This window comes from Humulus lupulus, chromosome 2, assembly GCF_963169125.1.
Source record: "Humulus lupulus chromosome 2, drHumLupu1.1, whole genome shotgun sequence".
In the NCBI taxonomy this organism is placed as follows: Eukaryota; Viridiplantae; Streptophyta; class Magnoliopsida; order Rosales; family Cannabaceae; genus Humulus; species Humulus lupulus.
In genome coordinates this window covers 61,375,982-61,520,160 of record NC_084794.1, presented here as the reverse complement: position 1 = coordinate 61,520,160, position 144,179 = coordinate 61,375,982, and the positions used below count along the sequence as shown (strand labels likewise).

The following is a 144,179-nucleotide window of genomic DNA, read 5'->3' as shown; positions in this document are numbered from 1 at the left end:
CGTCGGGGAGACCCTCCCCGAAAACTGCTTGGAGAGGCTCCCACCGAGCTTGCCGAGGGGTTGGCACCATGCCACCCGAAGGGCAGCAAGGAACCAGACTCAGAATCCGAGCCTAAGCCCACCAAAAGAAGTGTTTTTCCAGAGAAAGACACCCTAAAGGCGTTCATGCTTATGCCCTAAAACAGCAAACCAGAACAACGCAAGCAAGACAAGGAACGACTTTCCAAACGCAAATCGTCAAAGCATGCAAAAGAGAATACTTATCGACTCACATCAATCACATGCCTATCAAAGCCCTATTCACGCATGCACATAGGCGATAATGGCAGAAAACTCAACTCTAACAACTACCAACAACCTAAGGTTTGGGAGGAAAGAGCAAAGTAGAAATACTTACTGGTATTCGGGTAGTTGAAGGTTGAAGGAGTAACCGGATCACTGCACAGCACGATCGCAAGAAGTAAAAGCTGCAAAGACGAACGACGATTCAAACCCTGAACTTCGGCGAATAAACCCACTGCCAAATCAAAAGAAAAGTTTCTAGATCCCTTACCAAAAGAAGTGGCAAGTTCGAAGGAATGGAAGCTTGGAGGCCTGAGAGTTCGAAGGTTTGGGAATCTGAAAATCCGAAAGATAGAGAATTTGAAAGCGTAAAGAGGAAGAAAGGTCCGTTCCCTCGTTTTTATAGCAGGGAAGAAGTCGTTTCGAATTCCTCAAATGGACGGTCCCGATCTTCCCATTCCGTGTGCATCAGAGCCAACGGCTGGAGATGAAGCGACGATCCTATTTATGACTCCTCGGATGGGAATAAAGTATTTATTTCCCATCATTATACCACCTCGGGCCCGGAGTACCATTAAAAACCGTCAAATCATTACTCAGATGCTTGACGCACGCATACTCAACCAGTCGCCTCACGCACACGTCTTGATTGCAGAACCATTCCCGGCATGACGCGTGGCCCTTGTCGCACTTGAGTACTTGAGTTCAAACAGAAGAAATTCCCTTTCTTTTTCATACTAACACTCAGGCGGGAAAAAGGAACCCTTCCGGGAACACAGAAGGTGGCCCCTCGCCTAATCTAAGAAACCGGAATACCCGGAGGACTGTACAAGCTCCCGGATCTCTCAAAGCTCCGTGACCTTGGGGGGTAAATGTTATCCAGATTTCCGGATAGCGTTTAGATGGATATCCTCGGGGAAGCAGAATTATCAATGTCTTTCACGGTAGGTGACCAGAGCTCGCGGATGGACATAAAGGCTTCGCCTCTTCCGTTTAGTGTCCGGATTACTCTTTCAAGCAAACGCAACACGGAAGCTCGTCAACTCTCCCGGACTCCCGAAGGGGTATCCTTCGGGGAAGCTCCTTCCAGGAGAAGCGCTTCAAGTGGTCTTCGCGGAAACAGTTCCGTGCCTCACACGGAACAAGGCCAGGCGGTCGAGTCATGGAGGAGGCATAGTTGGAATGATATCCGCCTGACACAGAATCCCGCCTGACACGCCCGACAGGTCAAAGCCGCACACATCCCAGCACGCCTAAAAGTACTATTTCGCCTACTGTTCCGCTGACAACTTGGAAAAGACGGCTGCCTTTGTGCATTCCCCATACTTTCACGTAAATATACCCACATAGAGCCTGGTAGCCAGGTGACTACGGTAATTGTATCCCCTATTTATGGCTGGTGTAATTAAGACTCATGTGAGTAGAGAAAAACCCTAATCCAAAACCCTAGCTATAAATACCCCCTCATTTTACAATAGGGGGGACGGCCAACAGATCACATAGCAAGAACTCTACAAAAATCTCTCTAGCTTCATCTTCTCCAAGAGAACCCGAGAGAAACACTGTGAGGTTGTGAGTTCCTTATACACCAGCTATTTGATTGTTATTCTCTGCAAGTATAATAACATCGACTCGTGGACTAGGGCTCGTTAACGCCTGAACCACGTAAAAACACTGTTTGTTTATTTACATTTCTGCATTTCTATAGCTCTTGTATTTTTATTATTCCGTTCATATTTGTTTCCGAAAAACTCGGTAAACATTTGTTTCCCCAAGCTCCTGGGTCTCAGTTCCCGGCGCTTCCTGCTCCAACCATTGTATTAACTCTTACATTGATTAGTGTTGATAGTGTCGCCCCGAGGACCTATGGACCAATAATTCCAAGCTCCAATAAATAAAAGATTATTAAACAAAACTCTTTGATTCAATGATCATATTTATTAATCTCATGATTATTCCACTATAAATATGAGACAGAACTCTTGAGAATTAAAGACATATATTTACCGAGTACTTTATTGTAACCATAAAGTATCCATTGATATAATCATTACATACAAAATAATCCTTTATTGATGATTCATAATAAATGGGAATAAAATTACCATTTTACCCTTTCAATTATATCTTGATTCCTAATGTACCATTGACTTTACTAGTGAATAATCTGATTATGAATTTGACGTTAATAACCTTTTCAGTTCCAAAAGCCAACCCAATAGGGAATCTTCGTTCAATTTATAAGAAGGTATAGATTCCATATCTGTTAAGCTATGTCCCTAGACATATACATCATTGAGTCCCCAAAACAATAGTTCTTAGCATGATCATTTTGACAAACCATAACGCATGAATCAAATGATCAAGTGACATATATAGGAGTTCGTAGTAACTTCAAGATAAAGATCAGTTTGTATATGATCATTAGTTGATTTGTTTTATAATACTACGAAACGATATTTAAACAAGTATTATTAAATCACATCTGGTGTAATTCTACATACTCTCAACATGCAAAGTACCTCCACTAAAGTGTTCTACTACACTAGTAACCCGGATCTAGGTCACATGTATTCATAATACTAGTAGACCGTACTAGCAGTAATTAATCTCAAGATTCCATAACTTTATTTTACTGCGAACTATTTAAGTTCATTACTCAATCTCGATCCTCTCATACCAATATGAGATTGAGACCACATAGAAGAACTTGAGATTTTTCTGATATTTACTTAATATTATTAACAATAATATAGTACATGAGCTACATATATATAATAATTCAATTCATTTATTTATTTTATTAAAATCATTGTCTACTACAATTGCTTTAAGGGCACAATTCCCAACAATCTCCCAGTTGCCCTAAAGCAAATGAGGCATTTCCCTTAACCCCATGCTTCTTACACGACCCTGAAAAGATTTAATAAATAAATTCTTTGTGAATGGATCTGCAAGATTATCTTCGGAGGCAATCTTCAAGACAACAACATCTCCTCGGTTGACTATCTCTCGGATCAAGTGATATTTCCTCTCGATCTACTTTCACCTCTTGTGACTTCTAGGCTCCTTTGAATTAGCTACTGCCTCACTGTTATCACAGTACAGAACAAGTGGCTGATCCATACCTGGAACAACTTTCAGATCAATATAAAACTTCTTGAGCCACACAACCTCTTTTGCTGCTTCACAAGATGCTATGTATTCGACTTCCATGGTGGAGTCTACAATACTGGATTGTTTAATACTTCTCTAAACTACAACACCTCCTCCAATTGTGAAAACTGATCCAGATGTTGACTTTCGACTATCTTTGTCTGATTGAAAATCTGAATAAATATATCCAGTAGAGTTCAAGTCTCCACCTGAATACACAAGCATGTAATCTTTAGTATATCTAAGATACTTGAGAATATTCTTTACTATTGTCCAATGACTCAATCCAGGATTGGATTGATAATGGCTGACTATCCTTACTGCATAACAAATGTCAGGTCTGGTGCATAACATTGAATACATTAGACTACCTACTACAGAGGCATAGGGATACTGTCTCATGTCCTCCTCTTCCTAAGGTGTTTGTGGACATTGTTCTTTAGACAATTTAACTCCTGACCGGGTACGCATAGTGCCATTCTTGGAGTTTTGCATGCCAAAGCGTTCTAACATTTTATCAATATAAGTTGCTTGAGACAGTGCCAAAATTTCGTTCTTATCTCTACATATCTGAATTCCCAAAACATATTTGGCTTCTCCCAAATCTTTCATTTGGAATTGCTCATCTAAGCATTTCTTTACTTTGGATAATGTTTCTATGTCATTCCCAATTAGTAGAATATCATCAACGTAAAGCACGAGGAATACCATAATTGTAATGCCCCAAGATCCCTAATAAGGTTTAGGACCTTGATTAGGAGGCCGGGAGGGCCATAATTGAATTATTATGCCATTAAATAATTATATGCATGCTTATGTGAATTACATTATAATATGATGATAAATGCATGCATATGGGTCCATTTTTAATTATAAGGGCATTTTGGTAATTTGGCCCGTTGAGGGCGTGATTGTGTATTTTCATGCATGTGGGTGAATTATGAATAATACCACGTTATATGTGGATTTGTTCGAGCCATTCGGCATGAGACAATCTTTGAATGCAAGTTATTGGTCTAGTCATAACAGGATTAGTTTCGAGGCTCGGGGTGAGTCTCGGGGTAATTTGGTGATTAGAACATTGCTGGGAATTAAAGGGTAATGGGATATGATTTATCAGCATTTGGGAATATTGAGAATAACGGGAATTGGAGGGTGTTAATTATGATTAACGAAATAGGCGGGAAATGACGGTTTTTCCCTTGGTAGCCTTAAGAGGACTTTAAATAACCTAGGGGAGTTTTGGTCTTTTGACGTAAAGGATATATATAACCTTAAGAAGTTGTTGAAGCTTAAGAAAACAAAGTTTCCTTCTTTCTTCTCCCGATAGTTTTTCTCCTTCCTTTCTCTTTGAATTTTTGAGTTCTTTTTGAGGAACCAAGCTAGGGAACCAAGCGTTGATAAGCCAGGGTTGTGTTCCACCATTGAAGAGGATGATAAGCTGAGATTAAGGTGATTTTCTGGCCATTAAAACCTTAGTTCTTGCTCTGTTTTCATTTGGTTTTCAGTTTGGTTTTTGAGTTGGAAAGTTGAGAATTTGAGGGAAGTTTTGGCTAGGGTTACTTGGGTTGTGATGCCTAGGACATATGTAGATGGTTTTTGGGTTTAATTGGGACTTAAAATGAGGTTTGGAAGCTTTTGGTTCAGGTTGGAAATGGTGGAGTTGAAGGGGAGAAGAACCAGGGCATTTATGTGTGGTTGTAGCACTACAACGCCCACAAGGGGGCGCTACAGCGCTAGCCAGGAGGGTTCTGATATGCCTAGAGCACTGGAGCGCTAGGGGGGTAGCGCTACCCTACTTCTTCAAATTTTTGTTTTGGGCATTTTTAAGGGTTTTTGGCTCAGGGTTTCAATTCCTAAGGCTCGAGATCAAATTTACTCATCGTTTGGGTACAGTTCGGGGTCCCGGGAGTGAGGTTTAGGTCAAGACCCTTTTATTGTTGATTTTCATTAATGGAGATTGTATTTGGTTATGACTAGGTGACTGCTAAGGGATTAAAGGATCGATCGTTCATTTGTTATTTCTTGCTCGAACCAGAGGTAAGAAAACTGTACCCAGTATGTGATGCATGTGATGCACAAGAAACATGTGGTTAGAGTATGCCATGAAGGTTGAATATGAGATTGATCAGAGCTTGAGTCTCTGTGTTTGTGCATGATCCTAATTATGCTAGCAATTGTTAAGTAAGCATGCTGAATGCCCTATGTTAACCGAGATTTTCGGCAACTATATTAATGAATACTATTTGCTAGTGATAATAATGAAAATGGGAAATCGACACGAGGTTTTTACGTGGTTGGGGCGTTAACTAGCCTTAGTCCATGAGTCCAGATATTAGAGCAAGAAGAAGCTTTTACAATGGAGTTTTCTAACTATATCTGGACAGAGTCTCTGCCCTTTTTTCTCTCTTTTTTTTTCTTTTCATGTTGTCCTCAGCTTATATTTATAAGCTGAGGGGGTCATCGGGTCTGGGCCGCATCCGACCCAGGCCCATCAGAGGAAAGTGTAGAGGGGCCCGTTCTAGTGAAGGCCCAATACAAAAAGATATACAATGCACATAATACAAACCAGCTAAGGCCCAATTAGTTGACCTGAGACACAAGCCTTCGCCCGACAAAACGGCGCTTGGGCTCTGACCACTTCGAGTCTCGAGGCTGATTCAGGAGACAAGACCGGTCAGGGTACTTGGCTGCGCAGTCCTGACACTTCAGTGGACAATCCCAATGCTGCCTTTTCTGCAGGCGAAAAGTGGGGGGACAATGCCCACGCGAACTGAGGCGGTCTCAGGATCCTGGGCGCCCGGCCCTTCAACTGGGGAGGAGGCGATCCAGGTCCGTTTACCTTCGGCCTGCTACATTTACCTCGAGCCCGGATCATTCCAGGCTCCGGGACGGGGATGTGTAAGCCGCGACGCTCCGGGCGCCCCGGACATCCTCGGGACATTCTAAGCTGAAGATGAACCCGGAGGGACATCCCGGACCCTTCCAAACGGGCCCAATCTGGAGTTCCTGGGCCAGGCCCGAATGCCGAGTCGGTCCACTGACCGCGGGCCAGGGCGAAGGCCCAAAGCCCCTCCAGGAAATGGGGATAACATTTACCCCCTAAGCCTTCACCCGGGCTATCCGGGAGTAGGGTTGCACCACCCTCGCGACGCTCGCCAAGTCGTCTCCCCAGTTCCTGTCCGGGCTAGGAAGCTTGGCCGAACGACCATGGCAGTGGCAGGTGGCTTCGCCCGGGTCGTTTGCCGTGATCCGGGGACGTTTACCTTTAACCCGCTTTGGGAAAAAGCGACCCACGTGTCGCCATGTGATTGTTGCAAGGGCCTCGAAGGGTCGCCTAGGCCTCCCAAAGGCCGCTAGGCCTAGACTAGGGCGTCAGCGCACGTCACGAGGCGTCACATCCGCATAGGGGGAGTCATCATTAATGTCCCTGGAACGAGGTGGATCGTAGGATGGGGCGTCCTTTGGCATCCGCTACTCCTGGACCGTCGGATTAGAGGTGTTGAGGATCCAGACCAAAAAGGGCTCATAAATGTCCTCTGCGCGATCCTCGGTCATCGGATGAAGATGCATCTGACTGTTGGATTGGGGGCCAGGATTTGGGGGCTGATATAAAGACTCTGAGAACAAACATTCGGCACTTTTCCATTTTCGAACCAGCTTGAGAAAAAGAAAAACCAGAACGCTCGCTAGAGCTTTGCATGTCCGACCTCGCCGACGAAATACTCCGCCGTTTGCTAGTTCTGCACCACCTCCTGTTTCCCAGGGCCTCAACCTTCGTTCTGCGACCTGACGGCGCTTCTCGGATTTGCCCCACCGACGAACTGCTGCACCGGCTGCGCCACTTCAAGAACGAGGTCCTGCCATCCTTACGATCGGACAACCGCCAGCCTCAACCGTCGACACCACACAGTAAACATTTTTTAATTCTATTGCCAACTTTGTGAATTTAGGCTCTCTAGACGCATGTACCTAGGCTCTGTTCTTTAGAATTTGCTAGGAAGGCTGTCTGGTTCGGGGTGCACCGTTGTCGGATGCCTCCCGGACGAGGGGTGGACCTTAGTAGCCTTCTCTCCCGATCAGGGTCCCGGGGCTTTTTGGGGTCCCGAGCCTGGTCCGACGGGACTCCAAGTAGTCCTTAGGAGACTCCCTGTACCTTGACCGACTTCTTTGGGTTTAGGTACTGACTGCTTGGTTTTTCTTTCTCTGTTCCCAGATTGTCAATCATGGCCACGGGTGTTACACTCCATTCCGAAGAAGAGGTCAATAGGGCCCCTGTGGTCGCTCCCAGATCCAAGACGCCCACAGGCAACAGGTGGGAAATGGACAAGACAGCCAACTTGTTCCGAAACTACCGGATGATGCTGCTCCTGGAGACGAGGCTGGGCATCGAATCGACTCCGGGCCTCTTCCACAATCGCATGGCTAGGCTAGAGGAACGGGCACATACATCCGTGGATGGATTCGGGGCTTGGAGCGCCGGACACATTAGTGTGGGAGCTACGCTCCCGCTTCATGCCTACTTCGTGTGGTTCCTAACATACGTGGGGATCGCACCCTTCCAACTGCTGCCGCAAGCGTACCGTCTGCTTGCTGGGTGGAAGGTGTTTTGTGTCGCGAAAGAGATCGCGGAGCGCACTTCGGCGGAAGTCTTATACTTCTACAAGTTGGTGCCGCAAGTTAGTGTTAAAAACAAGAGCTTGGACGGCTTTTACAGGCTTCAGCCGCGGAGTGCCTATCCTGCTCCTACCAGCACCTGGAAGCACCCTCCGGATGTCAGGCATTACTGGTTCATGACATCCGGGTTCCTTATTGACGAGAACCCCACGCTGCTGCTAGACTTCCAGCGAGTGGGTAAGTATTCTCCCGGACCCCCTCTTTTATTCATCTTTTGCTTCCATCTCTTATCGTATCTTCCGGGTCGCAGGTCCCTTCATTCAAACCCCCCTTACCAAGTTTCTCTTGGAAAGGAGGAGGTTCTATGCCAAGCTGACCGCGGAGGAGTTGGACGTTGGGGGCTATGTCAATGATAAAAACCTCTGGTTGGTAGGGTTGCTGGCGGCCACTCAGACCATCGTCGTCCCGAGTTTCTGAGGCATCCCGTGCGAGAAGGATAACGAGGTCCGGGAGCAGTTAGCCCTCGACCACATCGCCGAGGTGGTGAGAGCGGCGCGGGCCACGGCGGCCCAGCGTAAGAAGAATCAGCTTCCGGCAGAAGAGGCCAACTCGGAAGAGCTGGAGGAGCTTTTCGAAGACTCCCTACCAAACGTCGGGACTCCCAGGGCTAGTGTATCGGGGCGAGGTAACTCCCCTTTAATCTTAACTTATGCTCCCCAAGTCGGGGACTTAGCTAGGGATAGGCTAGAGCCGCCGGACCCTGCGTTTGGGGTTGATGGGGAGATGAGGCCTTCATCTCCATTCCCTGTGGGATCAGGGATGCTAATGTTTCTGTCCGGGTTCCTCTAGTATGGGGGGTTTCTAACCCCGGATGACGTAGGAGACCGGATACACTCATTCGCTTTAAGGGAATTGAGTCTCGCCCGAGGCTTAGATGAGCGTTCATCCCAGGCTATTCTTTTTTACTGTTGTGTTTTCCCGTCAGGCTTATCATAATAACCTCGTTTTCCTGTATTTTTGCAGAGGATTCCGACATGTCTGATCCGGCCAGCGAGATGAGGAGGCTCATCAAGGAAAGGTCGACCTTGAAGTTGGCCAGGAGGTCAAATGTCGCGGCCGGCACGGAGCTCCCCCCCACCATTGAAAAATCCAGGACAGCGCCGGGCCCAGGCGAGGCACTGGCCGTGGTTCCATTCCGGGCCATGGAACCGACCGCAGACGGCCCCTCGGACCAGCCTCCAATAATTGATTTGGAAACGGGCGAAGCCGCAAGCCGGAGCTTAGGGAAGAGAGGCCCGGGAGATGATGCCTGGGAGGGCAAACTCGGGAAGAGGCCTCGGACGACGCTGTCAGAGACAGCCGAGGAGTCACATTGGGAGAGCAGGCTAACCGCGAAGGAGATCCCTGCTCCGCCTGCTCTTCCCCTCCGCCCAACCCTTCTCGAGGAGGGGGAGTCTGCTCTATGGGACGAGCAGTCCCGGCTGGTCAACCGGACCTGGGAGACCGGCCGAAGCTGGAGAGACGATGCTTACAAGGCCCTAACGATCCGCCGTCAGGTCGAGTTTTCGGATCGTCCTGCCGAGTTCAGCTCTCCTCAGCCGATCGTGGATCGGCTAGCTGCCGAGATGGGCTTCCGCCCCAAGCTGGGCCAGGACATTGCCCCCATGGCTGCTGACCTGCTTGATCAGGTCGGGAGCACTATGTCCAACCTCCAGCTAAAGAGGTATGCCACGATAGCCAATCCGGACGTGCTGTTTATCTCTCAGGCTCTCCGCCACCAGGCTACCGCGGTAATTTTCATCTCATGTTCCTTGGTCACTTATTGGCGGTGATTTCTTTTTCTAACTTTTGTTTGCTCCAGGTTGACTTGCTATCTCAAAGGAGTGCCGACTTGGTGGCCGAGCTTGCCCTTAAGATGGAAACGACCAAGCTGGAAATAGAGGCGGCCATGAACCAGAGGGAGGCCGTCAAGGAGACTCTGAGTAGGGAGACAGCCCACCTCCAAGAAGAGTTGGCTCGTGCGAAGGCGGAGCGCGAGGAAATTAGCTGCGCCAAGACCGGGTTGGAAGAGGAGTTGTCCCGGACAACAAAAGTTGCTGACGAAAGGGCGACTCTCTTGGAGACGGCCGTGGCACAGTCCGTCCTGGACAAGGACGAGATCCGGATCCTGAAAGCCCGAGTCCTTGAGCTGGGCGACTCCCTTCTTCAGGAGAAGGCGGCGCACGAAACCACCCGTCAGGAGAAGGAGGAGGCCGACAACTTAGTGGATGCCACCTTTGACGAGGCCATTTATATGGCCTGGTGCAAGGACAAGAACATGAACCTCCTCATCTTCCCTGATCCCGACGCGAAGCGTGCCGAGTATGAGGCCAAGGAGAGGGAAGATGCGGATCTCCGGGCAGATGCGCTGTAGGCCCTTGTCCCGGCCTCGTTCTTTTGTTAACGTTCTTAGCTTGTAATTAAATTTTAAGACACTGCTTCTTCCTTTGGTTTTTAAGAGATCTTTCCTTTCACCGTTCAGTAAGAAGTTGTCGCGACTAACTGATTGCAGGGGGTTTTGTCTTGGTTCCAACGGCCAGGACTGGACCCAACGATTAGTCTCGGCACTGCTCGGGGCCCTTGGGACTTTGTTTAACCCGAAGCACGTTTTTCCTTAAATTTTAGGTCCTGGCTTTGCCCTAGGGTCGACCGGATGCTTTTGTACTCCGAAGATCGACCTGTCCGGGTCGGACGTAGTTCGTCCGGGGTGGGACCGGCCTTGAGCTCGGTCGTTTTAATTGTGTACCCCCGGCCGTTGCTCGTCCGGGGTGGGACCGGTCTTAGGCTCGGTCCTTTTATTTTTATACTCCCGAACATCGTTCGTCCGGGGTGGGATCGGCCTTGGGCTCGGTCCTCTTATTCATACCCCCGGACGTCGTTCGTCAGGGGTGGGACTGGCCTTGGGCTCGGTTCCCTTTTTCATACCCCTGGACGTCGTTCGTACGGGGTGGGACCGGCCTTGGGCTCGGTCCTCTTATTTTTACTCCCGGACATCGTTCGTCCGGGGTGGGACCGGCCTTGAGCTCAGTTCCCTTTTTTATACCCCCGGACATCGGTCGTCCGGGATGGGACCAGCCTTGGGCTCGGTCCTCTTATTTTTACTCCCGGACATCGTTCGTCCGGGGTGGGACCGGCCTTGAGCTCGGTTCCATTTTTTCATACCCCCGGACATCCTTCGTCCGGGGTGGGACCGGCCTTGGGCTCGGTCCTCTTATTCATACCCCCGGACGTCGTTCATCCGGGGTGGGACCGGCCTTAGGCTCGGTTCCCTTTTTCATACCCCCGGACATCGTTCGTCCGGGGTGGGACCGGCCTTGGGCTCGGTCCTCTAATTCATACCCCCGGACGTCGTTCGTCCGGGTTGGGACCGGCCTTGGGCTCGATCCTCTTATTTTTACTCCCAGACATCGTTCGTCCGGGGTGGGACTGGCCTTGAGCTCGGTCCTCTTATTCATACCCCCGGACGTCGTTCGTCCGGGGTGGGACCGGCCTTGAGCTCGGTTCCCTTTTTCATACCCCCGGACGTCCTTCGTCCGGGGTGGAACCGTCCTTGGGCTCGGTCCTCTTATTCATACCCCCGGACGTCGTTCGTCCAGGGTGGGACCGCCCTTGGGCTTGGTTCCCTTTTTCATACACCCGGACGTCGTTCGTCCGGGGTTGGACCTGCCTTGGGCTCGGTCCTCTTATTCATACCCCCGGACGTCGTTCGTCTGGGGTGGGACCGGCCTTGGGCTCGGTTCCCTTTTTCATACCCCCGGACGTCGTTCGTCCGGGGTGGGACCGGCCTTGGGCTCGGTCATCTTATTTGTACTCCCGGACATCGTTCGTCTGGGGTGGGACCGGCCTTGAGCTCGGTCCTCTTATTCACACCCCTGGACGTCGTTCGTCCGGGGTGGGACCGGCCTTGGGCTCGGTTCCCTTTTTCATACCCCCGGACGTCGTTCGTCCGGGGTGGGACCGGCCTTGGGCTCGGTCCTCTTATTCATACCCCCGGACGTCGTTCGTCCGGGGTGGGACCGGCCTTGGGCTCGGTTCCCTTTTTCATACCCCCGGACGTCGTTCGTCCGAGGTGGGACCAGCCTTGGGCTCGGTCCTCTTATTTTTACTCCCGGACATCGTTCGTCCGGGGTGGGACTGGCCTTGAGCTCGGTTCCCTTTATTCATACCCCCGGACGTCGTTCGTCCGGGGTGGGACCGGCCTTGGGATCGGTCCTCTTATTTTTACTCCCGAACATCGTTCGTCCGGGGTGGGACCGGCCTTGAGCTCGGTCCTCTTATTCATACCCCTGGACGTAGTTCGTCCGGGGTGGGACCGGCCTTGGGCTCGGTTTCCTTTTTCATACCCCCTGACGTCGTTCGTCCGGGGTGGGACCGGCCTTGAGCTCGGTTCCCTTTTTTTTATATTTGCGCCTGGGATGACACCCCCCGCAAGTGAGCGGAGATTGGTCTGGGGTCTCTTGAGAAAGAAATTTGAAAAGGATTCGCCCTGAGGCACACATTTTCATGGAAATAACAGCCCTCTATGACGTTTTGCACACGTCATTTTCATTGTTCAAAAAGGGAATTAGCCCTGAGGCGTACATGTTACAGCGTAAACATTAAACTTGGACGAGCCCTCGGGCTACTGGTAGTATTTGCGGAGATGCTCCGCATTCCAGGCTCGCGAAAGCCTCTGCCAAATCCTCCGAATGGTCCCCCGATGTCTTGGACTTGACCAGCATATCGTCAATGTACACTTCCATGTTTCGCCCCACCTGGGCCCGAAACATTCGATTGACGAGCCTCTGGTAAGTTGCTCCGGCATTTTTGAGTCCGAAAGGCATGACTATGTAGCAATAGATGCCCTTGTCGGTTTGGAAACTGGTGTGCTCCTGATCTGCCACGTGCATGGAGATCTGGTTGTTGCCCGAGTAGGCGTCCATGAAACTTAAGATCTCGTAACCGGACGTGGCGTCCACCATTTGGTCTATTCGGGGGAGCGGGAAACAGTCTTTCGGGCACGCTTTGTTGAGGTCCGTGAAGTCGGTGCAAGTTCTCCAGGTCCCGTTGGGCTTCGGCACCAAGACCGGGTTGGCCAGCCATACGGGGTATACCGCTTCGCGGATGAAATTGATGGAAGATAACTTCTCCACCTCCAGCTTGAGGGCCTCGGCCCTTTCCATCCCCAAAGGTCTGCGTTTCTGGCGGATCGGGGTCGCGTTTGGGTCAATACTTAACGCGTGGCAGATGATATTGCGGTCGATCCCGGTCATATCAGAGTGGGACCACGCCAGAAGATCCTGGTTTTCCTGGACTCGGGCGATAATGGCGGCCCGGATATCCACCAGTAGGCTCTTTCCCACTTGGATGACCCTGGTCGGGTCAGTTTCGCTGATGCGTACCTCTTCTACTTCGTCCATTGGCTCCAGGACACGTTCGTCTCCTATTCGCGGGTCCAGATCGCCCTCATCCTGGACCACTCGCTCGATCAGGCGGAGGGCAGGCTCGACGGGCTCCTCACGGACCATACAAACGGGACGGGCAGAGACGTGGTAACACTTCTGAGCGCTTTTTTGGTCCCCGCGGACAGTCCTTATTCCTCCGTTGCTGCACGAGAACTTCATGCATAGATGGCGGATGGAGGTTATGTCCCCAAACTCGACTAGGGCGGGCCGGCCAAAGATGACGTTGTAAGTGGTTGGGCAATCCACCACAACAAAGGTGCAGAACTTGAACGAGTGCTGCAACTCATCCCCCAGCGTCACCGGCAGCTGGACCTTTCCCATGGGGAGGAGCGCGTCTTCGTTGAAGCCGTAGATTTGGGTCGGGAAGGACGCCAAATCAGCCTCCGTCAGGCCAATGGCGGCAAATGCTGGTTTGAACAGCTAGTTGACGGAGCTTCCGTCATCCACCAACATGTGGGATACCAACTTGTTGGCAATTTGGGCATCTACGACCAGCGGGTCGTGGTGCGGGAAATGGACGTTGCGGGCGTCGTCCTCCGTGAACATGATGGGGAGGTTCATCAGTTTAGGGTGCTGAGCCGGGACTTGGACAAGGGCGCAAACTTCATGGTCCTGGTCCAGCTCGCTCAGATAGCGCTTTTGGTCCTTCTTCAAAGGTCCTCCTAGGTGGGGTCCACCCGATATGGTTGCGACGTGCCCGTCCACTCGAGGGGGCGCCGCTCCGGAAGGGTAGGGCATGCCGGGGCCGGGGGCCTGTGCGGCGACAATCCCCTGAGGGGCCTGTGCCGGGGGTCCCGGTGCATACCCTCCCTGGGGCGGGTATGCACGAGTCGTCATCGGCACCGGGGACTGTCCAGGGATAGCTGACACGCCCGGGACGCCCCCGGGCATTCTTACCCACTGATGGAGGTGTCCCAGCTTGATGAGGATCTCAATCTCATCTTTGAGCTGTCGACACTCGTCGGTGGTGTGGCCCACATCTTTGTGATAGGCACACCGTTTGCTGGTGTCTCTGGAATTCCTTCCCCCCTTAAACATGGGGCTAGGCTTTTGGTAGTGGACTGCTCTTTCTGTGGCCAGGTAGATGTTTTCCTGGGTGACCACCAAGTTGGTGTATTCTGAATATTGGGGCTCGTATCCCCGCTTCCCTTTCTTAGCCAGCTCCGGCCGGTTCTGGCCTTTGCCGGAACGCTTCCCCCGGGAGGGAGTCACACTTGCCTCGGTCATTCCGGTCTGCGATTGCTGGGCTACGATGGGGGCCGCACCGTGCCCCGTTGGCGCGATGCCATAACCAGAAAAGTGCGTCGATGGGGCCGGGGCGTATCCCGAAGCAGCGGAGCCGTATACCGTAGGCGTGTAACTGATATCGGGCGCGACGGCCGCCCCCGGGACTATGGGGGGGGTCGCGTAGGAATGTGCAGGGAATTGCCCCGCACCACCCAGAATCGTCTGAGGGATGGGGTGAGGAGCCTCCTCCCAGGCCTGGATCTGAGCCTCCTCCCAGTTGATGAATCCTTGGGCTCTTCTGATGAATTCTTCCAGAGTGGTGGCTTTACTGCGCTGCATGTCGTCCCAGAGTGGGGATCCGGCCCGGATCCCAGACTGCAGTGCCACTAGGCGCTGTCCGTCATCGACCTTGGTCTTGGAGGCTTCTTCAGTGAAGCGCTGGATATAGGCTCTTAACGTCTCCGTGGGAAGTTGCTTAATATTGGCGAGGGCGCTGATTTGCATGTCCATCCTCATGGCGGACACAAATTGCTTCCGGAACGCCGACTGTAGCCCGGACCATGTTTGGATGGACCCCGGTTTAAGCCTTTTCCACCATTCTTTGGCGGGACCGCCCAACGTGATGGAGAAGCAGAGGCATTTGCCGTCGTCGCTGACGTGGGCCATGGTCATGAGTTGGTTGTACCAGGACAGATGATCCCTAGGATCTGTGCTTCCAGTGTACGCAGTGAGGCTTGGCATCTTGAACCCCTTGGGCAGTACGGCGTCCAGGATGTGCCTCGCGCACGGCTCTTTATCCTCTTCGTCAGAGTCAGTATCCGCGCCTTCCTGCTTGCGGACCAAGCGGTCAGTGACCTTTTTAATACGGCCATTTGCTCCATGAGCCTCTTGGCCGTGTTATCATCCAGGGGGCTTCTCTCGTTCCTCCTGTCATTGATATAGTTCCTGAGGTCGCCGTCTCGAGGAAGGATTTTTTCCTTGCGGGCCCGCTCTTTCCGGGCATTCAGTCCGTCACGTAGATCTACCCGGGAAGTGTCGTCTCCTGAGCTGAGAGTGTGGCGATCCTCGTGGCGAGACCGGTCCGGGCGGTTCTTGTTGACCGAGGCACTTGGGTGTAAAGACCTTTCCTGCCCGTTCGCCCTTGGGGCGTGCCGGGGCTGATCGTTCCGCGGCCGTTCTCCCTGCGGATTGATTGGGCGGCCTCGTCCTGGGACAGGGCACACCTTCTCTTTCCTAGGTAACGGCCGGGAACGTGCCCCGGCTTTATCGACGAGGGTGGTCTTTTTCCGGGTCGTCCGTCGCCCCTTGTCCGGGACTTTCGAAGCCGTGTCGGGAAAAGGCTCTGGGGGATGGATCGGGCTGGCACCCCTGGGGCCCCCGGCTTGCGCTTGGGGAGCGGGTTGTTGCGTCTCTGGTTGCGGGCCAGCTGTTGGGTTGGCTGCCGGACCCTGCGCGGCCATCAATGCTTGCAGGGCTCGCAGGGACTCTTGCACCCGGCGGTGCGCCTCCGCCTGCTCAGCCATCCTGGCTTCCTGGTCCAGGATCTGCTGCCTCAGTCTAGTCACCTCCGAGTCTTGCTGATCGTCGCGAGGGACCCCAGGGTCCGCGGCTTCATTGTGATACTCCCCCTCGTTCTCCTCCTCGTAGTACTCTTCTTCGTTTTCTATTTCGTACTCTGCCTCGCCCTCGTAGTCTTGCGACTCATCTTGGTGAGATGTCTGAGGGGGCATGTCTTCAGGCAGGTCTTGAGGAATGTGCTGAGAAGGCAGCGGGTCTCCGCTACCTTGCTCTGGGTTGGTAGGGTCGAAGGTGGTGTGACGCCTGTTCACCATCGCAGAAAAAGGCCTGACGTTGGCGCTAGCTTCCTTCTGCTCTCAATGAAAGCACCAAACTGTTAACCGAGATTTTCGGCAACTATATTAATGAATACTATTTGCTAGTGATAATAATGAAAATGGGAAATCGACACGAGGATTTTACGTGGTTGGGGCGTTAACTAGCCTTAGTCCACGAGTCCAGATATTAGAGCAAGAAGAAGCTTTTACAATGGAGTTTTCTAACTACATCTGGACAGAGTCTCTGCCCTTTTTTCTCTTTTTTTCTTTTTTCTTTTCATGTTGTCCTCAGCTTATATTTATAAGCTGAGGGGGTCATCGGGTCTGGGCCGCATCCGACCCAGGCCCATCAGAGGAAAGTGTAGAGGGGCCCTTTCTAGTGAAGGCCCAATACAAAAAGATATACAATGCACATAATACAAACTAGCTAAGGCCCAATTAGTTGACCTGAGACACAAGCCTTCGCCCGACAAAACGGCGCTTGGGCTCTGACCACTTCGAGTCTCGAGGCTGATTCAGGAGACAAGACCGGTCAGGGTACTTGGCTGCGCAGTCCTGACACTTCAGTGGACAATCCCAATGCTGCCTTTTCTGCAGGCGAAAAGTGGGGGGACAATGCCCACGCGAACTGAGGCGGTCTCAGGATCCTGGGCGCCCGGCCCTTCAACTGGGGAGGAGGCAATCTAGGTCTGTTTACCTTCGGCCTGCTACATTTACCTCGGGCCCGGATCATTCCAGGCTCCGGGACGGGGACGTGTAAGCCGCGACGCTCAGGGCGCCCCGGACATCCTCGGGACATTCTAAGCTGAAGATGAACCCGGAGGGACATCCCAGACCCTTCCAAACGGGCCCAATCTGGAGTTCCTAGGCCAGGCCCGAATGCCGAGTCGGTCCACTGACCGCGGGCCAAGGCAAAGGCCCAAAGCCCCTCCAGGAAATGGGGATAACACCCTACATTTGGATACTTGACATATGATATGTACCTGGTAGCATTGCTTACTTGTGTGTGGCACTGACTTACTAGTCAGAATCGACAATGGTGTCAGAATTGACTATGAAGCTGTGACTTACTAGTCAAGTTCGACAGCAGTACTGAGCACTGGTCGTATGTTATTGACCTATGAGTCAGGAGCGGCATAAGCGTCATAAACGCAGAGCCGAAAAGATTAGATCTAAATGACATCTACATTGAATGACTCATCATGAGCATTAATGTCGGACCGACCTCAAGTTCGATGAAAACTATAAGCGCTTGTCTAGTCTATGGCTAGTCACTCAAAGCCAGGGCCAGAAGGCCCAGGTGACTGCATCGTCACATGGCTAAGGGTACGGAACCCACATTAGCGACTCCTTAGTCACTCATTTGGTTTAAGTTAGTGACTTGCTCATCAGTCACTAATCTAAGGGTGCAGATTCCATGTTAGTGACTAGCTCACCAGTCACTCATCTAAGGGTGCAAATCTCATGTTAGTGACTAGCTCATCAGTCACTCATCTAAGGGTACAGATCCCATGTTAGTGACCTGCTCATCAATCACTCATCTGAGGGTGCAGATCCCATGTTAGTGATTTACTCCCCAGTCACTCATTTGATTAGGGCTATAAGCCCCAGCATGGTTATCGGAACCTCTAGTGTTAATCACTCATCTATTTAGGATTGACTTGTTAGTCATCCATATAGGAGGGAAGGGCCCACAACCATCATTATTTGAACTTATTTGCATGCATGATTAAGACTATTATTGCTAGGCATGCACATTATGATTTGATGACATGTTATTATTGTTCATGAGAATATTGAGTTTTCTTGCTGGGCTTTGGCTCACGGGTGCTATGTGGTGTAGGTAAAGGCAAAAAGAAAGCTGGACCATCCTTGAGTTGGAGAGCTTAGGTGACGATGTGTACATATGCGGCTGCTCGACCGCCACGGCTGAGGGTTGAAAGAGAACTAGGGTTAAACCCTATTTTGCCGCTTAGGTCGGCTGGTTGTAAATATTTTATTGTAATTAACCTTTAAATTATATTTTTGGGATCCCAATTTATACAGTAAACATTTTAGTGAAATGTTACACGATTATGGCCAAATGACTTAATTAGCGAGTTTAGCACTGTTTAAAATGCATACCGTAACGGTCCCCTAGAGTTTAGGGTGTTACAACTTGGTATCAGAGCGAGCCAAGGTTAAGGGTTCCTGAAGACAAGCTGGACATGTACACTCATCATCAAAGATAGCTTCACTCAAGGAATGGTAACTATTTCTGTAGTTATGTGCTTAACTGCTTAAATAGAATGTAAATGCTTTACCTACACATTGTATTAGGGAGCATGAGATTTTGTTAGAGCCAGTCTCTTGACTATATGAGTACCTGCTCCATGAATATATATAATTGTGATATTTTCATGGTGGAGTTGGAGACATGGTAGGTGTACGCCGTGATATTCAACCCATGTCTTTTATGCAGCTCGAGTATAGCTGGCTAGCTAAGAACAGTACTAAAAGACCCACAAGTTGACATTTCTTCTGCAAAGGCAGCACCTCTACTGCCGAATCCGAACCCGGATTACTTGACTACGGTGGAGTTGGAGAACATGTAGTTGAGGAGCCATCTAGCCAAAGGAAACAAGAAAATCGAGGAAGTTTTGGCTTGGCTACCCCCTTTTACAACCGGCGTTAACGTCGGAAAGAGGCAAGGCGGGACTCGTAAGTCCTGCCGGGACAGTCGACCCAGGCCTAGTTGGTCGGTTAGAACCTTAACTCCAAGTTCTACGCTCGTTTCGCACAATCACCAAGAAACCCCATTTGGTGGCTTTCCTATAGATCATCAACGAGTCAGCCGGTCGGTCAGAACCTCGACTTCGAGTTCGGTGCCACCGTTAAATGCCCATGGCAACTCACACAGATAGTCAAGGATGAACTCGCAAAGACGACATGCCCCAATCGACTTCCCTGTACCGCGATCAGATCACCAGGCATAGAGAACCAGAAATGGTTGAGCAGAGCGACCGCGAGCTAACTTGGTCCGGCCTGATGGGACGAGAATCGCCTCACCAATCGGACATCATTCATCACCGATAAATCATTCGTCCCCACCTCGTTCAGCTCGAGATGCTCCTACCTACAGAAACAGCAAGAGGAATCCTCCTCCCGCTGCCCCTGCTCATGTCCCGGAAGCACGCAAGCATATCTCAAATCCTCATCCTCGGCCGCAAGCTTTGAGCTTTTCTAATAGAAGCTATTGGATGGAGGGCCGTCAAAGTGAGAGGACCAGCGCAGATTTGAGGAATGAGCTGAGTTCGACTCAAAACCCTCGAGTTGATCCACATACTGATCTGCGAGATCGCCTAAACTCACAAAGAACCAATTCAGCTCGCGATGGAGTCAGCGACACTCACCACGAGGGAAGTCCTTCCGAAGTGCTCGATAACGGGAATGCCCCACCAAACCAAGCTTGAACTTGGAGGGACAATAACCCATCAAACGCGTATGATCAAATGGGAGCTGTTGAACAGCCCCAGGGAACCAAGGACCCAACCCTCGAGAGATTGGCCCAGATGGAGGAATTGATGAAAAGACTCCTATCAGAAAAGGAAAAAGACGAGTATGACTCGGGGGACGAGCTCGAGATTTTTGCTCCCAACATTGCGGCAACACCATACCCGCTGGGTTTCAGGATGCCCCATTTATCAAAATTCGATGGAGATGGAGATCCGTTCGACCACTTGGGGATGTTCAATACCCTAATGATGGCCCAGAACATTGGACCTGAGTTAAGGTGCTTAGTATTCCCTTCAACTCTAGTCGGGCAGGCTAGGCAATGGTTCAAGCAATACAAAAAGCATTCTATCAGCTCGTGGAAGAGCTTCTCCGTTGACTTCAAGAGGGTGTTCCGAGCTTCCCAAGCAGCTCAGATAAAGGTAGACTCCCTTGCAAATGTAAAGCAGCAGCCCGGAGAGCCTCTGAAAGCTTACTTGAGTAGGTTCGCCAACATCGTTGCACGAGCTAGAGACGCGAATGAAAGCTCTAGGCTTATGGCGATGAGAACAGGAATCCTTGTCGGAGGCAACTTGTGGAAAGAGATCCAGAGAAAGGGCGTCAACATAGTGGACGAGTTCCTGAACAAGGCTCAAAGGTGGATCAACTTGGAAGAGGCACGAACTTCAGTAGTAGGAATCAACCAAGTCCCTGCCCAGCCCGTTGGAGCGGTAACGGACGTTGCAGCTATGGCTGAAACCGTTACCTAGAATAACCAAGGGGGAGGAAGCAAGAGGAAGGGAAATGGCGAAGGTGGCCATAATGGTTAAAAGAAAAATAAGCCAGAAGTTCAAACCAATCTACGCAACTTACGCCGACCTCATGGATACCAGAGAGCGCATCTTCTTGGAAAATTCTGCCCGTCTTCCATGGAAGAAGCCGAAACCTCTAAAAAATCCAAGGGCAAAGAGGGACCCTTCAAAATTCTGTCGATTCCACAATGACATTGGTCACAACACCGATGACTGCAAGCATTTGAAGGATGAGATCAAGATGCTCATCAGGACCGGGCCCCTGGCTCAGTACGCCCGGAATCGAATCACTCCTAATCAACTTGCTTGGAAAAACATTCAATCAGCTCCGGAAGTCCCCGCAAATTAGACCGGAGCCTAGGTGAATCAGGACACCCCTCCTCCGATAATAGGAGGAGAGATAACCACCATCTCTAGAGGCCCTCATTTGGCAAGCACGAGCAAAAATGCCCAGAAGAGGTATGTCAATGAGATGAGGTCTCACAATGGAGTTGAGTTCATCCCAGAGTAACATTTGTCTAAACAACAACGATTGGAGAAACAACCAATTAGTTTTACTGAAGAAGATGCTAGTCATGTCCAGTTCCCGCATAATGACCCTCTAGTCATAACCGTCTAGCTCACCAATCGGAGAGTTAGGCGAACACTGGTTGATAATGGGAGTTCTGTGAACCTTCTATTCAGGTCCACATTGGAGAAAATGGGATTGTCTGTGACCGAGCTGAAAGCAACCTCCATGATGCTGTATGGGTTTTGCGGCGAGGGTTCGACAACTATCAAAATGATCGAGTTGGTGATAACCTTGGGTGAGGGACCACGGACTATTTCCAAGCTGCTCGAGTTTGTGGTCGTAGATTGTCCGATCACATACAATGTAATCTTGGGTAGGCCCACACTGATGGCATTTGAAGCCATAACTTCTATCTGCCACCTTGTGATCAAATTCTCTTCATCCACGAGAATATGTACTATCCAAGGCGATTAGCTCGCTGCCAGAGAATGCTATAGCATTTCCATGAAGTGAAAATCACAACCCGAATAGCAAACGATGGCTGTGCAGGATCGAGGCGAGGAATCCCAGGAAGTTAGAGCTGATCCTGGGATGGAAGAACACCAGCAAGTCAGTTGCAGGGGAACCACCCCGAGTGAGGATATTGATCCTTGAATAGGTGAAGATAGGTCCGAGCTCCAGGCTATTGAAGGACTCGAAGAAGTAAACATCGATCCCAAAGATGCTTCGAGGGTTGTTAAGCTTGGGAAAAATCTTGACGCCGAAAGAAAGGCGAAGCTGGTGACATTTTTACAAGAAAATCTAGATGTTTTTGCTTGGTCCCATGAAGACATGGTAGGAATCAGCCCGAGTGTCATCATGCATACACTAAACTTGGACAAAAGCATGCCTGCGAAATCCCATAAATAGAGGCGTCTGGGTACGACTCGAGCTGAGGCCCTGGAAGAAGAAGTAGATCGGGTTTTGAAGTGTGGTTTTATTCGCGAGGCTAAATACTCGATCTGGGTCACCAATCCTGTCCTGGCTCCAAAGCCAAATGGGAAATGGCAGACCTGCATTGATTTCTCCGATCTAAACAAAGCTTGTCCCAAGGATTGTTTCCCCTTGCCAAGGATTGACCAATTGGTGGATGCTATTGCGGGGCACGAGCTCATGTCCTTCATGGATGCATACTCTGGATATAACCAGATCGCTATGAACCCCGTGGACCAGGAGCATACTAGCTTCATGACTCCAACAAATGTGTACTGTTATAAAGTCATGCCCTTCGGGCTGAAGAACGCTGCGGCGACCTACCAGAGATTGGTCAACAGAATGTTCGCTAATAAGATCGGGAAAATACATGGAAGTGTATGTTGATGATATGCTGGTCAAGCCAAAAACTGCCGATAACCATGTCTTTGATCTGAAGGAATGTTTTGGGATTCTAAGGAAGTATAGTATGAGGTTAAACCCCCAGAAATGTACTTTCGGAGTGGCGTCGGGAAAATTTCTGGGATTCAGTCAACACCAGGGGGATAGAGGCGAACCCTGACAAAATTAGATCCCTGCTAGAAATTCCTTTGGCCAGGTTGCATAAAGATGTCTAGAGTCTGACAGGAAGAGTGGCAGCCCTCAATCATTTTATTTCTAAATCCACCGACAAGTGTTTGCCATTCTACAACCTGCTCCGGGGGAACAAAAAGTTTGAATGGACTGAGGAGTGCGAGCAGGCTTTCCTCGACCTGAAGACACATTTGGCCGAGCCACTAGTATTATCTAAACCAATGGCAGGAGAGCCCCTTTTTCTTTATTTAGCTGTGATGGAAAGTGCGGCCAGCGCCGTGTTGGTCCGGGAGGAGGACCGGGTTCAAAAGCTAGTATATTATATAAGCAAAAGACTTCACGGAGCAGAATCTTGGTATCCTCTAATGGAAAAGATGGCGTTCTGCCTTATTACAGCCTCTAGGAAATTTAGGCCGTATTTCCAATCCCATTCAATCCACGTCATGACCAATTAGCCTTTAAGGCAGGTGCTACAGAAACCTGAAACATCAGGACGTTTGTTGAAATGGGTGGTCGAGCTCAGCCAGTTCGAGATACTGTACGTACCCCGAACTACGATCAAAACCAAGCCCTGGCTGATTTCATGGCTGAATACACTGGATTCCAGGAGGAGCCCTTGAGAGAACCGGTGCAGGAATAATGGAGAATCTTCATGGACGGATCATTTAACGAGAACGGATCCGGAGCTGAGATAATTTTGATATCCCCAGAAGGGCATCGTTTCCACTCCGTGCTGCGGTTCAGATTCGTAGCGTCCAACAACGAAGTCGAGTATGAAGCCTTATTGGTTGGACTTAGAGTGGAGAAGGAATTGAAGGCCAAGGCCGTCCAATGCTACAACGATTCCCAGCTCGTGGTAAACCAAGTGTCTGGGGAATATCAAGCACGGGGGACCAAGATGGCGGCTTACCTTGCCAAGGTAAAGAAGGAGCTATCCGAGTTTGAATATGGCCTAGTCGAGAAGATCCCTCGCAAGCAGAACGCCAATGTCGATGCTTTGGCTAGACTCACTACCTCCAAATAAGCCGAGACTCTAAGCATTGTACCAGTGGAATTCTTGGAAAGTCCGAGCGTGGTAGAAAGCGCGATGGAGGTCGAGATGATCGATATTAGGCCGACCTGGATGACTCCCATAATAAAGTATCTTACGACAGGGAAATTGCCTGATGAGCAGAAAGACGCGAGGAGAATACTCTATCAAGCTCCAAGGTATACAATCATAGACGGGACGCTATACCGACATGGCCATTCCTTACCTCTTCTATGGTGTGTTTTGCCAGAGGAAGCCAAAACTATTTTGCAGGAGGTGCATGAAGGCTTCTGTGGGGATCACGCTGGGGGGCAAAACCCGGCCTTGAAAATATTAAGGCAGGGGTACTTTTGGCCCACGTTATCAAAGGACACCATATCCTATGTCCAAAAGTGTGAAAAGTGCCAGCGATTTGCCATCATCGCCCGAGCTCCACCAGTCGAGCTGAAAATGATATCATCCCCATGGCCATTCGCAGTGTGGGAAATTGATTTAATTGGAGCCCTGCCCACGGGAAAGGGAGGAGTTCGCTATGCAGTAGTGGCCATCGATTATTTTACGAAGTGGGCAGAAGCGGACCCCCTGGAAAAAATCACCTCAAAAAGAGTCCTCGAATTCGTGGTCAAGAATATTGTTTGCCGATTCGGACTGCCAAGAAAGATTGTATCAGACAATGGAACCCAGTTCGATAGCGATCTCTTCATCGAATTTTGGGAAAGACACGGAATAATTAAAAGCTTCTCCTGAGTGGCCTACCCGCAGGCCAATGGGTAGGTCGAGGCCATGAATAAAACTCTCAAAGCAAGCCTTAAGAAGAGGTTAGAGGTGGCCAAGGGAGTCTAGCCCGAGCAGCTCCCGCAGGTACTGTGGGCGTACCGGACCTCCCACCGAACTTCCACGGGGCACACCCCTTTCTCCTTGACTTTCAGAAGTGAGGCCGTCCTCTTCGTCGAAACAAAGATAATCATGCACAACCTCCAGACCTTTAGCCAGGAGTGGAATGATGAGTTGCTCAGCGCGTCCCTCGACCTAATTGATGAAAAATGAGAAGATTCGCAGCTACAGCTCGCGCATTACCAGCAAAAAATCACTCGTTATTTTAATTTGAAGGTCAAGAAGCGTATCTTTGGTTTAGGTGACCTGGTACTCTGAAGGGTCTTTTTGGCAGGCAAGGACCCCAAATATGGTGCTTTGGGTCTGAGCTGGGAAGGGCCCTATCAGATAGTAGAAGTCATATAGGAGGGAACATTCAAATTGGCTCGACTTAATGGAGAAATAGTTCCACGGACCTGGAATGCTATGCACTTAAAAAAGTACTATCAATGATCGTACCGCCTGACTATGTAAGGCTTAGTTATAAAAGCCATGTAATTTAAGAAATAAGACAATCTTTGTGTATTTCTTGTGTTTTTATATGGTTCCATCTACGTGTTAGTTCGGGTGATAGCGTTGGTCCAAAGCAATCAGGAAAATTCACTGTAATGCCCCGAATCCTCCGATGTGGTTTAATGGCGGGATTAGTAGGTCGGGAGGGCCATACTTGTTTAATTATGCCATTAAATGATATTATGCATGTGTACGTAAATTATATTATAATATGATGTTAAATGTATGCATGTGGGTCCACATTTTTAATTACAGGGGTGTGATGGTAATTTGGCCCGTTGAGGGTAAATTGTATATTTGTATGCATGTTGGTGATATATGTTGAGACCACATTATAATGTGGGTTTGTTCGAGCCATTCGACATGAGACGATCTTGGAATGTTGATTAGCGGTCTAGTCACAACAGGTTTAAGATCGGGGCTCGGGTTGAGTCTCGGGGTGATTTTAATGATTAGAGCATTACCAGATATTAGAGGGTAACAGGATGTGAATTATTGGTGTTTGAGATTATCAGGAATAACGGGAATTGGAGAGCGTTAATTATGATTAACGAGATAGGTGGAAAATACCAGATATGCCCTTGGGAGCCTTTAGAAACTTTAAATTGACCTAAGGGTAAAATGGTCATTTCACCCCTAGGATAGATATAAGCCATTTTTTGCTGAGGTAGAGGTAGAAAAACAGAGCACGTTTGAGAGCCTTCTCATATCATCTTCCTCTCAGTTTTCTTTGTGATTTTTGAATCAATCTTGAGGATTCAAGCTTGGGAAGCAAGCCTTGGGAGTTCGGGATTGTGTTCCTCCATTGAAGGGCTTCATAAGCTGAGCTTTGGGTAAGTTTCTGACCATAGAATTCCTTGGTTTGCTCTGTTTCAGCTTTGTTTTGCAATTGTGATTTCTAGGTTGAGACTTTGGTTTTGTTGGGAGTTTTGGCTAGGGTTCCTATGGTTGGGATGTTTGGGGAATGTTAGGATGGTTTTTGGGTTCATTTGGCATCAAAAATAGGTTTTGGAAGCTTTGGAATCTGGTGGGAATTGAAGGAGATGAAGAAGGGCGTTTCAGGGCATTTCAGTGCTGGAGGTAGCGCTGTAGCGCCCACCTTAGGGCGCTACAGCGCTACTCAGGAGGCAGATAGGCATGTTGGGGGTTCTGAGTATAGCGCTGGGGCGCTAGGGGTTGAGTGCTGTAGCGCTACTCTGTTCCTTCAAAGTCCCGTTTTGAGTGTTTTTAAGGGTTTTTGACTTGGGGTTTCAATCCTTAAGGCCCAGGATCGAATCTACTCACCGTGTGGGCATGTTTCGAGGTCCCGAGAATGGTGCTTAGGTTAAAACCCTATCCATGTTGATTCTCATTAATTGAGGTTATAATTGGTTGTGATTAGGTGACTGCTATGGAAACAAAGGTCGATCGTTCTCAGGAGTCATTCTTTTTATTATTTCTCGCTCGAACCAGAGGTAAGAAAGCTGCACCCCATATGTGACATGCATGATGATTCTTGAGGCATGTTGATTGTGTAAATGTGGACATGGATTGATTATCGAATGCTTAGCAAATCTTGCTCACTTGTGTATGGTACTGACTCATTAGTCAGATTTTGCAAAGGTGCTAGTATCAACTGTGAAGCTGTGACTTATTAGTCAGGTTCGGCAGGGGTACTGGGCACTGGTCACATAGTGCTGACTCATTAGTTAGGACGGCCTTAGCGTGTTTAGCGCAAGCCAGTCAAGATTAGATCTAATTGACTTTCTGCATTGAATGACTCAAAGAGCATTAATGCCGGACCGACCTCAAGTTCGATGAATATAATAAGCGCTTGTGGGGCTTACCCATCAGTCACTCATCTGATAAGTTAGAGACTTACCTATCAGTCTTTCATCTGTTTAAGGCTAGTGGCTTACCTAGCAGCCACTCTTCTGATTAAATTAATGACTTGCTTGTCAGTCACTCAGTATGGTTTTTCTAGAACCTCAAGTGATATTCACTCATCTATTTAAGAGCTATAAGCTCTGTGTGGTTATAATGATAATCATTTTGATAATGTTTATATACAACACTGTGTTTTCTTGCTGGGCTTTGGCTCATGGGTGCTATGTGGTGCAGGTAAAGGGAAAGAAAACCTCACCCAACCTTGAGTGGAGAGCTTAGGTGGTGATGTGTACATATGCGGCCGCTTGACCACCACGGCCAAGGGGTTCTCAGAGGAACTAGGGGGTTTACCCTATTTTTGCCGCTTAGGTCGGCGGGATTTGTAATTTTGGAATAGTAATGACCTTTTTGAGTTGTAAATAACATGTAAATGTTCTTGTGGGCCCATGAACAGTTTTATGCTTATAATAAAACATATCCTTTCCTTTTTGTTGGTTCACCTTAACCTGTTAATGACACTTAGAACACGTTTTTAACCAAAGGACTCAGGTAGCGAGTCAAATTTTTGGTTCACTGTAACGGTTCTGGGGTAACCAAGGCGTTACATTCACTTTCTGATCGCTTGGGGGGCATGTACCCCGTGAAGGGGATTAAACCTTGGGAGTTGGTAAAATTGATTAACCAAGTGTTTTTTTTTCCAAAAAACGCAAGGTGTCAATAAAACTAACACGAACTAAGTTTTAATTAAATATCCTGGATACGACCAGGCTTTGAAACTTAGAAGTTGGTAAAATTGATTAACCAGTGTTTTTTCTAAAAAAACGCGAGGTGTCAATAAAACTAACACGAACCAAGTTTTAATTAAATATCCTGGATACGACCAGGCTCCGACACTTAGAAGTTGGTAAAATTGATTAACCAGTGTTTTTTCCAAAAAACGAGAGGTGTTAATAAAACTAACACGAACTAATTTTTAATTAAATATCCTGGATATGACCAAGTTCTGAAACTTAGAAGTTCGTAAAATTGATTAACCAGTGTTTTTTCTAAAAAAACGCGAGGTGTCAGTAAAACTATCATGAACTAAGTTTTAATTAAATATCCTGGATACGACCAGGTTCCGAAACTTAGAAGTTGGTAAAATTGATTAACTAATATTTTTTCTAAAAAATGCGAGGTGTCAATAAAACTAACACGAACTAAGTTTTAATTTAAAAATCCTGGATACGACCAGGTTCCGAAACTTAGAAGTTGGTAAAATTGATTAACTAGTGTTTTTTCTAAAAAACGCGAGGTGCCAATAAAACTAACACGAACTAAGTTTTAATTAAATATCCTGTATACGACCATGTTCCAAAACTTAGAAGTTGGAAAAATGGATTAACCAGTTTTTTTTCCAAAAAACGTGAGGTGTCGATAAAACTAACGCGAACTAAGCTTTTTATTAAAAATCCCGGATACAACCGGGTCTAAGGCCTGATACTTAACAGGTAGGATATAAATCCATTTTTGGTTACAACCAAAGTTAAAGTATCTATCTCGATCTAAGAGTCATTTCCTAAGGTTTTAAACGTATAAGTCATGAAGCATAAGAGAAATCAGGGAATAAGTAAAAGGTAGATGCTGGAATTATAAATAAATTGTTCCGAGGAAAATAACCTCGTACCGAGCCAAAAGCGGCAAATGTTTAAAAAAAAAAGGTGTAAAAGTAAACAAAGGAAAAAGAAAATTAATCCCCTCCTGGGCGCTCAGAGGATGTCACCTCCTCGGTTTCTTGCCCGCCAGCGGTGGAGGCTTCCCTAGTCTCGGATTGCTCTTGTTGTGCCTGGGCTTTGAACTTCTCAAGATAGAGATCCCACACGTCAGAGGGGAAAAATGAGAAGTTGCCTTCTTGGTTTTAGGCTCAGCAATGGTAGAGCATGCTCTCCATGGAGGATATTGAGGCCGCCTTCTCCTCCTTAGTAGTTGCCTTTACCTCCAACTGCTTGGCCTTAGCCTCGGTGAGCTCGGCTTGTAGGGCAACCAGGAAGCCTTCGCTGCCTGCTCGCCCTCTTGAGTCGCCACTAAGGCAACCTTTGCAGCTTGCTCGCCTTCTTGTGCCGACGTCAGGGCGGTTTTGGCGCTTAGTTCGCCTTGTTGAGCAGCTGCGAGGGCAGCTTGGGTAGTAGATAGGGCGGTCTGAGCAGTCTGAAGCTCAGCCTTGAGCTCTTCATGCCTAGCCCTGGCCTGAGCTATGCTACGGTGCTAAGCAAATATTGCCTACAAGGAGAGAGAAAACAAGTTAGACACATACTGGAATATAATCGAAATAGCATATTCAAATAAGAAAAATGGGTTTACTATGAGGTTCATTCCCAGAGCTGACTCCATGACGTTCTTCGGGCTCCTCTCCTCAATCGCCCTCAGGTCCGTCGGTTTGGCCTTATAAAAGTGCTCCACCGTGTGGTTCGCCATCTCGTAAATGGTCCCCCAAAATGTGTCTAGGATTTGCTCCAAGTCCTGAGCATTGACCGGAATGCGTACGGTTGTGGCAGGGATGACCGGAGCTGGAGGATCAACTGGTGTTGTCTAGTCCTGAGCAGGACCGTAAGGAAACCGGGGAGGAGGTGGAGGCGGACCCCTTTTGTATTGAGCAGTAGCAGTTGGAGTCGTCGAGCTCTGGTCCTTCCCCTTAGCCGGGGATTTGGAGGTCGTTCCGACCGCGGGTGGCACCTTCTTGGATGAGAACCGGGGCTTCTTTACCATTGGCCCCAAGCTAGATTTCCCTTCCTAAAACATCGCGCGGATGTTGGGAATCCCTTGTTGTGCCATCTCCTCGCCTGAAAAAGAAATGGAAGTACATAAGTGTATGTATAAATCCTTCAGTCCACAAAGTATGTATATATGTTTAGGATATAACAAAAAGTCCTACCCTCTGAGCTAGAGGAGGAGTCTACTGCCACGACCTCCGGCCTTGGAACCACTATAGGAGAAGGGAAACCTAAGTCTATAACTTCTTGGATCAAGGGAGGCTCGGGCTCAGGTTCTACCTCGGGGCTGGATTCGTCCACATATTGCCTAAGCCCAGGGGCAACGACACCTTGGAGAAGGGAAGGCCACGACCTAAGGTTGGTCCCGTACTCTTCGAAAAGGGCCGACCTAAAGGAGAGGGTGTTATCTACAACTATAGTTCCCCTAGGATGGCCCATGTCGTGGCGAACCACTAAGTGATCCACACACTAGACCAGGGTTATGTTGCGGTCGGGGTCATTAGGGTGGCGGTGCACGAGATGGTTTGGATTAAACCTAACTAACCTAAGGTAAAAAACAACTCTATCTAAGTCCCTAAAGGGGTACGGGTTACCTTGGCCGGAGGGGCTGGTTGCTACCCCCAACGAAGCTCGTTCCACGTCTGGGTCCTGAGAAGCCTCAGGAGCTCGCCTCTTTCGCATGAGCAGCACCTCAGCCTCTTCTTGCTCTTCATCGTCATCAGCCTCAACACCTTCTTCGGGGATGGGTGCTAGCTCGCGGACGACCGGGTGGTTAGCCCGAGTCCTCCTCAAGGCCAGAGTCTGGTCTTTAGCAATCAACTTACATGCCAACATCGTGTCATCAGACACGAGCTGGCGATAATCCTTATCTCTGGACGGAAGCCCCGGCAAAGTGTCGTACTGACCACCAAGGGTCATTGATTAATCTGTCCTTGCAAAAATGGATGCACGAAGATACTCCAGTCAGTATACACATGAGAAGACTAAGTACTTAAGAATAATTAAGCGAACTAAGAAAGGAAAGAAGACTTACGAGGATGGTCAAAATATCGGTGTTTGCAATTGTGAAACCCATTCGACATAAAGAACTGGTCTTTGAAGTCGTTGGGGTGGCTGGGAAGCTCGATGACTGCGGGTGAGTTTGAGAATCGGGTCAGATAGTAGAACCCATCGCCTTATCCCCGCTGATCCAAGCTAGCCTTTACTTCAGCCCTGCCAACAGCCGATACGAGTTCGAGGGGAGTTGGAACAACGCCAACTGCACATAATTGAGGAAGTCGGCGAAATACTGGTCGAGGGGAAGGAAGGCCCCTGCCTTTAGGTGCTCATCACTCCAAGCTGCGAAATCGTCTTGGAGTGGTGAGCAGCTCCTCTCCCCTTTGAAGGGAGGTCGGGCGATGAGGACGCCGGTCCCGAACTCGATATTGTGGGACAACATGATCTTGTTGACCCGTCCTTGGGTCGTGATCTTGGAGGCTATTCTCTCCGCTTCAAAGAAGGCATTAGGTCCGACTATGACCTCCTCCTCCACCATGGGGTCGAACTGGGGGATGGGAGCTTCAGAGGCGACCTCTTTTCCTTTGTTGGCTCGTTGAGATGATGAGCCAACTGCGTTCTTCTTGGGCGCGCTTTTCTTGGGTGCCATTAGCTCGCCTATCGAACAAGAACGATGGAACTCTTAGTGGGCGACCTAGGATTGTTATACAGGCAAGAAATAACAAAGAAAGGCTGAGGATTTAACACACGAGCTGATGTAATCTTAGCCCGCAATGTAGTGCCACGTGCTACCTATGCTATGCGCCTAGGTTTCCCAGCAGACCCCTAATGTTTAAGGATCCGTGTGTCAGAAAATCAGGCCACTACCCTCCTTGGGAAGTGGTTTAGAGCAAAACTGCCCAAGAAGTGTAGCCCCTAAGCAACCTAATGTCGAGCCCTGAAAACCTTTCATCTTCTACATGCCGAATGGGTATTTTCTAAAAAATTACCCTGGAATCACCCAAAGATTTACCTAGTTTATGAACATCACAATCCTAGATATGTTTTAGGACCTACTCAATAAACCTAAATCGAAACCTATGTACCAAAAACGTTTGGGAACAACCTAATGCTAATGACGATGAAGTGCAGATTAGCATGATAAAGAAAGAAGAGAAACACACAAAAACCAGTAAAAGAAAAGTTCCAGTAAAACAAAAACTTACAGTGTATTCTTCGATGAAAGGAATGAGCAATGTAGAAGGAAAGTTCCTGGAGAGATCCTTGGTGACTGGGTTTCTGAAGGTTTTGGTGGTAGATCTCTGAGATTTTATGAGAAAAGGATGAGGGTTTTTTGAAGCTCAGAAGAGAGAAAATGAGGAAAAATTTCGAATGAAACGTGATGAACACCGAAAATTGCCAGCCCTATTTATACGTAATAGACATGGAGAAACGTGGATCGTCCGATCAAACCAATGCGAGATACGAGGGTCATGTCTTGAATGATTAAACGACGGTAAAAAAGTGGCCAGGCCATTTAATACAATCCTCAAAACCCGAACAGACACCAATCGCAGCATTCCATGTGTCCAGTACTCGAGTAATGAACAAACATGGATAATCGCAGCAGAAGTTTAAAAGTCCCCACCGTGTCAGTCAGAGGGTGATGTCATAAGACACAGACAGGGACTTGGGGGGGAAATGTACGCCGTGATATTCAGCCTGGATCTTTTATGCAGCTCGAGTATTGCTGGCTAGCTAAGAACAGTACTAAAGGACCCACAAGTTGATATTTCTTCTGCGAAGGCAGTGCGACCCCCCATGTAATAACACGAGCTGAGGAATACGAAGCATTAAGGTACGAGCTGGAGATGGAGATAAAACACAACATCCTGGGCATGAGCTGGCGTTATGTTTAGGTCGTGGTACTTTGACAATCTGCGATATCCAGGAGTCTTTATAAACCTGGATACGTTATTTAGGAATATGCGTGGTCAGACATTACATGTCCGTTATCCCTGAATTCTCGGACACGTAACATAAACGTGCATGATCAAGCATCACATGTCCAATTATGCCAGATGACCCTTGATCAATTTTACCTAATGATTAGACCATACCTTAATATATATTGTAATATTCATTATTTGTGCAAGACATGCCACAAATAATGATGGGTATTCACATGATGACCCCGACACCTACCCTGGGATGGTTCTTCTATAAATACCAAGACCTAGGATAGAAAAATGGGGTTTTTCTTTCTTGGTGTAATGCAAATACTATGTCAAAATATAAAGACATATACGGTAATAATATCGACTTGTGGACTAGGGGAATTTTAGCTTCCGAACCACGTAAAAAAGGAACGAGTGTTCTTACTATATCATTCTAAGCATCCTTAAGAGTTATTATTCTTATTATGGTTTGTCCTTAAGCACTAGTTTATTCTAGCTAATTACATAATACACTGTTGGTGAAAAACCGCGTCAACAGTAGGTATGTTGGAAGAGCATGGATTATGATTGATGTATGAATGCTTTGGGCAAGTTTCTAGCTCTGCAGTGGTTTGTGATTGTAGTGTGGTAAGATTGATCCCGTGGGGAAAGCTCTTATTATGCTCATCATGTTTAATGGGTCAAGTTATTGACTGCAGATTCAATCATGAGGTATGTATCCAAGGCAGATAATGCGGCCTAATGGTGGTTATACAGAGGCTGAGAGTTTCAGCTAGGGGTTGAGTTCTTCATCTGCCCCTCAGAATTTCCAGTAGGTGCTTACATATGTGAAAATAAGAATGCAGAGGCAAGAGGAAAAGAATAGGTGTTTGAAGCAACATCGGAATCTGTCATGGATCACCTCTTCCTTTGTTGTGCTAGGAGTGGCACCAGTTTTGGCTTAGCCTAGGGTTGAGAACAGATGGGAATTTCTTTGTGGAAGATTCCAGAATTATTACCCTCCAGTCTTCGAGGGAGGCCTAGATCCCTTTAGAGCTGAACAATGGATGGGCATGCTCAGTTCCATTCTTGACATCATGGGGTTGGTAGGTCACGATAGGGTGATCTATGTAACATATGTATTGTAGGGTGATGCCCAGACGCGGTGGGAACTAGTATCCCAGACACAAGATACAGCTGTGATGGACTGGAAAGAATTTAGGCAGCTGTTCAATGAAAGGTATTACTGTGATACGACCCAGACTGCTAAGATGAATGAGTTTATGAACCTGGTTCAGGGCAATGCAATAGTAACCGAGTATATTAAGAGATTTGATGGGTTGGCCAAGTTTGCTTTTGATATGGTACCCACAGATGTAGCTCGGAAGGAAAATTTTATTCAGGGACTAAATCCTGGATTAGCTCAGGGCATTAGAGTTGCCCTAGTGCATGAAATCTCTACCTACGATCAGGTAGGGAAGGCTCTTGCTGTTAAGAGCGCAGGAAATCAGATTGGGCAGGAGAGTGCTGGAGAGCATTAAGCTCAAGCAGTGATGCCTCCATTTATTGGCCCAAGCAAGAAGAAGGAGTGGAAGACCCATCCAGTATGTGCTCGATGCATGAGGTGTCATCTGGGAGAATGCCGAGCAAAGGCATGTGTTCTTATGTGATGTGGTTGGGCATTTCAAGAAGGATTTCCCATGGCTAAGAAAGGATGAGAAAAAGGGGATGGATAGCTCGACTCCAGCTCGAGTGTTCATTCTGATATAGTCAGAGACTGAGACTGAGACTAGTTCCTCAAGGGTGGCAGGTCAGCTTTCTAGTTCTGATTTTTGTATTATGCTGATTGGTTTTGGTGCCATGTCGTTTCTTTGTTTGTTGCATATAGAGAAGCATAGAGATGCTATGCAGATCACATGGTTATGTTGTGATGGGAATGCAATACTTTATTGGTGATTTAAGAGATGAGTTAGATTATGGTAGAGAAAACTCATTAGTTGATATGATAAGGTTGGTTGTGAGTGATTTCAAGATGATTCTGAGTTTGGATTGGTTAAGTAGGTGTGGGGCAATGCTAAATTGAAAGGAAAGGATAGTAACTTTGGAGCTTGAGAGTGAGGAAGCCTTGTAGTAGTTGGCACTGTGCATGGACTTCATATGCATATGACATCTGCATTTAGAGCTAGAGATCTATTGCAAGGAGATGCATAGAACTCTTAGCTAGTGTGGTGGATACCACTTAGATTGTGCCAGTGGGATCAGGATAGACTGGATTAGTCTGTGAGTTTTTGGATGTGCTTCCAATGGATTTGCCAGGGTTACCTTTATATGAAGAGATAGAATGGTGATTAGATTGGTGCCAGGAATGGAATCAGATCTAGGGAACTGTTTTAAATGGCTCAACAGAGTTGTAAGAATTAAAAGACTCAGTTATTGGGTAAGATGATATTCTCCAAGGTGGATCTTTGATTTGGTTAGTACCAGTTGAAGATCAAGGAGAAGGATATGTAGAAGACTGTTTTTATATGAGATAAGAGCACTAGGAGTGCTAGATGATGTTTTGAGAATATGGTTAACACGATGTTATGTTTGGATGAATCAGATGAACAGAGTATTCAAGGAGTATTTGAATTGAATTTGTGAATGTCTTGATCGACGGTATTATAGTATATTCCCAGTTGGAGATTTGCCAAGGTCAAGGAACGCCTTAGGGGCAGGAGTTTCCTTGGATGGGCAGGATATTACATGTACCTTGGGAAAGAGTTATGAGTCTTCTTGCAGATCAGAATCAATTTATAGGTTGTTATGACACCTCAATGACATGGAAAAAAGTGATTGCCTATGCATCATGTCGGTTAAAGGATCTGACTAGAACTAGAGTAGAGTTTCTGGTGGGCCAGGCGGCCAGCGGTATATTTGAGTTTACTCTTATAGTGAGGATCAAAGGAAAGACAGTTAAGTGAACCATAGATAGGAAGATTGAGTGGAAAGTCTTAGCTGGATTCACTAAGGATTATATAGTGTCAGGTATGAATTTATTGAGGTATAGAGATCGGATTTGGAATCCGATGGACACTGGGATTAAATGGGAGATTCTGGATGAATCTCATATTATCCTCTTATTCTCTTCATCCAGGCATCATGAAAATTTAAGAGGATATGAAAGCCTTATAGTGATGGCCTGGGATGGAGATGGACATAATGGAATACATGACAAAGTTCTTAACCTGTTAGCAGGTCAAGATAGAGTATCAGAAACCAGTAAGACTATTGCAGCCTTTGAGTATTGTATAGTGGAAATAAGGAAACATCGCGATGGGTTTCGCAGTGGGGCTGCCCAAGATAGTGGGTCAGCGTGATTTGGATTGGGTCATTAGGGACCGGTGTTTAAAGTGCGTCCACTTCTATCAGTAAGGACAAGTAACACAGCTGATTAGTATTCAGATCTTTATGTGTGAGAGAGATAGTTCACCTTCATGGAATTTGAGATCTATCTTATCAGATGAGGACTCAGTTTTTACTTCCAGGTCTTGAGGAAGGTTGCAAAAGGCCATGAATATATAGATGGAATTCAGTACAGTTAATTATCCTCAGACTAATATAAATCAGAGAGAGAGAGAGAGAGAGAGAGTTATCCAGTTATTGGAAAGGTACCTTATGAGATGAGGTATAACAGAAAATATTTATCACCCATTCATTGGAATGAGATGGGTGAGATGTTATATCTGGATCCTGAGGTAATTCAGGGGATCATTGAGATTATTAGAGGTTAGAGCTTGGATGCTCACTTCTCAGAGTAAATGGAAAAGTTTTATTGATTTGAAAAGCATGAACATGGAGTTCCAAGTAGAAAACTGTATCTTCCTTAAAGTATCACCATGGAAAAGGGTGAGCAGTTAAGGGAAAGTTGAGCCCTAAATTGATATGGTCGTTTGAATCCTAGATAGGATTAGTTAGGTTGCCTTTGGATGGGCCTTAGTTTTGGCACTGTCAGCTGTATACAGTGTATTATATATTTTCATGTTAAAGACATGGGTTGGAAGGACACTCATAAGTTGAGTTATGAGAATCTGGAGATTGAGGCTAAGTTATCCTTTGAGGAGTAGCCAGTTCAGATATGAGACAGAAAAAATAAGGTTATGAGGAACAAAGTTATACCTTGGGTTAAGGTAGGGTTATAGAGACAGTGAGGTCGAGGGAATGACCTGGGAAACTAGAATCAGTTGTGCGGAATTCTTATTCTGGGCAGTTCAGATAAATTTCGAGGAAGAAATTTCTCTAAGGAGGGGATAGTTGTAATGCCCCAAAATCCCTAATAAGGTTTATGACCTTTATTAGGAGGTCGGGAGGGCCATAATTGATTTATTATGCCATTAAATAATTATATGCATGTTTATGTGAATTATATTATAATATGATGATAAATGCATGCATATGGGTCCATTTTCAATTATAAGAGCATTTTGGTAATTTGGCCCGTTGAGGGCGTGATTGTGTATTTTCATGCATGGGGGTGAATTATGAATAATACCACGTTATATGTGGATTTGTTCGAGCCATTCAGCATGAGACAATCTTTGAATGCAAGTTATCGGTCTGGTCATAGTGAGATTAGTTTCGAGGCTTGGGGTGAGTCTCGGGGTAGTTTGGTGATTAGAACATTGCCGAGAATTAAAGGGTAATGGGATATGATTTATTAGCATTTGGGAATATTGAGAATAACGGGAATTGAAGGGTGTTAATTATGATTAACGAAATAGGCGGGAGAGGACGGTTTTACCCTTGGTAGCCTTAAGAGGACTTTAAATAACCTAGGGGCATTTTGGTCTTTTGGCGTAAAGGATATATATAACCTTAAGAAGTTGTTGAAGCTTAAGAAAACAGAGTTTCCTTCTTTCTTCTCCCAATAATTTTTCTCCTTCCTTTCTCTTTGAATTTTTGAGTTCTTTTTTAGGAACCAAGCTAGGGAACCAAGCGTTGATAAGCTAGGGTTGTGTTCCACCATTGAATGGGATGCTAAGCTAAGATTGAGATGAGTTTCTGGCCATTAAAACCTTAGTTTTTTCTCTGTTTTCATTTGGTTTTCTATTTGGTTTTTAAGTTGGAAAGTTGAGAATTTGAGGGAAGTTTTGGCTAAGGTTACTTGGGTTGTGATGCCTATGACATATGTAGATGGTTTTTGGGTTCAATTGGGACTTAAAATGAGGTTTGGAAGCTTTTGGTTCAAGTTGGAAATGGTGGAGTCGAAGGGGAGAAGAACCAGGATATTTCTGCCTGGTTGTAGTGCTACAGCGCTAGCTAGGAGGGTTCTGATCTGCCTAGAGCGCTGCGACACTAGGGGGGGGTAGCGCTATCCTGCTTCTTTAGATTTTTGTTTTGGTAATTTTTAAGGGTTTTTGGCTCTGGGTTTCAATTCCTAAGGCTCAGGATCAAATCTACTCACCATTTGGGTACAATTCGGGGTCCCGGGAGTGAGGTTTAGGTCAAGACCCTTTTATTGTTGATTTTCATTAATAGAGATTGTATTTGGTTATGACTAGGTGACCGCTAAGGGATTAAAGGATCGATCATTCATTTGTTATTTCTCACTCGAACCAGAGGTAAGAAAACTGCACCCAGTATGTGATGCACGAGAAACATGTGGTTAGGGCATGCCATGAAGGTTGAATATGAGATTGATCAGAGCTTGAGTCTCCGTGTTTGTGCATGATCCTAATTATGCTAGCAATTGTTAAGAAAGCATGCTGATTGCCCTACATTTGGATATTTGACATATGATATGTACCTGGTAGCATTGCTTACTTGTGCGTGGCACTGACTTACTAGTCAGAATCGACAATGTTGTCAGAATTGACTGTGAAGCTGTGACTTAATAGTCAAGTTTGACAGCAGTATTGAGCACTGGTCATATGTTATTGACCTATGAGTCAGGAGCGGCATAAGCGTCATGAACGTAGAGCCAAAAAGATTAGATCTAATTGACATCTGCATTGAATGACTCATCATGAGCATTAATGCTGGACCAACCTCAAGTTCGATGAAAACTATAAGCGCTTGTTTAGTCTATGGCTAGTCACTCAGAGCCAGAAGGCCCAGGTGACTGCATCGTCACATGGCTAAGGGTACGGAACCCACACTAGTGACTCCTTAGTCACTTATTTGGTTTAAGTTAGTGACTTGCCCATCATTCACTAATCTAAGGGTGCAGATCCCATGTTAGCGACTAGCTCATCAGTCACTCATCTGAGGGTGCAGATCCCATGTTAGTGACTAGCTTATCAGTCACTCATCTAAGGGTGTAGATCCCATGTTAGTGACATGCTCATCAATTACTCATCTAAGGGTGCAAATCCCATGTTAATGACTTACTCCTCAATCACTCATTTGATTAGAGCTATAAGCCCCAGCATGGTTATCGGAACCTCCAGTGTTAATCACTCATCTGTTTAGGATTGACTTGTTAGTCATCCATACAGGAGGGCAGGGCCCATAACCATCATTATTTGAACTTATTTGCATGCATGATTAAGGCTATTATTGCTAGGCATGCATATTATTATTTGATGACATGTTATTACTGTTCATGAGTGTATTGAGTTTTCTTGCTGGGCTTCGGCTCACGGGTGCTATGTGGAGCAGGAAAAGGCAAAAGAAAGCTGGACCATCCTTGAGTTGGAGAGCTTAGGTGACGATGTGTACATATGTGGCTGCTCGACCGCCACGGCCAAGGGTTGAAAGAGGAACTAGGGTTAAACCCTTTTTTTTCGCTTAGGTCGACTGGTTGTAAATATTTTGTTGTAATTAACCTTTAAATTAAATTTTTGGGATCCCATTGTATACAGTAAATGTTTTAGTGAAACGTTATATCTTAACCAAAAAATTTAACCCTAAATCGCTAATCATACTTAGTAACACGATTATGGCCAAATGACTCGATTTGCAAGTTTAGCAGTGTTTAAAATGCACACCGTAACGGTCCCTGGAGTTTAGGGCGTTACAATAATCTTATCTTTGATTTGCTTGTAAACACAAGGTTCATCAACGTTTTGTTCAAAATCAAACGTTTTGATTATTTCATCAAATCTAAGATTCCAAGATCTCGAAGCTTGTTTAAGTCCATAAATAGACTTAAGAATCTTGCAAACTTTTTGCTCTTGGCCTTTTACTTCGAACCCTTTGGTTGAGACATGTAAATGGTTTCGTCAAGGTAGCCATTCAGCAAAGCCGTTTTAATGTCCATTTGCCAAATCTCATAATCCATGCATGCAGCTATGGATAAGAGAATTCAGATAGATTTAAGCATGGCCAAAGGTGAAAAAGTTTCTTCATAATCGACTCCTCTCTGTGTATAACCCTTTGCTAGTAGCCTTGCTTTGAAATTCTCTACTTTCCCATCTGCTCCTCTTTTCTTCTTGAATATCCATTTGCAACCTATAGGTTTAACATTCTCAGGTGGATCTTCAAGAGTCCAGACTGAATTGGAATAAATCGATTCCATTTCAAGGTCCCTGACGTTTAGCCATTTTTATTTGTCAGAATCTTCCATTGCATCTCTATAAGTCAATGGATCATCTTTCTTTGTGTCAGACACAAGCATCTGAACTTCTTGTTCATAGCGAATTTTTTGTTTACCAACACTCCCACTACGACGAAGCTCTCTATTGTTCTGACTAGAACTGGCGATATCCTCTGGCTGTTTTTCTCTTGCCATTGTTGGTGATTGGTCTTGTTTATTCAAGACCATTTCCTCAAGTACGACTTTACTTTGAGGATTGTGGTTATTTATGTAGTCATGCTCCAGAAAAGTAGCATTCGTAGATACACACGGTTTGTTGTCTTTCGGACTATAAAATACACCACGTTTTGTTTCTTTGGAATATCCTACAAACTTGCACACTTCAGTGCGTGATTCCAACTTACCAATATTTCTTTTCAGGACGTGTGCAGGACAACCTTATATACGGAAATGGCGTAAACTAGGTTTAGTACCACTCCATAACTCCATTGGTATTTTCTTAATAGACTTAGATGGAACAACATTGAGTAAGTATAGAGCACATTTTATTGCATAACCCCAGAATGTCAAAGGCAATGATGAGAAACTAATCATCGATCTAACCATATCCAATAAGGTTCTGTTCTGCCTTTCTGGAACACCATTTTGTTGTGGCGTTCCAAGTGCAGTGAGTTAGGATTGAATTCCATGCTCATGCAAATGGTCCTCGAATTCATAATCTAAGTACTTTCCACCTCAATCTGATCGAAGTACTTTTAGTGATTTACTTAATTACTTTTCAGCTTCTGCTCGAAATTCCATAAACTTATCATAGGTTTCAGATTTCCTTTGCATTAAGTATAGGTAACCATATCTTGAATAATAATCAATGAAAGTGACGAAATATTCATAACCTCCTCTAGCTTGGATATTTAGTGGACCACAAACATTAGTATGTACAAGTTGAAGCGATTCTGTGGTCTCGAACCTTTAGCAAAGAAATTTCTCTTGGTCATTTTGCCTTCTAAACAAGATTCACATATTGGGAGAGAACCAATAGATAGTTCTCTTAAGGACCATCCTTTGTTAGTCTGTTAATTCTGTCTAGACCAATATGTCTCAATCTCAAATGCCACAGGTATGTTTCACTATCAGAATCTATCTTTGGTCTTTTAAAGATCTAGGATTTGCAGTTTTAAATAATTTAGAATTATAAACACGCTCCACATTGGACTCTAACTTGTAAAGTCCACCTTCAGACTTTGCATAACAAATGTCAAAACCATATTTTGAAATAACAATTGAATTATTATTAAAAGAAACATTAAAATCTTGTTCATGCAATTCTGATAAGGAAATTAAATTTCTAGTAAATCCAGGAATAAAATAAACATTGTCCAACACAATAAATTTATTATTATCAAAATCTAGGTGAGCTTTTCCAACTTCAGCTGCCAAGATCTCCTATTAACTTCCAACTCTCATGGTCACCTCTCCATGAGCCAGCTTCCTTGAAATACGAAGAATCTGTGAAGAAAAACAAACATGGTTAGTGGCTCCGGAATCAACTATCCAAGATGAAAAATCACCTTCCACTAAACAAGATTTTAAAACAAGTAAATAAAATTTACCCTTCTTATTATCTTTCAGTTCAACGAGGTACTTAGGACAGTTCCTTTTGCAATGACCCTCAACTCAACAATGAAAGCATGCTTCTTTTGGTGCCTTATTTTTGGAGTTCTTTGCAGAATTATTCTTTTTGGAAGATTTGTTGGTCTTCTCTGGTTGTGTGCCCTTTTTCTTATCCTTTCCTTGGCCACCTTCCTCTTCTTTGAATTACCATTTGAAGTGGAAGGCTTGGTTTCAGAAACATTTTCCTCCTCAACCTTAGTGGAACTTTTGTTTAGAGACTCAACAGTTTGCTACTCATTAAGCAGTTGGGTCATATTGTACTCCAACTTGTTCATAACATAGTTGGTAGTGAATGCCGCAAAAGCTTGTGTGAGAGATTCAAGTATCACACTTACTTGAGTTCTCTCATCAATGGTCGCACCATGGATTTTTGCATCGTTGTAATGACCTGACTATTTCTAAGACCCCGGACCATTAAAAACTACTATGACATAGCTACTACTTTGAATACATATATAAGAAATAACATAACTTTATTTAAAACCCAAAATATTGTACCAAATACAAAATAAGGTAAGAAAATATAAAATAAAATGTGATATGATATGGGATCCCATTGTTTATAAAACATAAAACATAAACTTTAATTTTTTAAATACTAAATGCGGAAGTACATCAAAAAATAATTTAAAAGACTAAAGAACGTCATCCTCGATCGTCACACAGTCCATTAAATCCATTCATCCTCAACACACATGCCAAGTTGCCACGAATCTTTCCCGCCTTCCCTATTCATTTTACTGCATCAAGCTAAAAATAAAGGAATGAGCCTAATGCCCAGCAAGGAAAATCTACTAACAACATATATCATAAACATAAGACTATATCATATACATATACTATAAAACATATGACTATAAAAACATATATCATATAGGACTACAATATTAATGGCCATTAACTCATTAACGTGGCATGTGATAAAACCATCTAGGTCCTCAGTCTACTAATCGAGATAGGTTAGATCACAAGGTAGTATATGATAACCTATCTAGGTCCTCAGTCTACTAATCGAGGTAGGGTAAATCATAACTAAATCCACGAAAATGATAAAAATCTTGGGGTTTGCTATATAAGCAACTATAAGCCCCAAGAGACATAAAAATACTGGGGTTTGCTATCTAAGCAACTATAAGCCCCAAGTGACTACAAAACATATTTATACATATACATATCATTGGAGCTGTAAATACGGGTCGGGCTTTTGAGCACGGCACGAGCACGACACGGCACGAAAAAATATGGGCTTGGGCCAGGCACGACACGACACGACAAGCCCGAAGGCACGACACGATAAAAAACCCGATATTTTGACATTAATATTCATAATAAATTTTTATTTGTCAATAATTAATAAATTAAAATGATAATATATGCCTTATTTTTATCAATGTTTATATTTTTATAATTATATTAATTTATTTTAAGATTTGTTAGTTAAATTTTTAGCATTTATTAGTAGGTATTAAAATTCTAATAATTATCTTTGATATAATTTTGTGTAAAATATTGTTAAAAAGTATATAAAAATATCTAAAATTATAATTTAAACAAAGAAATGTATTTGGTTTGGTGGTAAGTCCATTGATGGTTAAAGAGGAGGTGGAGGGTTCAATTCTCCATCCTCACATTTTTTAGCAAAAAAAAAGTGGGCCCAAATTTGGGCCCGAATAAGGAAAGTGGGCCGGGCCGACTTGGGCCCGACACGGTACGACATGGGCCGGGCCCATGGGCCATGCTGGGCCTACTCTTTCAAAAATGGGCCGGCCCTTCCTAGCACGAATTTATCGGAGGCACGAAAAATGTGGGCCGGGCCGGCCCACATTTACAGCTCTGCATATCATAGCATAAAACATATCATAACATAAACATATAAACACATGTAACCTAACCTACTTTCCTTACCAAAAACCGGGATATGGAGACAAGAACGGGATTTGGAACACTCCTAAAACCAACAGTAAGAATGGTGAGTTTCTAAAGGAAAGAGATGAAAAGAAAACTAAACTATCCGAGTAGAAACTTAACGAAAAGAACCTTAAGTTTCAAGAAACTTAAACACCTAATCAAGAATCATAAACAAGAGTTAGGATCTGAAAGAAAATAAAATAAAACTAAAGAACCATGAAGAATTTGAACTGAAGGATAAGAATACCTTGAATGAACTTATGACTTGATCTATACCTCGATACCGAAATAACTCTACATCTCACTTCCCAAGTGTTTAGAAAAGCTTAGATTGGAAAATCTTTTAACCCAAAACCCAAGTGTTTCTCTCTATACTAACCTCAGCAACTTGAAGGCTCTAAAGAATACTTGAAGAATGAAGAAAATGGCTGAGTACTAGGTCCTATTTATAGAGTTCAAGGAGTGAAACTAACCCCATTTAATTTGAATAAATAAATGAATATATAATGAAAAAGATTTGAATTTTCTTTCAATAGACGCCCAGAACTTGGTCAAAATCGTTCAAAGGCAGGTTGAAAAGAACGCCCTAAACTAATACTTAATAAAACATTCACATATCATTGTTTCATAAAAGAAAACCACTTATTATAAAGGTCTCAATGGGGACTTTCTTAAAACCATGCAAGTTACGCCCATTAGTTTTAAAAAGAAAACATGAATTTTTATGCAAAGTTTAAAAGAAACAAAAATTAAATAATTAAGTCCCACTGATAATTTAGAAAGTCTCTTAAAGCATAACATAATTAAAGAAAAATGACGTCTTTAAAGTAACTGTTTATTCCGTCCATAGGATGCCCCACGCCATACACCCCACGACGATAGAACTCCTCACGTCACCACGCGTGCCATAGAGAAATCCTATTTGCTACCTGGAAGGGAAAGTAAGGGGGTGAGATAAAAGCCCAATAAGGAAGTACAACAATAAGCAAGTAAGGACACAACAAATACAAACACTATCGTTCATCTTAAACATCATGGCATCATCATATCATAACATTATTGTAACATAAACATCATAGCATATCATAACATTATCGTATCATAACATCATAGCATATCATAACATTATCGTATCATAACATCATAGCATATCATAACATTATCGTAACATAACATCATAGCATATCATAACATTATCGTAACATAACATCATAGCATATCATAACATTATCGTAACATAACATCATAACATTATCGTAACATAACATCATATCACAATCATACAGCATTCATGGTGAACATGGCCCGCTAACTTGTCCATGTCACCCTATGAGGTAAACAAAAGTCTCTGGTCCTTGAATAACCTCGGCGCGTCCGCCCTAGGAGTTACGTTTTTATATCCTTAGTAACTCGGGTTACGTCTTCATATCCTTAGCAACCCATTTGATGTGTCGCGTTCATCACGCTAACATCCATTCACAAACATATCAACAGACAAGCCACATATCATCACAATATGACATTCATAATTCATAACAATTCATTCATACAACAGTCTTACCATTCATAGTATAAAGTCATAGAATCTATCTAACTTCCTTACCTCGGGTTTGAGCTAAGTAATTTCATAACCTCTCAACGAGCCTCTATCATAATCAAAACAACATCTCTTAAGTTCATAAAATTACTATTTTGCACTTTCATACAACTCATGTGTGCATGGGCCATGCACACATAATAAGAGTCACACACAACATGCAATTATTCTTAACTACACATAAAGCCATAAAAGAATAATGTTCATTTTACCTATTTTACATGCATGATCTTTCTATAAAAACCACATGGTTGAATAATAGACATAATTTTGGACGTAAAAGTGGATTTTCATGTAACATGCATACGTGGGAACATTGCGTAATTGTGACGTTTTAAAAACGATAATGCTACATATCTTACTTTTATCGTTTTAAAATTAATAGACTTATAACATGCTTTATTTTTCTTAAAATTTCTAGGTTGATTAAATTTCTCAAAACATTATTTTATTTTATAAAATAATTTAATTTAGCTTAAAAATAAATATGTGACAATTTCATTTATTATTCTCAAATTACAAAGATTTAATTATTCTCAAATTACAAATAAATATGTGACAATTTCATTTATTATTCTCAAATTACCCAATTATTTACAAAAATCAGCAAGCTTAATTCCTCATGAAATTCATCTTTTATCTAAAAAATTTCACATAAAATCATACATGTCCAAAATCTCATCATACTTTTCTTATATAAATAATTCTAAGAATATTACTAACATATTCACATGCAATCTTATAAAACCCATTTTTTTCTATTCCATTGAATCTACACATTAAATCCAGCAAAACAATAACAATGACAATAACATACATTAATTCATAAACACCAAATTTCATACATGCCTTTATAATAATCCTAACATATTTCTATCATTTCTCCTTGGTACATAAAATCACATACAACTTATCATATTTCTAAAATCATTATTATTTCAAAACATACAAGAAAATACACATGATTGAACTTTTTACCCCTAGGCCTAAACATTTAAGATCCACCATAAAACATCACAAAAATTCCCATCTACCTTCACATAAAACCTAGTATGCATCTATCATCATTTTTTCCATTTTACATAAATCAATGATCTAAAATAATCATAAAATATAATCCTCATATGAACCACATCAAATCCATTTTCCTTAATCATTCCCATGAGCCCTTTTTAACAAAACATATTCCTTTAAAAATACAAATCATAACCTACAATAATCAAACCATTAACACCACCATCAGCAACCTCAAAGATAAACCCATCAAAACCAATATATAGGCTAAGAAAAACCATTACCTCTCTTGATTGTTGAATAAAGAACACTCTAGCTAGAAAACCTTGTCACCTATAGAGGATTTCCAAACACCATACATCCAAAGAAAGAAACCAAAAAATCAACCTTAGATTAGAGAAGAGGAGAAGATGCAAATGCACATATGTGAAACTAGTAGATGGATTCTTACCTAGGGTCGAAACCCTCTTCTTCTTCTCCTTCTCTTTCTTTTCTTCTTCTTCCTTTCTTTTTCTTCTCCTTCTTCTCTAGAAAAATATGGCAGCCTTCCTTTCTCTCTCTCTAGCTCGCCACCCTCTCTCTCTAACCTCTCTAGATGTCACGGCCAAAATGGCCTATTCCCTTCATAATCCCCTTTTTAATTTCCCATTTCCATAAAGCCACCACCAAAAGGAAATGGTAAGTTTCCTTTCTTCTCTATTTTCCTTTAATTTTATTTTAATTTTCTTTTATGATAATTGATTGGAATAATGGTGATTTCCCCAAATTGATTATCCTTATCCAATCTAACTTTATTCTCTTAAAAAAAATTGGAAAAATATCAATCAATCCCCTAATTTTCCTACACGCCACCTACTTGCCCTTTTCTTCCATTTTATTTATTTTTCTTTCATTTAAATAAAATAAATCAATTATATATAATATATGGTAATTTAAAATGTGTAGAAAATCCACACATGTGCACCTTATTGCCATGTACTTGCACACACTAGATCACTAGAGTACATCACTGTCTACCATGCACCTTAGTACATTCAACCAAATCTCACATAATCACATCAATTGTCACACTTATTTAAAATGTAACACTAATAGTAAAATAAACATGTTACACAATTATTCACATATTAAAATAAATAACCAAACAAACAATTAACAAATTTAAATTCAAAAAGATTATATCAAACAATTCTAACAATTAAATAAAATAATAAACAATCAAATAAAACAAACAACAACCAAATAAAATAAACAACATTTAAATAAAACAATTCATCACACTTAACATTTAAATAAAATAAATCACAAAATTTTAATAATCTAATTTTTTTTTTGGTGCACTACACAGGTCCAAGTGGTTAAGGCTGTTTTTAAATTTAAAATCCATAAACTTTAAAAAAAAAATGCACCAGGGGCTATATATCGCTTACCCTGGGCGATATATCGCCTAGACCATTTTCTCGAGCCCCGTTTGTTCGTTCGTACGAAGTCGATGCTTTTTCTGTATCTTCCGTAGGCGATATATCGGCCCCTATAGCTGTGATATATCGGCATACGTTGATATATCAAACATGTATTTTCACTTTTCAGCATATTTTGAATTGATTAAACAACTTTGACTGAGTCAAAACATGATCCTAACAGCTACTAGAAGGTTCCAGAGCTTTATTTTGTTTAAACTAATCATAAATAATACTTAAATCCATAATAAACATGATTATGACAAGTGTCACATTCTTAATAATTCTATCTAAACCTTAGGTTATAATAAATAATATTTCTAGGACCAGCAATATTAATCAAACCTTATGTTATAATTAATATTTCTAAACTATAGGTTAAACTTATAAAATCCATAACTGTTGCTATGAGTTTCCAACTAAATCCAGGCTTGAACCAAAATCCATGGAAACTAACACACTACAAACTATACTAACTACTACTACTATCTAGCTAAGTAAAAATTCTAGGACACTACATTCGTGCAATATGTTGATCATGTCTAGGACATGTTCTCTGACAAATTTTTTTTTCTTCATTTTCATATTCATGAAGCTTCTAGTAGCATCATGCTGCACTTATCAGATTGCTGGCCAAACATGCCTTGTAGAGATTCCCAAATCTCATAGGTTGTTTCAACAGTTTCAAACTTCTTTCTGAGCACATCGCTCATACTAGCAAGCATATAACATTTGGCCTTATTGTTAGATAAGATCCAATTGTCATACTTGTCTCTAGCAGTGAGGGCAAGAGCCTCAGGGCATTCCTCATTAAGGACAAACATGTGGTTTTCACATATCAAAACAATGTTCATGTTTGATTTCCATTTCATGTAGTTATTACCAGTCAATTTCTCATTAGCAAGTAAAGCAGTTACAGGGTTTAGATTGGACATATTGTTGAAAATTAAATAAATAAAATATAATGAATTAATGCATATAATACATATCAGTTTATATTTGGAATAGAAAATATGATGCATGAATGCAAAACATAAACTAACACACAAAAAATTAATTACTAGTCAACGATAGATTAATTTAAAAATTAATGGACCGCCTTAGGGTAGGTCAGACTAATCACAAATTAACCCTGAGACAAGATCTCAACTCCATAAGAAAAAACTTAAAAAGTTCTTTTTCCCTTTTCACTTATGAATTACCGTTAGTTTGGTCAAGATGCACTAGTCGCGCTCAACAGCCTAGATACATCTTTGCAGTGTAACCCATTATTTTTCGATCAATGACTTAACTCAAGAGTGTGCCTTAGGGTCAATCAAACTTGAAATACATCACTAACCTTATTCTCATATGAGAAGTCAACCTTGAGATAAAATAAGCATATTCGGAAGCCTTTCCTTAGGGAGGCCGCAAACGGAGGCGACACGAGGCCCTTCCTATGCCTCTCGGTGTTCAACCAATAATGGAGACCATGAGACTTATTGTCATAATTTTATCTCCCATTCACTATTTAAAAATTGTGTTTTTCTCAAAATCAATATTTCCAGTTAGGTTGTAAAACTAATTAAATTAAATTTACCAAATGATATCTAATAAATACTAATCCAATTATGTAAAATAAATAATCGTGCCCTAGATTTTATTTTGCCTTTTTTTTTAAATAGAATACCATTTTATTTTTTAAAAAAATTATTAAATAAGAAAATAAATAACTTTAAATTCTTTTTACCATCTTAACTCATTAAGACTAAATTAATTATATGAGTTATCAAATAAAAACATATAATCAATCCTAATCATGTTTCTAAAAAAAATGCATGCTTAATATGTACTATGTGGGTAATATGTACGACATGTTATTATGCATGATAACGTATTAAACAATTTAATCATGTTCAAGCAAATAAATAAATAAATACGGGTTGGGTGTTTTGGGTATTTCGAGAAAATTATAACACTTGCAAAAAAATACACAAAAATAATTAAACTAACTAAGGCCTAATAAAGAGCAACTTGTTTGATCTTGGAACTTCTTTTTTAGTCTTTGTGCCATCACCATTTTAATTAACCATTAAGAGTTAAATAACCTTTTAATTATTTTAAACAAATTTAAAATAATCAAACTTTGAGTTTTAATACCCAACAAGTTATTGAGGCCTAATTGGAATTTGGACTCACCACAATTATTAACTCAAAATTTATAATTAAAACACTTTTAATTATATTGGGCTTAAACATACCCAAATGGATAATTACACATCCATTAGGGTTTGCAAGAGACAAACCCTAATGGGTGTGTCAATGGTGGTCGGCGGCAGACATGGGTGCGACTTGAGGTGTGCTAGGGCGCTGGGCTGTAGGGGTGCAGGTGCAGGGCAGCCGCGAACTCAGGCGTGCAGGGGGGCTGGACATAGGTGCAGGGGCGCTGGTTGCAGGTGCTAGACGCATGTGCAGGGGTGCTGGATGTAGGCGCAGGGGTGCTGGACGCAGGCACAGTGATGCTGAGGCGCGCAAGGGTGCACACAATTGCAGGGGCAGAGGCTTGGGCCTTGGGGTTTGTACTCGGGGCTCGGGCCATTACAGAATTTTTTCGAAAATTTATAAAATAAATTACAAAATTCCTATGCCCCAAAATGGCTTACAATTTTTGTATATCTAGAAAAAAAATAAGAACTTTTCTTAACCCAAAAACACCATGAAAACCAACCCTTAAGAACATAAACGATTCATACACAATTATCCATCCATTCATATATTACACATAATATAAAAATGCATATGATACCCACACAGTAATCAACATATGTAGGGATTAAGGATGACTCTGGTACCAATTGTTAGGAACAGTTCCTAGTGCGCAGTAGAAGTTGCGGTAATGGTATACAACAAAAATTTTCATATAAATAATTTTATATGAGGATCTTTTAATATGCAATAAATTGATCAATATATATAATGTGTATATGCAAAATAATACGAAACGATTTACCTCTTGCAACTTATCAAGAATCCTTGAATCCTTTCTTATGTATTTCGATCTTCATATCCTTGCTTGAGTACTTACACCTAGATCTTCCAAGACGTTCTCTACACCTCAAGATGTGGGTGGGCACATAGAGAACAAAGATCAATTATTGTGAATCAAAACTATTCTCAACACATGAGAATTTTGATTACAGGCTAGAGAGAAAAGGTTATTGTTTTGTGAAAAAAGACGATAGTTTTTATTCTCTGTAAAAACTTGTCAAGACTTGTTGTTTCTATTTTCTATCATATAAAATATATAGGAATTATTACCATAATAATAAAATCAATCATATTTTATAATAATAATAATAATAATGATAATAGACAAAAATATAATATTTCATTTTAAAACCCCTTTTAAAATGTTTTATTAATTAATTAAAAATAAAAATATAAAACCAATATCTGATAACATCAGATGTGCCACACGCATAGAGCAGTCCAAGCTCTATGCGTGTGGCCTATCTCTGAAAAAAATGGAATTTTGGTTTTTTCATGTATTTTTATTTTAATTAATTAATAATTAGATATCCAAATAAGGTGTCATCTTTTTAAGGAAAAAATATAACAACTTAAATTTCAAAATTTGAATTTCCATTATCTTCTTATTATTAATTAAATAAATAAAATAATCAAAACCAATTTTGACTATGCATTTTTATTTATTCACAATTAAATAAAATAATTGATTAAAATCAATTTACTCTATTTCCACACAATTTCGAAAATTGCACAAATACAATAATAAATTGTGCAACTTAAATTATCACATAATTACACATTTATCCCGAAGAATAATTATTTTCTCAAATAGCCCATTCACAGTTTAACCCTTGTATTAACTCTTACATTGATTAGTGTTGATAGAGCCGCCGCGAGGACCTATGGACCAATAATTCCAAGTTCCAATAAATAAAAGATTATTAAACAAAACTCTTTGATTCAATAATCATATTTATTAATCTCATGGTTATTCCACTATAAATATGAGACGAAACTCTTGAGAATTAAAGACATATATTTACTGAGTACTTTATTGTAACCATAAAGTGTCCATTGATATAATCATTACATACAAAATATTCCTCTATTGATGATTCATAATAAATGGGAATAAAATTACCATTTTACCATTTTAATTATATCTTGATTCCTAAAGTACCATTGACTTTACTAGTGAAGGTTAATTCATAATCTGATTATGAATTTGACGTCAATAGCCTTTTCAGTTCCAAAAGCCAATCTAATAGGGAATCATCGTTCATTTTATAAGAAGGTATAGATTCCATATCTGTTAAGCTATGTCCCTAGACATATACATCATTGATTCCTCAAAACAATAGTTATTAGCATGACCATTCTGACAAACCGTAACGCATGAATCAAATGATCAAGTGACATATATAGGAGTTCGTAGTAACTTCAGGATTAAGATCAGTTTGTATATGATCATTAGTTGATGTGTTTTAGAATACTACGAAACGGTATTTAAACAAGTATTATTAAATCACATCTGGTCTAATTCTACACACTCTCAGCATGCAAAGTACCTCCACTAATGTGTTCTACTACACTAGTAACCTGGATCTAGGTCACATGTATTCATAATACTAGTGGAGCGTACTAGCAGTAATTAATCTTAAGATTCCATAACTTTATTTTACTGCGAACTATTTAAGTTCATTAACTCAATCTTGATCCTCTCATAGCAATATGAGATTGAGACCACATAGAAGAACTTGAGAATTTTATGATATTTACTTAATATTATTAACAATAATATAGTACATAAGCTACAAATATACAATCATTTAATCCATTTATTTATTTCATTAAAATCATTTTCTACTACAATTGCTTTAAAGGCACAATTCCCAACAATAGTTCCTTTTATTTCTTGTAAAAAATGGACAAAAATTTGTGTCTATATGAGTGATCAAAATTTGTCTTACACTTATAAGTGACCAGTCATCTAACTGGCCAGCCCTTGTTTAAAAACTTGTAAACAGTAAAACTAAATACAAGCCAAATCTTTAAAAAGAAATGTTCATTGATAATACTTGTGCAGGAGTTCTCAATTCCAATAGCGAGGAACGAGATTTTTGTTTAAGCGAGCAAGATTGTATGTGCCTGGTTGAAGAACTTCTTCAATTTGATACAGACCTTCCTAGTTTGGTCCGAGTACTCCTACAGCTTGGTAGCGAGTATTGAGAAAAACTCATCGAAATATCAAAACTCCTACGTCAAACTTTCTTTCACGCACTTTAGAGTTTAAATATCGAGCGACATTTTGCTGATAAGCTGTAACTCGTAATTGGGCTTGCTCGCACCTTTCATCTATTGAGTCCAAAGATTCCATCAGTAATTGGTTTTTTGTACTCTGGTCGTAAGTTAACCTTCTATGAGAGGGGGGATCTAACTCGACTGGTAACATGGCTTCATACTCATATGCCATAGAAAATGGTGTATGGTCTATTGTTGTTCGATGTGTTGTTCTGTACGACTAGAGTACCTCGGGTAATTCTTTTGGCCATGCTCCTTTTGCCTATTCGAGTCTTTTCTTTAGTGTGTCTTTTAGCATTTTATTCATAGCTTCAACTTGTCTGTTCACTTGTGGATGGGCTACTGATGAAAATCTTTTCGTTATACAATGTTGTTCGCAAAAATCTGTGAATAGTTCGCTATCAAATTGTGTGCCATTATCTAATACAATCTCTTTTGGCAATCCATATTGGCATACAATGTTTTTTATAATGAAATCCACCACTTTCTTGGTCATGATTATTGCGAGTTGTTAAGCCTCTACCCACTTAGGAAAGTAGTCAACAACAACTACTGTGTATTTGACACTTCCTTTTCCTGTAGGCAAAGATCCGATCAAGTCTATTCCCCAAACCACAAATGGGCACAGGCTTTGCATTTATTTAAGCTCATTTGGGGATGCTCGAAGTATTTTGGAGAATCTTTGACATTTATCTCATTTTTTAACAAACTCCATAGAATCCTCGATCATAGTAGGCTAGAAATACCCTTATCGTAGAATTTTCTTTGCTAATCTTTGCCCCCAGTGTGATCTCCACAAAACCCCTCATGTACTTCTCGCATCATTTCCTTATCTTTTTCCTTGGAAATACATCTCAATAAGGGCATAGAGTACCCTCGCCGATACAAAATTTGATCGATCAGGATAAATTGAGTCGATTGCCTTTGTAGTGTTCTCGACTTATTTCTGTTTGCTGGTAACAATCCATGTTCGAGATATTGAATTATGGGAGTCATTCAAGTGTCAGCTACTTGTATTACTTGGGACAATTCTTCTACTTGAAAGTTAGGAGCTGATAAGCGTTCGACTGACATATACTCAGCGTGTCGGCATCCTTGGTGCTTGCTAATTTGGCTAAGGCATTAGCATTGGAGTTTTGGTTGTAAGGTTCTTGCTAAAAGTATACTTTTCAAACTGGGCTAACAAGTCATTTTCCTTGTTTAGATATGTGACCATATTAAGACCCTTGCTCTAATATTATATGATTATTTGATTAACGACTAGTTGGGAGTCATTGTATTTTCATTCCAATTTCTATCTAGTCTCAAACCTGCGAGCAATGCTTCGTATTCTGCTTCATTGTTGGAGGCATTAAAATTAATTCTTATTGCGCAGTGAAATCGATGTCCCTCAGGAGTTATAAGAATTATTCCTACCCCTGAGTTATGCTCATTTGAGGATCTGTCCAAGAACAGTTTCCAGGTCGGAGTTTGGGCATCAGGCTTTACAATCTACTCGTCGGTTGGGAGTCTAGTGAATTCAGCTACAAAGTCTGCTAAGGCTTGTCCCTTTATTGCTGCTCATGTTGAATAAGAAATTTCGAATTGCTCTAACTCCACTGCCCATTTTAATAGTCGACTAGTGGCTTTTGGTTTTTCCAAGATTTGCTGTAGTGGCTGGTCGGTATAAACTATTATGGGGTGGGCTTGGAAGTAGGGTCACAACTTTCTCGATGCCAGTATTAGGTAGTAAGCCAATTTCTCTATAGGTGGATAACGTAATTCTGCTCCCACTAGCCTTTTACTTATATAGTATATTGTCTTTTGGATGATGTTTTCTTCTCTAATTAAAATAGCACTGGCAGCATTCTCTGTTATGGCTAGGTTGATGTACAAAGTTTCTCTTTCGACCATTGTGGACAGAATGGATGGTCACGAAATGTGGTTTTTAAGTGCTTGAAAAGCCCGTTCGCACTATTCTGTCCATTCAAATTTTTTGTTTCCTTTGAGTAGATTAAAAAACGGGATACACTTGTCCGTAGATTTGGATATAAATCTACTCAGGGCAACAATTCTTCCTGTTAGTCTTTGTACATCTTTAATTTTATCTGGTGATTGCATCTCGATTAGTGCTCAGATTTTTTCAGGATTGGCTTCAATTCCTCGTGAGTTTACTATGAATCTAAAAGATTTTCCTGATTCTACTCCAAAGGAACACTTGAGAGGGTTAAGCTTCATCTGATATTTTTTCAAGATGTTGAAGCATTCTTGAAGGTCCTTGACGTGCTCACCAACTTTTTTCAACTTGAACAACATGTCATCAACATAAACCTCCATGTTATTACTGATCTGGTCTTTGAACATGTGATTTACTAGTCGTTGGTAAATTGCACCTGTGTTTTTCAAACAGAAAGGCATTGCCTTGTAACAGTAAAGCCTTGTATCTATTTGAAAGCTGGAATGTTCCTCATCAGGCGGATGCATACTAATTTGATTATAGCTAGAGTACACATCCATGAATGATAGAATTTCATGCCTTGATGTAGCTGGTCGATCCTTGGGAGTGGGAAACAATCTTTCGAGTAGGCTTTATTAAGGTCTATGAAATCCATGTAGATCCTCTACTCACCATTTGGTTTAGGGACCAATACGGGATTAGAGACCCATAATGGATAAAACGCTACCTTGATGAATCCATTTTCCTTTAGCTTTTAGACAACTTCTTATAAGGCTTTAGATCTGTATTTGTAGAGCAGCCTTCTTTTTTGTTGAACCGATGGGTGGTTTTTGTCTATGTTAAGAACATAGCTGATAATTGCTGGGTCAATCCCCACCATGTCTTTATGCGACCAGGCAAAAACTCCACCAACTTTTCTTTGAGTGTTGTTTCTAAGTTTTTACCGACTTTCACAACTCTGGTCAGTTCTTTTTCTTCTAACTAGATCTCCTCGAGATCCTCCATGGGCCCTATGTCTTCTTCAAAATCCCCAAAGCAATATATGTCTTCATCCTCACTTTGGGAAACACCCTATTTGGTGACTTGTTCACCTGATTAGGCATGTGTCTCGTTTATTACCAGCAACCTTTCCTAATCCACACTTTATTGCTTTGGTAATCAAAGAGTTATAACATTCTCTAGCTTCCCGTTGGTTTCCCAACACGCATCCGATTCCCGCATTTGTTGGAAACTTCATAGCTAGATGCCATATTGAAGTTACTGCTCGTAGCTCTACTAGGATAGGTCTTCCAATCACAACATTATACGCGGGCGAAAAATCAACTACTATAAAAGTAGTGAGTAATGTCCTGTTCACAGGTGTTGTTCCTGTGGTGACTGAGAGTCTGATTGACCCTGTTCGTTCGAGTCCTTCACTGGAGAAACCATAGATGGTTTGGTTGCATTGTTCTAAATCTTGTGTTGACAGTTTCATTCTTTCTAACAACGATTTATAGATAATGTTCACCGAGCTTCCAGTATCTACCAACACTCGCTTTACCATCATGTTGGAAATTTGAACATCCACAACCATGGGATCTAAATGGGGGAATCTGACATGTTGTGCGTCCAGGTTGGAGAAGGCTATACTCTCTTCTTCTGTTAGAGATTTTTTGGGAGTTCACTCTTTGACGTTTAGCATTTCAATGTCTTGTTCGTGACATAGGGTCCGCACATATCTCTCTCTGCCCTTGCCACTGTCACCAGCTAAGTGTGGTCCACCATGGATAGTGAGCAGGGTGCCCGCAACTGAGGCTGGTTGTCGAGGAGGCGAGCATTGGCGTGTACGTGCCTGCTCATTGCCTCCATTAGCTCCTTGTTGGAAATTATCCCCTGCTCATATATATCTCCTCAAATGTCCTTGTCGTATATGGAACTCAATCTCGTCCTTTAGCTGGTTGCATTCGTTTGTATCATGGTCGTAATCATTGTGGAAGCGAAAAAAATTTGTTGTGTCTCGCTTGGAAATGTCCTCCCTGATTGGGGCTGGTCGCCTGAAAGAGACAGTGTTATGGGAGGCCTGATACACTTCCGCTCGGCTGTCGACCAGGGTTGTGTAATTGGTAAACCTATTCTGCTTAGGACGCTTGTTATCAGACATCGTCTGCTCAATGTTTGCCCTTTTTCCTCCATTTTTGTTATTATTATTGTTGGGTTTGCTAGACCCACTAACATCCTTGGTCGATTATTCTTTTTACCCTGGTTGGCCTTCGGAGACTTTCCTTCATTGGCAATAGCCTCCTCCAAAAATATGTACTTGTCTACTCGATCCAAGAATTCTTGAGTACTTTTGACTCCATTTTTTTCTTAGGCTGCTCCAGAGTGGAGATTGGCTTTGCACCCATGCGATAATGGCCATCATTTCTCCCTCATCTCCAACTGATGTGGCTCGAGGGGCTGCTGCATGAACCTCTGAATGTACTCTTTAATGGGTTCTCCTTCTTTTTTCCTTATATCGACTAGTTGGTTGGCCTCTATCGGATGTATCCGACCAACATAAAATTGTCCGTAAAATTCTTTTACAAACATTTTCCATGACACTATGCTGGCCGGTGGAAATTTAAAGTACCAGTCCTGAGCATTATCAGACAAAGTAGCAGGAAAGATCTTGCATCTAGCATCGTCAGACACCTTCTGGATGTCCATTTGTATCTCAAATTTGTTCACATGAGATACTGGGTCTTCCTTTCCAGTAAAGCTGGGCAGCATTGGTATTTTGAACTTGCTCGCAATTTCGGCCATGGCGATTCTGTTGATAAATGGGGTGCCCTTTCTCCAGTCATAATCTATAATGACCCAAATTTCCTAATAAGGCTTAAGGCCTTGATTAGGAGGACGGGAGGGCCATAATTGATTTATTATGCAATTGAATGATTATATGCATGTTTAGGTGTATTAAATATGCATGTGAACCAATTTCTGATTAATTGGGTGATTTTCATATTTTGGCCATTTTAGGTATATTTGGCATATATGGGGCATGTGTGTGGTGCTTCATTATTATTTGGTTATGCTAGGGCTACTCAACATGAGACGATCCTAGGAGGTAAGCTAGTGGGAAAGTCACAACGGGATTCATAGTTGACTCGGAGTGAGTCAATGGGTATTTATCACATTACCGGGATATTGGGTAATGAGAATAAATATTTGATGATAAACTGAGTGTTAGTGAGATCAGGGGGAAATTCTGGGAATTTTGACTATTTTACCCCCGGGAGCATTTTCGGGACCCCGAGCATTAGGATTTTCTTGAGGTTACTTAAGTTTGAAGTAACCTGTTAGAATTATAAAAGAACGTTCAGAACATTCTCTTCCTCTTGTTCCCTTTTCGTCATGCGATCGCATTTTCGAAGGAAACTTGAGTTCTAGGACTCGGATTCAAGCGAGGATTGAGGCATAGAGATTCTAGGGAAGATTAGAAGCTTATTAGCCAGAGGATTTAGATGGGAAACAACTTAATCAGAGGTAATCCAAGTTTTAAGTTCTTAAGTTTTAAAGCTTTTAAGATTTGATTGGATTTTATGTTTTGATGAGTTTTTGGATGAATTGAAGCTTGGGTTTGATTGGTTTTGGAAGATTAGGATGTTTGGAAACTTTAATTTTGAGATTTGGATAGGTTGGGGTCAAATTTGGAGCTTTGAAACTCGAAGAACACGAAGTCAGAAATCAGCACGAGTCATATGGCATTGGCTTAAGAGTCAAGAACGACATTGATGTGTTCAACACAAGCTGAAATGACTAGATCTAATGAACATAAGCATTGAATGAATCATCGTGAACATTAATGCTTGACCGACCTCAAGTTCGATGAAAATTAAAAGTGCTTGTCTAGTCTAAAGGCTAGTTAATTAGAAATAGGGCCAAAAGGCTTAGGTGACTGCAACATCACATGGCTATGGGTGTTGAGCCCAAGTTCGCGAGTCACTCATTAGTCACTTATCTGATTAGGGTGCGGAGCCCAAAGTCTGACTCAGTCATCTGATTAGGGCTACAAGCCCCAATATGATTACCAAAATCATAAAGTGATATTCACTCATCTGATTAGGGTACGGAGCCCCAGAGCGTGACTTAATTGTCACTTATTTGAGTCACTTATTTTAGATGGACACATTGGCCATCTATTCTCATTATGACTTGATAGTCATCAATACAAAGGGCAGGGCCCATAAATCATCTATACAAAGGGCAGGGCCTACAACCATTATTTGGACTTATTTGCATGCATGATTAAGGCTATTATTGCTAGGCATGCCTATTATGATTTAGTAACATGTTATTACTGTTCACGAGCATATTGAGTTTTCTTGTTGAGCTTCGGCTCACGAGTGCTATGTGGTGCAGGTAAAGGCAAAATAAAGCTGGACCATCCTTGAGTTGGAGAGCTTAGGTGACGATGTGTACTTATCCAGCTGCTCGACCACCACGACCGAGGGTTTAAAGAGGAACTAGGGTTAAACCCTATTTTGACGCTTAGGTCGGCTGGTTGTAAATATTTTATTGTAATTAACCTTTAAATTATATTTTTGGGATCCCAATGTATAGAATAAACGTTTTAGTGAAACATTGTATCTTAACCAAAAATTTTAACCCTAAACTGTTAATCATACCTAGTTACACGATTATGGCCAAATGACTCGATTAACAAGTTTAGCACTATTTAAAATGCACACCGTAACGGTCCCTGGGTAGTAGGGCATTACATAATCTATATGGGAAGTTTTATTTCTGACGAACTGTTGTACTGCTTGGTTCAAAGTGTTTATTTAGGCCTGAACAACAACTGGTATAGTAGGGTTGAGAGCAACCGCCGCAGGTGGGACATACTCATCGTGTCTTTCTCTTCGTTCATTGAGTATATCCCTTAAATCCTCGTCTCTTTATCTCCGCTCACTTGCTCCCAGCCGATTAAAGACGTTAGGATGCTTGGGCTGCCCCCCTGCGTTCTGACTTGCTGGTCGATTATCCATTAAAGGAGGGATTTCTTGCCCAAACCTTTGCTCTTGCTGCTGACAGGAATTTCTTCGATGATAACTGGAGTCCCCTTCATTGTAATTATGGTCGCCTCTAAACTGCGACTTGTGGGTACGCGACCTGCTATATGCACTGTCCCCCTCTCTTCTTCCCAACCCATCTCGGTAAACAGGAGGAAGCTTGCACTGGCTGTTGGGTCCTGAGACGTTTTTCTGTCATTAGGGATCCTAGACCGCATAGCTTAAGTCTGGCTGCCTCCTGCTTCCTGAGGGAACCTGTTCCCTGTCGAGTAAGACCTGCTCGTCTGTTGCGAGGTGTCTAGGGCTTCTGGGACACTGCTTGTCCCTATTATGTCGGTGCTATTGTATGCTACCTCAACCAGCATAAGAGGGTTGATGCTGCTCATTATTTCTACCAAGATTCAGAGGCTATCTTTCATGCTGGGCAGCTTGGTGTTATTCCGGTTGCTGTGAATTTCTCGGGTTTTGTGGGTTTGGAGGACATTGTGGGTTTTGATGAGGATAAGGATTCAATAGTAAGTCTAGTTGGGGGCTTTGTGCAGGTGGCAGTCCTCGAGCCAACTGAATAACTACTTCTAAGGCCACTGTTGTGTCTCTTTATCAACGATCCATGTCCGCCTGTGTCTTGTTTAATTCTCGCCGCTGCTGGTCGATCTCCATCTGTTGCATCACCATTGTCTCAGCCACATTTTCTTGGTTAGTTGTTAAGGGGGCTAACTCGTCCTGCAACAATCCAAGGGATGTTTGCAGGGTTCAAGCGTCCATCTCCTCTACTTCCTCTTCCAATTCCACCTGTGGCTCCTCATCTGTCACTCCTGGTGGAGGAGGTGGATTTGGTGGATTCTCCATAGTCTGTTCAGCTTGACTCGTTCTCCTGGTGTTCTTAGCCATTTGTTTTTTCTTGAGATCCTTAAGTTCAACTCTCAATGAAAGCACCAAAATGTTGACCCTTGATTTGGTCAACAACACAGAGTCACGAAAACGATATGAAAAGTAATGAGTTGAATCAAATATAACAAGCGACACAAGGTTTTATAGTGGTTCGGCCTTGATGATTGGTAATGACCTACGCCCACTTAGTGTTTTTATTTATATAAAATACTACAAAACCTATGATTAGTAAATTAGGGCTCACTAAGTTTCACAAGTTCCGAAGATGGTTACAAAGATCATGTATAGAAACACCTTAGCTCTCTCTGAGTATAACTTCTAGCGTATGAAATAAATAAATCCTATGAGTCCTATTTATAGGCTCATGGATGTACATATGGGCCATGGGTCATCCTTAACTTGCGTTACAAGCATAATAATTTAAATAATACTTTACATATAAATATTCATGAAATATCTAAATTATAACCGTATTGGATCTGGTCGCATGTTTCCATCCATCTTCTTTCCCTGCTGCTCAACACACCCCTTTGTCTGTTGAGTTGTAGAGTTTCTTCTAATAACCTAGTCGTAGGCTGACCAGACCCTCATTAATGATCAATCACGTGTTGTTCAGATGCCTTTTTAATGCGCCACGTCATCATGCTAATATTTAGGGAAACAATATTAATATAAATGTAAATGTTATAAAATATTATTATGATAATATATATAATCCTAATTTTTTACTAATTGTATTAATATGAATTAAAATATTATTATTATACAAGACTAGATCTTTAATACTTATATTAATATAAATTAAATATTATAAAATATCATTATAATAAAAATATATAATATATAATCTTAACTTTTATTAAAAAAAAGTATCATTTATATTTAAAAGGTTATCATATTTTGAAAAAAAAACATAAACAATTTTTTGGTTTAATTTTTCATTTAATATGTTTATGTCACTCTCTTATATATAATATTATTTATTTATTTGAAATATATATGACGATGATACAAATTTAATAAAAATAATTTATAAATTCTATAAATAAAACTAAGAAAACGTGCATTGCACGTTACTTATATCTAGTTATAAACTAAAACATGGATTTCTCACAACAAAATTAGTTTATCTAGCCACATAGCATGTTTAGTCAATTTATAGGACGCTTTATTATCATTGTGAGTTGTGACTAACATGAAAAAGAGATGCTAATGTAAAAATTAAACACTTGGTATGAGGAATTCAAAACTATCTAATTAAGAAGAATATTAATGAGAAGATTGTCTAGAAATTGTAAACTATATTTGTTATGATTAGTATAGTGCAAAACACTTAACGATTTTATATAATGGTGATGTAAAAATATGACTTTTTGTTGTATGTATTTAAAAATTGATTTGTGGGTCTAAAGTGGTACAATGAGGTATCTAAATATCCCAAAAAGTTTGGGAACGTTTTGAGTTGTTCAAGGTTGACTTTGAGCAAGTTGACTAGGCCTAGAGGCCACATATCACCACTTTGTTGGGAACATGTCACCTAGCCATTTGGTCGTATGCTGGAAAAGCAACATACGACATGTCACCTGTACCTAGGTCACGTTTCACCTATGTGGTGATGCATCACCAAATAGTTGGCTACGTGTCGACACTTACTGTATGTAAAAGTTACTTTTAGGCTCCAAAATGTATTTTAAAAATGTCTAATTCTTTTTTTTTTTTTTTACCTAATGATGATGCCTAACCTATTTTTTTTATAGATTTTTTGAGAGTTGATCACTCCTATCTAATCTCTCTCTAAACTCTCTTCCTCTCTCGTTTTCCAAGATTCCTAATTTTTCTTCAAGATCTTTATCAAGAAAAGATTGCAAAGTCAAAGATCAAAGACTTATTATAATCCACTCCTTATTCCAAGTGTAGAAACCTCAAGCTTTATTCATAGTAGTTTGTAATAAATGTTTTGGAGAGAAATTTCTTATTTTGGCAAGCCTTTTGTGTTTATTATTTTCTCTAATTTATGTTATTTTCCTATAGCACTATTCTCCATTGTTGTTGTTGTTGTTCTAACCACTTACCCCAATAATGTTCGATAGTGCATGAGAATATTTGGTTGGATTCGTGTCAATTGAATTACATTATTATTAGGAAAAAATAATTAGTGCATTGGAATATTTGGTTGGATTCGTGTCAATTGAATCACATTATTATTAAAAAAAATTAAATTTTCAATAAATATAAAATTAATTTTTTTGAAAAATAATTATATTATTATTACGTAATTATTTTTTAATTAAGTATATGTGGGCCCCAATGTATTATGATTAAGGGGAATATTTGAAATTTAGATTACTCTTTCATGGAATTAATTGATTCTTAGATGATTAATATTCCTAAGATTGATAAAAGATAAACCTTGTACCAAACATGAGATATTAAAGATTACTTTTCATGTGTAAAGATTATCTCATACCAAAAGATAGAGTGTATAAGAAAACAACTTGTATTGCAGACAAGAGTTTTAGCCTAATTAAATATCTAATAAAACAAGAATATTTTCTTGAAAAAAAAATGAATGAGTTTGAAGCCATGTTGCTTGTCCAGCTCAATCCTCCAATGCACAGACGAATTGCCTACAATCAAGATCAAAATCATCAATTTCTAGCAGATACCTTAGATTTGAACAAAGAAAGAAGGGAACAAGCCAACCTACTAATGACATCCTACCAGCAAAAAGTTGCTTGATAGTTCAATTCCAAAGTCAAAGATAGAAAATTTACAGTTGGAGATCTGGTTCTGCGACAAGTCTTCTTGAATACTCGCGACCCATTCGTAGGAGTTTTAACACCAAATTGGGAAAGAACTTGTTAGGTTGAACACATATTACAACCAGTCACCTATAAAATAGCTCAACTAAATGGGGAATTGATTCCATGTTGCTGTAATGGTGAGCACCTTAGAAAATAATATTAATGAACACCACTTTTAGAGGATTATTTTTCATTATTTTTTCTAAGGATTTTGATTAGTTTAATGTGTTTTAGGTTTATTTTCTTTAAGTTTTATTGTTAAAAATTAATTTGGTATTTATAATGGAAATTTCATAAAAAAAATATAAAGTTTGAAGTTGAGCAAACATTTTTCATTCAACTTTATTATTAACTCGGTTTGTGGTGTCACAACTTAAGCTTATTTAAAGACTTTTTTAAAGCCCATTTAAGGGGGGATTCATAATTTTGACTAGAGTTATCATATGAGATCAGATCTGAACATGGAGAGCAAGTCTTTTGGGAAACAAATACAAGTGAAGATTGAATTTTAAAGATTGAAGACAAATCATCACTCCTAGTTTCATTTTCTTCTTCTTCTTCTTCTTTATTTTATCTTTTTCTTTTGAATTTCAAACCATGAATTGTTATTATTGTTTGGTATTTTGCTTTAAGATGATGAACTAATTTAATTTCTAGGGTTTAATGGAACCCTATGTTTATGAATAAGTTTTCTTTTTAATCTTTATTTTGATGTTCATTTTAATTGTTTATATTGATTTGTGATTAAAGCTTATCAAAAAATGATTAACTTTGAAATATACCTAATCACCCTAGGTAGTCAAATTTTGGCTAAAATTAATATTATTAATAGATTTAAATTCTGTATAGGAATATTGGAAACAATCAATTGGTTAGATTTACTTGTGATTTGGAAGAACCTTGTGAATACGTAGGAACCCTAGATTAGCAATTAGAATATTAAATTAAATATGATGGAAGATTCTTATGGAAGAATATAGGGGAAATTAATGACCTAGATTTTTGTTGATTATTTGAATTCTTAATTTGCAATTAATTGATTTTCTTGAATCTTAATTTACTTTTATTTATTTTCTTGAATTATTATTTTAACTTTGGATTGAAAGAAAAAAAGTGTTTGATAATTAACAACTTAAAGATTAGTCTCTGTGGGATCGATTTTAACATATTACATGTTATAAAACGTGCTCTTGTGTAAGGTTGATAAAATCAATAACAATTTTTTGGCATCGTTTCCGGGGACCAATCTTTAAGAATTTATTTGTTAATATTAATTCACTATTTATTATTTTGAAATCAAGTTTCTAATTTGTTTGTTAGTTTGCTTATTTTGAAGGAAATTGACATTCTATGCAACGATTGAGATCATCTCAACTTATTCTGATTGACCTTGAGATTGAAAAGAGTGTCAAGAAAAATAGAAAGAAAGCGAGACAAGAAAAAGTCAACAGGTAGAGATGGGTGATAATGCCATGACCAACCTCCTCACACTATAAGAAAAAATGCTTTTAATAAGATCAAAAATGTGTTATCAAAACATACCATAACACTTTTTGACGTGTTTAGACCGACTATGTTATCGTAGGTCAGGGTACTTTACATAACACTTTATCATTGTTATACATATGTGTTATTATACTGTCAACGATAACACATTTTCTGTGTTATTTTAATAAATAGATAAGTGTTTAATTATATTATTTATAGTCGATTATATAACACATTTCAATACTTATAAATTTGTGTTATACTACACTTCAGTATAACACATGTTTTGTGTTATACTACACTTTAGTATAACACATTTTTTGTGTTATATAATGAAGTTTGCATAACAAAATTCTTTACTTATAAAAAGTGTTATTGTAATAGATATTATAACACATTTTTCGTATTATTTTAACACATTTTTTGTGTTATATAATGAAGTTTGCATAACAAAAGTCTTTACTTATAAAAAGTGTTATTGTAATAGATATTATAACACATTTTTCGTATTATTTTAATATTTAGATATGTTTAAATTCTCATTATATATTCATTTATATAACACTAATTTATTCTATTATATTTTTATTTTTTATTTATATAATTAAAATTAGCTTTTGAATATATACTAGCATCATCAAATGAACTTGATTTTCAAATAACAAAAAGTAAAAACATTCAACATTGTATTAACAATCCACAAATTAGTTTAAAACATTCAACACTGTCATCAACAACAAAATGTTCTTTAAGTATTCAAGTAGTCTTAAATATTCAACATATTGAAAAGTTACTACTTTCAGCACAAAATATTCTACAGCTGTCCAACACAAAGCCTTCAAAATTAAGTATCCTTTTCTATTTCGCTTGTCACACCGGCAAAATAAACACAGAAATATTTTATTGTTATTATCTAGCATCACAAATTACTTCAAGAAAAATGCTATGGAAATTATTTCCAAGAGAGGACACCGCATACAATGTTCCAAAAGAAATTTTTTGAGTGGTTTGCTTCTATTGATAAGTGAGATGTATTTTAATGCACATAAGTCATATCACAACAAAGTAATATCTCAAATTGAGGTTACGGGTGCAAAATTACAGAAATTTTAGCTTGGATCATGATACCACGGAGAGAAATAAATACACTTTTCATTATCAAACGTAAATACATATTCAAATTCATTATAATTCTAAGTAGTAATAAGTATTCATTCAATCACTACCACATATGATATGGCGATCATAATCATACACTTTTATAGTTGAAAATAATAACTCAGAGTGGTCTGTCTTACCCAATCATGAGCTCCTCGAGCTTCGGCCAGTCCATAGGTGAGACCTGAATACACTCCACCAGCCAGTCCTGCCATATATATATATGTATAAGCAAGAACACAAACAGAGTGAGTTTTAAATGGTTTTCAAGTAATTAAGAACATTGAGCTAATAAAGCTGCTCTCACACTCACCCCATTGTAATGATTCTTTTCCTGTGCTCTTCACCTGAAAAAGTGCAGATTTATTAACACATATTAGTTTATATTAATAAGAAGCTTAATGGAATATGTATGAGTATAAATATACAAAGGACTCACCATGGCTTCAAGAGAATTTCTGTTGGTTTCACCTGAAAAGCTCAAAGTATCACCATCAAGAATAGTTGGTAATATTAGTAGCTTATTTTTATTGTTATATCTATCAATATGCTGATATGTATATATACATAGACTCTTGGTATTGGGATTCATAATAAGTTTAGGCATCTCAAGACTCTAAATCTTGAAACAAAAGGTATAACAGTGAAAGTAGGAAGTAAAAAAGAGTGGCAAAAACCTGTGAGGTCTGGGAATCGACTCTTCTTGGCAGTTGATGAGACATCTGAGGTAATACTACCCACACTACTAGAAGAAGAATCAAGTCCTGCATTTATTTACTGGAAAACTAATTAACACTTGACCTACCTAGATATATAATCATCTATATATAAAAAGAAGAAGAAGAAGAAGAAGAAGAAGAAGAAGAAGAAGAAGAAGAAGAAGAAGAAGAAGAAGAAGAAGAAGAAGAAGAAGAAGAAGAGTACCTTCAAAAGTAGTAAAATAAGCTACTCGAGATATGGCCTGAACAGCTCTAATATGAGGATGAAAACATCATTCATTTTTTTATGAAGGCAAGACATGAGTAATGTATATAATATATGTTAATAAAGGCAAGACAGAAATATATGTCTTACCTATCAATTATCTATCCTATGCAGAAGAGCTTCAGGTATAAATGGACTAGTTATTATCTAGTTATGCACAATCCATACTATTTGTATAAAAGCTTTCAGCAAAAATATCACAATGATCGAATTTCTGAACTTTGTCTCAGAGATTCAAGTAGATAAATTTATATACACAAGTTTCATCCTTGAGTAAATAGGAAAATATATATATAGAATGTTTTGTAAATTTCAATGACCAAGAACAACTTCTCTACCAGTAAGGTATAAAGGAATTTTGACATTTGAAAAAAACGAAAATGCTCTCATTGATACTTAGACATCTTAGTCTAAACATATGTGTATTTTTGTACCACTCCCAAGTTCAAAAGTAAGAAATAGTTTACTTTTTCCATGTGAAATATATATGTTCTAAACAGTAAAATACAATCTGAATTTTCTATATATATTCTTGCTAACCTGGGTTCCCATTCTGAACTTATACAACTGTCCAAGCTCTCATGGTGGTTGTGCTTAAGTATTCTGCAACCAAGAAAAGCTTCCTAATTTGTATTAGTGCTTTATTAAATTCCAATAAACTATCTCTATTCAGATCACTAGTAACAGAAAAATAAACAAGATTTAAGCATTGTGAGCCAAAACTACAAATAGTCAATACACCTGATGAATTGGGGCACATCAAGCTTGTGCAAATTGGGCAATCAACCTGTGAATAAACTCCAGTTTTCCCACCAAAAATAGGGGTTTTCTTTGCAACTCTGCTACATTATTATCTGGAATTGTATTTAGTGGAGCTCAATACACATAAAGCCTATTAAAACAAAGTGATGAAAACCATGAAAGTTACAAAAACATTGGCATTAATTGAATGTGATGAATATCTTGATTTTGGAGATGGAAAGCAAGTTGCAGGTTTCAAAAGTAAATAAAATCAACAAACTTGAAGAGCAAATACCTCACTCAATGAAACTACAGAGTATATGGAATAGCTTATATATGACATGAGACATAAATTTAACTTGAATTTAATTGCATATAGCCTACACCCAAGACTTAATTGCTTTGATTTCATTAATAAACATCATGTCTTACAAATAAATTTATGGAAGTATATAAATAATGAAGAAAGTTCTAAGCTTTGAGTTCAAAATTTGCAAATGCTAAATCTATATTGTATACAAAATTTGAGATCTAAAGGAAAAGAGTTTGGAAAAGAAGCTTATTTACTTACTTCAAATGAACAAAAAGTTCTAAGCTTTCTTCTTCAACTTCTGGGGCCAAGGCTAAGCTTGGGTGCCATCCATGGACTTCATCTGAATGTGATTATGGTCAAGTGGAGTAGCAGTGGCCAAGGCCTCATACGAACCCAATCTCCTAACCCCAACGCTATTCGAAACCAGAGCATAAGTCACCATGAGTATCACAAAAACAACAAGTACATAGACCAAGAATGCCAGATCCAGAACCGCGGATTGAAAGGGGTATTTGGTAAAAAGGAAGATTGGTGAATAAAAAAAAACATTCAAATATGTTTTCACAAGAAGAATATAAGAAAAGCACACCCACAAGTCAATGTGGAGCAAAGAAATCAAAGGAACACAGACACAAACACTTGATACTATATTGAGGATTAACACACAGACAAAAAGATTTGAATGCTTAGTTAATCATTTCAATGTAAACAAAGAAAAAAAAAAGACTTATTCCACAAACTTTCATGTGTATAAGGAAAATTATTCAAGTGAAATCAAGAAACTCACCCAAACCATGAGATCATACATAAGCATACAAACAACAAAAATAAAACATAGAAAGATTTTTGAAACTAATCCATATTACTCCATACTACTATAGTCCATATAAATTACAAAATTATACGGTATAACCTTGCATAAACTTCCCACTGTCTCATTTTGGATAGAGATCTTCTAGCAATAGGAGCGAATGGAGAGTTTCTAGCAGGTATTGCTGCAGAAGCTTTTAGTCCAAATCCTTTCCACCTTTTCTATACTGCATATTCAATTTTACAAGACATGTTACTATTTATAGTTGAATGAGAAAGTATAAACATTGATAACAAACAAAAAATGAGTAGAAATAACATTTATAAGGTAAGTTGAAAAATGTACCTATTATTCCATCTTTGAACCAAATATAGACCCTATTGCCCAACATAATATGTTTAAGTTGTTCCAATTCCAATCCTCGCCACGTAATTGTTTGCTTAGCTTCTTTAGCATCTGCATTGTATAAGGATAAACAACATAAGATAGAATTTATAATGAAAATAACATATACACATCTCTTGTAAGACTAAAATTAGAGTATGGATGTTCATCTCTTGTAATTTTCCAAACTAAAAAGTATACTTTCTATCTTAATTATAGAATGAATCATGGACGATAATCAACAGCTAGGCCAATCATCCTTGTAAAGTATCAGTACTATCAAACCAAACAACAAAAAGAGAGCTCATAATCAATAATTAGACTATAAAATTGCTGTAAAATAAATAATTATACAGTAAAGTTAATGAAAAATCCAAAAACTCACACAAACACAAAAATGAACACAACCCAAATAATATGCTAAAGTTGTAGCCTATAATCAATAAGACAAAGGACAAAAACATCAAAATAAATTATTGTGAAACCCAAAATGCAAAACAACTATGAACACAATTGTCATTCTATGGGGTATTTTCTCAAGCACATTTTCTGCATTAAAGTTAAAGCAAAATAAATAAATAAATATATATATGTATACACATATTGCTAAGCCTCTTGTTTTACGTAAGGCAGCTTGCACATTGCAAAACCAACAATAAATCACAGGGAGACTTCTCTTCTTCTTAATATTTTTTCTTTCTAATGTAGCATAAATAAGAGTACACCATAAAGGATAACAAAATCACAAGACTAATGGAAATGTATTTTACCAAATGTTGCTTTTTCTTGGCAAGAAGCTGCACCAGTTTGTATAATTTTTGAAGAACTTCCTTATTAACTCATCCACAACAACATCTTCTAACTGTGATGGCAAATATCATAAAGTCAAATTTATATAAGAGGATTAGTTAAAGCCAAAGCTTTACAACCTTAATTAACAATCAGAATACCTTCAAGACAGACTGCTTATTAGCTTTCTGAATGTGAATATTGGCAAGGAGAAGAATTAGATGTTCCCTCTGGTTGGCAACATTGCCTTCCTGGTTAGAAAACACATTATGAAAATTCAGAGAAGCATCAAAATATGAGCAATGCAGAAGAAAGAGCACATAGTCCAACCATGGAAAACAGAAATCAGAAGTACTTGGCAAAAAAGGCCTGAATGGCCAAGTAAAGTCATATCTCAACCTTTTTCTAGAGATTTTCTAGTCAGAAGCTATCTCCTTTAACATCTATTTTTTTAAGAAAAAAAACCTCAGAGCCATAGATAGTTTTCCAAACCATGAAATAGTCTTAGGAAGGGTACAATAATCAAATTTAGAGCACCATAACACCAGCTGCGGAAATTATTGTTAATTGGACATTTTTTTCCTTTGAAAAAGAGAGTAATGAAAAAAATATTATTTTGTCAGTTAGGGACAAGTGAAGACAGCCATCTAATAGCAACAATGAAATAACAAAAGAACCATATTTTGCTCTCAGAACTGCAATATGAGTTTTTCTCAATACACCAGAGCATACATTTAATTCAAATATTGTTAGATATTAAATGTTTCATGACAGCCATATGTGTGATAATCAGGAAAACCCCACTCTGAACTTTGTCACAGTTGTCTCAAACAAAATGAAGAAAAATTTATATATGTTTCATGCAAGTCAATACCTGAAATCAAGAATTTCAACATCTAGGAGTAATTATACACAATTATGTTAGGAAAAGAGATGCTTACCGTCCATGTAAAAAGAAGGCTAACTTTTGCCCTTTCCTTTCCTGTGTTCACCAACTGAAAACAAACAAAGTCTACTAAGTAGCTTTATAACAACAATATCAAATTCGTAAATTTATGACTACAATATCATATTCTAGATCATGCTGAAATATTCACATACTTATTTAAGTTACACTTATACAGAATTTAAAAATTAATAACAAAATCAATTCACACAGGAGAAAATACAAGGAATGATATTCAGCATATAATCACACCGAACAACATACATGAGCAGGGGAATTAATTTTAATAATAAAGAAGGGCAGGAAGAAGCATCATCTTTTTAAAAAATGTAACCAAAGGACTCATTTAACAATATACCCAAGTAGTAACTTGATACTCGCTTCTCTACTTATGCTTGACATGAACAACCCAGCAGAAATTTTCAGCGACTTACTGATTGTTCAACATGGATCCAATTCATCTGCCATTGATCCCATTTTCTGCATGAAGAAGTAAGCAATCCAATTCATGAATCAAGCTTTTGAAACTCATGAAACAACTTCAGTTACTAGTTCAGAACACATCAAACAAATTAGTTTCAAACACTACTATAAATAAGTAAGCAATCCAATTCACCAACATGCATTACAGTAGTCATTATAGCTTAATCAAGGAAAATAACAATTAACACTTTCCTTAAATATTTCATTCTAATGAGAACTTAGCTAAATATTTGTACTTATTTGGCTACAACTTGTTGTTTTAAATTTTCACCTCAAATATCTTGTTGGAGCGAGCTGATTTTTTTTCTAGAATTGCATTGATTCCTTGTTGCGTTGGGACACACCATTTTTTTTAAAACACATGTTGGGGCTTACATGTTTTTCTGTTGTAATATCAAAGTGTACCATTGATTCATTTTGTACCTTCTAGATATTCCTCTATTATATCTGTTGTTCTGACAGAAAACTTTTGCATTCTTTAGGAAACCTTGTTCGGGGTATAAAATGAAAGAGATGACTGGTAGAGGAATTTGGTAGGCAGTGGAGAAAATGAGGAATCAGAAGCTGGTAATGCCAGTGCTACCCCAAATAACAGAACTGGAATACGCATGTATCAGGTACAAACAATTGGTTATGATTACAATTTACAAAACTGTGTGGTGAATGTCGTTCTAGGGGAAACATATCAATTAATGTTTTATTTAATGGTTAAATAATTTAGTTGAGAAAATATATTTATTTAATGCTCCGAAAATAATTTAGAAATAAAAAATTTACATAGTAGAGTTGTATAAAGACTAAAGAAAAGAGATCAAATACATGATGGAGATCAAAGATTAAAGAACATAAACAAATAATAATAATAAAAAATTAACAAATCCAAACGTACCATTTTGTTCCCGCCTCTGTTCTCCCAAGTCACACGAGCCCACAACCTCGCCTTTGCTCTCCCACAACCGCGACTCCGTCACCGAAATGATCCTCGCTAGTGCATCCCCACTGTCGCAGCCATTTGCCTGCAAGCCTCCACTATCGCAACTCATCTGTACCACAATTATAAAGTACCTAAACCAACTTATTGAATAGTAATTCAAGGAACAAATCTCAAATTCAAATTCAAACTATAACTAACCTCTTGCTTCACATTCTACTAGGTGAAAACATAGACAGAGAAATCCAATTACGCATATATGAGTTATAAGAAGGCACATTGATAATACTTGACATCCAGAAAAAAACATGATAGAAGACATTACTAGTAAACAAAGTAAGAACCTTTAGACAAAGAAAATCAAAGAGAAATTACGACCACATTTTAATGATCTTTTGCATCTTTCTAGGGAATATTATAATGATCAAGTGTAATCAAAGGTGAGTAAAAAAAGTATCCTCAGCAGTCAAGACTTAATGATCCTTTGGAAAATTTCAAAATTTCAGTTACTAATAGTTATCTTAGCTGCTCTAATAGCTCATGTCATTTTTGTGTTATAAAGAACTATGTAAAAGCAACTAAAGATAAAACTCCGGGAACTGCAAATGTCAAGTGCATTTGGGTGTTATAAAAGAGCTATATAAAGGAAATCTGGAAGATAATAAAACCCCAGGAAACTGCAAATGTCAAGTGCAGGATACTAACTAGCCAAAGGCTGATTACTTTTTTCTTATACAAGCAAGAATAGTAATGTAAAAGTTAACAGGCTGAAAGGACAGAGTTCTGTCCCATACAACAGTTATTTCCAGGACAAAGAACAAGAAATATCTGACCAAACACTTTTTGACAACATATTAAAACAGAGATTATAGGTAGGTACTAACTCAAATTTTTAAGATTTAAAAAATGGTCAATAAAGCATAAATTTTTCTTACTCAAAAGAACTCTTAGACCACCAGTGAAAGCATCCCTAACAGGTATAGGAAGTTGATGTATTGTGTTTGCTACCTGACCAAGTGCACCTTTAAGTTGTTCTGGCACCGTTTATTCAATAACCTTTGGTGTCTCAAAAACCCCTCATGTGTATTCCTCTCTCATTTGAAGTGGTCCTTCAACAGTCAATTTTGTTGACAGAGTAAACTTGGTTTCTATCTGCATTCAAACAAACATAATAAATTCCCTTTAAAAAGAAAGATATCTGCAACTATGTGCTGATGAAGTTATCAAAGCATACAAATCAAATCAGCATTAAAAAAAACATGCAAACAGATTTATTTCCCATTTGTACTAAATTTTTGGCATCTTAGAATAAGAAGTAAAAGTTAATTTTGTAAAATCATCTGAAACCATATGGTCAATCAAATTAAGTTGGAAGCATTGGGAGAAAAGGAGCCAAATTTGTAAACACATACTATGAAATCCCATTTGTTAAGTAAATTCACATCATTAAAGAGTATAATACCGAGTTAAAAACTCTCATGTTTGCCGTAACTCTTGCATATCCATCCTTGATCACCATATCCATTTTCGACAAGTTAGCCAAATTTGAGGGAAATCTCCAGCAAACAGTTCAGGGGTTACAATAAACATTAAACACGATAAGCTGTTATCCAACTCAATCCAATTTCACACTAACCACATAATTTTGGACAACTACAAACCACATTTCTCAAAGCTGAGTAACACATTAGAGCATAGAAAACTCACTCGGATATGAATTTGGCAGCAAATAAACCTGGGCTTCCAGACCCAAACCATTCAAAACTCCACCGACCCTCCAAGAATGGCGACCTGATTTGCTTAAACAAGTAAAAATCCCATAAAAATTGAAGCTTGGAAAAAAATCCTTAGCTCAAATGAGCGCTTACGTCGTTGGACGAGGCGTCAGATTAAGCCGCTCAAGGCACGAGCTTCTTCGGTCGGTGACGGGAAACATGGGGAGGGAAGTTGTGGTAGATGAGATGGAGGAAGACGACGAACAACATGAATGGATTGTAGAGACAACAGATAGCTAGTACAAGACCGTGGTAGACCCATGAGTCGAGCCACGTCGTAGACCCACCGCCGCAAGCACTGTCACACCCACGAGCGAGCCACGCCGTAGACCCATGAGTCGAGCCTCCCTGTCACACGACCCAAGCCGCAGGCCCCCATCATCTCGTTACACACCTGCAACAAATAGAGAGAAAGAAAGAAAGATTGAACGAGCAAAAGAGAGTTACTGAGTGTGAGAGAGAAACAAAGGAGGCGTGAAAAGTTATTAGGGATTCAACCTTAGAGATTTCTCTTGTCTTTCATTTGGCGCCTGTGTATTTCATTTACCGCCTCTTTCATTTCATTTAAGTAAAATGTCTGTGTCTTTTTCTATTAGCATGCGACAATAATACTTTTTAAAATATGTGATATTTTAATGTAATATATGGGCATAGTTGTTGTAGTGTAATGTCGATCCACATCGGATTGGCAACCCACAAAGGGCTGGCAATGGAGCAGGTGTTGATCGTGAAGTTCAAATGTGTCTGTGGATCAAAGACTATATTATGCCTTCCTTCGATGGCATTCATTCAAGCATTGTAAGGCCAGCAATTGAGGCCAACAACTTCATGTAGACTTGGCCACCATGCAAGCCATTGCATAGAACAAATCCAATGGCCTTCCAAATGAAGACCCAACTGCTTATTTGAGGAACTTTATGGAGATTATGGATAATTTCAAGACAAATGGTATATCTTAAGAGACCATTAGATTAAGACTCTTTAGTAGATCTTTGGATGGAAGAGCAAGAGAATGGTTGGACTCACTACAAAGAAACTACATTACCAGTTGGAATCAACTTCTAGAAGCTGTTGAACAAGTATATCTCTTATGCGAAGACTGAAAGTTTGATTAGAGAGATTTAGAACTTCCAACATTCAGACATAGAATCATTGTATGAGGCTTATGAGAGGTTGAAAGATCTTTTAAGAAAATGCCCACACCATGAACTTTCTGACCAAATGAAGATTCGAATATTCAACAATAGTTTGAGTCTACAATGTGCTACACAAGTTGATGGAGCTGTTAGGCGTTCGTTAATGAATCAATACCCCAATGATGCATTTGAGATATTGGAGGATCTGACTTTCAATAATCGTAGATCCCGTGATAGAGTCAATTCTAGATAAGAAACATGTATTTATGAAGTTGATCAGTTGACATCATTCCTTGCAACAACAAAAAAAAATAGTGTCACAACTTGAAGCTCTTAATAAGAAGATTTAAGGCATGTCTATTGCTCAACAAAAATCTATGCAGTCGGTATAACAAGTTCAAAATATGCAAATATTTTGTGACTTGTGTGGAGAAGGTCATTCAAGTCGTCAATGTCCTTTGGTCTATCAGGATGCTACACAACAGAAAGTTGCTAGTTTTTTTTTGGAATCAAATCTGTCAGTAGAATAATCCATACTATACTTACAATTCTGGTTGGAAGAATCATCTTAATTTTTTGTGGAGTTCCAATTCGATTCCTAATATGCCATTTCAACCAAATGCTCCACCAAGATTTCAGTAACAACCAAGGCAATAAAACAATGAGTAGAAGCCATCAACAGAAAAACTTTTTCTCTAATATATGCAGAAAATTGATGCAGTGATTCAAAACCAAAATGCCCTGATTCAAAGTCAAAGCACATCAATGAAAGCTTTGGAGATGAAAATGGGACAATTAGCTAGTGTTATTAATAATCATCCTCAAAGAACATTTCCTAGTGATACTGAGATAAATCCTGGAAGAGAAAAGATTGAGCAATGTAAGGCAATTACCTTAAGGAGTGGCAAGGAGAATGAAGGTACAGGTAATACTACAAAGATATATGAATTGGTGGATGAATCTAAATATCATAAAGGCCCTAGTAAGTTGGTAACTGAAAATGGTGTTGCAAAATAAAAGAAGTCTCAAGAGAGTATATTGATAGCAAAGAAGCAAATTTATCCTCCTCCACCTTTTCCTCAGCGCTGACAAAAGAAGAATCCAGACCCATAGTTTTCCAAGTTCTTAGAAGTTTTAAATAAACTTTAGATTAACATTCATTTTGGGAGGAAAATGAGATGGTGGCATTAAATGAGGAGTGTAGTGCAATTCTACATAAGAAGCTTCCTCTAAAGCTCAGGGATCTAAGAAGTTTTACTATTCCTTGTACTACCGTGGCTCATTTTTTTGGTAGAACTTTATGTGATTTGGGGGCAAGTATCAACTTGATGCCCTATTCTATATATCAGAAGCTAGGTTTGGGGGAAATAAAACCAATATCTATCACACTCTAATTGGCAGATAGATCTTTGACTTGTCCAAGAGGTATTCTCGAAGATATGTTGATAAAGGTTGGTAAGTTAATATTGCCAGGGAATTTCATTGTGTTAAATATGGAAGAAGATTAAGACATACCTATAATTTTAGGTAGGTCATTCTTAGAAACTAGGAACGCGATGATTAATGTAGCCAAAGGTCAACTGAGCCTTAACAATGAAGATGAATACGAAACGTTCAGTGTGTTTTGTGTGCGCAAAGATTCCTCCAGAGTTGAAAATTATTTGCGAGTAGATTTGGTGGGTAAAATTGAGGATAAAAATATCTTGAAATTTTTTTCAGTGCTGATGAGAGTGGTTGATCGAGACCCTAAGCTAAAGAAAGTGAAAGAAAGTTGTATAGAGCACAAAGGGAGAATGCCCAAGTTTGAAGAAGTAAAGAAAGAGATGATTCAGTTCCACCATATTGATATGAGTGGTACTGAAGAGAAGGATTTGTGTGGTAACAAGTGTCAAGAATTGGAATACAAGGCTTCGATTGGTGCATTGATGATATCAAAGGAGAAAGTTGAAATTTCTCAGGAGAAAGTCAAGCCATGACTATAAATAAAGCGCTTCTTGGGAGGCAACCCAAGCATTTTACTTTAAAAAATGTATTTATGTTTTAGTTTCATGTTTAAAAACATAGGAGAAAAAAGAAAAAAATTGCATTTTATTTGTTTAAAATTTTTTAACTTTATTTATATTTTTCTTGCTTAGATTTTGTTCTATGAGATCCACCTCCAGTCAATGTCTTTCTACATAAGGACAATGAATTTGCAGATGCTAAAGACGTGTTTGAAGATGTTTTTTGATGAGGGAGTTTTTCATGATCTTTTCTTTATTTATTTTTATTTTGTTTTTGTTATGTATTTTTTAACCCCATTGACAACAATGTGCTTAAAAAGTTTAGGGGGGTAGATTACACTTTTGTGTCTTGTTTAGTTTGTGTTGTGTTATTTTTGTTTGTTTTAGCTCTTGTTTATTTTGTTCAAGTTGTTAATTGAGCCTAATTAAATCAAGAGAATGAGTTGATGATAAGAAGTTGATTATGATTAATATAATTTCAGGAAAATGATAAATTCTACACTAAATTATGTGCCTAACTCTTTTTGTGATTTATTACACCCAAATTTCGAGAATAAATAAACAAGCTCGAAATGTAGGCTCGTAAGGTGTAACTTCATGTTTAATAAGTATTAACGTTATACTTGTACAAATATATGCAAAGTTCCAGAGCTATGTCATTTGCACTCGAGCATGAGTTGCAGGCTCGAAGGCAACAAAGGTCTCCTCCAAAAGATGAGTTCGAGAGACCAATCAAACAAGGAGGTAGCGACAACTAGAACGATGATCTCAAAGCTACATGTGATCTTGAAAGCACGTTGGAGCAGTATTCAAGCTCGTAGACACGTTAAATTAATACACAGAGATGCTATTAGGAAATCCCTATAATCAGGGGATTTAGTTCAAACAGTGTAATCAACCCTATTGTTTAAGGATATTTATTTACAATAAATGTGATTGGTTGTATTTAATCTACGGAATTTGTTGCTCCAATTAAATCTAATATGGATAGTGCAATATCCCTAAGATTAAGAGAGGATTCTGGTAACTAGGCCTATAAATAGTCTGGGAATAGTCATTTGTAAACACACGCTATTTTGTACTGAGAAAAGTCTCTTTGAAATTTCTCTCAAAAAGACTGAACAAAGACCTCAATAAAAGTGACTCGTGGACGTAGGTAGATTCTAACTGCTGAACCACGTAAAAATATCTATTCTTCTTTTCTTACTAAATTATACATTTGCTTAATTGCTCTTGTTTTTAGTTGATGAAAAACGTCGTCAACAGTTTGGTGCTTTCATTGAGAGCATTAAGCATTCTTATTCTTTCAAACCTTCCATTGAAAAAGCGATGGCGACACTTGCTAGCAACATCCCGGGGTTTGGAAATGGTCCACCATTACACATAATCCCCGAGGAGAACACTCCTCATCAAACTGGCAAAGAGCCAATGAATGAGGAGAATCCTACTGAAGGAAGTGCGTCCTCGGCCCCGCGAGAACCAGGTCAGGGGTCTAGGCCACCTAACTAGGATTATTATAATCCTAAAAGGTATATGCCAATGGCAGAGTTGGAAAATTGGAGGCTGTGAGAAAACTTGGCTGAAGCCACGTGGCTGAACGAAGAAATAATGAGGAGGGCCGCAGAATTGCAGGCGCCCCCACAACGTGCTAGGGGACATCCTCGAGGTAGCACTACAGCAAGGGCGGCTGAACAAAGAGTATCCCAACAAGGTCAAGCAGCGAAGGCTAGAGCGAGTACTGTAATCAACTGGTCTGGGGTGTCATCTCGAAACCCCTCACGAACCAACCAACTAAGAGAGGTTACGATCTACATTGGAAACAACCGAGCTGCCCCACAAGCAGCCCGAATTCATAACCCAAAACCAGTAAGGCCAACCATAATCATCGAGAGACCACCTCCACCTCCAATTGGGCATCCTCTATCACCCATTAGACATCCATATCTGACTCGAGATGCACCCCAGCGAGCTCCTAGTGGAAACTAAGCTGGGGAAAGGGTGCCTAAGAGGTTTGCCCAAAATGCTAGGAGTGGAAGTCGGGACAGAAGCCATCAGGCTTGACCCGATCAAACGGGTGATCGTGAAGTCCTACCAGGGGCACATCAATGACATAGACAGGCTAGACCACCCCAAGCATCAGGAAGTTATATGTCAAGGTCACGTGCTACCAGAGTTAGGGTGCACGTGAATAATCCACCTCAGAGACATGCCCCACGACAACAGCAGTAGCCGCAGATGACGGTTAGCTCCTTTGAGGGAAGCCAAGATTATAGTAGGCCGGTGAGTGTCTATAAAATTAAGCTTGGATATTACGAGAACTATCTGAATGATCATCCTAATCTTCGAGATCATTTGAATAAGAACCGGGGCAATCCAACCAGCAAAATTCGGACCTGAGGGCACACTTAATTGCTCAAAGGGAGCCTTTATAGCCTATATATGGGAATTACTATAACCCTATACTGCAACAAGGAGTTGGAGTTCCCATGAACAATAACTAGTTCCTAGTAGTACAGGCTCCTCCCCCGGTGGAATCAGTTCAAGAAAGAATTAACCAACTCGAGGAAGCGTTCAGGCTTCTTCGAGATGGGAAACACAAGGATAAGGCTTATGACTTAGATGAGGAGCTCGAACCCTTTGCTCCACATCTCTCGAGCACGCCTTTCCCCAATGGATTCAAGATACCTCAAGTGGCACCCTACGACGGGACTACCGACCCTAGTAGCCACCTAAGCATCTTCAACACAGTATGAGGGCTAGCAATGTCGGATATGAGATCAGATGAATGCTCTTCCCAACCACACTCACTAGACCAGAAAAAATTTGGTTTACCAAATTTTGAAGGCACTCAATCTCGTCATAGGAGCAGCTCTCTAAGGAATTCAAGAAATAATTCCAGGCTACGTAAAGCATCAAACTCGAGGCTTCCTCCTTGAAAAATATAAGGTAGCAGCCAGGGGAATCGTTAAGGAGTTACTTGGCAAGATTTAATATGGAAGTGGCCTAAGCTCGCAACGTTGATGACAACGGTCACCTCATGGCAGTGCGAGTCAGAGTATTATCAGGAAGTCCCATTTGAGACGATATGAAAAGGAAGCCCATGAGAACAATAACTGAGTTCACCACTCAAGCTCAGAGGTTCGTCAATGTAGAAGAGGCGAGGTGAGCACTTAAACTTGCTCCTCCCCCCTCAACAACTACAACGACCAACATTAACTCAGCCACAAACTTAGCCACGCCACCCGCGGCTCAACCTTCATGAGACAATTCTTTCAAGAGAAAGAAGAATGAGGGAAATAACCTTGAGGCAGACAGGGTAAAAAGAATAAATGAGATAAGGATTTCTCCATATACACCATGTATACCGAGTTCGCAGACACTCGGGAGAACATATTTGTCACAAATGAAAATCAGGTCCCATTTAGACAACCTGAAGGAATGCGACATCAATGTAGAAAGAGAGATTCAAATAAGTTTTGCAGATTCCACAGAGACATAGGAATGTAGACAACTGAAAGATGAGATCGGGGGATGATCTCGAGCGGTTACCTTGGACAATATGTCTGAAACTGGAATCAAGCCTAGGCTCTGCCTTATCAAAGGGCAGCTCTGGCTCAACCAGCTCAACAAGTTGCGGAACCACCTACAAGGGAGGATAATTGACCTCCCCTAATCGATGGAGAAGACATAATAACCATCGCTGGGGGACCTCACATTGCAGGGGCAAGAAAAAAATGCTCAAAAAAGGTACGTCCAAGAACTGAAGACAGGAGACGGATCTCCCTACCTGCATGAACACGGATCTCCAAAACAATAGAGGGTCGAAACCCAACCGATCACTTTTACCAAAGATGACACTTCCCACGTTCAATTTCCTCACAATGACCCCTGGTCATAACATTCTAGTTTAGAAATAAGAGGGTTCTCTGAGTCCTCATTGATAACAGAAGCTCGGTCAATATCCTTTATAATGCGACACTAGAAAAAATGGGGTTGGCTATTTGAGACCTAAAAGCTTGCGCAACGACCCTATACAGATTCTCAAAGGAGGGAATTGCTAGTACAGGAACCATCGAGCTCCCAGTCACTTTAGGAGACTATCTAGTCTCAATAACTAAGATGTTGGAATGTATAGTAGTGGACACCCCATCAATTTCAATGTCCTGCTCGGGGGACCAACCCTAATTGAGCTGGGGGCAGTCACATCCGTTAGGCATTTGGCTGTAAAGTTCCTAACGCCTAATGGTATCAGGACGTTGAAAGGAAATCAATTAGCAGCCTGAGAATGCTATAGTATCTCCATGGGGAGAAAAGGCCAAACTAGTGCACATACGCTGGTAATTATAGAGGAAATTGAAGAAAGAATCTACAAGGTCAAAGAATATATTGATCGTAGGGTAGAAGAAGACAGGGCTGACCTCGATCCCATTGAAGGGCTCGAAGACATTCAGCTCGATGATAAGGAAACCCCCAAGGTGGTAAAAATTGGGAAAAACCTCACAAAAGAAGTGAGATAGCAATTAACTCGCTTCCTAAAGGAAAATCAGGATGTATTCGTGTGGTCGTACTCAGACATGATTAGGATTAGTCCCACTGTTATAAGTCATGCACTGAACATCGACAACACCTTCCCTCCAAAGCAGCAAAAGCAAAGACTCCTCGACGACGAGAGGAAAAATGCCTTAAAAAAGGAGGTCGACAAGCCAAATGAAAATCAGTTTATTCGAGATTCTTTCTACCCGGAATGGATAGCTAACCAAGCAATTGTCTCAAAATTGAATGGCAAGTGGCAAACTTGCATCAATTATTCAGACCTCAACAAAGAATACTCGAAAGATTATTTTATGTTGCCTCAAATTGATCAGCTTGTTGATGCAACCGCGGGTCACAATATCATGCCATTCATGGATGCATATTATGGATATAACCAAATAACAAATCATGCACTCGATCAGGAGCATACGAGCTTCATGATGGACAAAGGGATATACTGTTACAATGTAATGCCTTTCGGGCTAAAAAATTCTGAAGCGACGTACCAAAGACTGGTAAATCGAATGTTTGCTGAACAAATTGGAAACAACATGGAAGTGTATGTGGACGACATGCTGGTCAAGTCCATACACAATAATAACCATGTCAATGACCTTGCGTAATGCTTCACTATACTTCAAAATTATAACATGAGATTCAACCCACAAAAGTGCTCATTCGAGGTATCTTCGGGAAAGTTCTTAAGATTTATAGTGAATGCTCGAGCCATTGAGGAAAACCTAGATAAGATCAAAGCAATAATCGATATTTCTGCACCTCAAAATCATAAAGACATCCACAGGTTCATCTCAAAATCCACAGACAAGTGTCTACCATTCTTTAATCATTTGAGAGGGGGCAAGAAGTTCGAGTGGTTAAACGAGTGCAAGCTTGCCTTTCAGGCTCTTAAAAAGCACCTCGTTGAGCCACAAATCTTATCCAAACCAGTCATGGGAGAAATATTGTACTTATATCTCGCTACAACTGAGCATGCAATCAGTGCAGCACTTGTTTGGGAGGATAAGAAAGTACAAAGATCAATTAACTACATCAGCAAAAGACTGTTGGTAGCTTAACTGAGATATCAACTGATGGAAAAACTAGCACTATGCCTAGTTCATGCATCTCAAAAGTTTTGAACTTACTTTCAAGTGCATCCCATTCATGTGCTGATCGATCAGCCATTGAGAGAGATATTAGCAAAACCTGAAGCATCGAGAAGACTATTAAAGTGGGCGGTCGAGCTCGGGCAGTTTGAGATCACATACCATCTGAGAACGACGATAAAAGGTCAGGCATTGGCTGAATTTATAGTCGAATGTACAAGAATCACCAACGAAAAATTCATAACCCTTGCCCACAAGCTGTGGAGACTTTATGTCGACGGGTAATCCAATGAGACCGGATCCGGGGTAGGCATTATCCTCATAACTCCATCAGGAAAAAGGTTCCACTCAACCTTAAGGTTTTTTTTAAGGCTACAAATAACGAGGCTGAATATGAGGCACTGTTAATAGGGCTCCGAGTAGCTTTCGAGCTAAAGGCTAAGGCCATACACTGCTATAATGATTCTCAGTTGGTAGTCAACCAAGTGTTAGGAGAGTACCAGGCACGGGGGATTAAGATGGCAGCATACCTAGAAAAAGTCAAAGAAGCATTCAAACAATTTTAGTTCTACATGATTGAGCAGGTTCTGTGAGAACAGAACTCGAATACAGACACCTTAGCTCGAGTTACCACAACTAGGGAAGTAGACACACTCAACGTGGTACTAGTGGAGTTCTTGCCAAAACAAAGCATAACCAAGCCCAACGAGGTCGAAGTCGACATGATAGACTCGCATCCTACTTGGATGACACCTATAATCGACTACCTCGAAACTGGGATCCTTCCAGCAGATCGGAACGAGGCCCAAAAACTGATGTACAAAATACCAAGGTACACTATCTTGGAAGGGAAATTGTATAGGAGAGGATATTATATGTCGTTATTGCGATGTGTAACCCCACCCGAAGCTAAGAAAATCCTAGAACAAATTCACGAAGGATTTTGTGGAGATCACGCTGGGGAGCACAACCTCTCGAAGAAAGTAATAAGGAAAGGATATTTTTGGCCAACAGTGAAGGCATACTCATTTGAATATGTAAAGCGTTGCAACTAGTGTCAACGGTTCACCTTGATACCTCGAGCTTCATCAACTGAGCTCACCATGATGAGTTCCCCTTGGCCATTCGTGGTATGGGGAATTGACCTCATTGGATCCTTACCGACGAGGAAAGGTGGAGTCAAATATGCGGTAGTTGTTGTAGACTACTTTACAAAATGGACCGAGACTGAACCTTCAGCCACAATCACCCCAAAGAAGGTTTTGTACTTTGTGGTAAAGAACATCATTTGCAAGTATGGAATGCCAAAGAAGATAGTCTCGGACAATGTAACCCAATTCGACAGTGAGCTATTTACGCAGTTCTGCGAGAAAAATGAGATTACTAAGAGTTTCTCCTCAGTGGCCCATCCCCAAAAAAATGGTCAGGTCGAAGCCGTAAACAAGATTCTCAAGAGTTCTACGAAGAAAATGCTTGAAGAAGCTAAATGTAGATGGCCTGAAGAGTTACCACAAGTCATATGGGCCTATAGGACAACAGCTTGAACCTCCACTGGACACACACTATAACGCCCTAATGATCCAGGGCTATTACAACGTGTGTTTAAATTAGTGCTAGACTCGCTAAATGAGTCATTTGGACTAAAACATGTGACTAAAGTAACTAATGGCTCAGGTATTAAAAAATTTGGTCAAAGAAATAAACAATTTCATTAAAAGTTTCAGTCTATACATGGGATCTCAAAATAGAAGTTAAAAAGTTATTTATTACTCAAAAGCTTACAAAATAAGCCAACCTAAGCGACAAAATAGGGTTCAAACCTAGTTCTTCTGTGATACCTCGGTAGAGGCGGTCGAGCAAGCTGCATATGTACACACCGCCCCTAAAACTCTCCAACTCATGGCTGGCCTAACTTCTCCTTACCCTTACCTGCACCACATAGCACTCGTGAGCCAAGACTCAACAAGAAAACTTAATTAAACAAATTTAGATAGTCCATAGAACATAAACAACATGCTTAGCAGTAATAATTGTACTCAAGCAGACACATTGTACTATCCGTCTTTTCGTTTCATGAGTATTTTGGTAATTTTGGCATGTGAGGGCAACTTGGTAATTTAATACTCTTGAGTGGTATTTTTATAATTTTGAAAAATTACGTATTATGTGATTATATGAATATGTTTATGTGATATAAATATCTGTGTAAGATATTTTATGTTGGAATATACCGAGGGTGCCCGAGCAAGAGGAACATTTAAGACTGACCATGCTAGGACTAAAGGAGCACCAACTTTATGCCAAGTTCAAGAAATGTGAATTTTGGCTGTAACAAGTAGTGTTCCTTGGCCACATAGTATCCAAGGATGGAGTCGCAGTAGACCCAACTAAAGTGAAGGTTGTGAAGGATTGGTCAAGACCTAAGAATGTGTCAGAAGTTAGAAGTTTTCTCGGACTAGCAGGCTATTATCGGAGATTTGTAGAAGGATTTTCTAAGATAGCCACTACGCTTAGTAACCTGACCTGGAAACAACAAAAGTTCAACTAGACGGATAAATGTCAAGAAAGCTTCCAGTTGCTTAAAGATAAATTATGTTCAGCACCAATACTTTGCGTACCGACACCCAACGACAAGTTTGTAGTATACCGTGATGCGTTTAAGCAAGGTTTAGGTTGTGTGCTGATGCAAAATGACAAGGTGATAGCCTATGCCTCAAGGCAGCTGAAGGAACACGAGCAACATTTTCCAACACACGATACGGAGTTGGTAGCGGTGGTTTTCGCATTGAAAATATGGCCCCACTATCATTATGGAGAATGGTGTGAGATCTATAGGGACCACAAAAGCTTACAATATTTCTTCATACAAAAGTAGCTCAATATGAGGCAGCGCAGGTGGTTGGAACTAGTAAATGACTATGACTGTGAAATCCAAACCACCCAGGAAAGGCGAATGCAGTTGCAGATGCGTTAAGATGGAAGAGTTACGGAAATCTGGTAGCATTATCTTGTAACGCCCTGGACGGCCAAGATTGTTACACTGTGTATTTATAAAGGTGCAGGACTTGCTAATCAAGTCATTTAGTTAAAAACGTGTCTCTGAACCCATTAATGAACTAGGGTTAGAAGATTTTGGTCACAAAAGATACCATTAACCCAGAAATGTTAATTATATGAAATGTCTCTGAGCCAGAGGGCCGCGACACACCAAGAACTATGCCACGGCCCGACCCCTTCGAACCCAGAAAAACCACCATTTTTAACATCCAAACCTCACTCAAAACAACCATTAACCACCATAATGATATAATCCAATTATTACAAGCATTCTAACATGATTTCAGCAACATAACCCAGCAGAAACCTAGTCTAGAAACTCATCAAAACAACATTTCAATCTTTGAAACCCACAAGCTTAAGAACATCAAAACCAGTCAGAAAATCCCAGAATTTAAACACTATATCATAAATTGAAGGTTACCTTCACTGAAGACTCAATCCTCCAAACAGTTACAGAGCTAACTCCCAAGCCTTCTGCCTTAATTCAACCTTTAATGCCAACAACCCATAAACACTTTAGAACTCAGCCATATTCACAGAATTTAACTAGCAAAGATAAAACTCATAACTTACCTTATCTCTTGATTAGATCCTTTAGCTAATCGCTGAGCTAATCTCCTAAATCCCAGCTCAATTTCTCCGAGTTCCAGCCAAGTTCTTCTTGGTTCCTTGTAGTTTCCCTTGAGAGAGAGAGAGAGGAGAAGGAAAGGTGGGTTTAGCTTGTTCTACCACTTTCTGAGTTTAACTTAGTCTATCCTTAAGCAATTAAGTCAATCCCGAGGCTCGGGGTATCGAAAACGTCCCCGAGTGCAAATTGGTAAAATTTCCTAGTTTTCCCACCTAAGCTTCCTAACCTCAAATATATCTCCAATTATTTATTTCCATGACCTGATAACCCAAATAACCATCTAATACCTGAAATACCCCTTGACTCGCCCCAAGTCAAGTATCAGGTCCCATTGTGACTTTCCCGCTAACTAGCTCCCTAGGATCGCCTCAAGTCACATGCTGCAGATTTACCCACATAATAATGTGGTCCTCACAATTATAACATATAATCACGTTTACGCCCTCAACGGGCTAAAATTACAAATATACCCCTTTAAGTTAAACGGGGCCTACATGCATACTAATACTCATAGACATGCATTTCATATATATATTCATTTAATCATACAGGCATGCTTATCACAGAATCATGCATTAAATTATTTAATTCACACATAAACCAATCGTGCCCTCCTGACACACTAATCAAGGCCCTTAAGCCTTATTAGTTATTTTGGGTCGTTACATATCTAGAATTGAAAAGTCGCTTCATCAAGAGCTGATTAATGTTGGGATAGAAATAGTCACGGGTGAATTGGCTAACTTGTCCATCCAGTCAAGTTTACTATATGATATACACATCGGGCAAGGGCATGATTACACACTATTATCGCATATGGATGCAGTCAAAGAAGGAAAGACTATGAAGTTCTCTATATTAGGACATGGGTTATTGAGATATAAGGGCTGGGTATGCGTGTCAAATTATCATGGAATCAAGATGAAGATTTTAGAAGAGGCACACACTACCCCATACTCAGTTCACCTAGGGTTTACCAAGATGACTCACGACATCAAGGCACTATATTGGTGGCCGGGAATGAAGAAAGACGTAGCATAATATGTGTCCAAATGCCTAATATGCCAGCAAGTAAAGGCAGAACATCAGCGACCCATAGGCATATTGCAACCGCTTAGTATTCCAAAATGGAAGTGGGAAGACACAGCCATGGACTTCGTGATAGGATTACCACGAAAAAATAAGCAACATGACTCGGCTTGGGTTATGGTAGACAGACTCACCAAGTCAGCTCACTTCCTGCCTGCCAAAACTACGTACACTACGGACCAGCAATTAGACATTTATGTTTGAGAAATTGCACGATTGCATGGAATCCCTAAGACCATAGTATTCGATAGAGGTTCGGTGTTCACATCAAGATTTTGGGGAAGCTTGCAGCAAGCCATGGTTACCAAGCTAAGTCTCAGTACGAAATTTCATCCTCAGACCGATAAACAGTCCGAGCGTACCATACATATTTTAGAAGACATGTTACGCGCTTGGGTACTAGACTTTGGAGGATCGTGGAGTAAGTATTTTCCACTTATAGAGTTCTCCAACAATAATAGCTACCAGGAAACTATTGGTATGGCACCCACTTTATGGATGGAAATGTCGGTCGCCGTTACATTGGGACGAGGTAGGAGAAAGACAACTTCTTGGACCCGAGGCTGTTAGAGAGGCTCAAGACGCAGTTGAACTGATTAGAAAACGTATGCTCACTGCTCAGAGTTGACAAAAGAGTTATGCAGATGCTAAGCAACGAGATGTGGAATTCAAAGTCGAAGATCAAGTCTTCTTAAGATTATCTCCTATGAAAGGAGTGAAGCAGTTTGGGAAGAAAGGAAAAATTAGTACCCGTTTTATAGGTCCTTTTGAGATATTGGACAAGGTGGAACCAATATCATATAAATTAGGCCTGCCGCCAGCTCTAGCAGATAGCTACAATGTGTTTCACATCTCGATGTTGTGTAGATATGTGTCAGACCCATCCAACATTCTCAAGTATGATACGTTAGCACTCTAGAAAGACCTAAGTTATGAGGAATGACCGGTTAGCATCCTAGAGAATGGGGTGAAGGAATTACGGTCTAAGAGTATTCCAATAGTCAAGGTCTTATGGACTAATAGTACATAATGGGAGGCAATGTGGGAATTGGAGGACGACATCCGAGCACGGTATCCAGAATTGTTTGGTAAGTAAATTTCGAGAACGAAATTATTTTAAGTAGGGGAGAATTGTTTCATCTCTGAATTTTACTTAGCTAGATAGTAGTAGCTTATGCTGTAGTATTTTAGTTTTTGTGATTATTGGTTCAAGCCAAGAATTATTTGGAAACTCATAGATATTGTTATGGATTTTGTAAGTTTAACCTATAGTTAAGAAATATTAATTTTATCATAAGGTTTGATTAATATAGCTGGTCCTAAAAATATTATTTATTATAACCTAAGGTTTAGATAGAATAATTAAGGATGTGACATTTGTCACATGTATGCTTATTAGGGATTTTGGATGAATAAATTAATCAAGGATAAACCTAGGAAGTCTAAAACCTTCCCTCAGATGTTAAGATCTCGTATTACTCAGCAAAGGTTGTTTTAAACAACTTCAAGTGTGCTGAAAGTGTGCAAAAATGTGTTTTATATATCAGCGTAAGCTGATATATCGCAACTATAGGGGCCGATATATCACCTATGATTGATACGGAAAACATGTTGAGTTTGCACGAACAAAACCACGGAGGCTCGGGAATATGGGGTAGGCAATATATCACCTATAAGGGGCGATATATCAGCTCCCTCAGCCATTTTTGAAAATTCATGGAATCTAAGCTAGAAACAACCCTTAATAACTTGGACTTGCTCTTGAACGATTTTGACCGAGTTCTGGGCATCTGTTGAGCAAAAAAATTCAATTTTTATTCATTTTAATGGGAGTTAGTTTCACTCCTTGAACTCTATAAATAGGACCCTTCACTCAGCCATTTGCATCATCTTGCAAGCACTTCTCAGAGCCTCCAAGCTGCTAAGTTCGTTCTAGAGAGAAACACTAGGGTTTTGGGGTTGAAAGCTTTCAAATCTAAGTTTTTCTAAACACTTGGGAAGCAAGCTAGAGTGTGATTTTGGTATTGAGGTGTAGATCAAAGTTCTAAGCTATCTAAGGTATTTTTATCCTCGGATTTAGTTCATTATAGTTCCTTTTATTCTTTTCTTTTTCTTCAAATCTTAACTTGTTATAATGGCTTTTGGTTAGGTGTTTGATTTTATTGAAACTTAAGGTTTTCGGTAAGTTCTTATCTTGATGGTTTAGATCTTCTCTTTTCTTTAGGAAACTTATGGTTTTTACTGTTTGGTTTTAGGAGTTTCCAATCCTGCACTTGTCTCCAATACTCGGTAAGGAAAATAAGTTAGATTTTATGTGTTATGATTATGTTTATATGCTATGTGTATGTATGTATGTATGTTGTTTTTATGATTTTAGTCACTTGGGAAATATGGTTGCTTGGACAGCAAATAAGCAAATCCCGAGATTTTTATCATTATCATAGACTATAGTTGTGTTTAAACCTACCTCTAAATAGTACAAGAGGACCTAGATGGTTTCTGTCACATACTACGGTAATGAGTTAATGGTGATTAATTTGTAGTCTTATTTTTTATGCTTTATGTTTTTACCTCTTATGTTTTATGTTATGCTTTAGTAGTTTTTCCTTACTAGGCATTAGGCTCATTCCTTTTTATTTAGATGGTGCAAGTAAATGAACATGGAAGGCGGGACGAATTCTAGGTGGCTTTGGCATGTGTATTGGGAGAGGACTAAAGGAATAGACCGATGGAATTGATCGAGGAGAAAGTTGATATTTGAGTCTTTTATATTATGTATTTATGATTTCCGCATTTAGTATTTGAACAATTAAAATAAAGGTTTTATTTTCTTTATGATTTTATGTAATAACAATGGGATCCCGAGTTTTGGATTTTCTATAATAAAGTCTATTATTTTATATATATATATCCAAAAGATAGTAGTATGTCTTAGTAGTTTTTAAAGATTCGAGGTCTTTTAGTTAGTCAGGTCTTTACACATATGAGTTCTTTGATTCACTCGTTATGGTGTGTCAGAATGATGAGGCTGAAAACTTTTGTTTTGGGAACTCATTGATGTACATAGCTGGGGACATAATATACAGATAAAGCATTTACACCTTTTAGAGATGAATTGAATAGTGGTTCTCTTAAGGGTTGGCTTTTGAAACTGAAAGGTTATTAAGCTCAAATTCATAAATCAGTTTATGAATTAACCTTCACTAGTAAAGTTAATGGTACTTAAGGAAACAATATATAATTAAAGAGGTTAAACAGTGATTAATTCCTACTTTAATTATGAAGCATTAATAGATGATTGTATATAGTGATTAAATCATTGGACACTTTTTATATGTTTAAAAGTACTCAATAAATAAATGTCTATAATTACAAAAGTGTAATCTCATATTTTTAGTGGAATAATATTGAGATTAATAAATTAAGGTTATTATATTAAATAGTTTTAATTAATAATCTAAATATATTGGAGTTTGAAATTATAGGTCCATAGGTCCCTACAAAGGGTCTATCAACAATATTCAAGGTAAGAGTTGAAATTAGGAAAAATCAGGAAAATGACATATTTGAAAGAAATTTGTTCTTCATGGTCAAATATGTAATTCAGAAAAATTAATTGATTAATAAATTAATTTTTAAAATTAATAAATTGGTTAATTATATTTTTTGAAAAATTATTTTTTAAATAAAATGGTATTTTTGAAAATAGCATTTAAATAATTAAGATAATTAATTTTGAATTAATTAGGTTTATTTATTTAAATAATGTGAAAAGATATTTCTGATAATTCAAATTGGATTTGAATTTAAAATTATATTTATTATTTAATTAATCTGATAAGATAAGTTATGAGGTTTACATATTTTAGAATAAATATTAGTTAAAAGAAAATGGTTTGAACGCATCTCTGAAATCAGGGATGTGTTACACGCCAACTACAGTACATGCAGTGTAGTTGGCGTGTAATAAGGTCCAAGAATGAGTCTTGGATATTTCTTTTATTTATATAATTATTTAATAATTGATTTATAATTTGAATTTTGAATTTTAAAATTTATTTAATTCTTTTATAAATCTATCAGATGGAAATAGTTTCACTTAACTTTTAAAAGAGAATAATATACTTTTGAAAAAGAGAAAAATATATCATATTTTTTTCTCTATCCCCGAAAATTGTCTCAGACCTAATATTCCAAGATCTCATGTGTTGAGAATATCTTGTGAATCAGAAATTTATCCCTACCGTTACTCTACGTGCACACACACATGTCTTGAGGTGTAGAGAAACATCTTGGAAGATCTTGGTCTGAGTATTTTGAAGAACTGCTTTGGATTAGATGTTCGTTGGAGATACAAAAATATAGCGAGGATTCTTGATAGTTCTTCAACTGGTAAATCCTCATTTTTTATTTCTCTATGATCAATGTATTTTATGTTAATGGATCTGATTATTTAAAGTTTGTTTAAATAAAAAAAATTAAAATCTCAAGGCCCAACATCCCGTGTTTTCCGTTATGCACATGGTAAACCAGTTACCAACAATGAGTATTTCATCACTTTTATTGACGATTACTCAAGATATGTTCATACTTACCTAATGCTTAGAAAGTCATAAACCTTTGGCAAGTTTAAGGACTTCAAAGCTAACACTGGGAAGCAATTTGGTAAGACTCTTAAAACACTTCAATCAGATCGAGGCAATGAATATTTGGATTTAGATGTCAAAGATTTCATGCTTTATCATGGTATTCTATCCCAACTCACAGCACCTGGAATGCCACAACAATATTGTAACACCCTGGTTACCCCAAGACAGTTACTATGAACTTTGAATCGTGCTTAATTCACTAATTGAGTTCTTTGGTTAAAAAAATGTGCTTCTAGGTGTTATTAATAGGATGAGGTGTAAAACCAATCAAAAGGAAAGGATATATTTTATTTAAAACATAAAATTGTTCATGGGCCCATAAAAATGTTTACAAGTTATTTACAATCCAAAATGGTCATTACATTGTAAATTTACAACCCGCCGACCTAAGCGGCAAAAATAGGTTTAACCCCTAGTCCCTCTGAGAAACTCCTTGGCCGTGGTGGTCAAGCGGCCGCATATGTACACATCGCCACCTAAGCTCTCCACTTAGGGCTGGGTGAGCTTTTCTTCCCTTTACCTTCACAACATAGCACCCATGAGCCAAAGCCCAGCAAGAAAACTCAATACTGCATGTATATAATATTAAACAATGATATGATAATCATCCCGGACTTATAGTCCTAAACTGATGAGTGACAGATGTATAAGTCACAAATGAGTGATCGAGTCACTAGCTTTAACAGGATATGTGACTGATGAGCAAGTCACCAATGTAAACCAAGAAAGTGACCATAGAGTCACAACTGTGGGTTTCGTACCCTTAGCCATGTGACGATAGGGTCACCTGACCTTATGGCCCTGGCTCTGAGTAACTAGTCATAGACCTAGGCAAGCGCTTTTAGTTTTCATCGAACTTAGGGTCGGTCCGGCATTAATGCTCATAGTGAGTCATTCAATGCAGATTTCGATTAGATCTAATCTTTCACCGGCTCTGCGTTCATGACGCTTATGCCACTCCTGACTCTTAGGTCAGTAACACACGACCAATGCTCAGTACCGTTGATGAACTTGACTAGTAAGTCATAACTTCAAAGACGAATCTGGCACCATTGCTGATTCTGACTAGTAAGTCAGTGCCATTCACAAGTAAGCAAGATTTGCTAAGCATTTAATATGCAATCGATGTCCACATTTAAACACTCAACATGCCTCAATAATAACCATGCGTGTCATATATATAGGGTGAAATTTTCTTACCTCTGGTTCGAGCGAGGGATATTAATAGAACGACCATTGAGAATGATCGACCTTTTGATTCCTTAGTGATTACCTAATCATAACCAATTATAACCTCCATTAATGAAAATAAACAAAGAAATGGTCTTGACCTAGACCTCACTCCCGGGACCCTGAATTGTACCCAAACGGTGAGTAGATTCGATCCCGAGCCTTAAGGATTGAAACCCCGAGCCAAAAACCCTTAAAAATTCCTAAAATGGGAATTTAACGGAACAGGGTAGTACCCCAGTGCCCTAAGCAGAGCCAAAACCACCCAAAGCTACACAGAGTAGCGTCGTAGCACCCCCTACTGGGCGCTATGGCGCTACACCCAGCCAAAAATGGCCCTGAAACTTTCCCCTTCAATTCCTCCATTTACAACCTGAATCAAATGCTTCCAAACCTCATTTTAAGTCCCAAATGAACCCAAAAACCATCCCCACATGCCCTAGGCATCACAACCTCAAGAACCCTAGCCAAAAACTCCCATCAATTCCCCTCAACCAATCAAGAAAACCAAGCTGAAAACTATAGCAAAAACAGAGCAAAGATAGAGTTTTAATGGCTAGAAACTTACCTCAAGCTCACATTAGGACCCTCTTCAATAGTGGAACATAATAACAAGCCCTCAAGATCCACTTCTCTAGCTTGAATCCTCAAGAAAAGTTCCAAAAATCACAAAGAAAAAGGGAAGGAAAATAGGTACGGGAGGAGAAACTTGATACTCTATTTTGGCCACCTTCTACGGCCTTCAATGGCTTATATAAATGTTAAGGTGAAATGACCTTTTTTCCCCTAGGTCACTTAAGGTTTTCTAAAGGCTCACAAGGGTAAAATTGTCCTTTTCCACCTATTTCGTTAATCATAACTAACACCCTCCAATTCCCGCTATTCTCGATATTCTCAAATACCAATAATTCATATCCCGTTACCCTTTAATTCCTGGCAACGCTCTAATCATTAAAATCACCCCGAGACTCGCCCCGAGCCCTGAACTTGTTCCCGTTATGACTAAACCGCTAACTTGCACTCAAGATCGTCTCATGCCGAATAGCTCGAACAAATCCACATTATAATGTGGCCTCAACAATAGATCATCGACATGCATACAATTACATAATTATGCCCTCAATGGGTCAAATTACCAAAATACCCCTGTGATGAAATGTGGACCCACATGCATGCATTTAACATCATATTATAATATAATTCACATAAACATGCATATAATAGTTTAATGGCATAATAAAACAATTATGGCCCTACTGGCCTACTAATCAAATCACTAAACCACATTAGGGATTTTGGGGCATTACAAATATCCCAACTCACACTAAATATTTGGGTAGTTAGTGTATTACCGGGATATCGGGTAACAGGGATAAATATTCGAAGATATATTCGGAGTTAGTGAGATTTGGAGGGAATTTTGGGGATTTTGACCATTTTACCATCGGGGTAACAGGGATATCGGGTAACAGGGATAAATATTCGAAGATATATTCGGAGTTAGTGAGATTTGGGTACCCCGAGCCTCGAGATTTACTTAGAGTTACTTGAACTCTAAGTAACCTCACATAAACCAAAAAACACAAAACATGTTCACTCAGCACTCACTTTCTCTCTCTCTCTCTCTCTCTCTCTCTCTTGTGTATACTCGCTCTCTCAATTCATTGGTAATTTCTTGCGATCTAGGAGGAATTGAAGCTAGTTTAGGCTTGGGATTGCTTGGGGAAAAGCTTAGAATCGTTTTGGGCAGCAAGGGTAACAATTACTAGCTTTAATTCTCTGGTTTTAGTTAAGTTTTTGAGTTTTTAAAACTCAATCTGAATTTAGAGAGTTGATGAGGTTTTGGCCAAGTTTTAGCTTGGGTTTTGTTCGCATTGAAGTGCTAAGTTGTTTAAGAACTTTATTTTTGGGATTTAGCTATGTTTGGATAGGTTTTTGGTGAGATTTGGCTTGAAGAAACAAGGGAAAAATTTTGGGTTTTCATGTCGATCCGCAGTCCTGTTCTTGGGGCACTGTGGCTCTCATGAACGCAGCGAGAAGCTAGTGCTGAAATCCCTTTTGAGTTGTGGCGCTTGTAGGGGCGCACCGCGACACGTGTAGTCCAGAGAAGAGCCCTTGGGCTCTCTGATTTGAGGTGGGTCACGACTCTATTGCATTGGGTCGTAGTGCATGAGAGGCTTTTGAGCCCCATGAAGGTTTTGAGTGCGAGAACTCAAACGTAAGGGCTCAGGATCGATTCTACTACTTGGTTTAGTAGAATTCGACGTCCCAGAGGCTAGGACTTGGTCCAGAAGCCTTTATTCACTCGTTATTGATGAGATTCTCTATTATGGTTATGCCTAGGTTATCGCTAGGGGCTCAGAACCAAGACCGTGCTCGAGGGTCGTTCTTATTATACGTTGCACTCAGAATAAGGTAAGAAAACTGCACCCGATACATGATATATGTGATTAGGGCTTGGCCCAGTTGTTAAGTGTAGTTATGAATAGGGCTCGGGCCCCTGAGAATGTATGTGATTAATGTTATGTTTGATCTCGTTGGTTAAGCATGCTTGAATGCTTTGCGTCTGGATAATTGTTTAATGATTGTTTGCATTGTCTGCGTAATTAGAGCTCGACCCCATTAAGGAACATGGTTATTACTGTGTTTTTATTTAATTGGCTGAGATATATGATTAATATGTATGCATACTTGTATTGTGTGAACTGTGCTTATCTGTATCTGTATCTATTTGTCTGGTCATATGAATATCTTGTTAAGGCATTGACTTATTAGTCAAGGGCAGCAATAGCACGTTGTGCGCTGGCCGAGAGGCTTAGGCCTAATTAGGGACGTACTATTACGTTAGCCGACCCTATGGTCGTTTGGAAAACAAAGCGCTTGGCTAGCTTTATGGCTAGTTACTTAGAGCTAGGGAAAAGGGTCGGTAGTGACTCTATGGTCACATAGCTATGGCATAGGGCTCTGGATTGACTCTATGGTCATCTATTTAGGGTAGTGGGCCCCAGAATGATCCTATGATCATTTATTTGTAATTGTATGCATGCATGAGTAGGTTATTACTGTTGGGTGTGTTAGATATGCATCTGGAATCAGTATCTACTGTTCATGCACAAGTTTAAGTTTTCTTGCTGAGCCTTGGCTCACGGTGCTATGTGGTGTAGGTAAGGGAAAAGGAATGTAACGACCCAAAATCACTAATAAGCTTAGGGGCCTTGATTAGTTTGCAGGGAGGGCATAATTGGTTTATATGTGATTTAAATTATTTAATGCATGATTATGTGATAAGCATGCTTATATGATTATATGGATGTATGAGATGTGTGATTATGAGTATTAGTATGCATGTAGGCCCTGTTTAGTTTATAAGGGCATATTCGTAATTTTGGCCCGTTGAGGGCATAAACGTGATTGTTTGTGATAAATTGTTAAGACCACATTATTATGTGGATGTATTTGCAGCATAAGGCTTGAGGTGATCCTGTTCTGCGGTACTAGTTGAGAGTCACGATTGTGGTAAGTAATGGTTAGTTGAGGTGGTAACCATTAGTAACCTTGGTGTTAGTGGTATTAGTGAAATAAGAGGGGGGAAAAGTGGTATTTCTGTTAGAGTGGTGAAATGACCTAGCTACCCTTGAGGTTTAGTTTTTGGCTCAGTTTGAAGAGGGGTAGGATGGTCTTTTGGTATTAAAATTAGAAACCAACAGCTGGGGGAAAAGGCTCTCACGTGTTAGACTCTTCCAGACTTTATCTTTGGGTCATTTGGTTCGATTCTGAAGAAGGGAGAAGCAGAAATCAAGTCTTGAGAGCTGGGTTTGAGGGAATTAAAGGGTGGAATCAAGTTGAGGAAAGGACTAGTAGCCATCCATAGTTAGAAATTTCGAATTTGGGGAGAAGGTAAGAGTTTCATTTTTTCTGGTTTTAGGTTCTCCCTTGTTCTTGTAAGTTCTGAGTTTAATTTTTGGATTTTGGGTTTTGGTGATGTAGTTGTGAGGAATTGAGGTTGGCACGTTGAGTGCTGAAGCTTGGAGTGGTTTGGGGCAGCCTAGGCCGAAACTCTCTTGGAGGTAATAATTTTTTTACTTTGAAGTTATGGGTTTCTGGTTTTCAGGTGATGTTCTTGAGCTTCAGAGCTCAATTGTGATTTCTGTGTTTGATGATGCTTTTAATTAAGTTTTGATGTTGTTAGGTTATGTTGGAGATATAATGAATTGTAGGTTCAATTTTGAGTTTAGATGAGGTTTGGAGTGGGTTTATGGAGCTTTGGCTTGGGAAAGTTCGAAGAAAAAAACCTAGAGTTCTTGCATGTTCTGGTTGTAGCAATGTAGTGCTAGGTGATGGGCACTACATCGCTTGTGATAGTCAGAATCTCGTGATCTGTAAGGGGAAAGACCAGGTAAAGATGTACAATTCCACACTGCCTGAGGAAGGTCAAGTGTGATGATTCTAAGACTGTGTAAGTATGGGACTACACAGTTGAAGAAGGCTTACATGGATTGATGGGTACTACCTATGCCAACAAGATGCATCTTATTTTCGGTAGCCCATCACTTGAGAACTCCAAAGTTAAGTGTACTTGACCTGGAGCAATCTGATGATGGGTGACCTCCTGGGAAGTTTTCCTAGGAAGCGTGCGAGTGAGGACAAAGCATGGTGGAAAGACTTGTGTTGGTTTGTAGGGCCAGTCGTCATTCCAGGAAGCAGCCACAGTGACGTGGGGCGTTACAAATGGTATCAGAGCCTTGACCCAGCCGGAAGTGTGGTTGATGGGGACGTCGGGGGGGGGCGGGGGGGGGGGGGGATGATTGTGACAATCAGAATCTCATGATCCGTAAAGGGAAAGACTGGGTAAAGCTGTGCAATTCCACACCGCTTGGGGAAGGTCAAGTGTCATGATTCTAAAAATGTGTAGGTATGGGACTACATAGTTGAAGAGGGCTTAAATAGATTGATGGGTACTACCTATGCCAACAAGATGCATCTTCTTTTCAGTAGCCCATCACTTGAGAACTCCAAAGTTAAGTGTGCTTGACTTGAAGAAATCTGATGATGGGTGACCTCTTGGGAAGTTTTCCCAAGAAGCGTGCGAGTGAGGACAAAGCTTGCTGGAAAGACTCATGTTGGTTTGTAGGGCCAGTCGTCATTCTAGAAAGCAGCCATAGTGACGTGGGGCGTTACAGCGTTGTAGCGCCCTTCTTTTGGCACTGTAGCGCTACCTTGCCTCCTGAATTGGGTTTTGGGTATTTTTCTTAGGGTTTTTGCTTGGGGGCTCAAGGGTTGATTCCACCACCCCGTTTGGTGGAATTGGGCTTCCCGAGAGCTTGGGATTGGCCCCGAAGTTGGGTTATGGAATTGAGATTTAATTATGGTTCTACTTTATGGAATGTGACTAAGAGTATGCTAGGGCTCGGAACGGGATCGTGCTCGAGGGTAATCTCAATTAGCCAAAGCGCTAAGAATCAAAGGTAAGAAAACAACACTCGGTTATGTGGTTATGTTAGGACTAAGAGTTCCCTATACTTGTATGTGATGTCATATGATGGTATTATGCCATGGGGACATGAGATAAACAACCTAAGAGTGCCAGAATTAATATTTGCGCATAGGACGCGGCTCGGCCACTGGTAGCTGAGGTTAAGTACATAATCACTTAGCTCGGCCTAAGCGAGTCGGAGTCAGTGGGACAATCAGAGGGTGCGGCCTAAGAGTGCCGACCCTGGATATTTTGTGATATGTTTATATAACGCCCTAATTTCTCATAAATTATCGAGAACACAACGTTGGGTCATAATCATAAATATTGCTCTTTTATTTAATAAAAACTTGAAAATAAATACATGGATCCATGGTTTTACAAAAACAAAATAATTGTATTTAACATGAAAATATGAGCAGCATTTAAATAAAAATTTAAAATGATCATTCTTTAATAAAAATAGGCCCACTTGATCTTCCTCGACTATATGGTCCCCACGAATACATCACGAAGCTCTTAGGTCCCACACTCGCCACCGACCTTTCTATCCTTAATTTCCTTAAATAACAACATCATAAGGAGTGAACTTCTAAGTCCAGTAAGGAAAATACAAACAAGAGTTAGTCATATATTCAAACATAACATAAATTCACATGATTCATACAAACCCAAAACTCTAGGTCATATTATAGCTTAAGTCATAATTCTATATCATAATCTAAGTCATAAATCATAAATCATACTCTAAGTCATAAGTCATAGGTCATAAATCATAAGTCATAAGTCATAACTATGGGTCATAAGTTATAATCATAATCATAACTATGAGTCATAATAACAAGTCAGATATAATAAAAAGATAAGTGTTTATACAAGGGTGGCAATTAAGCCCCGGACATCACTTAGGTCCATCATAAAGTTTTGGCAACTGAGCCTACCGGACATAGTCCATAATATATCATTGAACACCTTAGGTCCAAACACACTTACCCCTTTATTGTACCTGAAATGTTAGGTCATACAAACATAAACTATATCATAAACTACATAAACTAAGTCATAATACTAAACTATAGCAAAAACCAGAATACTGGAGATAAGAGCGGGATTGAATCTCGTAAAACCAAACATAAAAAACCCATAAGTTTCCTAAAGAAAAATAAGATAAAGAGAAGATCTAAACCATCGGAATAAAAACTTATCGAAAACCTTATGTTTCAAAGGGATGGAACACCTAACCAAAAGTCACTATCACAAGTAAGGATTTGAAGAAAATGAAAGAATAAGAAGAAACTATAATGAACTAAACTTGAAGACAATGGATACCTTGGATAGCTTAGAACCTCGATCTATACCTCAAACACCGAAATCACACAAAACTTACTTCCCAAGTGTTTATAATAGCTTTAAATTTCAAAGCTTTAACCCCAAAACCCTAGTGTTTCTCTCTAGAATGAACTTAGCAGCTTGGAGGCTCTGAACTGTGCTTGAACATGAAGAAAAATGGCTGAGTGAAGGGTCCTATTTATAGAGTTCAAGGAGTGAAACTAACTCCCATTTCAATGAATAAATAAATGATTAAAAATGAATAAATTTGAATTATTTGTTCAATAGATGCCCAAAACTCTGTCAAAAACATTAAGGAACGAGTTAAGGTTGTTAAGGATGTCTTTTAGTTCAAAATTCTACGAAATTCAAAAATTGGCCACTGGAGCCGATATATCGCCTAGGGTAGGTGATATATCGCCCCTACTATGGTCCTGAGGGTTTGTGGTTTCGTTCGTGCGAAGTCAATGTGTTTTCCGTATCAATTATAGGCGATATATTGGCCCTTATAGCTGCGATATATCGGTATACGTTGATATTTCAAACATGTTTTGGAACATTTTAGGATAATTTGAAATTGATTAAAACTACTTTGATTGAGTAAAACATGATCCTAACAGATAATGGAAGGTTCTAGAGATTCTAGATCTTTCTTTTAATTAAACTATTCATCAAAAATACTTAAATCCTTAATAAACATGCTTGTGACAAGTGTCACATTCTTAATTATTCTATCTAAACCTTAGGTTATAAAAAATAATATTCTTAGGACTATATTCATTAATCAAACCTTATGTAAAATTAATATTTCTAAACCATAGGTTAAACTTTTAAAATCCATAACTATTTCTACAAGTTTCTAACTAAATCTCGGCTTGAACCAATATCCACGAAAGCTAAAATTCTACAGCTACTACTACTACTACTACTACTACTACTACTACTACTACTACTAAAATTCTACAGCTATTACCAGCTACTACTGCTACAGCTAGTACTACTTCCTACTACTACTGCTAATTCTATTGCTACTACTACTACTGCTACTACTACTACGTAACATTTTGGTACGCTAGTTTATTGTTATTAATATGATGATTATGACATGTTTATTATCTGGATGATAGATTATTGGTTTGTAAATTGATATCATCGATTATGTGAACAAAGTGGCCTGCTGAGTATATGATTGATGATTTGTGAATTGTCTGACTATTGATTATAGATTATGATTTGTAATATGATTTTCTTACTGGGCCTTGGCTCACGGGTGCTACGTGGTGCAGGTAAAGGCAAGGGCAAGGTGGACCAGCCCTGAGTTGGAGAGCTCTAGGGCAGAATCTACATAGTCAGCTGATCGGCCGCCACAGCCGAGGGTTGGTTCAGGGACAGGAGAACCTAAGGTGTCTATTTTGCCATTAGAGTGGCTTGTGGTTGTGCATAAACTTTGAAATTTTGTAAATTGTCCTTTAAAACCTATTTTGGGATCCCATGTATTAAATGTTTATTTTAAATGAATAATTTCCTGTTTACGACCAAAATATTTTAACCCTAACCTAATTACGACTTTAGGGTCACATTTTCAACTATATGACTTGATTAGCAAGTCTTGCACCTTTATAATCACACAGTGTGACGACCTTGGTTATCCAGGGTGTTACAAGGAAAGTTGGACCAGCCATGAATTGGAGAGCTTCAGCGGCGGCGTGTACATCTGCGGCTACTCGACCACCACGGTCGGGGTTATCTTGGAGGAACTAGGGTTTTATCCCTTATTTTGCCACTTAGGTTGGTTGGTTGTAACTTTTGAAGTGTAATGGCCCTTTTAAACATTTGTTTATATTATTTTGGGATACCATGTATGTACTAAACTTTAAAATGAAAAGTCAATGTTTCCTTTTGACCAAAAATTTTAAACCTAACCCTTGTCACTAACCTTAGTTACATGTTTATAACCAAGTGCATTGATTAGTAAGTCTAGCACTATTTAAAGTTCACAGTGTAACAGGCATGGATTAGGAGGACATTACAACATGCCTTAATTAATCAGAGATACTCTTTATTTTTAATATGCAATATGTAACGAGGCTGTTAGGAACGGTTCCTAGTGAGTAGTGGAAATTGCGGTAATGGTATACAACAAAAATTTTCATATAAACAATCTTTATATGAGGATAATTTAATATGCAATATGTCAATCAACATATAATATGAATATGAGAAAAAATACGAAATGATTTATGTAACACCCTGATTGCTCCAAGATCGTTACTGTGGACTTTAAATAGTGTTTAACTCGCTAAATGAGCCATTAGGTTATAAACGTGCATCTAGGTGTCATTAATAGGCCAAGGTGAAAAATCTCAGTCAAAATGAATGGATATATTTTATTTAAAACATTAAAATGTACATGGGCCCATAAAAGTGTTTACAAAGTTATTTATAATCCAAAATGGTCATTACAGTATAAAAGTTACAACCCGCTGACCTAGGCGGCAAAAATAGGGTCAACCCCTAGTTCCTCTGAGAAACACCTTGGTCATGGTGGTCAAGCGGCCGCATATGTACACATCACCACCTAAGCTCTCCACTCAAGGCTGGGTGAGCTTTTCTTTCCCTTTACCTTCACCACATAGCACCCGTGAGCCAAGGTTCAGCAAGAAAACTTATTACTACATGTATACAATATAAATAAATCATTCTGGGGCTTATAGCACCTAATCAAATGGTGACTAATGAGTCACTCCCTGAGTAGGTGACTAATGAGTCACTCTCTGGATAGGTGACTAATAAGTCACACTCTAGATAGGTGACTAATGAGTCACACTCTGGGGCTCCGCACCCTAAGCCATGTGACATTTCAATCACTTGAGCCTTTTGGCCCTGGCTCTATGTAACTAGCCTTTAGACTAGACCAGCGCTTTAGGTTTCTTCAACCTATAGGTCGATCAAGCATTTAATGGTCATGTGGATTAGATCTAATCATTTCGGCGTGTGTTAAATACATTAATGTCGTTCTTGACTCATAAGCCAATACCATACGACCAGTGCTCAGTACTACCGCTGATCTTGACTGATAAGTCACAACTTTACGATCAATACTAAACACCAATGTCGTTCCCTGACTTATAAGTCAGTGCCATTCACAAGTAAGCAAAGCTGCTATGCATTTATAATGCAATCAATGTCCATATATAGAGCACTCAACATGCATCATCAATGACCGTGCACGTCACATAGTGGTTGCAGTTTTCATACCTCTGGTTCGAGCGTGAAATAATAAAAGAACGACCATTGAGAATGATCGGTCCTTAAGTCCCTTAGCAGACACCTAGTCATAACCAAATAATAAATCCCATTAATAAAACAAATCATTAAAGGTTTATGGTCTAAAATCTCGCTCCCAGGACCTCGAATCCTACTAAAACAGTTAGTAGATTCGATCCCGAGCCTTAAGAAATGAAACCCCGAGCCTAAAACTCTTGAGAAACCCATCCTGGCACAAAAAGAAGGGGTGGGCCGCGACTTGACCCAGTAAGTCGCGGCACGCCTGCTAGATAGAGCCCGGGGGAGGCTCTGGAATGGGTCCAAGTCACGACTTGCATGAACTCGGTTGCGACTTGATCCTGCGAACCCAACTCCCCTGCCTTTATCTCAATTCAAAACTAGCCAAAACCTCAACAAATCAATCCCACAATTAAAACCAAGCATCAGCACAACATATCCACTAGTTTAACAACAAAACCTAAGCCTTAAACCACTCAAAACATCAATACATACCCAATTCCATGATCAAAACCTAAAGCTTTAAACTAACCTTAAAAACAGAGTAAAAACTTGAAGCTTCAGCTGGGATCCTTACCTCAAACTTGAATTGAACCCTTTCCAATGGTTGAACCAATATCCTAAGCTCACAAGCCTTAATCCCCTAGCTTGAATCCTCAAGTTTCCTTCAAAATCTCAACCTGAGAGAGAGAGATAGAGAGAGAGAGAGAAAGAGAAAGAGAGAGAAATGATAGTGAGTGAGGAAGAGAGCTACTCTGTTTTTTCCTTAACCTTCTACAGCCATCTAACCTTAATCATATCCCCATGGTCAAAAGATCAAAATGCCCCTAGGGTCAATTAATTCCTTTACAGCCACCCAAGGGCAAAACAACCATTTCCCATCTATCCTGTTAATTATAATTAACGTCCTCCAATTCCCGTTACTCCCAATATTCTCAAATAATAATTAAATCATATCGCATTATCTGTTTATTCCCGGTAATGTACTAAGCATCAAATTACCCTCAGACTCATCCAAGCCCGGTAATTAAATCCCGTTCTGACCAAACCCCTAATCTTGCAACCTAAGATCGTCTCATGCAGAATAGTTCGAACATATCCACATAACAATGTGGTCTCACCCATAAATCACCAACATGCACATAAATATACAGATATGCCCTCAACGGGCCAAATTACAAAAATGCCCTTCAAATAAGAAGTGGACCCACATGCATGAAATTATCATCATATAATAATATAACTCACATAATCATGCATATAATCACATAATTGCATAATAAATCAATTATGGCTATCCTGGCCCCCTAATCCAGGCATTAAGCCACATTAGGGAATTTGGGAGTTACAACTATCCTTTCCTTACAGAAATTTCATCCTCAAAATTTACCTGAACAACTCAGGATATTGACTCTGCATATCTGACTCCCGCTCCCAGGTCGCTTTGTCGACCTTGCTGTTCTTCCATAATACCTTAACCAAGGGTATAGTTTTATTCCATAAGACCTTGTCCTTTCCGTCTAGTATTTGGACTAGATGTTCCTCATAGGAGAGATCTGCCTCAAGCTCCAGATCCTCGTAACTCAATACATGAGTCACAAATTATACATACCTCCGAAGAGCTGAGATATGAAACACGTTATGCATGGCCGAAAATGCCGGTGGTAAGGCCAACCTGTAGGCCACCTGACCAATCCTCTCCAGGATCTCAAATGGACCTACAAATCTAGGGCTCAGCGTGCCCTTCTTCCCAAATCTTCCCACACCTTTCCATGGTGAGACTCTAAGGAAGACATAGTCTCCCACTTGGAACTCCAAGTTCCTACATTTGGGATCTGCATAACTTTTCTGTTTATTTTGATAAGCGAGCATCTGAGCTCTAATATTCTCAATGGCCTCATTGGTCCTTTGAACTGCCTCATGACCCAAGTATCTCCTTTCTTCTGTCTCATCGCAATGAATGGGAGATCTGCATTTCCTACCATACAACATCTCATAAGGTGCCACCCTAATGGTTGACTGATAGTTGTTGTTGTAGGAAAACTCTATCAAAGGTAGATACTTATTCCAAGACTCACCAAAGTTCAGCACACATGCTCGTAGCATGTCTTCTAATATCTGAATTGTCCTCTCAGATTGTCCATCTGTCTGAGGATGATAAGCAGTACTAAAATTCAATTGTGTTCCCATGGCCCTGTATAAACTTCCTCAGAACTTGGAGTTGAAAGTGGGGTCCCGATCTGACACGATCGACCTTGGTGCTCCATGAAGGCGCACAATCTCTCTCACATAGAGATCTGCGTACTGGTCAACTGTATATGTAATGACCCAACTATTTCTAAGACCTTGGACCATTAAAACTACTAGACATAGCTACTATTTTGATACAAACATAAGAAATAACATATCTTTATTGAAAACCCAAAATATTGTATCAAATACAAGATAATATAAAAATATAAATTGAGATAGATATGGTATGGGATCCCATTGTTTATAAAACATAAAATATAACTTTAAATACTAATTGCAAAATTACATCAAAAACATAATTTAAAAGACTAAAAATTAACATCATCCTTGATCAACACGCAGTCCATTGAATTCATTCATCCTTAACACACAAGCCAAGCTGCCATGAATCCTTCCGCCTTCCATATTCATTTTCCTACATCAAGCTAAAAAATAAAAGAGTGAGCCTAATGCCCAGCAAGGAAAATCTACTAACAATCATATATCATAAATCATAAAGATAAGACTATATCATAAACATAAGACATATGACTATAAAAACATATATCATATAGGACTACAATATTAATTGTCATTAACTCATTAACATGGCATGTGATAAACCATCTAGGTCCTCTGTCTACTAATCGAGGTAGGTTAGATCACATGGTAGTATATGATAACCCATCTAGATCCTCTACTAGTTGAGGTAGGGTAAATCATAACTCTAACCATGAAATGATAAATAATCTTGGGGTTTGCTATCTAAGTAACTATAAGCCCCAAGCGACATAAAAACATTAGGGTTTGCTAGGTAAGCAACTATAAGCCCCAATCAACATAAAAACATTGGGGTTTGCTAGCTAAGCAACTATAAGCCCCAAAGACTACAAGACATATTCATACATTAATATACATATCATAACGTAAAACATATAATAACATAAACATAAAAGCACATATAATCTATCCTATTTTCCTTACCAAAAACCAGGATATTTGGGAACAAGAACGGGATTAGAACACTCCTAAAAACCAACAGTAAAAATGGTGAGTATCTCTAAAGAATAAAGATGAAAAGAAAACTAAACCATCAAGAAGAACCTTACCAAGAAGAACCTTAAGTTTCAAGAAACTTAAATACCTAACCAAGAATCATAAACAAAAGTTAGGATCTGAATAAAAGAAAACTATAGAACTAAACTTAGGAATAAGAATACCTTGAATGATCTTATGGATTGATCTAAACCTCAATACCAAAATCTCACTATGTCTCACTTCCCAAGTGCTTAGAAAATCTTAGAATGATAAAGCTTTTAACCCAAAACCTAAGTGTATCTCTCTATAGTAACACTAGCAACTTGGAGGCTCTAAAGACTGCTTGAAGAATGAAGAAAATGATTGAGTACTAGGTCTTATTTATAGATTTCAAGGAGTGAAACTAACCCCTTTTAATTTGAATAAATAAATGAATATAAAATGAAAAATATTTGAATTTTCGTTCAACAGACGCCCAGAACTCGGTCAAAATTGTTCAAAGGCAGGTCCGAGTGGTTAAGGCTATTTTAAAATTTAAAAATCATCAACATTCAAAAATCATGCCTTGGAGCCGATATATCGCCCCCCATAGGCGAAATATCGCCTCCCCCAAATTCTCGAGCCCCGATCGTGCATTCGTGCAAAGTCGACGTGTTTTTCGTATCTCCCGTAGGCGATATATCGGCCCCTATAGCTGCGATATATCGGCATATGTTGATATATCAAACATATATTTACACTTTTTCATCATATTTTAAATTGGTTAAACAACTTTGACTGAGTCATAATACGATCCTAACATTTTCTGGAAGGTTCTAGAGCTTCTAGATCTTTCTTTTATTAAAATTATTCATCAAAATACTTAATTCCTTAATAAACATGATTATGACAAGTGTCATTCTCTCAATGTTTCTATCTAAACCTTAGGTTATAATAAACAATATATCTAGGACCAGCAATATTAATCAAACCTTATGTTATAATTAATATTCTTAAACTATAGGTTAAAGTTATAAAATCTATAACTGTGGCTATGAGTTTCCAACTAATTCCCAACTTGAACCAAAATCCACGGAATCTATCATACTACAAACTACTACTAACTACTACTACTACTACTACTACTACTACTACTACTACTACTACTACTACTACTACTACTACTACTACTACTACTACTACTACTACTACTACTACTACTACTACCTAGCTAGCTAAGTAAATATTCTGGGACACTACAGTATATGTAGTCCTCACTAGTATAAAGTGAGCTAAGTTGGTATATCGATCCACAATAACATATATTGAATCATGTTGACCTACAGTCCTGGGTAACCCCACCACGAAATCCATCGTGATGTCCTCCCATTTCCACTTGGGGATGTCTAGAGGCTGCAATAACCCTGCTGGCCTATGATGCTCATCCTTGACATGTTGACATGTCAAACACTTAGCCATATACTCTGCTACATCCATCTTCATCCCAGGCCACCAATACAGCAATCTTACATCCTGATACATCTTCGTGGTGCCTGGATGCAAAGACTAAGGAGTAGTATGAGATTCATCCAGAATCTTCCACCTCAAAGCAGTGTCTAACAGAACACATATCCGACCTTTGTATCTCAAAAAACCCATGTCTGACACTGAATAATCTATGGACACTCCAGCTAAAACAACCTCTCTGATCTTGATCAGTTGTGGATCACCCAACTGACCTTCCTTGATTCTCTCCAATAGCGTAGACTATAGCGTAATGTTGGCCAACTGACCCACCAGTAACTCTATACAAGCTCTGGTCATATCCTCTGCTAATTCTCTGGATATCAACGTCGCACTAAAAATCTATCCCAGACCCTTCCAACTTAAAGCATCAGCTACCACGTTGGCCTTTCCTGGATGATACAAGATCTCACAATCATAATCTTTTACTAACTCCATCCAACGCCTTTGTCTCATGTTCAGGTCTTTCTGTTTGAAGAAGTACTTCAGGCTCTTATGATCAGTATAAATCTTACAATTCTTCCCATAAAGGTAATGTCTCCATACCTTTAATGCAAAGACCACAGCCGCCAACTCTAAATCATGAGTGGGATATCTCTATTCATACTCCTTCAACTGACATGAGGAATAAGCAATCACCTTCCCTAACTGCATCAGAACACAACTCAAACCCTAATGTGAGGCATCATAGTATATCACAAATTTCTTCTGGTTTGTTAGAAGACTCAGAACTGGAGCTGTAATCAACCTCTGCTTCAGTTCCTGGAAGTTGTTCTCACACCTGTCTGACCACACAAACCTTTGATTCTTGTGTGTCAGCTCAGTCAATGAAGTGGCAATCTTTGAGAATCCTTCCACAAAACGTCTGTAATAACCTGCCAATCCAAGGAAACTCCTAACTTCTGAAACAATCTTTTGCCTTGGCCAATCTCTAACAGCCTCAATCTTGGCTGGATCCACTTTACTCCCCTCCTTATTGACAATGTTCCCAAGGAAAGTTGTCTGAGATAACCAGAATTCACATTTCTTGAATTTTGCAAACAATCTATTTTCCCTCAGTCTCTGTAGAACCAACCTCAGATGCTGCTCATGTTCTGACTCTGACTAAGAATAAACTAGAATATAATCGATGAAGATAATCACAAACTGGTCCAAATAATCCCTGAACACTCTGATCATCAAATCCATAAAAGCAGTTGGGGCATTAGCCAATCCAAAGGACATGACTAAGAACTCATAATGCCCATATCTAGTGCAAAAAGCAGTCTTTGGTATATCTCCCTCCTTGACCCTTAGCTGATGATAACTAGATCGAAGGTCTATCTTTGAGAATACCCTTTTACCTTGCAACTGGTCAAACAGATCATCTATTTTTGGTAGAGGATACTTGTTCTTAATTGTTAACTTATTCAGTTTTCTGTAATCAATACACATCCTTAGAGAACCATCTTTCTTTTTTCACAAACAGAACTGGTGCACCCCACAGTGAGAAACTAGGTCTGATAAAACCTAAGTCCAACAACTTTTATAGTTGTACTTTCAGTTCTTTTAACTCCACTGAGGCCATTCTATAAGGTGCTCTAGACACTGGCTCTATCCCTGGTGCCAGTTCTATCACAAACTCAATCTCTTTGTGTGGTGGCAACTCTGGTAAATCTTTTGGAAACACATCCAGAAACTCACATACTAGTCTGGTCTACTGTGGTCCCACTGGCATGGCTTGAGTGGTGTCCACCACACTTGCTAAGAATCCTATGCAACCTACTTGCAATAGATCTCTAGCCCTCATAACAGATATCATAGGTATACGGGGTCCATGCACAGTGCCAACAAACACAAAAGGATCCTCACCTTCAGGATCGAAGGTTACCATCTTCCTTTTGCAATCTATGGTTGCCCCACACTTCACTAACCAATCCATACCCAGAATTATGTCTAAGTCATTCATAACTATCTCTATCAAATCAACTGACAACTCTTTGCCCTCTACTATCACTAACAGTGATCTGACCCATCTCTTGGACACTACCAGCTCCCCAGTGGGTAACAAGGTCCCAAACCCCACAGCATAATAATCACATGATCTACACAGTCTATCAATAATTCCACTATCAAAAAAATAATGTGCAGCACCAGAATCAATCAAAACAGTATAAGGGGTTCCAGCACAAAAAACTGACCTGTAACTACTGAGAGTGAAGCCTCAACTTCTGCCTGAGTCAATGCGAACACTCGAGCTAGGGTCGAGTTGTCAGCCTTCCTTGGTTCTTCCTTTCGTGCTTTCGAGCATTCTTTCTTGAAATTTACCACTACTCCACATAGGAAGCAAGCTTTTTCCCTACACTCTCTCATATGGCACTGTAGAGTCCAAGAACTTTACTTAGCTAAGATAGATAGTAGTATGATAGTATGTATAGTATTATCATTGTTACTGTGGACTTTTGGTTCAGACCGGGAATTATTTGGACACTCATAGTAGTACTTATAGATTTTCTAAGTTTAATCTATAGTTTAAGAATATTAAGTTAACCTAAGGTTTGATTAATGTGACTGATATTAAGGAGTATATTTATTATACTATAAGGTTTAGATATCAACCAATAGGATTTTAAGCACATGTTATGAATGGGTGATTAAGGATTAAGTATTTTTGAGGATTAAATTTAATAAGGAGTAAAGTTTGAATGTTATAGGGTCAGTCAGCAGCTTTGAATACGTTGAGGGCTTAGTCAAGGCTGTTTACTCCATTCAAACTTAGCTAAAAATGTGTAATTTCGTGTTTAAATATTCAGCATGTGCCGATATATCGCAGCTATAGGGGGCGATATGTCGCAGCACGTAGATACGGAAAACACGAAACGATGCACGATCGCCTCGGGCATACTGGCCCAGGCGATATATCGCCTACAGGGGGCGATATATCGCCTCCTTCAGCATATGTTCAATTGTTTTTGAATTCTTTTCCTTTCAGCCATTCAACCTCTTGATAAGTCCAGCATCTTTTTGAACGAGTCTTCAGCCTCTGCTGAACGATTATTCAAATATTTTTCACCTAAAAAGCTATTATTTTTATTCAAGTAAAATTAAGATCCTTTCATTTCCAAACTCTATAAATAGGACCTAGTACCCAGCCATTATTCACCTTTTGCTCTAAGTTCAGAAGCTGCTAGTGCTAAGTGAGTGTGAGAGTGTAAACACCTGGTTTGGGAAATCATAAGCTTAAACATCATAAGCTTATCAAACACTTTGGGAAGTGAGGTTCTATAGTATTTCGGTTGAGGTATAGATTGGTCTTTCAAGTCTTGGAGGTAACCAAAACTCTAGTTCATTTCTGTGTTATGTTATTTTCTTTCTCTTAGTTTTCTACTCAGTCCCCTAACCTCATTCTTATTTTGGTTAGGGAATCCAAGTTCTTAAGCACATAAGTTGTGGTAAGCATATTTCTCAATGGTTTAGTCTTCCTATTCATTTTCATTTCTTCTTCTTCATAAGACTCACGCTTTCTCATATGGTTTTAGGAGTGTTCCAAAAGTCCCAACTCAGTCCATCATATCCCGGTAACTTTGGTAAGGAAAATAGGCTAGAATCAATATGTTATATGCTTATGTTATCTTATGTTTTATGTTGTTAAATGTGTTATGATATGTATGCATGTATGTTTGTAGGCTTGGGCATATGACCCATATGACTAACAAGACCCCAAATGGGTTATGGGCATATGACCTACTTAGCTAGTAGGACCCCACTAATCCCATGGGCATATGCTTGTTTAGTCTATGGGACCCCAAGTAATAATGGCCATTATAATAAGTGTATGTATTAAGTGTTATGATATGTCTTTACGTTTATTATGAAATTTATGTGTATGACTATGTGTTAGATTTTCCTTACTGGGCATTAGGCTCATTCCTTTCTGTTTTACGTGCAGGAAAATAAGCTTTAGAGGCGGTAAGATTCGTGTCGCTTAGAGGATGTGTATCGATGGTGAATGGAGTCAAGGGGGCCGAGCGTTATTCGATTCGAGGATGTAGTCTTGTTTATGTTTTTATGGTTTTAGATGTATTTTCCGCATTTTCTATGTAACTCTTTTTACTTTAAGCTATTTTTGTTTTAAAGACAATGGGTACCCATATCCTACTTATTTTTATGAAAGTAACCTTTGTTTCTACAAGTTTATAATAAATTATGGTATTTTCGCAAATGTATGTTTTAGTAAGAATTTGTATGTATAGTTCGATAATGGTCCAAGAGTCTAGATTAGTGGGTCATTACAGGCACCTCTTGCACCTAGAGCACTCTGGATAAGTCCTCCAGGCATATTCAGTCACTGATGTGTTGCCCTAAAGTAATCTGCTGAACTCTTCAGCCTTTGCAACCCAGATGGCATGATTATAAGACTTTTCATTGAACAGTGTCTAAAACACTTCCCATCTCAAGGCATTGATATTTCTGGTTTGGGATATCACTTCCCACAAAATTCAGGCATCCTCACAAAATATATATGTGGCACAAGCCAACCTCTCATTACCAGACACTCTCATAAAGTTCAGGATGGTGGTAACCATGCTCATCCATTGTTCCGCTTTAGCTAGATCTGCACTACCCTAAAAAATGGGAGGGTGCTGTTTCCTAAACCTTTCATAAAGAGGTTCCCATTTACTTTTAGCCTCTGGCAACTGCTCAACTGTTGGCACCACTACAGGTTGTGCCTCTGGTAGAATGCTCCCTGCAGAAACCTATTGTTATCTCACGAGGCAGATTTCTTCTTCCTGCCTCATAACTCTGGCTTGAAAATCAACAAACAGCTCCTACCAGTTATCAGGAGCTGGTTGAGGGATCTAACTCTTGTCATTTTCCTGACCCTGTCTATCATTCTGTCCTTGATCATCTTGGCCAGCTGATGAATCTATCTACCTTGGAATCATATTATCAACTTATACCTTGCTACAATATTCAATATGGCCAAATAGGTAGTGATAACTAAACCTCTTGCCGCCTCACGGTCCAAGATCAAGCAGATATTCATCAATGTTCCACAATCATACAGATAAACTTATTGATTCATGATCATAACATTTAACATTTATCATTTAGCAATTAACAATGAAAATAAGCATGTTCTAGAAATATCAGTACTAATAAGCATGTTCTTGCTTATCATGCAACATTCAAGGCCCAGCCTTATTAATGTTTCATATGCATGCAGGTAAAATATTTATATTCTATTTAAGCAGTTAAACACATAACAACACAAATAATTACCAAACCACGAGTCGAGCTTGTCTTCAATGGTGAGTGTACATGCCCAGCCAGTCTATAAGAACCCTAATCCTTGGCATGCTCTGATACCAAGTTGTAATGCCCTAGTTACTCCAAGACTGTTACTGTGGACTTCAAATAGTGCTGAACTCGCTAAACGAGTCATTAGATTATAAACTTGCATCTAGGTGTCATTAATAGGTCAGGGTGAAAAATCTCGGTCAAAATGAATGGATATATTTTATTTAAAACATTAAATTGTACATGGGCCCATAAAAGTGTTTACAAAGTTATTTATAATCCAAAATGGTCATTATAGTATAAAAGTTACAAGCCGCTGACCTAGGCGGCAAAAATAGGGTTAACCCCTAATTCCTCTGAGAAACACATTGGTCGTGGTGGCCAAGCAGCCGCATATATACACATCACCACCTAAGCTCTCCACGCAAGGATGGGTGAGCTTTTCTTTCCCTTTACCTGCACCACATAGCACCCGTGAGCCAAGGCTTAGCAAGAAAACTTATTAATGCATGTATACAATATAAATAAATCATTCTCTGGCTTACAACCCTAATCAAATGGTGACTAATGAGTCACTCCCTGGGTAGGTGACTAATGATTCACACTCTGGGTAGGTGACTAATGAGTCACACTCTGAGTAGGTGACTAATGAGTCACACCCTGGGGCTCCGCACCCTAAGCCATGTGACATTTCAGTCACCTAAGCCTTTTTGCCCTGGCTTTATGTAACTAGCCTTTAGACTAGACTAGCGCTTTAGTTTTCTTAGACCTATAGGTCGATCAAGCATTTAATGCCCATGATGATTAGATCTAATCATTTCGGCATGTGTTAAACACATTAATGTCATTCTTGACTCATAAGCCAATACCATACGACCAGTGCTCAGTACTACCGCTGATCTTGACTGATAAGTCACAGCTTCACGACCAATACTAAACACCAATGTCGTTCCCTAACTAATAAGTCAGTTCCATTCACAAGTAAGCAAAGTTGTTATGCATTTACAATGGAATCAATGTCCATATATAAAGCACTCAACATGCATCATCAATAACCATGCATGTCACATACTGGGTGCATTTTTCTTATCTCTAGTTTGAGCGTGAAATAATAAAAGAACGACCCTTGAGAACGATCGGTCCTTAAGTCCCTTAGCACTCACCAAGTCATAACCAAATATGAAATCCCATTAAAAAAAATAAATCATAAAAGGTTTATGGTCTAAAACCTCACTCCCGGGACCTTGAATCCAACTAAAACGGTTAGTAGATTCGATCCCGAGCTTAAGAAATGAAACTTCAAGCCTAAAACTCTTGATAAACCCATCCTGGCACAAAAAGGAGGGGCGGGCCATGACTTGACCCAGTAGGTCGCGGCGCGCCTGCTAGACAGAGCCCAGGGGAGGCTCTGGAATGGGTCCAGGTTGCGACTTGCATGAACTTGGTCGCAACTAGATCCTGCGAACCCAGCTCCCCTGCCTTTCACTCAATTCAAAACCAGCCAAAACCTCAACAAATCAATCCCACAATTAAAACCAAGCATCAGCACAACATATCCACTAGTTTAACAACAAAACCTAAGCCTTAAGCCACTCAAAACATCAACACATACCAAATTCCATGATCAAAACCTCAAGCTTTAAACTAACCTTAAATACAGAGTAAAAACTTGAAACTTCAGCTAGGAACCTTACCTCAAACTTGAATTGAACCCTTTCCAATGGTTGAACCAAGATCCTAAGCTCACAAGCCTTAATCCCCTAGCTTGAATCCTCAAGTTACCTTCAAAATCTCAACCTGAGAGAGAGAGAGAAATGATCGTGAGTGAGTAAGTGAGCTACTCTTTTTTTGCCTTAACCTTCTACAACCATCTAACCTTAAACATATCCCATGTCATAAGACCAAAATGCCCCTAAGGTCAATTAATTCCTTTACAGGCGCCCAAGGGCAAAACAGTCATTTCTCGTCTATCCTCGTTAATTATAATTAATGTCCTCCAATTCTCGTTACTCCCAATATTCTCAAATAAAAATTAAATCATATCTCATTACCCGTTCATTCCCGGTAATGTACTAAGAATCAAATTACCCCCAGACTCACCTCAAGCCCGGTAATTAAATCCCGTTATGACCAAACCCCTAATCTTGCAACCTAAGATCGTCTCATGCCGAATAGTTTGAACATATCAACATAACAATGTGGTCTCACCCATAAATCACCAACATGCACATAAATATACAGATATGCCCTTAATGGGCCAAATTACGAAAAATGCCCTTCTAATAAGAAGTGGACCCACATGCATGCAATTATCATCATATAATAATATTACTCACATAATCATGCATATAATGACAAAATTGCATAATAAATCAATTATGGCTCTCCTGGCCCCCTAATCTAGGTATTAAGCCACATTAGGGAATTTGAGACGTTACAATTTACCTCTTGTAGCCTATCAAGAATCCTTGAATCTTTTCGTATCTGTTTCGATCTTCCTATCATTGCTAGAGTACTCACACCTAGATCTTCCAAGATGTTCTCTACACCTCAAGATGTGGGTGGGCACATAGAGAACAATGATCAATTTTTTGAATCAAAAGTATTATCGACACATGAGACTTTTGATTATAAGCTAGAGAGAAAAGGTTTTTTCTTTGTGAAAAAGATGATAGTTTTTCTTCTCTTTAAAAACTTTTTCACACTTGTTGTTTCTATTTTCTATCATATAGAATATATAGGCATTATTACCATCATAATAATAATAAAGAAAATTAATCATCTTTTATAATAATAATCATGATGATGATGATAATAGACAAAAATCTAACATTCCATTTTAAAAACCCTTTTAAAAGGTTTAATTAATTAATTAATGAAAAATTAAAATAAAAAATCAATATCTGATAACATCAGATGTGCCACACGCATAGAGCAGTCTAAGCCCTATGTGTGTGGCATGTCCCCGAAAAATGGGATTTTGATTTTTTCATGTGTTTTTATTTTTATTAATTAATAATTAGATATCGAAATAAGGTATCATCTTTTGAAGAAAAAAGATAACAACTTAAATTTCAAATTTCAAAATTCAAAATTTCAATTTTCATTATCATCTTATTATTAATTAAATAAATATAATAATCAACACCAATTTTGACTATCCATATTTATTTATTCACACTTAAATAAAATAATTAATTAAAATAAATTTCTTTTATTTCTACACAATTTCGAAATTGCACAAATGCAATAATAAATTTTGCAACTTCAAATATCACATAATTGCACATTTATCCCAAAGAATAAATATTCTCTCAAATAGCCCATTCACAGTTTAACCCTTGTATCAACTCTTACCTTGATTAATGTAGATAGAGCTCATCGGAGACCTATGGGCCAATAATTGCAAGCTCCAACAGAAAAAGATTATTAACCAAAACTATTTGATTCAATAATCGTATTTATTAATCTCATGATTATTTCACTATAAATATGAGACTGAGCTCTTGAGAATTAAAGACATATATTTACTGAGTACTTTATTGTAACCATAAAATGTCCATTGATATATTCATTATATACAATATAACCCTTTATTGATGATTCATAATTAAGTGGGAATAAAATTACCGTTACACCGTTTTAATTATATCTTTATTCCTAATGTACCATTGACTTTACTAGTGAAGGTTAATTCATACTCTGATTATGAATTTGACGTCAATAACCTTTTCAGTTCCAAAAGCCAACCTAATAGGGAACCATCATTCAATCTATAAGATGGTATAGATTTCATATCTGTTAAGCTATATCCCTAGCCATATACATCATTGAGTCCCCAAAACAATAGTTCTTAGTCTGATCATTCTGACAAACCGTCACGCATGAATCAAAGGATCAAGTGACATATATAGGAGTTCATAGTAACTTCAGAATTAAGATCAGTTTGTATATGATCATCAATTGATGTGTTTTATAATACTACGAAACTATATTTAAATAATATTATTAAATCATATCTGGTCTAGTTCTACATGCTCTCAGCATGCAAAGTACCTCCACTAAAGTGTCCTACTACTTTAGTAACCCGGATCTAGGTCACATGTAATCATAATACTAGTGAACCATACTAGCAGTAATTAATCTAAAGATTCCATAACTTTATTTTACTGAGAATTATTTATGCTCATTATCTCAATCTCAATCCTCTCATACCAATATGAGTTTGAGACCACATAGATGAACTTGGAAATTTTATGATATTTACTTAATATTATTAACAATAATATAGAACATAAGATACATAAATACAAAAATTCAATTCATTTATTTATTTCATTAGGACCATTGTCTATTACAATTGCTTTAAGGTCACAATTCCCAACAGAGGCATCTAAAAATATGCTTTGATAAAGACTCACATAAAATCCTCTCAATCTTTGGTTCACATGAGTAGCGACCATTTTTTGATAACTGATTCGTGGCTAAGGCTGAGGTTCATATAGTCATCATCCAACCATACACTTATTTTTCTTATTCCATTTCTTACATTTGCCGGTGGAGTAATCTTCTCAATCAGAATTGTGTTGGGTTTTATGCCCTAGGTAAAATGATATTTCTCATGCAACACGTTCTTATTATCAATAAAAGAAGTATAAATCACTTTCTTTATTCAATCGCATTGTTCACCAGTTTTATTACATGTTTATTCAATTAATACAAACATTCATAAAATCATGAACATATGGATAGTTACAATTATAGTGACTAGGTCATAGTCGATTATAGTTATAATTATATGTTCAAAAAATGAGTCCTAAGATTAAATCAATGCATTGGATTTTCAATGATTTGGTAATCTACGATATGATCTACTTACACATTCGGGGTGTGATGTCTTGTCCAAGGCATTGACCAAGTAGATAAGACCAGATGTATTTGGTTACATCGGACTAGGACCGGTATTGATTATTGAAAGATAAATAAGTATTGTTATTATCGAATCTATAGGTCAATTTTATTTTAATTATGAGTGATAATATTATGCTAATTATATTATTTCAATCTTTTGACTTGTTTGTTACCCGTTTACACTACGGTCTAGCCCATACTTACACCTTTGGAGATTTATTAGTGCAATTGAGTGGGATTATAATTGATTGGTAAAATAACACACGCAAGCATACGTGGTCGTGACAAGTAATAATTTTCCGTAAGAACAGGATCGTCCCACAGAGACTACTATTCAAGTACCAATAATTTACTCTTGATTTCTATTTGACTATTGAAATTCAGATTAATTAATAAACTAATTATAAAAACTAAAGTAAACAAAACAATAATAATGAGTAATTCAAGAATAAAGACTTAGGGTATTAATTTCATCAACTATTTCACTTGTCAATTTAACTATTTGAGCACAGTTCAATCTTCTAATTCTATCTTAATAGTAGGTTATCAAAGACAATCTTAATTCTTTATCAATATAAAAAGACATCAACCTATATGAAAATCTTCTACATATCTGTGACAGATTTTAACACATAGCATGCATTAAACATCATAACCCTAAAAACTACACAAATCATATAGATACTATCATCCTATATGCAATCTATGTCTCAATGGAAACAGAATAATTAACTCTCCCCTCTCGGATCTCGAATTAAAATCATAAATCATTCAATAAATGGCCAATAAATTGTAAGCATTAATATAAAATTAACAAGATCCAAAGTGACTACATTAAACCCTAGAGAAAAATATTTAGTTCATGGCAAACAAATCTAATACCATAAAAATAAATGTTATCATCTTTAATATCCAAAACTTGAAAAGAAATTAAAGAAGAAAATGCATAAACTAAGCTTATCCATCAAGAACTCTCTAAAAATTCGTAATTAAAAACCATAATTTTTTTAATCTCTAATGTTTTAAACTTAAATAATATTTTTCTCTCTCAGGGAGGCGCATCGCGGCATTGGTCATCTCATGTCGCGACCCGTGTCTTCAAAATGCCCAGGAGGTTTGCGCCTCCGTCTTCAAGCGCCATGGCCCTTATGTGTCCATGCCATAGCTCGTGTGATTGCCCAGTTTTTCTTTGCTCTCTGCCACTCTTCATGTCACGACCCTAAAGGGCATGCCGCGACATTAATTCATGCCAGATTTTACATAGTTTCTAACTTTTCTAGAGCCGCGGCCCTTAAGCCCATGTCGCGACACTAATTCAATTTTTCTCAAAAATTGACCATTTTGAATCCTTCCTTCATCAGCTTCAACAAAAAGTTCTTCTAGCTTCTCCTTCATGCCAATTTGACTCGAACAACCACCAAAAACTCCTTTTTCCACCATTTCTTCTTCTTTTCACGTTTAGTTCATGATTCATAGCACCAACCTACAACAACGACAAACACAAGCATAATCTTGCACAAAACAAAACAAAAAAAATTAACACCCTGGATATCCAAGACTGTTACACTGTGTATTTTAAAATAGTGCAAGACTTGCTAATCAAGTCGTTTGAACAGTAATGTCTTCCTAAAGTCAACTATCAGGTTAGGGTTAAAATATTTTGATCATAAACGGTTAATTTTCATTCAAATAAATGTTTGGTACACAGGATCCCAAAAACAGGGTTTAAGAGACAATTTACAATTCTCAAAATGTTTTATACAACCAAAAGCCACTCTAATGGCAAAACACAAATTGTAAGGCTATGTCCTTGTACTTTCCTTGGTCGTGGCGGATGAGCGGCTGACAATGTACACCTCGCCCCTAGAGCTCTCCAACTCATGGTTGGTCCAGCTTCCCTTTGCCTTTACCTGCACCACGTAGCATCCATGAGCCAAGGCCCAACAAGAAAACTATAAACAACAAACACATATACAGTAGTAGCAACAAATCACTCTCAATACGATTATTTAGAAATTTAACATGGTATAAGCATCAAACTAATAAAAATAAACATGTATTTCCAAGAATATATTTTAACCAATAATACAAATGCTTAGGGTCGGCGCCCTTAGGCCGAGCCCTCCGTTTACTAAGCTGACCCTGACTCGCTTAGGCCGAGTCTATTGTTGATTCAGCTGATCCCGGCTCACAGTGGCCAAGCCATGTCCAATGCGCTAATCATTAGCCCCAGCTCCCTTAGGTCGTACTTTAACATTTCCCATAATAATAATACAGTTACCTAACACATATATCCAGATACAGGGAACCTTAGTCCCGAACACAACCACATGGGTGCAATTTTCTTACCTTGAATTCCTGAGCGGAGAATTAAGAGCGGTCCCGAGTACGATCCTTAGTTTTGAGCCTTAGTGATAAACCTCAATGGCAGCTAAACCCACAACTTCATACCTTCAATTCTTGAGCTTAAATTCCCAAGCTTTCCAGGTGAAGTTCAACAAAAATTCACAGCTTAAGACCCAAGTTCTTCTGTTTTTTCCTCTTTAGCTTCAAGGTACCAAGAGAGAGAGAGAGAGAATTATGAGTGAGAGGGAAAGGGAAAATGTGAGAAAATTCCTTAAAGTTCCTGATCCTTCCCTTCACACCTGAGTATATCTTTCGCCCAAAAGACCCTTTTGCCCTTCAAGTTTATTCACCCTCTAATAATTTCTAAGGGTATAATGGTCGTTTTCCCCCAGTTCCCGCTAATTCCTCAAGTGTTCCTACTGTTAACCAATTAACCCTATCACGTCTACTTAATTACCAAATACTTATCCATTACCCAGTAGATCACAAAATATTCTCTAAATTCCCAAAAACACCCCCAGGCTCCCTCGAGCCGAGTATTTAAACCCTGCTGTGACTTTTTCGCTAATCCACTCACTAGGACCGTCTCGAGCCATATACTACAAATATATCCACATAATAATGTGGTCTCAACCATGTATCACTAAAATCACATTTATGCCCTTAACGGGCCAAAATTACAAATATGCCCTTATAAGCATAAAAGGGCCCACATGCATATTTAATACTCATAAACATGCATACAATACATTCATATAATCATATTAATCATGCATGCCACATAATCACGCATTTAACCAATTAAACATACATATTTCCAATTATGCCCTCCTGGTACGCTAACCAAGGCACTAAGCCATATTAGAAATTTTGGGTCGTTACAAAAAGACTCAAGATTACCACAAAAAAAAATCCTAAAACGACACTAAAATGAAGTTTTCAAACTCCCCCAAACTTACTCTTTGTTCACCCTCGAACAGAGGACTCAACTCACAAAAACAACACAACTTTTAGCGTGAACCTGCATGAACCACAATTTTTAATGCCTCCAAATCATGAATGTAAATCGCATAATTCTCATAAAACTACCAAACATTGATCTTAACCAATATTTTCTGTCAACTGCTACTCTAAAGCACTTTAACCTGTCAACATCGAAGACAACCTAATCATGCTCAACAAATAACACAGTGAATTCATCAATACATATCGAATTTCATCCAAACATACCGCTAACCAATTATGTATTCCATATGCTTACTTATTTACCATTCTCCACTAATATACACTAAAACATGCTTAGAAATCAATAGGACTTTATAGGCTTGTAATTAAATGGCTTAGGTAAAGGTAGATAAGAAAGACTTTTTAAGCTCTAATTTACCACAAGCACATGACCTTTTTCTTCCACCCAATTAATAAACCCCCCAATAATTTCCTTTTTTTTCTTGATCTAGAGAGAGATATATGTTTTTATTCTCTTTTTTTTTTCAGATACTAACTATAGTCCTCCAAACTTATTTCTTTTTATACGTTGGGAGTGTAGTTCATATATAAACAAGAAAAAAAAATCAATTTTTTTTTTACATATACTCTCTCTATTTTTGTTAGAATCCCACTAGCGTTCCCAAATAACCCCAATACAATTCCCCACCATATTGTCATCATGTGCATCATAATATCTTTAGGGAATGATTTATACCAAGGTTTCAATTCTTAGGCTTTATTAGTGGCTCAGAACAAAAAGGTACAAAATTAAGCTCAACAAGGGTGATCAATGGAAAATAAATTTCAGGGTTGTCAAGAAAGGCTCAAATGATCCAAAAATGGCCTAAATCATTTTTCCAACACAAGCATGATGTATTATTTCACCTCGAATAACAAATAACCAAGTTCTAAAATTTACAAATTCCCATTATTCAATCCACAAATCCATTCAATATGCATCAAAAAATTTAAATGTACAACTCATAGAGCATGAAAAGGTTTTCTAAGTATGCTGACACACTAAAGTGAAATACAAAAGCAGTAAACCAATTACACAAGTTTTCATGAATTCATTTTCTTTGAATTATACTATCTATCATTCACTTTATCTTCATTGGAAATCACGGTTCACAATAAAGTCACGTTAGACTCAAACTTGAAACTCAAAATGACATAAACAAAACAATGATTCAAACACAAAAGAAAAAAAAAATAACTATACACAGACAAGTATTCTAAAAATAGACACAAATTTTTAAGTCCCTCCCCCAAACATAAACTAAACACTGTCCCCAATGTATAGAAAAGTTAAGCAAAGAAAACTTACCTGCTACGAATCAACTCAAAATGGTGATGGTTCATCAAACGGCCTCCACGGAGACGGATATTGATAGAAAGCCTGGTCCGCCTCATTGTTGGTCATTCGATACAGAGCCTCATTACCTTTGTCCACCTGCCCCCTCGTGTAATCATGGAAAACACTCAAGTACTGATGAGTGTGTTTCCTTGTCTAATAGAATTAAGGCGAACTGTGTTCAAATCGCTCGATGTTTGCAAATTCAAATAGGGTGATTGCTCTCTTCCAATGGCCTCCACTTCAAGTTGTGGGACATTCACCTTAGCTTGGGCATTTGCATGTTCTCCTTCCTCCTTAACTTGGGCCCCACAAGGGCGTGGTACTGGAGGCTCCATAGAAGGTGGTTGAAAATCGTGCATGGTTGATCGATAAATTGGCCATATACCCTTCATATAATAATCACTTTGGTACACCGACACCTCCCATACCTCACACAAGTCTGAGATCATAGACCCATGTCCCAAGCCAGCAGTAGTGTGAAGGCGACATAAATCACGGATACTAGACCGTATCACCCTCCCAATATCCACTAACAACCCATTCATAATGGCATAAATCAATAAACAACGGTCAATCCCAACATCAGATAAGTGAGTGTTAGGCATAAGCCTAGCACTCACAAATAATATCGACGCTCGGGCCACTCTATTAATTTGGTACTGCCGAAAAGTCTTTGGCTGCCAATCTTGCATCACAAATTGTGATCGAGGAATACCCAAAGTGTCATTCATATCATTCCAATCAATATTCCCAAAAGTAACCAACCGATGATATTCATCTTCTTCCCTCGGTATCATCGGTAAGCCATACAGGGCATTAATGTTATCCACATCACATTCCACCTTTATCCCTCTACAAAACACCTTCCTATTCTTAGAGCCCTAAAAATTAGCATAAAATTCATAGATCATAGGACAATTAACCTTGGTCATTTTCTTGTCCACAAAACTCTTCCAGTTTCTCCCTTGTATTTCTTGTCTGATAATCTCATAAATATCATTTTCGAAGGGAGAAACCTCATATTCCATTCCTCACTCCTTAATGAGTCCCCTTAAACAACACTTTTGATAATGTTCAAAAGCATCCTTATTAATAAACCATGTAGAATCGTATTCAACCGGAGGAGATGGTTGTGGAATAGGCTCTTGTGGTGGTGGTGGTTTGCGGGATGTGGAGGCACGACTATTTTTCTTAGTGGTGGCTGCCCTAGATGGGTTCTTTCTAGTGGCCATATCTCAAAAATTGTATATTAAGGTTTTAAGAAAACTTGGGCAGCACCTCCCCTTAAAATTTGAGGTCCCAAAATTACACACAACAGAAGTTCTAATGAAATTGAATGAAAATACAACTTACTTGCCCATAGAAGTCTAGAACCCTTGAAGATCTTCCCCCAAACTTCCTCCTTCGTTCATCAAATGATGTGATGAATTTTAGGGCTTGGTTGATGGAATGAAGGTTAAACCGCGTAGAATCGTATTCAACCGGAGGAGATGGTTGTGGAATAGACTCATGTGGTGGTTGTTTGCAGGATGTGGAGGCACGACTCTTTTTCTTAGTGGTGGCTGCCCTAGATGGGTTCTTTCTAGGGGCCATATCTCAAAATTTGTATCTTAAGGTTTTAAGAAAACTTGGGCAGCACCTCCCCTTAAAATTTGAGGTCCCAAAATTACACACAACAGAAGTTCTAATGAAATTGAATGAAAATACAACTTACTTTCCCATAGAAGTCTAGAACCCTTGAAGATCTTCCCCCAAACTTCCTCCTTCGTTCATCAAATGATGTGATGAATTTTGGGGCTTGGTTGATTGAATGAAGGTTAGGGTTTGTGAGAAATTGGGATTAGATGTTGGAATTGAAGATCTTGTAAAGTGGATGTTGGATTTTTAAAGAGATTGGGGATGATATTAGGATTAGAAAATGGGTGAGAGAGGTGAGAATGAGAGAGTGAGAAAAAATTTCGTAGAGAGAGAAAGTGTCTTGAATTATGTGGGAAAAATGAGGGTTTTGGTCGGTTTATAGGCTAATATGGGGGCGCGCCGCAGCTCAAATATTTCCATGTTGCGGCCCGCCTCTAATTTTGCCTTCACTTCGAACCCAGGCGTCGTGGCTCTCCAGTGTCCATGCCACGACCCGCCTCTAAAAGCTTTCCAAAAGCCGCAGCTCTTAAACATCATGTCGCTGCCCATGTCACCCTCGAAATTGTATCCGTCTCTGACTTCGCCTCATGTCGCGGCTCTATTGAGCATGCCACGACACTAATTCTTCCTTAAAAAATGTCCTCATCTCTGACTTCGCCAGGGCCGTTACTCTGAAGAGCATTTCGCGGTGCTAATTCCCACTTTCCTTTCCTTTGATCCTGACATTCTCAGAAGTCGCGACGTAGCCAAAGTAAGTCACGACTTGGCCTCCACACGAAATCTTTTTTTTCAGTATAGATTTTTCTTTTCACGATTTTCACGTTACCCTAATACAACCTAATTGAAACTTAAACAAAATAAATATTACAACTAAAAATTAAAACTTAAAACTCAAATTGTTCCAATTAAACATAAAGCATAAAAGAACATAGGAATGCCTCCTACAGTGACGATAGAGAATGGGTTCTTCCCACTAATAGTTCTTAATGTCCAAATAGAATTTCTTTAACTGTTGTCTTGACATCTTCAGAGGTGGAACCTTGGCAACCAAAAAGTTCACATAATCTACAAACCAAGGCACCCCCTCATCATTACTTATAGCAAAAAGTTTCTCATCCAGAAATTCATCATAAATTTGAAATCCACTAGCCTAATTCTCATTCTCAAGCCTCGATTATTGATCCTCTACCAAATTCTCAGTCCCCATTTTGTCCTGGATTTCCATATCGAACTCTTGTAGCAACAAAACCCAGCGAATCAAACGTGGCTTAGCGTCCATCATGGTCACAAGGTATTTTATTAGAAAATGGTTTGTATATACTATGACCTTATTTCCAGTTAAGTAAGGTCTAAATTTATCAAAAGAAAATATTATTGCTAGTAACTCTTTCTCCGTGGTGACATAATTAAGTTAAGCATCATTAAGGGTCCTACTAGTATAGTAAATAGCCATGAATACCTTATCTACAAACTGCCCCAACACCGCTCCCACTGCATAGTCATTTGCATCACACATAAGCACAAACAATTGATCTGAATCCGGTGACACAACAATAGGAGCAGAACCAATTTCTCCTTCAGCGTGTTAAATGCCTTTAAACATTCAGCATCAAAGTCAAACACCACATCATTCATAAGTAGAGTGGATAAGGGCTTCAAAATCTTTGAAAATTCCTTTATAAATCTCCTATAAAATCCAGCGTGGCCCAAGAAACTACGAACCCCCTTAACAGACACTGGTGGAGGTAAGTTTTCTATTGTAGATATCTTGGTCCTGTCTACCTCAATACCATGGCGTGAAATCTTATGGCCCAAGACTATTCCTTTCGTCACCATAAAGTGATATTTCTCCCAATTTAATACTAAGTTTGACTCCTCACATCTTTTCAAAACCATCTCCAAATTAGCCAAACATCCATTAAAAGAGGACCCAAAGACGGAAAAGTCATCCATGAAGATTTCTATACCATTTTCCACCATGTCTGAGAAGATAGACATCATACATCTCTGAAACGTTGCTGGAGCGTTACACAACCCAAAAGGCATTCTCCTAAATGCAAATGTTCCACAGGGGTACGTGAAGGTGGTCTTTTCTTGGTCCTCTGATGCAATGGGAATTTGATGGTACCCTGAATACCTATCCAACAAACAGTAATAAGTATGGCCTGCCAATCTTTCTAACATCTGATCTACAAAAGGCAAGGGGAAATGGTCCTTTCTAGTTGCCTTATGCAGTTTTTGACAGTCAATACAAATTCTCCATCATGTCACCGTACGGGTTGGAATCAGTTCATTATTATTATTCTTAACCATTGTCATGCCACCTATCTTTGGAACTACCTGAACAGGATTAACCGATGCACTGTCAGATATTGGGTAAATCACCCCTGCATCCAACCATTTAAGGATTTCCTTCCTTACCACCTCTTTCATTGAAAGATTAAGCCTCAATTGAGCATCGATACTAGGCTTACTATCCTCCTCCATTAATATACGGTGCATCACCGTTGAAGGACTGATGCCCTTAATATCTGCCAAAGTCCACCCATTTGCTAGCTTGTGAGCCCTCAACACCCTAAGTAGCTTATCTTCTTCCATAGTAGACAACAAAGCAGAAATAATAACTGGTAGTGTATTGTTCTCACCCAAATATGCATACCGAAGGTGATCAAGTAATGTCTTTAACTCAAGGACTGGTGGTTTCTCGATAGAAGGGATCGGTCTCTCAGTCACTTGCCCCAATTCCTCATATTTCTTTTTATAAACTTGCTTCGCTGAGTTCAACCACTTAACATATTTGATGGCTTCAGTACAATCACACTCCTCCTAGCTTGCAACCAAAATCAACTCAAGTGGGTCCTCAATAGACTTGACCCCTTCACCTTGTACCTCCAATACACTGAAACTGAAACAACTGTCACTAGCTGAAGGGTATTTCCAGGCTTTAAAGACATTAAAAACTACCTCATCTCCTTATACTCTAAGCCTTAACTCACCCTTCTAGACATCAATCAATGTTTGCCCCGTGGATAAAAATGGTCTTCCCAATATAATAGGCACGTTCTCATCTTCATCCATATCTAATACAATAAAATTCGTTGGGAAGATGAATTTATCTACCTTTACTAGGACTTCCTCTAGAATCCCACGAGGATGCTTAATAGACCTATTCGCTAACTATAGTGTCACTGTACTAGGGCGCGCTTCTCCTAACCCCAATCTCTGATAAACTGACAATGGCATTAAATTGATACTGGCACCCAAATCACAAAGAGCTCTCTCACACTAAAAATTTCCTATGGTGCATGGGATAGTAAAACTGCATGGATCCCATCATTTCTGAGGGAGCTTCCTCTGTAAGACGGCGTTGCACTCCTCTATCAAAGCCACTGTCATAAAATCCTCCATTCGACTTTTCTTGGATAATATATCCTTCATAAACTTCACATAACTGGGCATTGCCCCAAGGCCTCAGCGAATGGTATGTTGATGTGAAGTTTCTTAAACACCTCAAAAAACTTGGAGAATTGCTTATCGAGATTCACTTTACTAAACCTTTGAGGATACGATAATTTAGGAGTAGGTTCCACAATCTCAGCTTTTGGATTACCCTTTTTTTGAAGATCATAAGTGACCCTCTTGGATTACCCTTTTTCTGAAGATCATTAGTGACCCTTTTGTGCTCTGGTTTAGCTGCCTATTTATCCCGACTCTTCACCTCTTCCTCAGGAGCTGAAACTGAAAATGAAGGCCCCTTATAACTAGTCCCACTCCTTAAAGTGACCGCTTGACACTGTTATTTGGGGTTTAACTCTGTGGAACTAGGAAAATTCCCTTGTGTCTACTAGAAAGTAATTTAGCCAACTGACCCATTTGTGTCTCCAAATTCCTGCTTGAAGACCTTGTCTCTCTCATAAATTGATTTAACTGGTCAGGTTGAGTTGTTGGTGGGTTCATTGGAGGATGTGGTGGTGGATGAGATGGGCATGGGTTTGGATCATAATAAGGCCTAGGGTTTAGTCCATAGGTCAGTTGGTGAGGTGGGTGTTGAGGTGGATATTGTGGTTGTAATCCTTGGTTATTTTTCCAAGACAGGTTGGGATGATTCTTCCACACATGAGTATATGTATTTGAGTAAGGGTTTTGGGAAGGTCTTGGGAAGTTACCAATAACTTGTGCCTGTTCTAAAGGCAAACTGTTCACGTCTGTTGAGCAACTAGCATTGATCATAAGAATGCGGACCCCCAAAAATGCTTATTCTGATGCTGCATCAATGATGGTCCTTGTATTTCCCCCCAAACCATTATAAAATGTGTGCACCAACAACCACTTCTCTATTCCATGATGTGGGAATTTCCTTTGCAACTCTTTAAAACGTTCCAGCTGATGGAAGTTATTAATTTCTCCTCTATATCGGGCCGACTTAGCAGGGGGAAAATATTTACCAAGAAATTTATGAGCCAAGTCTTCCCAAGTGGCAATAGAGTTGGCTTGTAATGAATTCAACCAACTCTTAGCTCTATCTCTTAACAAAAACAGGAATAATCTTAATCTGACAACATCGGTACTCACCCTATTCATTTTGAATGTTTCACATAACTCTAAAAAGTTGGTGATGTGGAGATTTGGATCCTCATTTAGTAATCCCCCGAATTGTACACAATTTTGTACCATCTGAATAATCGAGGGTTTTATCTCAAAATTATTCGTCTCGACAGTAGGAGGATGAATACTCGAATGTATCCCCGTAATAGTAGGGAGTACATAATTTCTCAATGGCAAATCAGCCTCAGTTGTTGCGTTACCCAGATTTGCATTGTTATTTACACAATTATTCGCATTCTCAACCATTCTCTCTAACCTCTTCTTTTTTCTATTCCTCTTACAAGTCTTCTCAATCTCTGGATCAACAAGCACTAATGACACCAATCCCTGACGTCGCATACACAAATTAACCCTGAAATAAAGAGGCAAGCAAGGAAATATATTAACTAAAATGTCAAAGAGAAGCCAAATTAGAACAAGAATAAATTATTTGATATTGATCAAATAGCCCCTGGAAACGGCACCAAAATCCTTATCGATAAAATAACACACGCAAGTATACGTGGTCGTGACAAGTAATAATTTTTCGTAAGAACGGGATCGTCCAAGGGAGAATACTATTCGAGTACTAATAATTTACTCTTGATTTCTATTTGACTATTGAAATGCAGATTAATTAATAAACTAATTATAAAAACTAAAGTAAACAAAACAATAATAATGAGTAATTCAATGATAAAGACTTAGGGTATTAATTTCATCAACTATTTCACTTTTCAATTTAACTATTTCAATAGAATTCAATTTTCTAATTCTATCTTAACAGTGGGTTATCAAAGACAACCTTAATTCTTTATCAAGATAAAAAGACATCAACCTATATGCAAATCTTCTACATATTTGTGAGAGATTTTAACACATAGCAGACATTAAACATCATAACCCTAAAAACTACACAAATCATATAGATACTATCGTCCTATATGCAATCTACGTCTCAATGGAAACAGAATAATTTACTCTCCCCTCTCGGATCTCGAATTAAAATCATAAATCATACAATAAATGGCCAATAAATTATAAGCATTAAACACAAACCAGTAGATATTAAGAATAGAAGAAGAGGAATAAAATTGCTCTTAATGGAAAATTAACAAGATCCAAAGTGACTACATTAAACCCTAGAGAAAAAAATTTTAATTCATGGCAAACAAAGCTAACACCATAAAAATAACCCACCAAAATAAGCTTGACAAGAAATTAGAGAAGAAAAATGCAGAAAATAAGCTTAGCCGTTAAGAACACTTTGAAAATTCATAATTAAAAACCCTAATTTTTTTTCTTAATCTCTAATGTTTTCAACTTAAATAATATTTTTCTCTCTTCAGGGAGGCGCACTGCGGCCCGTGTCTTCAAAATTCCCAAGAGGTTTGCGCCTCCGTCTTCAAGCGTCGCGGCCCTTATACGTCCATGTCGCGACCCATGTGATTGCCCATTTTTTTCTTTGCTCTTTGCCACTCATCATGCCGCGACCGTAAAGGCATGCTGCGACATTAATTCATGCCAGATTTTACATAGTTTCTGACTTTGCTAGAGCCGCGGCCCTTAAGCCCATGTCGCGACTATAATTCTATTTTTCTCAATACTTGACCATTTTGAATCCTTCTTTCATCAACGTCAACAAAAACTTCTTCCAGCTTCTCCTTCGTGCCAATTTGACTCGAACAACCACCAAAAACTCCATTTTTCCACCATTTCTTTTTCTTTTCGCGTTTAGCTCATAATTCATAGCACCAACCTACAACAAAGACAAACACAAACGTAAACTTGCACAAAACAAACAAAAAGACTCAAGATTACCACAAAAACACATCCTAAAACGACACTAAAATGGAGTTATTAATAATTCATAGATATGAAATCTATAACTTCTGTATGAGAAGTGAAAAGATGATTTCATTAATTGCTTTGTTCAAAAGTTTAAATGATTGATATCTCATTTTTGTGATTAAATTCACGGAAATATCATTTATAAGGTACTTAGTGGGAGTTAAGGATAAAATACTGATGAGGGGTAAAACAGTAATTTGCACCCAACTCGTTAGTAAGTCATCGATAGAGGATTGACTAATTGTAATGGTTATAATAATGGATAATGTATTTGTGGTTTGGAAAATAAGTTCTGTGAACTCAAGAGTTCAGCTCCAAATCTATAGTGGAGTCACGAGGAATTAATAAGTTGTGAGATAATTTATTAACATAAATAAACTCACGAGAACTTATTGTAGCTTGGGTTCATGTAGAGTCCAAGAACTTTACTTAGCTAATTGTTCAGTAGTATTATAGTATGTTTAGTATGATCTTTGTTACTGTGGATTTTTGGTTCAGACCGGGAATTATTTAGACACTCATAGTAGTACTTATAGATTTTCTAAGTTTAATCTATAGTTTAAGAATATTTAGTATAACCTAAGTTTTGATTAATGTGACTGATATTAAGGATTACATTTATTATATTATAAGTTTTAGACATCAACCAATAGGATTTTAAGCACATGTTATGAATGGGTGATTAAGGATTAAGTATTTTTTAGGATTAAATTTAATAAGGAGTAAAGTTTGAATGTTATAGGGTCAGTCAGCAGCTTTGAATACGTTGAAGGCTTAGTCAAGGCTGTTTACTCCATTCAAACTTGGCTAAAAATGTGTAATTTCGTGTTTAAATATTCAACGTATGCCGATATATCGCAGCTATAGGGGGCGATATATCGCAGCACGTAGTTACGGAAAACACGACACGATGCACGGTCGCCTCGGGCATACTGGCCCAGGCGATATATCGCCTACAGGGGGCGATATATCGCCTCCTCCAACATGAATTCAAACTCTTTTGAATTATTTTCCTTTCAGCCATTCAAACTTCTTCAAAAGTCTAGCATCTTTTGAACAAGTCTTCAGCCTCTGCTGAACGATTATTCAAATGATTTTCACCTAAAAAGCCATTATTTTTATTCAAGTAAAAATCAAGATACTTTCATTCCCAAACTCTATAAATAGGACCTAGTACCCAGCCATTATTCACCTTTTGCTCTAAGTTCAGAAGCTGCTAGTGTTAAGTGAGTGTGAGAGTGTAAACACCTGGTTTGGGAAAATCATAAGCTTAAACATCATAAGCTTATCAAACACTTTGGGAAGTGAGGTTCTATAGTATTTCGGTTGAGGAGTAGATTGGTCTTTCAAGTCTTTGAGGTAACCAAAACTCTAGTTCATTTCTGTATTATGTTATTTTCTTTCTCATAGTCTTCTACTCAATCTCTAACCTTAATCTTCATTTTGGTTAGGGAATCTAAGTTCTTGAGCACATAAGTTTTGGTAAGCATGTTTCTCAAATGGTTTAGTCTTTCCATCCCTTTCATTTCATCTTCTTTCTTCTTTAGACTCACTCTTTCTTATGGTTTTAGGAGTGTTCCAAAAAGTCCCAACTCAGTCCACACATCTCGGTAACTTTGGTAAGGAAAATAGGCTAGAATCAATATGTTATATGCTTATGTTATCTTATGTTTTATGTTGTTAAATGTGTTATGATATGTATGCATGTATGTTTGTAGGCTTGGGCATATGACCCATATGACTAACAAGACCCCAAATGGGTTATGGGCATATGACCTACTTAGCTAGTAGGACCCCACTAATCCCATGGGCATATGCTTGTTTAGTCTATGGGACCCCAAGTAATAATGGCCATTATAATAAGTGTATGTTATACGTATTATGTTAAGTCTTTATGTTTCTTATGAAATTATGTTTATGACTATGTGTTAGATTTTCCTTGCTGGGCATTAGGCTCATTCCTTTTTGTTTTATGTGCAGGAAAATAAGCTTAGAGGCGGAAAGATTCGTGATGCTTAGAGGATGTGTATCGATGGTGAATGGATTCAAGGGGCCGAGCGTTATTTGATTCGAGGATGTAGTTTCTGTTTTATGTCTTTTTACATGTATTTTCCGCACCATTTATGTAATGTCTTTTATTTTAAATCATGTTTTGTTTTTTAAAGAGAATGGGATCCCATATCCTTCTTAGTATTCTATTTATTTGTAAAGTAACTCTTATTTTACAAGTTACTCAATAAAATTATGGTATTTTCGTAAAAATGTAAGTTTTATGTATAGTTTCGTTAATGGTCCAAATAGTCTAGATTAGTGGGTCATTACAGTTGGTATCAGAGCAATGGTTCCTTCGCATGAAGTTCTCCTCGATACACATGCTCAAAGCTCCGAATCTGACCGCCAAGTAAATGTTTAAGTTACAAGTTACCTTACTTATGTGTATAGCTAACAAGTTTAGTGTTTATGTTTCAGTTAAGAATGAACGGAGCTTTAACCTACCAAGATATCCGAGCCATTAAGGCCTTAAAAAGAATAAGGGAGCCAAGAAACACCATAGGAGCCCTAGAAAGGATCACTCAAAGGTTGCTTTTGTTTCACCAAGAGATAGGTGGCCTTCAAGAGGCTAAACAAATAATGCTAAGATCAACGGAACAATATGTATTAGTAATTAGGTTGTTTAAAGATTTCCATCCTGTAATAGCAGCTTTAGAAGAAATATGGGAAGAAATTCATGAGGAGGATGAATTACCATTAGCAATGAGATACTATTTCCTCTTAGTTAGGTTTACCGCAAAATTTGAGTTTCAATTCACAAATGAGCAAAAACATAGGATTCTCACCAACCTTCCTAGGGGACGTTTCGATGCACTTGATAATGATGATTATGAGCAAATAGATGATGATATGTTAGATGACGGATCGGATGTAGAAGATCCAGATTTTTAGATTAGAAGTTTTTAGTGTTTGTTTTATTTATTTTTTATTGTAATAAGTGAAATTGTTTTCCAAATGAATAAACATGCTATTTGAATATCATGTGTGAGTTTTATTTTATTTTCGCAATCATAATAAATACTAAATAAAATGAATAATGACTGAGTTCGGTGAGGGTGGATACAAATCAATGAACCTGGTTTCCTTATTGAGAGTTAGGGAGCCATAGTAGTGGGAACGATTTTACTGATCCCAGCCCTCCCTCAATATGGTTAACTTTGGAACAAAGATAAGTATCGAGCCTGAGAATTAAGTCATATAGGATGATTAGAAACACACTTAGAAAATAAAGATGACTTGTTTTTCTAAGTATAGAAACCCACTCTAACAATAAATAAAGACCTATATAATTTTTTATAAGAAGTCATAATAAATAGGTCCGAGATATGTTTGTTTAGAATAATTTTTTGCCTTAGAGCCTATTAGGAAAAGTTCTAACATGTTTCTTTCAACTGTTAGAACTCTGCTACGATGTCTCTCCGAAGATCTGCACGCACCAACGGAAACGCCTCCAATGATGTTCCAGCGACCAATACGGTCCCTACCGTTCGCCGAAGGGGAGTGCGTGCTACTACTCGTCGCAACGCACCGGCACAGCCAGCTGACAACACTGCAGAGATTGCCAGACTGCGACAACAAGTCGAGGAACTTCTGCAGCAACAGCGCCAACAGGCTCAATCTCAGCCTCAACCTCCGCCACAGCCGCAGCCGCAGCCACAGTCAATGGCCCAAGCACCCCAACAAGTTGGTCCATATGGGGGATGGCCTATGAAGAACTACGCTCCATATCCAGTACAGCACGTGGGGCCAGTGTATGAAAGGTTTCGCAAGCAGCACGCTCCAAACTTCGAAGGGACTACAGACCCCTTTGAGGCAGAAGAGTGGTTAAGAAATGTGGAGCCAATTCTGGCCCACATGAACCTAAATAATGCAGACCGCATATCCTGCGTTTCATCTTTTCTCAAGAAAGATGCCAGGATATGGTGGGACTTGGTCCAGCAATCCCATGATGCTGCCACCATGATGTGGACCCAATTTGTGGAGCTGTTACAACTCGGCTGTACTCGCTACGAGGGTTGAGGAGTTCACCAATCTGAAGCAGGGTACTTTAACAGTGGCGGAATATGCTCGTCAGTTCGACCACTTAGCCAAGTTCACAGCAGAGTTGGTTCCAACCGACTATCTGAGGGTGAACAAGTTTGTTAGAGGACTTCGCCCGAAGATCGAGATGGGGGTGAAGCTAGCAAATCCGGAAAACACTACATATGCCGACGTTCTTGAGACGGCAATCGAAGTAGAAAGGCTGCAGGCCAATGTAAGCAAAGAAGAAGCCAGCAAGTCGGAACCTAGACAGCAGAGCCAACCTCAGGCCAGTCGGAACAACAATCAGCCCAGCAACAGTCAGTCCAACAACAATGGTAACGGACAGAAGAAAAGGCATCCTGACAACAAGCAAGCCGACAGTAATAAAAGGGCACGACCAAATAATGGGGGAAATAGGTCGGGCTACGTGGAATTCCCGCCATGTGCCAAATGTCAGAAGAAGCATCCTGGAGAATGCTGCGCCAACACTAAGGAGTGTTTCAACTGTGGTCAAGAAGGGCATTGTAAAAGAGATTGTCCTCAGCAAAAGCCAGAAGGGAAGAAGGACGAAAAGATGGTTCCTGCTCGGGTTTTTTCTTTAACCCAAGGAGAGGCGGATGCTAGCAACAAGGTGGTCACAGGTCAGGTTTCTATCCTCAATAACTTATGTCATGTATTATTTGATTCGGGTGCCACTCATTCGTATATTTCGTTAGGAATGATAGAAAAACTAGACAAACCTAGTGAAAGATTTAGAACTAGGTTTGTAACCGAGTTGCCTTCGGGCAAAGTAGTTCTATCATCACGAATAGTACGAGGCGTACCGATCAAGATTGAGGACATAGAACTAGAAGGAGACCTGATAGAGCTGGTGATCAAGGACTTTGACGTAATCCTAGGCATGGATTGGCTAGCACGGCATGGCGCAACAATCGACTGCAGACGCAAGAAGGTAATGTTCGAGACTCCTGACGGCCAGAGACGATGCTTCATGGGACAAGCTTCAGGATTGCGCACCCCGTTAGTGTCATCTCTCAAAGCTCAGAGAATGATGGAGAAAGGATGCCAAGCATTCTTAGCCATCATAACGATCGTGGAAAGGGAGACGCCGCTTAAGGTTGGAGATGTTCGGATTATACAAGATTTTCCAGAAGTTTTCCCCGATGACTTGCCAGGATTGCCGCCAAATCGAGAAATAGACTTCACGATAGAATTAGTACCAGGCACCGAGCCTATCTCTAAGGCACCATACCGGATGGCACCTACGGAACTCAAGGAGTTAAAGATGCAACTACAAGAACTCCTAGACTTGGGTTTCATTAGGCCAAGCCATTCACCATGGGGAGCTCCGGTACTATTCGTGAAGAAGAAGGACGGAAGTATGCGTATGTGCATAGACTACCGTGAGCTGAATAAAGTAACAATTAAGAACAAATACCCGCTACCTTGGATTGATGATTTGTTTGATCAACTCCGAGGCGCGACTGTATTTTCTAAGATCGATTTACGGTCCGGGTATCATCAGCTCAAAGTTAAGGGAGAAGATATCCCTAAGACAGCCTTTAGGACTTGTTATGGACATTACGAGTTCTTGGTTATGTCTTTTGGTCTTACTAACGCACCAGCCGCGTTTATGGACTTAATGAATAGGGTCTTCAAAGACTACTTGGATAAATTCGTCATTGTGTTCATCGACGACATTTTAATTTACTCCAAGGATGAAGAAGAGCACGAGGAACACTTGAGGTTGATTTTGACGCGTTTGAAGGAGCATAAACTCTACGCCAAGTTCAAGAAATGCGAATTTTGGCTTTCGCAAGTGGCGTTCCTCGGGCACATCATATCAAAAGACGGAGTTGCAGTAGACCCATCGAAGGTAGAGGCAGCGAAAGATTGGCCGAGACCAAAGAACGCGTCAGAAGTAAGAAGCTTCTTAGGGCTAGCAGGTTATTATAGAAAGTTTTTAGAGGGCTTTTCTAAGATAGCCACTCCACTTACCAACCTGACCCGGAAGCAACAAAAGTTTAACTGGAATGAGAAGTGTGAGGAAAGCTTCCAGTTACTTAAGGATAAGCTTTGTTCAACACCAGTACTTAGTGTCCCAACACCCAACGATAAGTTCGTTGTCTACTGTGATGCATCAAAGCTAGGATTGGGATGCGTGCTGATGCAAAACGACAAGGTGATAGCCTATGCCTCACATCAGTTAAAGGAGTATGAGCAACGCTATCCAACTCACGATATGGAGTTGGCAGCGGTGGTCTTTGCGTTAAAAATCTGGCGCCATTATCTTTACGGAGAACGGTGCGAGATTTATACGGACCACAAGAGTTTAAAATACTTCTTTACTCAGAAGGAGCTTAACATGAGGCAGCGCCGGTGGCTGGAGTTAGTCAAGGATTACGACTGTGAAATCCTATACCACCCAGGGAAGGCGAACGTAGTTGCCGATGCGCTTAGTAGGAAAAGCTATGGGAATTTGGCAGCCTTATCCGGAATAGAAAAGCCGCTACAGCAGGAGCTTATCAGTGCCGGAATAGAAGTAATTGTAGGCAAGCTGGCTAACTTGTCTATCCAATCGAATCTGCTAGATGACTCGCTAGCAGCACACATGGATGCAGTCAGAGAAGGCAAGACTACAGATTTCTCAATATCCAGTCAAGGTTTATTGAGAAATAAGGATCGGGTATGTGTGCCAGATGATCAGAGTATTAAGAAGATGATCCTAGAAGAAGCGCACAGTACCCCGTACTTAGTTCATCCAGGGTCTACCAAGATGACTCATGACATCAAGGCAGTCTATTGGTGGCTAGGGATGAAGAAGGAGATAGCGGAGTATGTATCTAAGTGTCTCATATGCCAGCAAGTGAAAGCGGAGCATCAGCGGCCTGCAGGATTATTGCAACCGCTTAGCATACCGGAATGGAAGTGGGACGATATAGCCATGGACTTCGTGACGGGTCTGCCAAAGACGAATAAGCAGCATGATTCCGCTTGGATAGTCATAGATAGACTAACCAAGTCGGCTCATTTCCTGCCTGTTAAGACTTCATACACGGCAGACCAATATGCAGACATCTACATCCAAGAGATTGTACAATTGCATGGAATCCCCAAGACAATAGTGTCAGATAAAGGATCGGTGTTTACGTCAAGATTTTGGAGAAGCTTACAGCAAGCCATGGGTACTAAGTTAAGTCTTAGTACAGTTTTCCATCCTCAGACAGATGGGCAGTCCGAGCGTACGATTCAGATCTTAGAGGATATGCTACGCGCATGTATACTTGATTTCGGAGGATCGTGGAACAAGTACTTACCACTGATCGAGTTCTCGTACAACAACAGCTACCAGTCGACAATCGGAATGACACCTTATGAGTTGTTATATGGAAGAAGGTGCCGATCACCGTTGCACTGGGACGAGGTAGGAGAAAGGAAGCTTCTAGGGCCCGAAGCTGTTAGGCAAGCTCAGGAAGCAGTAACGCTTATTAGACAGCGTATGCTTGCTGCTCAAAGCCGTCAGAAAAGCTATGCGGATACCAAGCAACGCGATGTGGAGTTCCAAGTTGGAGATCAAGTCTTCCTAAAGATATCTCCTATGAAGGGTGTCAAGCGGTTCGGGAAGAAAGGCAAGCTCAGTCCCCGATTCATAGATCCTTTTGAGATATTGGACAAAGTGGGACCAGTTGCATATAGACTAGCCCTACCGCCAGCACTAGCCGATAGTCACAACGTCTTCCACATCTCGATGTTACGCAAGTATGTGTCAGACCCATCTCACGTCCTCAAGTACGATACCATAGCGCTCCAGAAAGACTTAAGTTATGAGGAACGACCGATTAGCATCCTAGATAGAGGGATGAAGCAGTTACGGTCCAAGAGCTTTCCTATAGTCAAAGTCCTATGGAGCAATAGTTCTGAACGCGAGGCAACGTGGGAGTTGGAGGAGGACATCCAAGGCCGGTATCCGGAGTTATTTGGTAAGTAAATTTCGAGGACGAAATTCTTTTTAGTAGGGGAGAATTGTAGAGTCCAAGAACTTTACTTAGCTAATTGTTCAGTAGTATTATAGTATGTTTAGTATGATCTTTGTTACTGTGGATTTTTGGTTCAGACCGGGAATTATTTAGACACTCATAGTAGTACTTATAGATTTTCTAAGTTTAATCTATAGTTTAAGAATATTTAGTATAACCTAAGGTTTGATTAATGTGACTGATATTAAGGATTATATTTATTATATTATAAGGTTTAGACATCAACCAATAGGATTTTAAGCACATGTTATGAATGGTGATTAAGGATTAAGTATTTTTTTAGGATTAAATTTAATAAGGAGTAAAGTTTGAATGTTATAGGGTCAGTCAGCAGCTTTGAATACGTTGAAGGCTTAGTCAAGGCTGTTTACTCCATTCAAACTTGGCTAAAAATGTGTAATTTCGTGTTTAAATATTCAACGTATGCCGATATATCGCAGCACGTAGATACGGAAAACACGAGACGATGCACGGTCGCCTCGGGCATACTGGCCCAGGCGATATATCGCCTACAGGGGGCGATATATCGCCTCCTCCAGCATGAATTCAAACTCTTTTGAATTCTTTTCCTTTCAGCCATTCAAACTTCTTCAAAAGTTCAACATCTTTTGAACGAGTCTTCAGCCTCTGCTGAACGATTATTCAAATGATTTTCACCTAAAAAGCCATTATTTTTATTCAAGTAAAAATCAAGATACTTTCATTCCCAAACTCTATAAATAGGACCTAGTACCCAGCCATTATTCACCTTTTGCTCTAAGTTCAAAAGCTGCTAGTGTTAAGTGAGTGTGAGAGTGTAAACACCTGGTTTGGGAAAATCATAAGCTTAAACATCATAAGCTTATCAAACACTTTGGGAAGTGAGGTTCTATAGTATTTTGGTTGAGGAGTAGATTGGTCTTTCAAGTCTTTGAGGTAACCAAAACTCTAGTTCATTTCTGTATTATGTTATTTTCTTTCTCATAGTCTTCTACTCAATCTCTAACCTTAATCTTCATTTTGGTTAGGGAATCTAAGTTCTTGAGCACATAAGTTTCGGTAAGCATGTTTCTCAAATGGTTTAGTCTTTCCATCCTTTCATTTCATCTTCTTTCTTCTTTAGACTCACTCTTTCTTATGGTTTTAGGAGTGTTCCAAAAAGTCCCAACTCAGTCCACACATCTCGGTAACTTTGGTAAGGAAAATAGGCTAGAATCAATATGTTATATGCTTATGTTATCTTATGTTTTATGTTGTTAAATGTGTTATGATATGTATGCATGTATGTTTGTAGGCTTGGGCATATGACCCATATGACTAACAAGACCCCAAATGGGTTATGGGCATATGACCTACTTAGCTAGTAGGACCCCACTAATCCCATGGGCATATGCTTGTTTAGTCTATGGGACCCAAGTAATAATGGCCATTATAATAAGTGTATGTTATATGTATTATGTTAAGTCTTTATGTTTCTTATGAAGTTATGTTTAAGACTATGTGTTAGATTTTCCTTGCTGGGCATTAGGCTCATTCCTTTTTGTTTTATGTGCAGGAAAATAAGCTTAGAGGCGGAAAGATTCGTGACGCTTAGAGGATGTGTATCGATGGTGAATGGAGTCAAGGGGCCGAGCGTTATTTGATTCGAGGATGTAGTTTCTGTTTTATGTCTTTTTACATGTATTTTCCGCACCATTTATGTAATGTCTTTTATTTTAAATCATGTTTTGTTTTTTAAAGACAATGGGATCCCATATCCTTCTTAGTATTCTATTTATTTGTAAAGTAGCTCTTATTTTACAAGTTACTCAATAAAATTATGGTATTTTCGTAAAAATGTAAGTTTTATGTATAGTTTCGTTAATGGTCCAAATAGTCTAGATTAGTGGGTCATTACAGTTCATAGATCCATATTCCCCATGCCGTCTCTAGTAAAATTAGATCTAATAGTTTCAAATAATTGATATAATTACCACTTAGTAATATCAAGTTGACTGGGTCAACATAAATAAATAATGGTGAATTATTTATTGATATTAGGTGATAATTAGAAATAAGAGAAAGTTTGAAGATTTAATTGAAAATTCTCAAAAAAGAGTTTTATAGACAATTGGGAAATTTTATTGATATTAATATTAGTAAAATGAAGTAAATTAAGGTTAAAAATATAAATAGTTATTTTGAACAAGTATTTAATTAATTATTATTTAAAATAAATAAATAAGGATTTGATTTGGGGTAATTTTGGAAACAAATTTAAAAAATCAAAATGGCAAAACAACCCCTAAATGGGCGCCCGTGTATTGCATTGGTGAGCAAGTAATTGCTCCAATTATGCACTTATTTATTTAGTTAAATAATTAAATAAAAAATGGTAACTACTCTATTTTGGTTGCCCTAGCTTTTGCCTATAAATAGAACCTTAAGTGAGTGATTTTCTAAGAGTTTTTCAGGCAAGGAAACTCTGTAAAAAAAAAAAAATCACTAGGTAACCCCTCTTTTTCTCTCTTTCTCTGTATTTCCATCTTCTCATGTGTTGAGACTTAGCCAACCCTTTGTTAGATCTAAATTAGAGAAATGTTTGGAAACTTGTGGTGTTGTGATCTAGCGGTATGAATTCCTAACAACACCTATCATTTAACTAGGACAAAAGGTTAGGGAATTCAAAGGAAGGAGTCATTGTTCTGTTGCGTATTTGTAAGTTTCTACATCTTTGTGTTTGTTTTAATTTATGAATCTGATGTTTAAATGTATGCCAAGTGATTCTATGTTTCTATTATGTTTTTGGAAAAACTAATAGGGCGCATGCATCTAGATATTCTAAGATCCTTCAATTGGCATCAAAGCCTAAGGTTGCCTAAATATAGATGTTTTGAATGGATGATTGTATGTTTAAATTGTTGACTTGTTGTGTATGTTTAGTTGGATGGTGCATGATATAATGATATCCATATTTTAGTTTTTATGTATTGGAATTGCAAATTTAATTATTTATGTTTTAATGCTTTTTTTTTTATGTTCATGTGTTTAATGTTTGATTTAAGACCTATAAAATTGAAGCTTAAAATTGGATTTTTATAAAATTGCACACAAAAAAAAAATATATTGGCACACTGTAGGCTCGCAAAGAGCGAGGGTGTGCACATCTAGTGCAGCGCATCAAATTGTTTTTTATTTATTTAATTAGCTTGTGTTCTTTATTTTATTAATAAATGTTATGAATTTTTTTTTATTTGTTAGAAATTATGTGAATTAAAAATTGTTAATTGTTTTATTTAATTATTTTAATTTGTGACCAGAGCTGGTATAGAGTTGCTGGTGGGCCAGTTGGCCAATATTACGCTACAGTCTACACTATTGGAGAAAATCAAGGAGGGTCAATTGAGTGATCCACAGCTGATCAAGATCAGAGAGGATGTTTTGGTTGGAGCATCCAAAGATACAAGGGATGGATATGTGTTCCGTTAGACACTACTATGAGGCGAGAGATTCTGGGTGAATCTCATACTACACCTTATTCTTTGCATCCAGGCACCACAAAGATGTATCAGGATGTGAGATCGTTGTATTGGTGACTGAGGATGAAGAGGGATGTAGTGGAATATGTGGCTAAGTGCTTGACATGTCAACAGGTCAAGGTTGAGCATAAGAGGCCGACAGGGTTATTGCAGCCTCTAGATATCCCAGAGTGGAAATGGGAGGACATCACGATGGATTTCGTGGTTGGGTTACCCAAGACTGTTGGCCAGCATGATTCTATTTGGGTGTAGAGTCCAAGAACTTTACTTAGCTAGTTAGATAGTAGTAGCAATAGTAATAGTTGTAGTATTTGTATGACTGTGGATTTTGGTTCAGACCGGGATTTAGTTGGATACTCATAGTAACACTTGTAGATTTTCTAAGTTTAACCTATAGTTTAAGAATATTAATTTTAACCTAAGGTTTGATTAATATGACTGATATTGATGGTGATATTTATTATATTATACGGTTTAGATAGACCCAATAAGATAGTAAC

General features: G+C 39.5%; 2 long non-coding RNA genes, 1 other non-coding gene and 1 pseudogene across 3 annotated transcripts; all 4 read right to left on the bottom strand.

Annotated features, from left to right (window-relative positions):
- Positions 1 to 43,848: 43,848 nt before the first annotated feature.
- Positions 43,849 to 47,359, bottom strand: LOC133816071 (uncharacterized). Its single transcript, XR_009885000.1, has 3 exons — positions 47,041 to 47,359; positions 46,874 to 46,922; positions 43,849 to 44,907 (listed from the first exon to the last, which is right to left on the bottom strand). It is a non-coding gene; the product is annotated as an uncharacterized LOC133816071 (long non-coding RNA).
- A 23,788-nt stretch (positions 47,360 to 71,147) lies between these two features.
- LOC133816070 (uncharacterized) lies at positions 71,148 to 72,203 on the bottom strand. Its single transcript, XR_009884999.1, has 2 exons — positions 72,069 to 72,203; positions 71,148 to 71,683 (listed from the first exon to the last, which is right to left on the bottom strand). It is a non-coding gene; the product is annotated as an uncharacterized LOC133816070 (long non-coding RNA).
- A 1,604-nt stretch (positions 72,204 to 73,807) lies between these two features.
- On the bottom strand, positions 73,808 to 74,984 carry LOC133814330 (probable plastid-lipid-associated protein 13, chloroplastic; annotated as a pseudogene).
- Positions 74,985 to 75,927: 943 nt separating this feature from the next.
- Positions 75,928 to 76,034, bottom strand: LOC133820208 (small nucleolar RNA R71). The gene has a single exon (XR_009886634.1). It is a non-coding gene; the product is annotated as a small nucleolar RNA R71 (small nucleolar RNA).
- Between the last annotated feature and the right edge of the window lie 68,145 nt (positions 76,035 to 144,179).